At 38.3% G+C, this 144,179-nt stretch overlaps 5 protein-coding genes across 5 annotated transcripts in view; all 5 read left to right on the forward strand.

Annotated features, from left to right (window-relative positions):
• The first annotated feature begins 885 nt into the window (after positions 1–885).
• Positions 886–60,386, forward strand: LOC139117930 (hyalin-like). The gene is made up of 7 exons (XM_070681168.1): positions 886–1,116; positions 19,911–20,114; positions 26,180–26,419; positions 34,195–34,434; positions 59,211–59,450; positions 59,726–59,965; positions 60,232–60,386. Exons 1-7 carry the CDS (start codon positions 1,047–1,049, stop codon positions 60,384–60,386), a joined length of 1,389 nt encoding a protein of 462 aa, XP_070537269.1. The 5' UTR covers positions 886–1,046.
• An 8,146-nt stretch (positions 60,387–68,532) lies between these two features.
• On the forward strand, positions 68,533–73,488 carry LOC139117931 (hyalin-like). Its single transcript, XM_070681169.1, has 10 exons — positions 68,533–68,554; positions 68,748–68,987; positions 69,255–69,494; positions 69,736–69,975; positions 70,252–70,491; positions 70,758–70,997; positions 71,238–71,477; positions 72,260–72,499; positions 72,742–72,981; positions 73,259–73,488. The coding sequence occupies exons 1-10, from the start codon at positions 68,533–68,535 to the stop codon at positions 73,486–73,488; spliced, it is 2,172 nt and encodes a 723-aa protein (XP_070537270.1).
• Positions 73,489–74,547: 1,059 nt separating this feature from the next.
• Positions 74,548–85,911, forward strand: LOC139117932 (hyalin-like). Its single transcript, XM_070681171.1, has 23 exons — positions 74,548–74,569; positions 74,763–75,002; positions 75,269–75,508; positions 75,749–75,988; positions 76,266–76,505; positions 76,773–77,012; positions 77,253–77,492; positions 78,275–78,514; positions 78,755–78,994; positions 79,272–79,511; positions 79,780–80,019; positions 80,261–80,500; positions 80,778–81,017; positions 81,284–81,523; positions 81,765–82,004; positions 82,282–82,521; positions 82,789–83,004; positions 83,267–83,506; positions 83,784–84,023; positions 84,335–84,529; positions 84,770–85,009; positions 85,287–85,526; positions 85,793–85,911. The coding sequence occupies exons 1-23, from the start codon at positions 74,548–74,550 to the stop codon at positions 85,909–85,911; spliced, it is 5,112 nt and encodes a 1,703-aa protein (XP_070537272.1).
• Positions 85,912–96,290: 10,379 nt separating this feature from the next.
• On the forward strand, positions 96,291–118,944 carry LOC139117933 (hyalin-like). Its single transcript, XM_070681172.1, has 13 exons — positions 96,291–96,309; positions 96,392–96,631; positions 96,909–97,148; positions 101,543–101,782; positions 102,024–102,263; positions 102,526–102,765; positions 102,993–103,244; positions 105,149–105,388; positions 105,624–105,875; positions 110,786–111,025; positions 111,287–111,526; positions 111,966–112,205; positions 117,512–118,944. The coding sequence occupies exons 1-13, from the start codon at positions 96,291–96,293 to the stop codon at positions 118,795–118,797; spliced, it is 3,969 nt and encodes a 1,322-aa protein (XP_070537273.1). The 3' UTR covers positions 118,798–118,944.
• A 5-nt stretch (positions 118,945–118,949) lies between these two features.
• LOC139117934 (mucin-like protein) overlaps positions 118,950–144,179 on the forward strand; it is a 47,996-nt gene continuing 22,766 nt past the window's right edge. Inside the window, exons 1-22 of the mRNA XM_070681173.1 lie at positions 118,950–119,932; positions 120,741–120,848; positions 121,457–121,570; positions 122,656–122,790; positions 126,240–126,362; positions 127,203–127,313; positions 127,764–127,874; positions 128,905–129,018; positions 129,349–129,459; positions 129,757–129,894; positions 130,331–130,453; positions 130,671–130,831; positions 131,390–131,566; positions 133,104–133,334; positions 133,515–134,025; positions 135,629–135,826; positions 136,235–136,354; positions 138,187–138,392; positions 139,486–139,570; positions 139,862–140,059; positions 140,491–140,601; positions 141,035–141,301. Of these exons, the coding sequence (XP_070537274.1) occupies positions 127,253–127,313; positions 127,764–127,874; positions 128,905–129,018; positions 129,349–129,459; positions 129,757–129,894; positions 130,331–130,453; positions 130,671–130,831; positions 131,390–131,566; positions 133,104–133,334; positions 133,515–134,025; positions 135,629–135,826; positions 136,235–136,354; positions 138,187–138,392; positions 139,486–139,570; positions 139,862–140,059; positions 140,491–140,601; positions 141,035–141,301 (2,923 nt within the window). The 5' untranslated portion in view covers positions 118,950–119,932; positions 120,741–120,848; positions 121,457–121,570; ... (1 more) ...; positions 126,240–126,362; positions 127,203–127,252. The remainder of the gene's footprint in view (positions 119,933–120,740; positions 120,849–121,456; positions 121,571–122,655; positions 122,791–126,239; positions 126,363–127,202; positions 127,314–127,763; positions 127,875–128,904; positions 129,019–129,348; positions 129,460–129,756; positions 129,895–130,330; positions 130,454–130,670; positions 130,832–131,389; positions 131,567–133,103; positions 133,335–133,514; positions 134,026–135,628; positions 135,827–136,234; positions 136,355–138,186; positions 138,393–139,485; positions 139,571–139,861; positions 140,060–140,490; positions 140,602–141,034; positions 141,302–144,179) is intronic.

Here is a 144,179-nt window from a genome sequence, read left to right on the forward strand (position 1 = left end):
GCCTTGAGGTAAATTATTCTGATCTTATTAAATATCGGTAAGTTAACATTTGTGTAAATAAAGTTTCAGAGCTGAAATTTTCTTTTCCGCATAATATATTCATCTCTTGAACTACATTTCTGGTACTGTCATGTTTAGTAAAGCAAATTTATTGATAAGACAGGCGGACGGTGTACACACTATTTGTAAAGTCGTTGACGACTTGGAGTCTGAAAATCTGTTTCAATGGTACAATCACTCTTTCAACGCATTCCTTTTGCTTAATTTTTCCTTTTTTATATAGTTTTAAAGTTTTGTGTTTTTTACTTCAAAGAGCATAACTTGAAATGAACATTAAAAATATGGTACAGCTACTTGCCTCTTTAATGACGAAATAAAACACCGGAAGACAAATATCAAACTTATCAACAATGTAGTTTTCCCTTATTGGAGGGACGCAGAAGTTTGCTTTAAGACATTTATACACGTAAAGGACTGTAGCAGACATTTGGTTGTAGCCTCATTCGAAACCTCGTATTATGTCATTATTACCGATTACTTTGAACGAAATATCATCCATTAGTGCTCATGCAATACATTACATATTGCATGCATGTAACAAAATATCAAATTGTAGTCTTTCGAGTAATCCTTTAGCATTTAGACCAAAATATCCAATTATTTTAGTCATATTTTCTACGGGGATGAAAGTTTGATATTAGATTCTTGGCAATTATTGGCACATTGAGCGTGCGCAGTACAAGTATCACCGTTTGTGCTCCACAACGCTTTCGCTTTCTTCGAGTATTCGACGAAAGCGACGCTATTGAATTGTTCAAACAAAGTAACAAAAGGCAACCTCGACATTCAAATCTTTGTTGGGATCATTTGAGACGGGTCATTGAGGACAGCAGTCGCGCATTCGAGTCAGATTGCGCGCATTTGCGCCTCATTCAATTTGGGTGTGGTGTAAAATTTTAGACAAATCTGCCTAGATTGTCTGGACCAAATGTTGAAAAGTATACCAACAGGATATTTCGCGAAACTTTCAACGGTGTAGTGTCATTATGGCACCCTCGGGAGCTATTCAATTGATCTTTGGCATCACGGTTTTGCTGAGCAGGCCGTACGGATCAGGTAAGTCATTGTCCAACTAACTATGACTATGTGCATAGTACTACTGTGTGATCTACCAGGATACAAGATCAAACATTAAGCAAACACCCTGTAGTCTGATCCGGTAACGCCTTGAATCATATCTCCAGAAATGATCCTACTTGTTGACTCCTGAAAGCTGACAATTATCAATTTATGTCCCACAACACGTTGTTTTCTGAATATGCAAATCAAACTCGTTGTCCCAAATTAATAATATTTACATGAAAAAAAACAAAACTTTGCACCTCCGTTGAGCTGTAAAGAATCCGTCTTAACTAAAGAGCTCTTGAGAAGGTTCAAAACAACTAGACTAAGACAATTTGGTGAGGTGGCGATGGCGTTCGGTGTCACTAGGTCTCATTCGTGTTGCAACAAGGTACTACTCGAACTTCCCTTTGTGGGCAACACCCCAAGTCAAAGTCCAGTGTCCTTCCAGTATGATCACTAGATTTACGCTTCAGGTCTAGATAGGCCGTTCGGTGTTTAGCGACAACAGGTTGTTAGAAATCTAAATTCTTAGTCTAGTCCATTCTCATTGAAGGAATAAGTTTCGTGGAATCATTTTGAATCGGTCACCGAAGTTTATCATTTAAACGGGTTTAAAACCCTTCACGGTAAAATTGTTACCATAGCAACCATGGATAAAGTCCAAATTTTTTTCAACTCTGCTTATGGTAATTTACAGTTAAAAGTGAAAGGTATGAATGCTTAATAAACCGTTGCAATTTTTGAAAGCATTTCCACTCTATTACTACCAAATGAAAAAATACGAAGCTTGTCACTAAGCAGAGTCATAACTTTAGGGAAGAATAAATTGACGTTGAAAATTTATCGACATTAAGAGGGGAGGGGGGACTACGAACGATGTCTTTAACGCACGATGTCGAGACGAAAAAACGTCAACATAGCTGTAGTATTTACAGGTTTCGATGTACACTATGACAAAAATGTTTTAAGTTTCATCAAACGTACCTTCGATACAATGATTACATTAGTCCTATACTCCCGTACCATCTTCGAGCGCAGTTGAGAAGACCCTTCAATTGCAAATTCAAATTGATTTTAATTCTTTTGTAAACTCATTCAGATGAAAAAATTAGCTTCCATTATCTCCAGGTATTAATCTAGAATATACCTTTAAGTATTTCTGTCAGTATGACTTTCTTCTTTCAGTCTGTCTGTCTGTCTGTCTGTCTGTCTGTCTGTCTGTCTGTCTGTATGCATGCATGAATACATGCATATACATGTATGTATGTATGTATGTATGTATGTATGTATGTATGTATGTATGTATGTATGTATGTATGTATGTATGTATGTATGTATGTATGTATGTATGTATGTATGTATGTATGTATGTATGTATGTTTGCATGCATGCACGCATGTAGATTTTCAACTCACTTATCTTTTAACCGATGCATCTGTCGCTTTGAACTTTGCTTTGTGTGTAGAAAAGTGTGATATCGTCTAATTTCTAACGACTATATTCTTCCAAATGCGAGCAGTTGTTAAAGCTTTGCGTCTCTAAGCCAACAGTAATTCCTTTGTGTTACGTTTCAATACAGTAATTTCCTTCAAGAGACTCGAAATATATATAATGGCGGAGTTGTATTTATTCATAGACCGTATTTTTTTTATGTTACTAACCAGAATGTCTACGTTTGCATCTGATTGACTTTGTGTTCGGTCATGTGTTTTTCATTTGGAAATTTGGAAATTTCTTTGATCGTTCGTCCTGAATATCATAGCTGTACCACCAACGTTTCATCCGTTTTGCTTGTGAGGATATTTTTGATGAAAGAGCTTTTTGTTACTTGTATTTTAAATTTGCAGAACGTATTTTAAACTGTTTATTTATGTCTGGAATGCGTTTCCCCCATTGAATAATTTGTCTCCCCGACAAGCTACGTTACTATTTACTCCTTTGCAATGTCGTTTATTTTGACTTCATCGAATGGCGACACAGCCTGTGTTTAGTTGGTATTTTTACATTGCATGCACGAATGCATCTGAAAATTTCTGCCTGTACTCTGGCCCTGAGACGTCACCAGAAGGTCGCGTTAGTCCGGATGTGTAACATTTGGTATTGATTGGGTTTCTGTGTTCTAATGTCGATGACATTTTCAGTGCTGATCATCGTAAACAAAACAGTAGGGACAGGTTATCTGTTCAAAAAGGCTTCTTCAATGTAATCTTTAAAGTTGGATTCATGTTGTCGCTTGAATCCAATGAAATGAAAGGCATATCGTTACCCAAAATCAGCGAGAGAGAAACGTTTGTCACGTGTCATTGCATTACTTCCATTTCTGACAAGTGGTGCAATGTGATAACGCCAGGCATCGTCGGTGCCGGAATTTTGTGCGACGAAGCTCGAATGATAAACAAGTCATGAAGATTTCAATTTGAGTTGTATTTAGGTACACGAATGTCGCTTCCGGGAGAACGATATTGTAAAGCATTTATCACCAACAAATGTTCCAACTTGTTACCCAATAGAAGTGAAAAGTACAAGGGTATGTAAGACTGGTAAAATCGATACATTTTGGACCAAATAATTTTTCGGGGAGGGGGCAGGCGTGAGATTGCCATGCACAAATATTTAAAGCGAAAACATTGATTTAATTGCTGTCGAACAAATTTAGCAATTCTGATAAAGGGCTGCCAATTGAGTTCTAGATTTAACATTTTGCACCAAGTATGACCACCTTTTACATTTACCGGAATAATGACAGACACAAACACCCCAACCAAGCTTAGCATAACTTATTGTACTGTAGAAAGGAACAACAAGACAACAAGCTTTATATTCTCCGTGCCTTAAATGTTGATAACAGCATTTAATTAAAGTGTCAGTAATACTTACTTTTGATAAAATTTTAAAATATTTTGTTTAATGTCAAACACAGTCTCAAAGCATGTTGATATGCTGAGTATGGAGCTTGTTAGTCAGCCTGTATACGTGTTTGAACTGCGTTGTTGGTGTTGAATCGTCACAACTAGCTCGCAAGTAGGTTCTAGCCTTTTAGAAATGTTTAACTGTATTCTTGTTGTTTCTTTCTACAGTGAATTAACCTCTTTTGAAACAGTCGTTAATGTATTCTGTGTTTATCAGAACACATTCGGTTGTTATGTGTACCAAAAGGTCACGAGGGGAATTCGTTGAAAAATAGATGGCTCACGTACTCTGTTGCCCTGCAAATAAAATAAAATCCGCGAAGAATGGTACTCAATCAGTCAGTGGTGACAATAATTTATTACGGCTTCACTGCTGACCGGTATCTATAAGCCACAATGACTAGTGAGACTTTTAAGTCTAATCAATAAATTGTGAGAATTTGAAGTCTCACCATCAAGTTGTGAGAATGTCTTATCCACCTGCAGTAGGCATTCAAGTTGTTATACTTGTTCTCGCTCTGGCATACACTTCACCAAGAACTACGGTTGGTGAGAAAAAATTCTCACGTGGTAGTGGTAAGAATAACAGTACACAATCTCACACAATCGATGAGAAAATAGATCTAGTCCCTTGCTTCTTCCTTTGTGATAAAGCTTGCCTAATACAATGGTTCAACTCAGTGCCTCACAATCCGTCTGTGGGTTAGTCAGATACCCAAACTCAACGCCACAATGTCGCCTTTCACTTTGCTTTCCGTAGAAATCAGACCACGCTACATTTGTTAACCATTCTTCGAGTGTCAATACCCAGCTGTGATTGCGCGACATGATAGGTGCGTTGTGCTGGTGATTGAAAACTCACAGACATTGTGAATAGTACATGCTGGTACTGTGCATCGATAGGTCACTTTCGTTGCAATGCGTGTTGGAATGCAGCATGGGTGCGGTGTGTACAGCCTATTTACTTGGCATTTTTGTTGTAAATCTGCCGTAGACCAGAAGTAACGTGTAAAATTTTGTAACGATATCAAAAGTTAAATATGTGATAATCAAGTGCGACAAATCTAAAAAAGTAATTATGTCATGACTTTATGAATGCATAAAAGGAGTTGAACGTGAAATTCGCTTAAAATTCACTCCCATCAAATATGTAGAGTCGTCATAGATTAGGATAACGATAGATGTTATGTCACAGGACATTCTAACATCCACATACATCCACAGGTGTAGAGCGTACGAAATTGCAAGTGCCGAAATGTACGGCTCCACCTTTAAATAATATATTATCATTAGGCAGGCTGCATTTTTCCGGGAAGATTTTGTTTTCAGAGACTTTTGAGTCTGTTTGCATTGAACTGCAGCTTCCCGGCGATGTAGTTTAAATTTTACGTTTACATTCCAAGAGAGCTGCTGTTCATACATTTTTTCATCTTATGAAAATAAGAATAGTTTATCTGTTCATTAACCTCTTCATTCAATTTATCTTGATGAAAAGCTCCGTGGTTGAATTCGGGTTTATACCAAAATAGCCCCTGCCCGAAACTTTAAATAAGATTTACATACACAAGTAAGAATATGAGGCAAATGTGTCGACAGATGCGAGTACAATGTCAGTAAGAACATCCTTTTTCAGTTCTGAGATTTCTTTTTCTTAAAATATTGGACACTTTATAAAGGTGGAACCACGACGAAATTATTAATGTTCTATTTAAGCACCAAAAAAATTCCGTCGTCCCTACGAAAGGTGACGCCGGAACAAAAAACAGGCGAATTTATACATTGACAAAGCATTGCTTTACGAGTTAAAGTTACTGAAAGGACGAGACGGGCCGCACCCCCATGATAAACTGTTTCACTTCTTGCCATGGTTTTACAATCGGTGTGGTTTACAATTCTTTTGTGTACTGCATGTACTGGAGACGATACAGTGTGTCACCTCGACCTTGGGAACAGTATATTATACCTTAGTGTTCCATCCTGGCCTTTTGTGCGACTCAGCCATACTTGCTTTGCCAATGTAATACGCAACTAGATTTAGCAAAGTGTTGCCAAAGAATGGCAGGAGTGTATTGCTTTGAAATGTATGATTCGACATTGCTATAAATTAAGTTATTAAGTAATGCTGTGAAATGGATTTTGATTGATGGAAAATTTCTGCATCATAACCTAATAAAAAAACGGCAGAATATATAACTCAAATTCATCAAAAGTTTAAAATCGTTACAAGTTCTCTGGATGTTTTTAAACTCATAGTATACAAGAAGATGATAAACTGCCATGTTTATTAAGAACTTTATAACTTTTAACACCGGTTGCCTATGACTCGTCTTTCTCGCCTCCTACTTCAGATAAGCCAGCCTATGCGATGCCAGCTACGATGAAAAAAAATCAATTCAATATAATTGTTGTTTATGCATATTGTCTTTGCAAGTTTCTCTTGACTTTTATAAATAACGAGTTAGGTAATTTGAATCACTCTGGTTGTATGACAGGTTAGGTCACTTTATAGGGCTGTCAGTAGTTTGTCAACAGCGCAGAGTGCCCGTGTAGTCACTGTAGATTGTAATCATGGATGAAAAGTTTGTAGTAGTCTGGAATAAGCGAGGGAACTGGATAAATCGTCGGAGATTGTGGAGGGTACGATTTCCTGACCGACACTTGGCCAGAATTTTGGCGTCTTAATTAATTGAAAGAAAGAAAGAAAGGACCTTGTCAAGTATGGTGCCACAGATGTACCCAGCGGAGTGTACCATTATTTGTTAGGGGTGGCCGACGGTTGTGAGAGGCTGAATACGCTTGCTAATGGAAGGGTAAGACTAGCAATAGTGCGCTTGTGGTAGTAGTTGTTGTTTTAATAGAGTATCTCTCATTGGAAAACTGTAAAAAGGTCATAGGACAGTTGTTTCTTTCCAATAATGCAAGAGTACCACTATCGCTGAAGGTCAAGAGACCATTGACAATCTATTAAAAGAATTGCCATTTATTTCCGAAGATGTGAAAGACATATTCACTCCACGCAAATTTTATTGTTCTGTAATATACTTTGCCTTTTGGCAACCCACATATTCTTCAACAACCCTTAAGGTTCCAAGACAAGAAATTGAACTTTTTAAACTAACAATTCTCTAGTGATTTTTAAGCTCAGAACCCTAGTAAATTATATATTTTCAAAAAGCTTAGATATAGGGAAACATTTTGGTGACTACAGTGTCACCGTTGTTTACATAACAATCACATTGGTATGTAATTTGCATTACCTTTCAATAATCTGTTTTCCCCGCGTTTTGTTTCAATGCTTTGAGATATGTGGCTGAAATTTGTGTGCGTACAAGCTGTCCTTAGGATCTTCCAAAACGTGTCTCAGAATTATTTAAACCTTCTTAAACGATTTTTATGCCAGGAAAACATCAAAAAGCGGTAAAACTAACGCTAGTTGATTTCTTTAAAATTGTACTCCAAAAAAAACCAAGCAAGATATAAAAAATCCGAGACAAAATTTGAAAGGCCGTTGTGAAAGCTTGCACTCCAAGAAGTTTGAGTCAGGTATTTTGAAGTATTGAGACAAAACGTAGGGAAAAGCGATATTTGAAAGGTTATCTAATTACCTGTCACGTGATAGTTATGTACACAATGGTGACACTGTGGTTACCAAAATGTTCCCGTATATCATAGGCTTTCAACGGGGATTCTGAGCTTACTAATCACCAAAGAATTGTGAGATTAAAAGGGTTAATTTCTTGTCTTGGAACCTTGCTAAGTCAAGCAGAACCCCTTTTTGCATGGAATAATGCCTTTTCGTTTCGCCACCTTTCTTAACACATTCTATCACAGCAGCACTTGTTAATGTAGCTGAACTTTATTGAGTAGTACCACAGTACGTAGTTCAACTTAGGCAAACGCATCTCTCCAATGCGCATGGACACAAGTAAGTTCCAACGACTTTAAATAACCCATTTCCATGTAGGATTTGTGTGTTGAGAAGACAGAACATACGACTAATTGAACTAGTACGTAGTTGAACTAGGGCAAACATGTCGTCTCACACAGCCCCTCACACCAGTCAGCACCACTAAAAATAATGGTACAGTTCCAGTAGGCACTTCAGTGGCAGCATACTTGACAAGGTTTAAAAATAAATTGCGAAAAGAGGCTGTCAATTGACAACAGTGGCACATAATACATGTGGATAATGAAAAGTGATAGTCTGTCAGATTCCCAAAATTCATCTAAAGCTTTGGGACATTCGCAGATACAGAACCAAGTCAGTAAATCTATCACTCAAAATACGTTAGCCAGTGACTACAGGTAGGCCTCTTTTCAAGCGAACCGATGGCATCAAGCGTGAAAAAGGTATTGAAGTTAACTTTTCAGCAGCATACTTGACAAGGTCTTTCTAGCTCTTCCTACAGCCTCAAAGAATCGTGTCAGTGCTCCCTTTTTATTAACAAAAGGGGTTGTTATCACAGATAAATTTACAGTATTTGACCTAACCGTACTATTCACGTCACCCATTGACGGAAATTTAGATAACGTTAGGCTATCAATATTGCTCAATATCATGGAAATTGACATACAAAGTGGAGCAGCAGAAAAAGTGCAATAAGCTCTATGTACGCGTTCACTTTTAAAGATATACAAGCGGTAAATATTTGTCAAACTCCCTTGATATTTAGTTTACACGTGTTCTGATTAATGGAAATGTATTCGTGATCAACTGAATCATCCGTAATTTTCTACTCATGGCTACATAATCTGATAATTGGGGTCCTGATGATTCATACACCCTTTTCCAGTGCAATTAACATGTGCTCGAAAAATCATAATGGATTACCTACATCTGTTAAGTACATGAAAGCTTTTCCCTTGTGAAACACAGGTAAAGGGGTAGTGACTTCACTTCCCTGTGGGCTGTGCTGATATTGTCATGAAAAATACTGGGCACTTTCACTAGATTGAGTCGGCCAATACAAGGGCAGTGATGAAACCGTTTCGACCGTAGCGAATGTCCTCTTTGAGCACTTAACAATATCCGCGGTCTTTTTGACTCTTTACAGGAAAATAACAAAGAAGCAGCATTAGAAATTGACAAATAAAGCGTAACCTTATCGGTTAGATTTACTGAAAGGACGAGACAGCCGCACCCAATGAGATACTATCGCAATTCTTTTATGTTTTTACCATCGTTAAAGTTTAAGCTGTGTCTTTTGTCAACTGTAAGAGACGATAGACTGTGTTATTGCCTCCCGAGGAGCGTCTATAACATTTTCTTCAACTTTTAAAATGTTCAATTTTTATCGACTATCTTCTTGCGCTACGATTCTGCGTTACTCTAAAAATGATATGAAAGCGCATTAGGTAAACCTTTAATCCAACTGCTTGCTAGCTGATAATAAAAATACATTTTAATGCTGAAAGAGGGAAGTAAATTAAAAGATATAGCTTCTATGATAACCACATGACTATAATTTACAGTGAATTTCAAAATAGCTTGGAATTACAACGTGCTTTGGTAATAAGAAAAACGTTCCTGGTGATAGAAAATGACGCTACCTGCATTCATTACAAACGTTCTACCTCGATAAAATTTGCAACAATATTTAACCCAATACGACGTTTACTGTGCCAAGTCAACTTCGTCAGTGCTGCCGCGCTCCCATTGAAAAACTCACCTGTACACTGACTGTTTGAACATTCTTATGTTGTTTTATCACATTTCCCGTCGATATGAAACTGAACAGAACGCTAACGATAGGTTTTTTCTCGGTACAGTGTGTACAGGTCGGTACAACAAAGTGCGAAATTCACGCTATAACCCGATGGCCCGAGACCAGCTATTTTCATACCAGACCAGTAACTTTACTATATGGAAAGAAGTTTACCCAAATGTTTTGCTAAGCTAAATACCTGACAAAATTATTTAAAGAAACAAAATTTATTCTTTCTAGAGATTTGCAAAACGTGAAATTCGCAATTAAAAACTCAACAAAATGATCGGTACTGCACCTAGGCGAAAGATCTTACCTCATGTTTTCTCGCGAGAGTGGTGGCGCTCTTCAATATGCTCCCCATTTGTTAAGCATTTGTGCGGTTCGAGATCTCGTTGTGGTCACAAAAGAGTCATTGTTCAGCGAATCGACCGTGTCGAGGTAAACTAGATTCGAAGACACTGCACCGCGATCTTGCACTTTTATATGACATCGGATAGTTACAACTACTAGACAACACGGTATCGAATTTACAATTGTTTTTGTCAGATATGTGAGGTTGTGAAATCTCCAATACAATATAGGATATTTACCCACAGTTTTAGACAAGTCTAGTAGAGTTGATCACGGAAATCAGGCTTGGCCAGACCGCGAGGCCAGATCTGCAAGGTACAAGTTAAATCCCCGATATACATCGAATATTCACCCGCGATTTGACAAGTATCGAAGTTAGGGTCGGATTCAGGAAGTCGGGCTTGTCAAGATCTGTGAGGTGGTAAAATCTCCGATATACATTGGATATTTACCCGCGCTTTAAAAGTCTAGAGCTGACCAGTATCGACATTAGCTGTGGGTCCATAGCTGTAGTGTTATTGAAAAAAACATTTCTGCCTTTTACGGGCTGGTTTTAGCCTTTACGCTTTTAACCCCGACACCACAGCCGTGCGCAAGAGACACAAGGCAAGTCATTGTATGGTATCGGTATTCCGATAAATATCAAGTATTACATCTGTGATTTCACAGATCCGGCGTGTCGATACGTGAGGCAAGTCATTCTGGAATTGTCTAGTATCGATTATGAGAGTCCCAACATCGCCGATAGGTATCAGCCTGGCATAAAATATCGGCAATGTCGAAAACCCGGCTTGCCGCAACAGAAGGCAAGTCATTCTTGTAAGTCTAGTATCGATATAAGACCCGATATATAGATTTTTATGTATGACAGAAATATTTTGGACGTCAAACTTCGATACTAGAAAGTAAAATGTCCGATATTTAAACATTGTACAAAATTGCGCCATCATTGTGATTTGTCGACCTTGATGGCCATTTGCCTTGGTCACCTGTAAAGTTTACATTTTTGTGATTCGTCTTTTCACATGGGTTTCGACACTTCAGTATTTTTTTTCTTCATCAATTGCCCTAGTTTTTTGTACGCCTTTCCTTGGATTTGATGATGGTCATCTTCCCTCAAAGAGGAGAAGCCAGAATCGTTTTTGAAATAGTCAACTGTTGTAATGACTCCATTTGTGTGTGATTCGGTGTTTGTACTCATCCCTGATCGGAGTTCTGGACGCTTAGCTTTTTCGTGATGGCACATATTTCAAGCCCACGCTCATGCTCGTTTTCTCAATGTTAGAAATACTTGTTGTTAGAGGATGTTCCAAGAAATAGAAATGTTTTATGTGTTTGTACTTAACCTTTCACTGAATACATAAGTCTTTTTAGTTGCCCAAACTTGTGGTTTTGATAGTCATCTTCATTTGCTTTCCTTTAAAAGAAATAAAAGGCACAAAATCAGTTTGATGTTCAGATGTTGAAGTGGTGTCTTTTCATTTGCTAGGCCCCTATACTGAGTGCGGGTAAAAATCTGCACTAAATTCGGATTTGACTTGAGGATTGGACCAGTTGATTTTCTTATGAACCAGTGATTTTCTAAAGTTGCTGGCCCGCTTGGCCAGTAGAGATTTTGTGTGAGTTTCACACACTGACAACACTTGGTATTTCCTACATTGAACTTGTTCTGTGCGTGAGAATAGTGGACGTCGTCGGTTAAATTGTCACAGCAGAACGTTTGTAATGAATGCAGTTGACGTTATTCGCTATCGCCGGAAACGCTTTTCTAATAACCCAAGCACGTTGTAATTCAAAGCTATTTTGAAATTCACTGTAATCATCATTATAGGAGGGACTTTAAAACAAAAGTTGATAGAAACAATACAACTATTCAAATCACTTACCAATAATATTACTTGTCACGGCTGTTTCTAATCTTAGATTTAAATTCCACAATGTTTTAAATTCAATATTTTTATTTCCACAAACCAACTAAAGGTACACGATTAAACCCAAACTAACTTAATAATGTGAAGAATGTTCTCCATTCATTGTCCCTACACTCCTCTCGCATTTCATTTTATTTACTTCGGAAATGCAAGTTCTGGGCTGCGCCAATCAATTCCGGGGATGCGCTTTCCCTGGGGTTTTCAAAGTAAGTCTAGGTCTTTCGATGAAAGTTTTCAAATTTACCTTTTAATTACAATTTTTTCTAATTTATATAATTATTGTGGGGTTGTCATACACAAGTCGTTCGTTACTGCCTAGACACTGATTTGCTTAATATTGAAAGAATTTAGCAATTTTGTACCAAAAGTGACCGAGCCAATCGTAGTTGTTATCCTTTCTTAGAGAAATAAGAAAAGAATTCAAATGTATCCTATACTTATCATTTTGCACCGAGTATATGACTTTATTTTACATTTATGGGAATGAAGACAGACAAAACAAACACCCAAACCAAGCTTAGTATAACTTACCGTACAATCAATCAGCTTTTTTCTTTCCCCTGTGCCTCTTTTCGTTATTAACTTTTAATAACATGAGAGAGTAAACGTTGTTCGACGGCAATGCTAAACCTAGTTTTGAATAGTTTTCTGAAAAAATGAAAAATCAGCACAAATAGCTTGTTAGTAGATTTCTATAAGTATTCTTATTGTTCAGTTACACAGTGAAGCACGCTGGTATGCGTTTCTTTATTAAGAAAATATGCGGATGTAATACGTAGCAAAAAGTCGCGAGGGAAATTCGTTGAAAAATGTATGGCTGACTAATTCTGTTGTATTTCTAACGAAATAAACTCCGCGAAGAATGATATTCCGTAGCCAGTGGTGAAAATTGTTTTCCATCCTGCTGACAGGGATGAATAAGCAACATTAATTAGTGGTACTTTTAAGTTTCACCCATGAATGGTGAGAATTTGTAGTCTCAACAATATAGCCTTATCCAACCGTGGCTGTTATATTTATTGTCACTTCGGGATACAATTCACCAAGCGCTTCAGTTCGGTTGCTGAGAAAAACAAAGCACGTGGTTGTGATAAGAATTGGGCAGAGTCTCATACAATCAATGAGAAAATAGAACTTTCCAATCGTTGTCTCACACTTCTTTCTTTGTGATAAAACTTTCCTTATACAATGGTTCAACTCAGTGCGTGAGATAACTCACAATCCATCTATGAGTGACTCAGATACCCAAAACCCAACACCACAATGTTTCCTTTCACTTTGCGTTCCGTAGAAATTCCGCCACGCTCCGTTTGTTAACCATTCTTCGAGTGTCAATACCCATCTGTGATTGCGCGATATGAAAGGTGCAATGTCCTGGTGACTGAAAACTCACAGACGCTGTGAACAGTGTGCATCGGAACTCTGCATGGATAGGTCATGCGCGTGCTGGAATGCGACTTGGATGCGGTGTGTACAGCCAATCTATTTTGTATTTTTTGCAGACCTGCCACAGATCAGAAGAACGTGTATAGCGTTAAGCATGTAGTGATTTATAAAAAAGTAAACATTTATGACGACATTAAGTATCTTATTTATCACTGACTCCGCATAAAGAAAATGCACTTACAAAGTTGATTAGTGTTTGTAGTTTCACCGCCTCACCTCTTTTGGAACGAAAACATAAGTTTAACATGCGAAAATCAAGCGCGACAAATTGAAAATTTTGAAAGTACGAATGCCCGAAAGAAGCTGAACGTGCAGTTCACTTGAAGCTTAAATCCCATCATATAATGTAAACGTTGAGTTTATATCCAAGGGAAGCCTCAGTCTATAATTTTTTTCATCTTTTGAAAATTAAGAAGCATTTAGTTTTTTCATTGACAACACATTTATTCGATTTTCGACTATCTTTATGAAAACAGCGTGGTTGAACCCAGGTTTATGTCACAATTAGCCACTGCCCAAGACAGAAATAAAATTTACAAACACAAGTCAGTATGCGAGGAAAACGACTCGAAAATGCAAGTACAGTGTCGGTAAGAACATTCCCTTCTGAGTTCTGAGGTTTCTATTTCATAAAATACTGGGCACTTAACAAAGGCGGCCAATACACAACAAAATCCAAATTCCATTTGAAAGCTGACCCAAGAAGAAAACACAGCTGAAATGAAATCTTGACAAAGCATGTCTTTACGACTAAGAGTTACTGAAAAGACGATGTGGACACACCCTTTTGATATATTGCCTCACTTCTTGCCATGGTTTAACAATAATGATTTAAACGAAACTACATGCATAAGAGACGAAAAAATAATGTTATCATAAAACTAATTAGAATTAACACCATTTCTGTGCTATCACGAATTCATCGAAAATTGTATACAATAAGATTATTATATCCAATTTTATTAAGAACTTCATACATTTTTACTCATGAAGCCTATGTTAGTATGTTCGTCTTTCACTTACTCAGTTCAGCCAGCCTGTGTGATGCCATCTAGAATGATAAAATTGATTCAATGTTAGAGTGGTCTATTCCTGATTTCTTTGAACGTAAAATACTATATTTTGACTAAGATTTAGGTATGAGAATTACTCTGGTCGCATGACAGGTTAGGTAACTTTATTGGGCTTTCAAAAGATTTTCATCATCTAAGAGTGCCCCTGTAGTCCCCGTAGATAAACATATTCGTTTATTTTACGATGAAAAGTTAAGTTTGCACTCGAAAAGTTCGATGATACGCGAGGATGCTTGGTATGATATAATTAAGTCGTCGTCGATTGTTGAAGGTAATATTAAGAATTTGCTAGATTGTAGTGTCTTGATTGATTGATGGAAAGAAATGGCAGAAGAGACTGTCCATTGCCACACTGACATATAATAGGAGTTTGAAAAGTGATAGTCCGTCAGAATCACCAAATTCAGCGAGTACAACGTACTGGACATCCGAAGATACGGAAAGCAAGAACCTATATGGGGACATTTGATTATGACCATATCATTTATATATTGCGTATGACACTTTAACCGCCTTCAAAATACGTTTGTTAGTGTCTACAGGTGCATGTCTTTTCATGCGTACCTGAAACATTGCTTTTGAAAAAATAATTAAACTTAAATTTCAACTTATAGCAAAGTCGCAAAGAATCATGTCAATGCCCCCTTTTGATTTACAATAGATTTTGTTTTTATGTATAAATTAACAGTGGTTGACCTAACCTTATGTAAAATTCACGTCACGTCTGGATTCACTGTCGGACATTAAGATAACGAAAGTTATCTATATCGCACAATTTCCTCGAAGTTGACAATGAAGTGGAGTAACATATGCGAAAATGCAAATACCTTTAGGTACGCGTTGACCTTGAAAGATTAACAAACGGTAATTAGTTGTCAAGCTCCCTTGATATTTTTGTTTCAGATACTCTAAATATAAGAGAATGTACTCTTTTTCGCATCTGTAATTTCCTACTCATGAATTAAAAATATGTAAGTTTCATCCTTTTTCGGTTCCTGATGATGTTTACTTTGCCTTTCCTGTAAAAATCCTGTTTTCAGAGAATTTATGTCTGATTGCTTTAATTATGCATTCCAGAGTATTAAAACAAGATCACTGAGATTTTTGTGTGACCTTGATTGAGTATACGCTGCTACGCTCCACGGTTGAATACGGATAAGTTGGAATTGGCAAGTGCCAGAAAAAAAAACCCGTTAAGGTTTACATACATCATAAGTCACGTACGTGTTGGTTCTTTTCCTCTAAAAGGCAGGTGCCGCATTTTTTTTTATTGCACTTCATTGTAAATTGTGCGGCTTGCGTTGTCAACAATACTTGACGCTATCACCAGAATTAGTTGGACAATACCCAGGCGGCGATGAAACCATGTCGACCGTGGCGAATGCCCTCATTGAGCACTTAACAGTATTCGTTGTCTTCTTGAACCCGGATATGAGACTAAAACGAGGCAACAGTTGAAATTGACAAAGCGTGACCCTATGGCTTAGAGTTTCTGAAAGGACGAGGGAGCCGCACCCGAGGAGATTTGTCTCACTTCTTTTATTTTTTTCATAAACGCTTCAGTGTAAACGATGTCTTTTGTCAACTTTAAGAGACGATAGTGTGTGTTATTAGGACCCCAGGAGCGTTCATCATATTTCCTTGAACACTTGAAATGTTTGAATTTTATCTTGTCCCTTTTTGTACTACGATTCTTGGTTAATTAAAGGTAATATGCGCCTCGAAAGTGAAAGACTTAAACTTTTGCTCATACTATCGTGATTGAAACTCTGAACTGTTCTGTTACCAAATCAACAATAAACATTGGGAGTCACCGTGGAAAATTCGGAACTAGCGAAACAAATTACCCAACATTTTGCTAAATTTGAAATTCAAAATGGCGGCCATCCCCGTGTTATATAAATGGGCAAAATTAAATTTGGGATTTTCGAAAAACTAATACTGTAAAAGTTTTTCCTTCGAGTTGACGAGTTTTAAAATGACCCCCAACTTGTAGAGCCGAAGAGAATTATAGTAATATGAGAGTCCAACCTTAACAGTAATATGCAAGTACAATTGGCAAACCATTGCCAACTACTCCTAGCTTGTGATAAAAAACACATTTCAATGCTTATAAAGGAGGAAATAAATTGAAAAATATCTTTATTTTAATTTATTCTTTAATTCGAGAACTTGCTCATAAAAACACAGAAAACAAAGAATTAAGACACAAAACATACTCAACAACAAATTGAAAAAGCTAGAATATTCTTTACATAGAACAAATACAGAAAGTTTAAAAGCAGTCTGAAAAAATCTTGCACCAAAACTTGTTGTGTCGAATCAAAGGATAAAGCTGCTTCGATCAGATTAGTTTTGCTATCCATCAAACAAAAGTACAAATTAAAAAGGGCCATCCGTACTTTACGTTGAATGTCATGATGCAATGACTGACAAAGGTTTCTGAAATACTCAATAGGTGTCTAATATCCAACACTATTCTAAAAACCTTTTTAAATGAAATTCTTACTTTATACATTTCTCAGTGTAGGTACTCCAAAGATTTTAGTTCATATTTCAGGCATATTTTAGCTGAGCAAGAACATTTATAATTAAGCTGCAAGCAGCTTTGCCGGGGCCCTAGCGGGTGCTATGGTTGAAAGTACTTGCACTGATGACAATATGTGCAAAATTTGAGCTTAAATGGTCTATTTTTGTGAAATCCATAATGGCCACCGAACCAAGTGACCAATAAGAATGCAATATGCAAACCTGATAGTACATTTAGTGATGATAGAATTGAAATTCCAAGTCAAATTGTGTGTTGGTCCAGGAAAATAATTTTAAAAATGGAATTGGAATTGTTTGAAAATCCAATATGGGGCAGAATTTGTGCCATTGCAATCCCATGATTCTTGTGATTGCGTCATCGTACGACACTGCCCATCTTCAATAGTTTCTATTATTTTGAGCAAGATTGGCAAGCAATCATGTTAAAAACTACTAAATTACCTTAAAAAATGAATATAACTGAAAAAAGCATCCATCTATTTTCGTTTGGGATAAAACATATAGCACAGTTCGATAGAATCAGCCAGGCGCTCACTGCTCACTGCTCGCTAGTCTGGTTCCCTGACCCATTTTACCCGGTAGAGGGTTAGGGGAAATATAGGGTCAGGTACCGGGTAGCCATCTTGAACAGAATTTTGTTCAAGATGGCGGAGGTTAGTCACCTAACAGGACATGCTACAACAAATATGGCTGCTACCATGAAAACGCTGGTCAAAATTCGACTGGATCAGAATTATGTTCGAACACTGGTATCCGAACCAAAACATTGGCACACGAGACGGGAACATAAACTGAAAGGATTAATCCAGAAGTAAGGGGAAATAGAGGTGATTGAAGGCTGGCTGTGATATGGCGTGTATCGAACGCGCTAGGGTCATTGAGGTCATCGCCGACTGTGGCGTGACCCAAATGACCCGAGCACGTTCGATACACGCCACAGGTACTGCTGCGATATCACAGCTAATTGAAAGCAAACTTTGTTGGAACTGTGAACGACGATTGATTTCGATGGATAGAATGGTGTCCGAATTTCGTGAAAATGCCAGGCATCATGTAGACGTTCTAAAAGTATCAAGAGTGCTAAATCACAGTGGCTAAATCATGGAGGTAAAAAGTCTTTCTTTCTACCTCCACGGCTTGTGGTACAAACAAGAAGTTGGTGTCAAGTGAGCCTGAACGCGCTAGGGTCATTGAGGTCATCGCCGACTGTGGCGTGACCCAAATGACCCGAGCACGTTCGATACACGCCACAGGTACTGCTGCGATATCACAGCTAATTGAAAGCAAACTTTGTTGGAACTGTGAACGACGATTGATTTCGATGGATAGAATGGTGTCCGAATTTCGTGAAAAATGCCAGGCATCATGTAGACGTTCTAAAAGTATCAAGAGTGCTAAATCACAGTGGCTAAATCATGGAGGTAAAAGTCTTTCTTTCTACCTCCACGGCTTTGTGGTACAAACAAGAAGTTGGTGTCAAGTGAGCCTGAAAGTGCGAAACCCAAGAAACATGAGAAAAAGTTACAAGTGTTACTTTCATCCAATCACAGCTTGTTTTATTTTAACCCAATAGCGTCCATGTTTACATTTGCCGGTACCTGACCCTATATTTCCCCACGCCCTCTACCGGGGAAAATGGGTCAGGGAACCAGAGGCGCTCACTGCTCGCAGCCGTCTTTTGTCAAGGGTCACTGCTCGGGTCACCGCTGTGACACAAAGTACAATGCTGCGCTAGGAACAGACACGGTCCCTCTATATAGTGTGGTCGGTCTCAGCTCAGCGAACTTGCCCCTATCAACAACTGTAGCGAAGAGCAGTATCTTTAAATATCTTTATCCAAGCCCATCTACTGCAAACAGTAAACTTACTTTATTGAAATTGCATGGCCGCGCGAGCTTATGGGCTCAGTCCTGATGTAACTTAGTTAACATACAATTTTCTGTGTTGTATATAATTTAATAAGTCAACAAGTTTTAGAATTCTGATCTAACTTTTAATTGTTTGCATAAACCACCTAAACGCACACAATTAAACCATTACTTGTCCCGTTTATTAACAAACTTGAAAATGTTCGGAAAATTATCCATGATTAAATGCCTGACTCCTCTTTCATTCTGCTACAAGCCATTTTACTACGGAAATGGAAATTCTGTGCCGAGATAAAATCGGGTGTGAATTTGCCACTACGCTTTCAGTGTCAACACGAATCGAGTCCTTTGCTTGTTGTGGACCCATCCAGATCACGCATGTTTCACTCTACGTGGAATAGGAAATTCTACTAGAGAAGACGATTAACAAGCAATGCTGTCGTTTTGAGCGTTGCTTTAGGGTATAGTGTTTCGATATATGGGTTAACAACTGGCTAAAGAAAGGTAGCCATTGACTGTACTAACATGAATCGACGGTATCTATTTTGTGATAATCAATACACTATATTTACATACTCTCTGTAGATATTTTTCCTGTACTGCTTTCGTAACTTGTCGGGCTCACATCAGTTTGCTCTCTAGATGAGCCTTTACTTAGTAGAGTAGAAGAGGTTCCAGTGGCAGTGTTGTATCACCAACAATATCATCGACAAGTGATCTTACAACAGATTATGAAGTACCTTCAACAACCAGCGTTGGGGAACAACCTTGAACCACTGACACAAGAACTTCTTCTGCGCTACCAAGTAACAGTCGAACTGCGTTTGTTTCTAACTTTTACCACTAAACAGATTACCTGCCAGTGCTGTTTGCTAATATTGCGGAATGATCTGTGTGTCCATGTTTGTCTTGCATTTACGATAATTTGATTCATTTGCCATGTTAACAGGAACTACTACAACAGCAACAATACCATCGACAAGTGACTACACAACAGATTATGTAGTAATTTCATCATCTACCGATGGGGTATTACCTGGAACAACCGACACTGGAACCTCTTCTGCTCTACCAAGCGAGGTCTCCTCTGCAGAACCAACTGATGAAAGCACGACAATTGATGAGAGTAGTACAGAAGAAATACCTACAGAGGGTATGTAAGCACAGAGTTGCAGAGAATAAGAGCTGAACTACGTTTGCTTCTAACTTTTACTAGTATACAGTTTACCTGTCAGTGCTCTTCCCCAATATTGCGGAATGATCTATGGGCATATGTTTGACTTATATTTTGTAAAGTAACCATCGACATATAATTGTCAATAACGATATTCTACAAAGAGTAAAGCATTGTCAAGGATTATAGTAATGCTGTTCTCATTCGCAGAAGCTGGGTAGCTAGCTCTTGATATTGTGTATGGGAGAGCAGATTGCTTCTTAAGTCTCGTTGTGCATGTACATAAAAATAATAAGACAGTCGTTGTAAATTAGAAATGTAAAGTACAACAGTCAGAAATGGAAACGTTTCATATATTTAAATAAAAGAGAAAGAGGTCGCGGATTTTTAATCCCTTTTCCCTATGGGGATGTGCACTAAAATAACAGAATTTTCTTAATTGTGAAACTAAATTTAGTTAATTGTTACGTTTGTGAATTCAACTCGCCGGTTACTCAGTGTTTAAGTGAAGGAAGACTAGTCTGCATTCAGAGCAACGTACCATGGAGCTGAAAACGATTATCTCCATGTATGTGACTGATAGTGATAAACTTGATCAATACTTAAACAATAAAGAATGTTTAAGTTTGAATTGACCATGAGAGGGTTGAGCTAGGACTTGTTGTAAACTTTGACCAAATGTCTTCTGCCTTTGCTCCCAAGCCTAGTGTGTTTTCATTACTCCTAACAATGTTCAGAAATTCCTATCATGAGATATTTCAAATCAGTCATCAGTACCCCATAGTATATCTTACAGTGCATACATGAGTGCCTAGAAAAAACATTAAAAACTGTCGACAATTCTTTTCTAAGACTAATAAGCAAACGTGGTGGCAAGCTACCTCCCTGCTTACGCCAATCAAACAGGATTGGCAAACATAAATATAATATTTTTCATTCAATATCAACACAGACAATAGAGATTATTTCTCCACGATTTGAATCGGTTCGATAGCAGAAGCTAGGATATTTCTAGGTATGTTTTGGTCCGCATTTTTATTGAGAAATATGAACGGCTAGTAACCTCACATCCAATATGTCTCAATGTAATTTTGCGAAACTTTGGAAGTTTCTAAAATTGCAAACTCACTTTTTATCGAACTCGAGAGGATTCATAGCTTTTTCCAAATTTTATGGAAAAAATGCCGACGTCTTCGATCTCCGTTTGCTATATTGTTTTCTTTACTCCCGGTATCGTATATGGAACGTGAGCCGAGTCGTATCAATGAGAAAAGCGTGAATGAACGCAGTTGGCATTTTGCATTTCAATCTCATGTTCTCTCCAACTGCGTTCATTTACGTTTTGCCCATGCCCTATAACGACCCCGGCCGAGTCCTTGCACGGCATCGTGAATGGGGGCACTTTGCGAAAGAACATGGGATTGAAATGCAAAATTCCTACAATGCAGTGTTTCGCACTTCTGCCTCTTTCATTTCTCCTGGGCATCCCATTTGCAAACGCATCAAACATCGTCTGACAAAGTTCAAGTTGTTTTACAGTGCAATAATGAAAATGCTTTAATGCCTAACCTCTTATCTTTGTTTGGCAGACGATTGCGTCTGCCAGAATTTACCGACAACATCAAAATGATAAGCCCTATTACGCTCGATCGTGTGTGATTTAGGCTATACATGAAATGGATATTTCAAGGTTTTCCGCGCTTTCAACCACACACCGACACAGCATAGGCAGCATGCTGTTATAAATAACTACTCGTCATAAATATATAAATACATAACTACTAGTCGTCAGCTGAATTCCGACGCAATTATCCATCCATTGATCACACCTCAGTCACTCAACAAATATTGATTCTGTAATTTCACGATCTTGTTCATTTCTACCAGCTCTCACTTATTTAAATCGTTTTCTTTTTACAGTTGTTTTAATTTAGAACCACAGTGAATTTAATAATAACAAGGCAGTATTGCTGAAGGCAATGAGTACTTGGGCCGTGATAGAGTAATTTTGAGGACAATATATACTACTATTCAAATATGGTCTTGAATTTCCTCCTGTCAATGAGGCATTTGATTAACTGATTATTAAACGAGCAATGGCATGACAACGGCAAAATATGTCTAGCAACTTTTGTGGAGTTTGAGGCAGGGTTCTTTATTTATAGCGGGAATTGCTTAAACTCCTTAAATATTCAAATTACAGCAAATTTCTTTTGTTCTCGATGGTAGATGTCTAATATTTAGATGGGCATATTTAGATTTCTACCCTATAGTTATCCCTATATACCAAAAATCGGACATCCAGCTCTATTGGCTTGCTCAGAATTAGATATGTGCATAATTAATGAGGTACAATATGTGGTGTCATAAGGTGTCCCATCATACCATTTATGAAGGGTGTAGCACTTGTGGTTACTGAGTTGTGGACAAATATATATATTTGAGGTCAAAGGTCATCGAGGTCACGTCACATTTTGTCATAATAATTGTATTGCTAAGTTATTCCTATATACCAAAAATCAGACCTCTAGCTCTATTGGCTCGCTCAAAATAAGATATGCACATAATTAATGAGGTACAATATATGGTGTCATAAGGTGTCCTTTCATACCAAATATGAAGGGTGTAGCACTTGTGGTTACTGAGTTGTGGACAAATATGTATATTTGAGGTCAAAGGTCATTGAGGTCACGTGAAGTTTTGTCAAACAAATTATATTGTTAACTTATCCCTATATACCAGAAATCAGACCTCTTGCTCTATTGGCTCGCTCATAATTAGATATGCACATAATTAATGGAGTACAATATGTGGCATCATAAGGTGTCCCATCATACCAAATATGAAAGGTTTAGCACTTGTGGTTACTGAGTCATGGACAATAATGTATATTTGAGGTCAAAGGTCACCAAGGTCACATGATATTTTTGTCAAAATGTCTGAGATATCTGCGTGAACCGATGACTCACTGATGCACTCACTGACGGATATGAGCAATCTATAAGCCCCCTGGACTTTATCCGTGGGGACAAAAAAACTGTGTCACTGCATCCTTTAGGCAATATGAATACGATGAGAAACTAAATTTTATTTTTCTTGGCATCATACATGCGAGTCTATGGAGAACTGCCTTATACATGGGAGTCTATGGAGGTGTAAACTAAAAAGTCCTCTAACACGGCCAAATTTGATAGCATTGTGAAACAAATCGACGTGCATCTGTATGGGGTTGGGTACTGTAGGCGTGAACGGACGGACGGACGCACGGACATGACCAACCTATATTAAAAGTCCCCTCGGACTTCGTCCGTGGTGATTAAAAACAACGCAACAGTTATTACAGCTACACCGGCGGTAGGTTCATATCCAGAGCCCCGTACGGTCTGCCGCCGTCGCTTGAAAAACAATCTCATGCACCCGGCCATATGGGCAGCTGGCCGGATCACAGTCGCTCGAGAGCTATTCAGCTCTGGGACTATTCGCCCCATAGACGAGTATACAGAAGCGAGGTATTTCTCGCTTCTGTATACTCGTCTATGGGGCGAATAGTCCCAGAGCTGAATAGCTCTCGAGCGACTGTGGCCGGATGCATGACTTCCCGGAGAAGGCGAGCTGTCACGTTCAAAGCTCAGGATTATTTGTCGATCAAATTTCAGTAAATTTACCTTACCTAGATGAAATTTTGTCTATAGGCTGAATTTCGCCGAAGTTTGACAAAATTACATCGATTTTTCAGGTTCATATGCGACATTTTTGAGTTTTGAGTGCAGACAGAAATAAGTTTTGAGGCAACATGGCTGCGACCCCATGTTGACCCCTAGCCCTGCGTACGATGCTATGTGCTACAGCTAACACACAGCATCGTACGCAGGGCCAGCGAGAGAGTTGCCGACATCGACGGTTATTTACGAGAAGTGAATAAAAGACTGTCATTTTTGGAAGCGATCGAGTAGCTGAGGTAGGCTGGGATACGACTTGGGCCCAAGAACGCTGAATTTCGGCAGTAATTTGGCTTTTTACGTCAAGTCCCAAAATGGATTTGAAGTCACCGACCCAACGTACGGGTCTTTGCAGGGCTGTGGTGAGCGGGGCGGTTAGCTGTAGCGGAACACACAGCATCGTACGCAGGGCTAGTTGACCCCCAAGTGAAAATGTGTTCGCGATCAAATCTTCCTATATTTTTTCAGAATTTTCAACAAAATCATTGCTTCTTACATCTTTTGTAAAATATAAAATACTAAAATAAAACTGCGATGTGCCATGTCTCCAGATTTCTAAAATATCGTTCGTTGACCGTTCGACACAAACTTGTGACGCAGTTGAAATTCAATACTGACCGCCAAATAAATGAGACGAGATCAGTCTAGACATCCTCCAAATTATCCAACCATTCGCATTGGAGTTCAGCTCGCTTAGAGTATCATAACATTTTCGGCCTTTAGATCGACCCTAATATCTCTCATTTAGGAAATAAATACACAAGCTACCTCGACAAAACTTCGTGCACCATGCACCATCCAAGACCAAACGCACTACAAATCTGTCTTGACGTCATCATCTCCTTACATGGTAATCGGCATACCGTATTTTTTAGCAAAGGGGACACAGAATACGTCGGAGTATTCAGTTTCAAAACGTATTACATTGTGTGATGTTGTCAAAAAAAAGTCATGTTACTGCAGTGGTATAAATTACAAAACATAAAAGTTCAAATCAGTTTATTTTGGACTGGCTTTACCCAACATTTCATATTGTTTCTTATGCCAGATTTGACCACGTGCTTACTGGCGACCCCTTTTCATGCAAATTTTGTGTCAAATGATGTGTTCCCCTGGAAAAACAAACGTACGATTTTAAATGAAGGAGGCGAAATTTGCCCTCAAGACTCGAAACCACCCCTTATGGGGTGTACCTAGCTATTTTTAACGAGCTTCTCGAATCTGCAGCTCTATTTCGAAATGATGGTCTGGTTTTCTCAGCTCAAGGATAAGTGTTCTCCATCGCTGTGGGCGTTACTATTCTCAACCGGGGGTACAGTTTCCAGTCGTAATGTTTTTCATTGTGTCCGGGATATAAAACCTTTCCTTTTCAAACTTTCTCTTTGATTAACACTAATCCACATCTTGTCAGTGATTAAACATGTTTCAAGTTTAAATGTTAAATTCTGGTCTCGAGCCCTCCTGTTCGACCAAATCGAAATTACCCCTCCCACTTTGGCTCGTCCAGTGGGTGTAGCAAGGGTCGTGCCATCGCCTAGTAAACGGAGGGTGCATTAATTGTTGCATTTCGATGCACATTTTGATTATATTCAGAAGATTTTGTGGCAAAAACTCAGATAGAGAAGCATTTATATTCACATCACTTATTCAAGACTGGCTGAGAGCAGCACTTCCATTCAGTTAACATCATTACGCCATTTATTATGCCAAGAAAGATGAAGCCAATACATTTTGCCCTCCCTGGTCTCAGCCAGAAATGGTTATACCTTACAGTTTTTTCCCACGGAATGAAAACAAATGTACTTGGGCTGAGGCCCAAGTACAATAATGGGCAACAAAAACCTGGTCTAAAGGGGCACCAAACCATCAAAAGTACACTGATCGCTCTGTGGTGCCTTGTTTGATGAAACACTTTGTTGCCAATTTTTTGCATCTGACACAGATCTTAAAAACAATATTAAAAGGTCTTAAAAAACAACATACTAATATGTTTACAGCATATGAATTGATTGGTTGTATTGCCTCAGACACCGACCTGTGCCCGAGTTTCCGATCCAGGCCGACTTGTCAAATCCCTGGCACACCGCGTAGCTAATTACCCATTGTCAATTATTCATTAGGGGAAATTGCAGGCGTGTGTGGGCGTGAATGCGCTTATCCCGTACTGTCTAGGCGTAGCGGGGACTGACTCGGCAAAACGGGCTATTTTAATTTGCAAAGACCCCTGAGCAGCTAAAGAGTGAGTTTGTGTTCTGTCGCAAGCGCTCATGTAAATGAAGCAAAAGAAAATAAAGGGCATTTCTTGGCTCACTGTTTTCCTTAAAGACAACGAAGATCCTAACATCATCTGTCCTGAAGACATACAGAATAAAACAGAGACTGCAAAACCAACTGCTGTTGTGTATTGGCCTGAACTTAACGCCACTGATAATTCAGGGAGTGTAAATGTGACTTGTACCCATCAGCAGGGAAATGAGTTCTTCATTGGGTCGACAAATGTCTACTGTAATGCCACCGATCCATCCGGTAATTGGAATACTTGTAATTTCACCATTACAATCAGAGGTAAGTTTTCAAATGCACTATTAACAATGTGTAACCTTTCAGCATTGTCGGTTTAACTTTGTATCCCTTCTTCCATTTCTCGTTGGTTGACTTCACAATCGTTTTTCTGGACTATTAATCCGATGGCTATTTAAAATTAATTTTTGTTGAAATGACAATTAATTTGCATATGTAAATTCCTTTTTGCATTTCTTATTTAAGTACACCGTAAGTTTCCAAACTTACATATAACAGTGCAAAGTTAAGATATCTCACTGATAGTATGCGACTATCGGGTCTTCAACAGGTGATTACAGACAATTGGCCATATGAAGGCTGTGTTTATCAAGGCCAAACAAAATTTTGATACATGCGTTGCATCAGGGGGACAATTTACAAATCTATTATGGGTCTAATCCAAAATAGGGTTCCACATATTTTTTATTTCAATGAAAACAATATTTGACGACATCGTGTGTATCACCTTCAAATCATAGGAGAAGAAATCCCCTCTCTGTAATTTTAATATTTGATATGTAGCTTACTAAAGGATAACCATATTCAGATGTACTGTAATGATTTTTTACATGCAATATTTTCGATTATGTAAAAAGAAATTGTATAAAGATCTTTCTCGTCCAATACGCACTTAATTAAATTTGTTTAGTTCCGAGGGATACCTTACTTTTCGGAATTTCAAGCCAATTTCCTCATTTTTGTTAACCACGTTCATTTCTAAACCACTAGTCAAATAGTGTTCAGATATGATATGCGGATTCCCAGGGATGGATTCAGTATAAACATTTGACATTTAGCAGAACACTTGCACATGGAATGTTTGAGAATACTTTAGTCACATTTCTTTGAAAATAATGTCTTCAACATCTCATCCGACCTCTTTTAAATGTTGTTCGTAGTTATTGACGCATTGCCTAACGGAAATGATAGTGAAAAGTGCACATAAAATTGTTCAGTGCTAATTTCCATTGTTGTGGTCAAGTTTTTGCTACATTATCTTGTTGAAGTACTATGACTTTGGTTTATTATGGTTCCTTATGATGACCAGTGTTCGCGGTGACTTTTTTCTCCTTGCGTACGGCATACGCATTCGTCTGCTAAAATTGCGTATTGGCTGTATTTGAGTGCGTAATTTCATTCCACACCCGATAGATGATAAAAACTGATAAAATACAATGTGCCGTTCAATGGTACATATTCGGATTGTACGATGTAAGATCATTTTAATGAAAACAGTTCAACGAACAACTTGAACAACTGGGCAAACATGCTTGTTTCAAACATGCTGAAACGTAACAGCAAAGGGTATACATGCGACCGTCAAAACACATCGGGCAACCCAAAAGTTAGAGTTATGGCAGCTTATCCAGACAGTTCGAATCTGCAGTGTTCAAAATTTATCAGGATTCCGACGAGCTCTAGCGATGAAAATCTCCCTGGCATGGTTCTTAGAACGGCACTCTCTTTATCATCAGAGACTGACTGGGCCCTCTCTGTGAAACGCTGTAGTACTTTTTGTGAATGTAGCGACCCTGATGCATCTCTGTGATCTTGAGATGCCTTTTGACGGCGGATTTCTGTGCATCAGCCGAAACCACGGGTAAATGCATTCCGCTTTCTATCTTTTTCACATAAATGGCAGTACAGCAGTGTCTTGTTGTGATTACATCAAAACGTAACCATGGATATTCAGTCTTCCACTGCTCTTGGTAGCCTGCGTGTGGTTGTGGACGGGATTTTTTGGTAACCGGTGCATCGTCATCACTGCTCACGGTTTCACAATGGCGCTGATCCCCTTTTGTTGTATCGGCGACAACAGGACAATACGTCGTGGATTCCGACATGGGTTCAATTTCACTGCGCTTCTCCGTGTTCTCCATGTTGGGTTGCCCACTAGTGTCTCATTTTTTCATGGACTCGTAGAGCAAAGTTGAAAGAAAACAGTTGTTTGCTTCGACGCCATGCTGCATGTGTGCTTTGATCAAATTTGGGGACAGTGAGACGCGATGAGAGTGTACAGTTGGCATTTTGTTGCAACATTTCTGTCAATCACTCACGTTGTGTCATAAGTTTCAGAAACTATCGCTCGCCTGTAAATTAGCAATGTAATTCATAGGCACAGCTGACATGATAACGTGCCTTTGAACTACGATGCCGATTTTTCAGACCACGCCCAGAGAATCCAAAACGTTCCACACAAAATGAGTGATTGACAGAAATGTGTTGCAACAAATTTAATGTCAAGCGGGCACTCATCTCGTCTGGTTGTCGCCAAAGCAAAGTTGTGGGCAGTGCTTTCGGAAACATTATACTGTTATCCTTTGCGTATAGAAAACGCATAACAAGATTGCAACCAAGATGGCGGGCGGCAAACTGGGTGTCACACTAGCTCTGCTTATTTTCGTTATTATTGCCAGCTTAACTCGACCTGAGAGCAAATCGAAGGTGTCATCCATTCAAGTAGTGGTCAGTGACCATTACGTGCTGTTTTCAAGAAATAGTTGTCACAAGAACTTTGGTTTTGGGCATGAAATTCTATTCAAGCTCTTCTCTGCACCCAGAATTGGGGACCAGATTGGGGACCAAAGTCACGACATTGGTACCGGCGGAGTGAGTAGAGCCTATAAGCGGACAAGTTACAAAGTCAACACATCAAACTTTCTTTTTACCATCACACTACTCATCTGTGGTGATATCCATCCCTGTCCGGGCCCTTCTGTAAAAAGAAATCCAAAATATCCTTGTATTTCTTGCAAGAAAAGTGTACGCAGTAATAGCAAGGCTGCCACCTGTGAAATTTGCCATGAAAAGATTCACATCAAGTGCAGTGACATACCAGTGAATGTTTACAATGCCACTATTCAGCATGACAATCAACTTCACTTTGTGTGTGACAGATGTACTCTCGCTAGTCTCCCTGGAGCGACACTGTTTGAAGATGATATCAATACTTCAGACAACATATCGGATACAACAAATGAAAGTTTTGATACTTCACACGACGGAAATGACAAATACAAATGTTTTCAGCGCAAGGGACTTCATTTCCTGCATCTTAATACACGGAGTATATTGCCTAAAATGGATGAAATTCGTATCATCGCTACCTGCACGAGAGCAGCGGTTATTGGAATTACCGAGACCTGGTTAGACAGTTCCGTACAAGACTCAGAAGTGGAAATACCTGGATACATTATTCAACGAAAAGATAGGCAACGTACCGGTGGTGGCGTGTGCATCTATGTTCGTAACGATATTGCGTTTAAATCTCGCCATGACTTGGACAAGAGCAGCTTAGAATCAATTTGGGTAGACGTATTATTACCTAAGTCTCGCCCAATACTCATCGGTGTATGTTATAGACCACCAAAACAAATGGATTTTTACGATCTTATGGGTGAAGCCTGCGATGAGGGTAATGCTTTTCTCGATCGTGAAGCAATTATTCTCGGGGACTTTAATACGAACATATTGAAAAAAACAGCCAGCACTTGTAACACTTTGCTAAATGCTTTAACGTACTTTACATCAGTATGTGGTTTGAAGCAATTGATCAAAGTCCCTACTAGAGTTACAACGTCAAGTACTTCTATTTTAGATTTGATCATGGTTACTAATCAAGAAAATATAGTTCAATCTGGTGTTTTAGAAATCGGTGTCAGTGATCATTTGCCTGTATTCTGCACACGTAAAATTTTCAGATCTCGAAATAATAAGCATAGTTCTGTACGTATTCGATCTTTAAAGCAGTACAGTGAGGAAGAATTGTTAAGAAACTTGAGGATGTAAACTGGTCGGATGTAACAACTTGTTCTGATGTAGACCAGTCATGGTCAAATTTTAAATCTAAATTCATGTCTGTCATCGACTCTGTAGCACCTATCAAAGAAATCCGTATTAAACAAAGAACACAACCATGGATGACAAGTGAGATACTCAGTCTGATCAGGAGTAGGGATAAATTTCTGTCAGCGTTTAGGAAATCACAAAGTCAAAATGATCATGAAAAGTATCGTGAGTATCGTAATAAAGTTAATTACCAAAAGAAAAAGGCCAATCTGACCACTATATAAATGTGGTAAATAATAACAAACATAAACCAAAAAAGTTGTGGGAGGCTTTAAAAAGTCTCGGCTCGTCATCAAAATGCAAGACAAAATCTTCCAACATAGGTCTTACGATTGATAACACTCTTTGCTTTGATAAAACAAAACTAGCAAATCACTTTAATGTATTCTTTACAACCATTGCCTCAAAGCTCGTAGAAAAATTACCTGTTGGTACGGGCAAGTTTGGTGTGGGGTTTATATCTGACTTCTATCAAAAATGAATGTGTCTACCGATTCTTTCGGCTTTACAAATGTGTCTCATGATAAAGTGTATAAAACTCTGGCTAGTATAAGTGTGAATAAGGCTACAGGATTAGATAATCTCCCTGCCAAATTTTTAAAAGATGGTGCTAGTGTCATTGCAAGTCCAATTTGTCATATTGTTAATTTATCTTTATCTAAGGGTAGTTTTCCCCATGACCTTAAAGTGGCTAGAGTAGTTCCTCTGTTTAAGAAAATTGTAAAACTGAAGTTGGTAATTATAGACCAGTATCTGTACTTAACATTATGTCTAAGGTCATGGAACGGCTTGTTTTTGATCAGTTAAATGATTACCTTGTTGAACACAATTTGCTGTATGAGCTGCAGTCTGGATTTCGTCCCAATTATTCAACTGACACCTGTTTGATTCATCTCTATGATGTTATCAAGCGTGAGTGTGATCAGGGCAATTATACAGGTATGGTTATGCTTGACCTACAGAAAGCATTTGATACTGTAAATCATGTCGTTTTATTACATAAACTCAGAGCAGTGGGTCTTGACAGTGTCACAGTAAGTTGGTTTAAGTCCTATTTAACTGATCGCAAGCAAGTGGTAGACGTAAATGGAATCATCTCATCTGAAAAGTGTATTTCATGTGGTGTGCCACAAGGGTCAATACTTGGACCGCTTTTATTTTTAATTTATGTAAATGATATGCCAGCAGCTGTTAAGTGTAAGATTCTATTGTACGCCGATGATTCGGCTTTGTTTGTATCTGGCAAAGAACATAAATGAAATACAGGAGGCGTTGAGTATTGAAATGGAGACAATTCAGGAATGGTTGGTTGACAACAAGCTGTCTTTGCATCTCGGTAAAACCGAGTCAATTCTATTTGGAACAAAAAGAAAGTTGAAAAATTCAAACGAACTACAGGTCAAGTGTTGTGGAACTGACATTGAGTCAAAGCGGCAAGTTGCATATTTAGGAGTAAAATTAGATCAGTCGCTGTCGGGTGATTCCATCGTAAATGATATTGTCAGTAAATGTTCTAAAAAAGTGAAATTTCTTTACAGAAATGCAAGGGATTTTAAGCTTGATATAAAGAAGCTCCTTGTCTCGGCGCTGATTCAATGTCACTTCGATTATGCTGTTGTTCTGCATGGTACTCTGGACTTACAAAACGATCTAAATCACGGCTACAAGTGGCTCAAAATAAAGTTATCAGATTTCTGTTGAATGTCCCGCCTAGAGCTCACATTGGGCCGGGCGAATTCCGTCAAGTAGGTATGTTGCCTGTTGAACAGAGAGTAAACCAACTTAAACTTAATCATATGCATAATATCTTCAATGACCATGCTCCCGATTACATGAGAAATCAAGTACAAAGATACATAAGCTGTTACAATACAAGAAATAGTGTTGCATCTTTCAAGATTCCAAGGGTAAAAGGTTGTGGCATAAATTCCTTTAATTATACAGGTTCCGTAATTTGGAATAGTTTACCTTTGTCACTAAGACAATGTGAGTCAATCAGGTATTCAAAAAAGGAGTAAAAGACCACTTAATGTCAAGAATGTTTCTCTGATTTTAATGAATGATATATATCTAGCTACACTTTTTTAAAACATAATTGTCATGACATTTTCCCCATGTATTCCAATACATCAAGCAGAACAATTGCCGTCTTGTCAAAATCAAATCCGTCATTTTGTATTTTTTAACATCGAGGACCACAATGGAAATAAGCATCAATTGCTTTCTTGTGTTATCCTCGGCAGTAATGTGAAATGTACATTTTATATATTTTATCTTAATATTGCCAAATAAATTCAATTCAATTCAATTCAACAATGAACAAAATGCGTAGAGAGTCAATTTCAATGCGTAAATACGCACGTTTTTTGCGTAAACGCGAACTCTGATGACATTGTTCTGATACAAGCAAATCATTTAGAAATTGTTTGGCTTATTCTTTCTGCAAAATTCTATTCACGATTCTATTCACACTTTTGTCTGTCGTCAATATCCGGTGAATATTTTCAAAAACATGTCATTTTAGTCATCTTCTCATATGATATAACGACCTCGGCCGAGTCATTGAACGGCAACGTGATTGAACGCAGTTTGCGAAAGAACATGAGATTGAAATGCAAATGCCAACTCGACTTCAGTACGTCGCACATCTGCCTTGAAACTTCCATTTCTCCGCGGCATCCCATTTGCAAACGCATTAAACATCGCCTAACAAAGTTCAAGTTATTTTACATTGCAATAAGGAAAATGCTTTATGTCTGCGCCTCCTCTCTTTGTTTGGCAGGCGGTTGCGTCTGCCACAATATGCCGACAACATCAATATGATAAGTCCTATTAAACTCGATCGTGCTTGATTTAGGCGATACATGAAATTGATATTTCAAGGTATTCCGCGCTTTCAACCACACACCGACACAGCATAGATAGCATGCATATATATAATCCCATGGTATTTTTCGCTCTTTGACGTCATTGTATACTCGTGTTTTTCGCAGAGGCGTACAACATCGAGCCGAAACAGAGAAAAATACCATGGGATTATATATTTACCACATGAACAGTCTTCTTATTTTTCTTTTGACGTAGATGGATCAAAATTATTGTAACAAATTACATGAATTTGGTCGCGATTTGTGTTTTACTTACGCGGATTACTTTCATTTAATGAGTAAAGCGGCCCGTCTACCCGGATATACTTTCATTCATAAATCCCATCAAGCTGAAATTTTGATACATTGAATGGTATCTCTACCAACCAGACGTACGGATTCGATCACGTGAACATGTCAATCGCTGTCTCACGCTATCCGATGCCAAGACAAGTCGACCATCGGCGGACATAGCTTTCACCACGCTAGCGACGGATAGCCATAGTATTCACTGTTATTTAGAATATTTTCAAATAGATTTATGAAGTAAATGCGAGGACACGATCGAAACAGTAATTCTCATTCTCAGAGATGCCGTGGTTTTTGAAAATATCACACTAGTTTACGACCTTTGCGAGCGCGAAAGATTCCGCGAAAGATTATACTTTCAAAAACATGTCTTTTTAGTCATCAATTCATATGATTTGCAGGTGATAGACACCAGTAGAACCCTATTTTGGATTTAGTCTCTTGTAGATTTGCACGTTTTCCCCCTGGTGCAACGCATACATAAAAACTTTGTTTGGCCTTGATACTATAAACACATAGTATATTCCTTATGGTCAATTGTCTGTAATCATCTGTTGAAGGCCCTATAGTCGCATAGTAGTCAGTGAGATATCCTAATTTTGCACTGTTGTATGTAAGTTTGGAAACTTATGGTGCACTTTTTGACTAGCATTGAGATAAGTCTTCCAAATAATCCAAGAGAAGATGTCCGTCGATGGTTTACTGAATGTAATGTTCAAACTTGGAAACAGTTTTTCTTTATTTTTGTCGTAGATGAGGAAAAACCCAACATCATATGCCAAGATGATATTGAACACCCAACGCTGGTTGGCAAAGATTTCGCCATCGTAAATTTGTCATTCCCTAATGCCACTGATAATTCAGGCAATGTTAACGTGACTTGTAGCCATGAATCAGGAACTGAGTTCACAATTGGTTCAACAAATATCTCCTGCAATGCCAGTGATCCATATGGAAATTGGGATTCCTGTCAATTTCAGGTGATAGTAACAGGTGAGATTGTGTTCATCAATTACCCTTACCTTTATTCAAAAATATTGCATTTTATAATATGATGTTGCATTAATTCACCCTGTCAGGAAACGTCTGAGTTGATATTCGCCGCGTAGTGGTCACGTGGCATGACGTCAGAAGTGGCTAATCTTTGAGAGCAATCGTCTGAGAGCAATAGTCAACGAATTGGGTACCAGCTTCGAGAAGATCTCATGCAGATTGCTACGATGAAAAGATGCGCGGTTAGGGTTGCAACAAGACAAACCTGGATGGTTTTAGTCTTCATTTGTGCTGATGATTTGGTGTGGACCTAGAGATATTTCCATTAAAGCATAGCAAAGTTTTTGTGTTGAGTTTCAGTGTGATAATACAAGCAGCCGACCCCACGCCAAGCTAGGTCAACCACTGTGTACCGTACAGGAAAAGCATGCCCAGACTTGGCGTCGACCTACTCAGGATATTCTATGAATGAGACTCAAGCCTTTCATAATTAGTAGCTCCCTAAATTGATAAACTGCACTATGTTATAACGACTAAAATACTACAGCTGTAAATCTGTTCATCCACCGCACCGACAACGGACGTGAGAGTCTACAGCCAGATCTTATGAGTAATGCATATTAAAAGGGATCGAATCAGACTCGCCACCTCATTAATAAATTTCATTGTATAAAGTTTGCACTTACTTTTCCAGGCTCTGTATACAGTCGTTTAGGTCTGCTATTCGTATCACTAATTACAAAACTGTAGTTAAATATAAAGAACCAAGGAAGGGCGAGTTCACCGTTTGGCAAGGTTCAGAGTGTAGAATGCAGAAGGGCCCCGACTAGACAACCGGCAATTTTCAATCAACCTTCCGATGGACTGCATTCTGTCAGTTTTAGAGTTTGAAATCTCTTAAGTTCGTATGCTTGGATATACAAGAAAAAGCGTCCTACGCTCAAATCGTGCTCTCAAATGTCCTCTTCCATTAGAAATGTCGACGATTGGATTAGCCAAATCGGCGATAAACCAAAACCTTGATTGGCGGCCATATTGGCTCTACCACAGGCAAATATAGCAGACTGGTAACGCGGCATGCCTTTTGTTCCATGGTCGTCTCGGTAGACTATTGCCTTTTCATATTAAAATGAGCTTCAGAGGTGTTAAACGTTTTGGAGACTTTGTTTGTGGTTGATAATTGCACGAGATTATGCGAAAAATACGACGAGATGGCATCGTGCTGCCAGTCCGTAGCAACCATGGTTACTTTGTGAGCTCTCAGGGCAGAAACACTGCTTCACGCCAATCAAAACATAACCCGCCAGCAGTTTCATAAACATGTCCTTCCTTGACGCTCGTGTAAAAGACGGTATGACTGCCCATAAACCATTGAGTAAAACCAGACTGTATCGATAAAAGACTTTCAAATTTTCAAATTTCAAATTTTCAAATTTTAAAACGGTTAAACTCACTTTCCTAAAGCTCAGAACACTCCCGTTTTTGTCAGCACGCCAATTCCGCCGAGCACCACACGACAACAACAGCATAAACTTTGCCGAACATACTTTCGCTTAACAATTGGCGAAAATCCGAAAATTACCGAATGATGCATGGTCGGCACTCTTCGGAACAGAGAGGCGAGAGCAACTTGAGGCGAGGCGAACATGAATGGGCTACGTAACGCTTCGCGCCTTGAACAATACCCGTTATAAGTCTGCCTATATTTGTCTGTGGCTCTGCTCCAAATATTTCCGTGCGTCGGTGTCTGACTAGACTAGCCCGAAGTTTGTGGGCATATAAATATCAAAACAGAATAAATTGAAGGGACATGAATAAAATCAATCGACTGTCACATTTGTGGTAAGGTGACATTGAAGCAATATACTCTAGTAGGCTCAGGTGTTCATCGGGCTGGGGGTGGAGTAGGGGGAATTCAACGTAATGGCTTTGGCCAGCTGTAACTGGTGCCGTGAGCCGGGACAAATGACCAAGCGACCGGGGTAAGCCTGGCATCTGAGGTGGTTTTATTTATGCACTCCAGGAAAGCACAAGATCTATTCCGCAGGCAGTAAGGCCTGATAAAAGTAATATTCTACTCAAATAACTTTTCTAATGAACAGGGCGGGTAGATCGAATTATTTTTAGATTTCTTGTGAAGCTGTGGATTGTTTGCGTTTACCTACCTGACTAGTGGACGGCTGGAATGCATTTCACGCTGAGTGAACTGAGGCACAAAATCTATGCTCACAATATTTCCAATGGAATCATTTTCAATTGTAACACTAGACTCTTCATCACTGGCTACCCTCTAAATCAATTATTCCAAACAACATTTTTGTAGGAGTGATTGTCACTTTCCAAATTATAGACAGAACTTGAGATTAATGCCATTCTGCAATTGTGTGTATGGCTTCTCCGTTCTACACTCACGAACGCCTAGCTTCCATTCCAAACTAAGGGGGTAAGTGAGAAGGCTAAAACACAACATGAAACCAGGTTTTTGCACCATAGCGAGGTGTAAATAAATCATCAATTGTGTGCATTTGCCATCCACTACTCAACTATTCACAATATATGTGCACATGAATGACAAAACTTTAATTACTGCCTTTAGGCAAAAAGAAAAAAATAAATTGCTCATCGGAATCGCCGCTTCTACTTTGCCCGATTTTGAATATTTTTTTTATTTCGGCAAATTCATGTGCTTCTGCATTGCAAACGCTTTAGTACCGTCGCTGGCGGCGCCCTACATTTCGTCGGGTTTTCTCGGACATGTGGGATTCTGAATGAGACTTCCGACGTGTCTTCACTGAGCTCTGTCAACACGTTGTTGCGACGTGTAAATTTTACAAATCACGACACAAAGTGGGTCAATTTTTGGCTGAAATTTCTACGTTTTGTCAAGGTTAGTACACCATGACTATTGATTTGATCGCTAGCATTAGAGACGTGATCGCCAACACTTAGTTCCGAACCCACCTAACGCATTGCAAGTAATCTGACACGTCACTGACGCAGCTGTAAAAAGCCTTCCAATGACTAGAAATGCTCAGACGATTCATAATATACACAGATAACATGTTTCTCTGTAGTTTATGAGTAACAAAAAAACTAAGAATGTCATTTCTATAAGTCTCTGCGGTGATCCTTCGTGCCGATAGTACACTTATCTTGCCGATTGAGTAATGTGGAAGGAGGTAGCCATTGTTGTTTCCGTTGTCTTCTCATGGACTCACATCAGAGTACCAGGAATCGAGACAGACACACGACCATTGAGGGCGCTATACTTGCGCCTGTCGACTGTTAGTTATAGCCATTTTCATGCATGCGGTGACGCATAGTAAGTCAAGTTTTCTTCACTTTGACTCAATTTTTTTTCACCTCCCCTGCAGCGAGTTCAACATTAACTTTGTAGTGTTCAAGGTGTCTCCCCTACCCCGATGAACGCGGAAAGTCAGTCATTCCACTATTTCCGCAATGGAAACAACTTACTACAGTGCAACAACAGTATCATTTGAAGTTTGCTGTTTCTATTGTGGAGGAAAGATAACCTTCTGAACGATGACTATATAACTTCACTCAGATTACAGTACAGTGTTGTTAGACCATTCTGTAAAATGTGTCGGGACAGCGGTAAAGCGACAAAGACATGGGACCAAAGTAAATTGAGCAAGTCATTGACAATGACATATTCCCCACTTGTAATAGGAGTATTTGTCTTGATTTGGCAGGGAAATGTGGTCATTCAGAAGTATCACTGGAGTGTATATGTTGAGATCTACGGGCACATAGGTCTATGTCGTTGTTCCCAATTTGAAACACATGAGGCATGTCTAAGTTATGGTTCTAAATCGGGAAAAAAGATCAGGCCTGGAGCTGTTTTGGCCAGCCAAGAAATACCTATGCACACAATAAATGAGATACAAGATATGACATCTTACGGTCTGATATCCTATCAAAATTGAAGGGTATAGAACTTATGGTTACTGAGTTATGCATATATATGTATAATCAAGGTCAAAGGTCATCGAGGTCACTTGAAATTTTTGAAAAAAATTGTATTGCTAATTAATCCCCTCATGCCAAAAATCAGGCCTCTAGTAGCTCTATTCGCTTTCCCAGAATTAGATATGTGCATAATTAATGAGGTAAAGCGTGTTGTCACGAGGTCCCCCATTCTACTAAATATAAAGGACATAGCACTTGTGGTTACTTATTTATTGACATAAACGTATATTTTAGGTAAAAGGTCATCAAATTCACATGACATTTTGTCAAAAAATTTCTATCCTATAATTATCCCTATATACCAAAAATCAGACATTCAGCTCTATTGGCTTGCTCAAAATTAAATATGCGCATAATTAATGAGGTACAGTATGTGGCGTCATAAGGTCTCCCATCATACCAAATATGAAGGGTGTAACACTTGTGGTTACTGAGTTATGGACAAATATGTATATTTGAGATCAAAGGTCATTGAGGTCACATGACATTTTGTCAAAATGTCTGAGATATCTGCGTGAACAGATGGACTCATGGATGGACGAACGGACTGACATGATCGAATCTATAAGCCCTCTGGACTTCATCCGTGGGGACTAAAAACTTGTTACCCTATAGTTATCCCTATATACCAAAAATCAGACATCCAGCTCTATTGGCTTGCTCAGAATTAGAAATGTGCATAATTAATGAGGTACAGTATGTGGTGTCATAACATTACGGGAAGGCTACATTAACTTAGGAATACCCTACTTCCCTAGAGGATCAATTTCACAGACCTGCCTTTCCTACAATGGCACTACAATGGCACCAGCTGGATTAAATAAACATAACGATGGAACATTCACACCTTTGGGATTAAGAGTCTTCTGTTTGTCACCCGAGTTGGTCAGGCAAGGACTCGGGTTTCAAATACCATGCAATTAAATGTAGTCTTCCCCTAATGGGTCTCCCATCATACCACATATGAAGGGTGTAGCACTTGTGCTTACTGAGTTATGGACAAATATGTATATTTGAGGTCAAAGGTCACCGAGGTCACGTGACATTTTGTCAAAATGTCTGAGATATCTGCGTGAACAGATTGACTCATGGATGGACGAACGGACGGACATGATCCAATCTATAAGCCCTCTGGACTTCATCCGTGGGGACTAAAAACTGTGTCACTGCATCCTTTTTGCAATATGAATACGATGAGAAATAAATATTTTCTTGGCCTTATACATGGGAGTCTATGGAGAACTGCCTTATACATGGGAGTCTATGGAGAACTGCCTTATACATGGGAGTCTATGGAGGTGTAAACTAAAACGTCCTCTAACACGGCCAAATTCGATCGCATTGTGAAACAAATCGACGTGCATCTGTATGCGGTAGGGTACTATTCTTGTGCAAAGTTTGAAAGAAATTGACCAGGGCATGTCTGAGATATCTGCGTGAACGGACGGACGGACGGACGGACAGGACCCAATCTATAAGTCCCCCGGTCTTCGTCCATGGGTACTAAAAAGAATTTTTTTTGGCACAGGCATATCTCAGATATTTGTATTCATTAGCCCCTATGCATGGACACAGCATTAATATTAATATCATCCTGGAACCCCTGTGGATCATACCTGGGGAGCCTGTGGATGGATATCAAATACAGAAAACAGCCGTCACACAGCCATTTTTGATCAATGTGCATAGTATAACATATAGAGTAATTTGTGTACCAAGTTTGAATGCAATTGCTTCTAGCATCACTGAGAAATTTGCGTTAAAATACGCACCGACATCAAATACAGGAAACAAAATGGGCGCCAGACGGCCATATTGGATCGGATCGTAAAACAAATCGACGTGCATATGTATGGCATAGATAATAATCCTTGTACAAAGTTTGAATGAAATCGCTCCTGGCGATTTCAGTGATTTGCTGTGCATATCATTTTTATTCTGAGAGCATGTTGAAATACTCAGAATATGTTGTGCAAACACCGACTGTATATGTAATTCCCTGTTATTGTTGAGAAATATAGTGTTGAATTTAAAACAACCAGTATCAGTGTGTCTTGTCTGAGATATTTCTGGTTAGCATGAAAGAAGAAAAGATTATTTTGCCTTGTCTTGTGGGGAGTGATGGAACGGGTTCTTTGATGGCAGTCACGAGTCTCGGACACCAGCAGTAAAGCATATAAAACACTTGAGGTTTTATTGCTTAGAAAAACGACAAACAACACTGGTACTCTGAACTCCCAAAGTTGAGATCGAATCTCTAAAACTACAGTGCCCATCAGGCGGGAAAATTGTAGTCAAAACAACATGAGAATATTGCTACAAAGATTACAGCTTAAGTCTGGTTGATCCTAAAGTGACTACGTAATGTAACCTGATTGGTCCATTTAACTCAACTGTGATTGGTCCGCTCGAGAATCCGCGTTCTGCATCAAGGCGTGAATTGTCAATATGCACATATTGCATGAAGAATGTAAAGAGTCACTCAGTCACGATATGTCTGCTTGCCGGCAAAAATGTCCTAGGGACCGCCGTTACCTTTTGCCTAAAAAAATTGTTTGCCGCTCTTGAACCTTGGTCCAAAAATCCGGTGAACAAGACTTTTTACTCTGGCGTTAGTCATATTATGCTTCCCTGAATGCTATGCGAATTTCACGGGGCGAATGTTACCTCGATGTCGTCAAGATACTCGCCCTCGGGTCTCTATAGCCGGAATCTGGCACTTGGCGTAGTCTGCAAAACTTGGGTAGGTTGTCGGACGATGCTAGCACTGTCTATGCTGCCAAATGGCAGATAAGATGCTGTCTATGATTCATTCATTTATAATAGCCACCGAATGTGGTATAAATATAGCTGTCATCATGCTGGAGTATATAACGAAGTTGTTCTACTCGATGTTAGCACTGACTGTTAGGCAGATGCGACGGTGGGGGAGGGGTTACTCTGACAGCGGACAACACGATTTGTACCCTTGGAGACAAATCTATTTTTGTTATAACTGAAATATGAAGATAGAGGGTGATAATTATATACCCAAACCCCCTAGCGTGTAACAGATCGGGTATACCCCTTGATAAACAATCCTTTACACGAGAATTCAAAAACTCTCATCCGGTGTATGCAAATAGCCTGTGTCATTAGTTACCTCCCACCGTTATGTGCCCTAGGTCCTGTATATTCCCGATTAACTAGACACTTTGTGGAGTACAAATATGTACCTTTCATTGATGTGTCCATGGGGTGCGGGGAACTCCCTCCCGACTAGAATAATAGACAAGCCTGAGCTGATTACATTGATGCCTTGCAAAGTACAATAAACGATGCCATCCATACATACATCGATTTATTTCTCTTGCAATATGATTCACTTATGATCAATACTGTATATCCAGACGGTCAACTTACTAAAAAGTCTTTCATATCTCGAGGCATTAAACATAATCGAATCCTCTTTTGCTTGTTTAAGTTTTAGAATGGACATAATGTACAGAAACGTACACTTCCACGTTGCCAATGCTCAGTATGGTCGTCTGGCTGCTTTTCAGGGAGTCGTCATTATTTACAGCCTGGGAGTCGGAGGAATTTCATTGGGAACTTTGAAATTTCCAGTAACCCCCTGCCAACCATGATGAATTTGAGTAACCCCCTCTCTATCACAGGAACTTTGACAGTCCCCCTTTGAAAAGTTTAATATCAATACATATATTTGTAAAATATACAAAAAATATACAAAAATACAGCAATAGTAAAGACCTTTCATAACCTGGTGTACCATGCTAGATTATCATCAGTTATCTCATGATGGTTGAAAAAGGTGAAACCAACAATACGAAATTCAAAGTCACAATAAAATATAGAATGATATAAAAGCTCACGATATAACAAGTATATTTTGTTTAATTTTGATAAGAATTATGCATGACATTGGTTTATGTAGGGTATCTGACTGGGCAGAATTTGAAAGTACAGGGGTGAGAAACACGCTAGAGGCTGGGGTAAAGTGTTGGAGGGTGCATTGGTGTCATTGTCTTGCGCGGAAACTTTGAGAAATTTATGTGTGCACTGATGCAATCTAAGAGGTGTTCCGTTTTTTGTACACCCAAAATTCAGTAACCCCCCTTCTTTTTCTCCACATTTTGAGCAACCCCTTTGTAGCGTTCAATTTTTTGAGTGACCCCGAAGATTCCTCCGACCCCCAAGGCCGTAAATAATCACGTCTCCCTCAGTGAAACTGTCTGTCAGCAACACTTACACATGTGTGCCTCATCGTATTCTGTTAGAATTCAGCTTTAAAGAGGCAATTTTCAATCCCTGGTTCTCGCATTAGTGAGTTCTCCTCCCAGGCACACACTGGGTTAATTACTATGTTTAATTTGACCTGACGTTAGTTACACAGTTTATCGCAACTGTTTGCCATGCCTGCTAATCCTGCTGACATATCAGTATTTGCCAGGTTTACAATTGTGCTCTGACACGGTCTCGGCTAGAAAATTAAGCGAAATTGGAGGGTGTGTGTGAAGAGAGACTATGTTGTCTCTCTTAGGCCATGGAGCTACATGTACATGTAATTAGGCTTTCGTGACGGACCAAACTTCAAACCTGTGCTCAGAAGTTGTGACGTAAACCCTAAAGTGATAACGCACCGCCCCTGAGAACAGATAATCAGACTTAGCTCTGACACAAGGTAGTGTCTCACGACAAAGAAGCTGGATTTTATAAATTCAGTACAATGATACTCGATCTACTTGAAGTTGTAACCACCCATCTTTCGTGGTTAGACATAAATAATGGAAAATCTGAAAGATTTTCGAACGTAAACACCCGTCTTCATTGTTTTGACGATAATGGCGCGTTGTCGACAAGCTTTTAAATTTGTTCTTGTAATTTGAAGTCCTTCAAATGGTTGATGCGTTCACGACTACGAGGTTTGAAGCACTTCGCTATGCAGCTTGAAAGCCACTACTGTTATAAACAGGGCCTAGGCCTACTGTTGTATGTTGCGAGTTGAAGTCTGTCCTCTCTGATATTAACATCTATGTAGAGACAATGAGCGACGCGTCGCTGTTTCCGATTGGTAGATTTGACGTAATTTACGTCCATGGGTGGTAGAGTAACTTCTCCGTTCAACGAATTGTTTAATGCTTAGGGGTAGTTAAGAATGAACACAGTGCTGTAAAACTTTGCAGAATTTACTTGAAGCGAGTGTTGGTTTTTATTGTCCAATATTAACTGGAATTTTTTCTTAGTCTATGCGAGTCGTCAAAAGGTTGTGGCGGGTTGACTCTTTGATGACCCTCACTGGCAAAAAAAATCCCGCAAGATATTAGGTGGTAAGCTCAAAACCACTGATATATATATGAAAATATCTTACTTTTCTCTTTTCCTGATTTCAAAAAGTAGAAAAAAATCTAGACCTACTAGTACCTACCATATTGCTGATGGACATAGGCCTGTTCCCCATTCGCTTTCTTTACGTGGCCCAAAGCGAGTGAATTATTTTTACGCCTTACCGTGAGGGAAATTTGACGAATTTCCCTAAATTTACTCGCTTTTTTACCTTTTTTTTCGGAATGTCGGGCTTTGCTTCCAATCAAGGCAAATAGCTTAGAGTCAGACGCTTTGAACTGGAGTAGGTTGGGTAACAGGAAACGCATTTTTTCCAGGCCGCATTCCATTTCGTAATACAAAAATATGAAAAACCACCAGAGCTGGCTGGGAGACGGACAAGCAGCAATTTTCATCACAAGACGCGAAGTTATGCCTATATGCGTGACTTTCATCGTCCGATCTTTGTATCCGAACACGTGGAGTAGATTAACCGTGATCCGAACTTGCCCGAGATACCGTACGTCGGACATCACTGGATCGGTAAAAAGTCTTTTCTCAGCACTGCTTCCCAAACGGCCCTTTTCAGTACCACTAAATGTTCAAAAAAGAGAAAAGTTAACACACATATCTCAGTCCCTTGGCACGGAGGAAATGTGACCGTATCTGACATAATCCCTCTCCCTGAGTGGAGGGACTGTGACTGTGTAAAATTCCGTAACACTGCAAGAATGTTCGTGATCGTTATGACAGTGAAGGTACATACATGTCCAAGCAAATGATTGAACACCAGAACCTGGCCGTTGTTCATTGAGCTGTTATATTAGTTTTACAGAGATGTGGTTGTTGGTGTTTTTGTAAATAAAATGACAAGTTGCAAAATCACCATCTTTATTATCCGCCATGTATTTGCACAGTAGTCAGATAAGGCGATTTACGTGTTGATTGCCATGTGCAATGACAAGACGACGAGGACTAGATAAACACGCGCTGATTGGTGCGTCAAGTTTACATGATTGTTTGATTGACAGCGAGTTTCAAACCGCCAAAGGCGCGCAATTTCTGGCGTAGATTTTCGCCGCCGACGCACGAAAATCCTGGAGTATCCTCCTTCGGTCTCATTAGGTTTTGATTGTAAGTGCATCGCTTCATTGCAAAGATACTTACGATGATAACTTGCAAGAATATGAGAGTTTTTTTGATCGATTAAGGCGAAAAAATCCGCATTTACTGGAGCGTGAGCCTATGGGTTGCCCCTACTGCGTCCCCATACACAATGAATGCCGCCATTGCCTTGCCGCTTTTTAAAGGGGACATGCGTCTTTAAAGGTATACTGTTACCTATTATAATTTTGCCACAGTTACTATGGAAAGAGAAACCAATCACAGATTTTAAGCGGGGGGGGGGGGGGCCCTCCTTTTAAAAACAGCGCCCTCACATGGGCATTTTGAATACCTAGGAACGTCCCTTTGACCATATATGGGCATATTAAATTACAAGTGACTGTATACCTTTAAGAAGGCCACCCCTCGGCCATTATTTCCACAGATTTCATGCCATGACAGCTTTTCCCCTCACAGATTTAAACATTGCCAGATATGGCTATCGCAGCCTAGAAAGACAATTGGTCACGTCTATTAATATTCATAAGTTTACGTTACCTCTCAGCCATCAAAATGATCACACCTGAACAAAGACTGGTTGGCTCTTACATAATTTTTTAGCTGACAACACTTTCAGAAAAAAATTGAGTTCATTGTTTTGCTGACAATTAAAACAGATGTGTACTGAATGTGCTCACGTGGTTTACAATAGGTTCATTACATAGTAGTACGCGTACGCTTCACAGAACAATCAGATATCTGTTATATGTAACAGATTTCATCAACTTTTGAAGAGTACACTCGGAGTTAAATGACTAATTAAAACACTTTATTTAATATGCAAATGAGCTTTTTATTAACTTGACACTGCTCAATGCTTCATCGCACAATTAGATATCTATCAGATCAACATCAGTAGCAGGTTTCATCAAATTTAATGCTTTAACGATGCGACTGAGGTTCAAAGGTCAATTTTAGCAATATTTTTTTTTATTTCAAATTTCGAACCCCTGAAACGTGGCCTTTCTTTTGGCGAAAAGTGTTGGGTCATATCGTACTGGGAAATACCTGAAATATCACTAAAATGGCAAACTATTAGCTACACGGCATGCCATTACATGTATTTCCCTTTTGTCTTTAACGGTCGCGGATTACCGACCAAGATATCTTTGATAAACACGCAGAGATTATGTATAGGCTTCGCGGTATAGTGTGCGTGCGCTGTCTTCAACGCAAAGCTGAGCGTTCTCAACTTTGCCGGTATGGTTACGGCAAACACGTCCAGTGGGCCAAAGCCAGCGCTCGCGAAAAAGCAAGCGAGGGCCACAGAAGCGAACCTGAAAAAGACGATAACGTGCGCAAAGGGCGATTTAAATGTAAAACAGTCCGACTTTGGCTCATACTGCAACAATAATCAAGAACGTGAAGAGTCATATTTGGCCGAGAACGCACTCGTTAACGGAGACTTGCTCAGTTTAACAACACTGAAAATATTTGACGAGCTGCTTTTCGAACACAGCAGGCTACGCTGATTGTGTACCCGAGTCCTAAAATTAGCCTGAGCGAGATGAACCTTCTCTCAGTTGCGATAATTTTCTCTCTCTGGCTGTACATGCTTGGTGTTAGTATCGTGTTCTTTTATATTTTCATTTTTCTATCGTGCAACCTTTTCGTGTCTGCTGAGGTACCATTACACAAACTTAAAAACTATCCACTGTTGATTGACCAATCAGAGTGCTCAATTTAGGGTGTTTTATTTACTCATAAAGCCCTGGTCACCAAATTCCAGAAACGAATGGCAGCGCCGTAGTAAAGTACTGTCCAATCAAAAGTGAACATGTTATATTCTGTAGACATCTGGTACGTTTTAAAATTCAAATTTGGTAACACAGCGGAAACCAGCTGCAACACAAAATCTGCTGTGCCCTTGGGCATTTATATAATGTGCCCTAGGGCATTTATAGGATGTTCCATTACATTGCTGGAAGGCTATTCCACAAATAAAGTTTTAATTCATATCCTAAACATGTTACATTGACAAAGGGGACGGTTGACGTAAACACATTGAAAACGAAAATATATCAGTTAGGGGCGATAGTTTTTAAGTCGGATAAAACCCTCCTACTCGGGCTCTTCTGGTATATAAAGTCCAACCCTACGATAAAATGTCTCGGCCTGCGGCCTCGACATTTTATCGTTCGGTTGGACTTTTTTACTAGAAGAGCCCTCGTACTCGGGCTTTATCCTATACATTGAGTAATGTTATAGAATTCCAAGAAATAGACTCAGTCCAACTGCAACTATTGAAGTTATCAGGAAGCAAAGTCTTGACACAGTGTGGAGAAATGAAAGGCGTACTCGACCAATTTCTTCAATCTTCAAACGATCTTTATTTTTAAAACCGGCATTTCGGCATTGCATAGATTGCCTTCCTCAGGATAAAAACTAATAGATAAAAGCGGATAAAATAGAACGTGTCAAAGGAAAGTGAACAACTGCAGGAAAGTAAAATCATGACGAAGCTAACAAAACTTCAGAGAGCGATTAAAAAATACAGGAACTCAGAATAAAAAAAACCGGAATGATGTAAAATACGGGAGTAAAGTCGAGTGCAACCTCCCGATTGCGTGACTTCCACTGCACTGTTGACTAGTCGATACTCTGTCTCTCGGAACATTCTGTCGATGACAGCCTGCACTGTTCTACGCTACGGCGTGAGTATTAGTTTGATAAAATCGGTACTCTATGTAAGACACAAAAGAACAAGAACACATAAATAAAGTATGAAAAAATAACACGAGTCAATCTCTCCAGTCGTAACGTCTGCAGTGCGGTGCAAAAGCGAAGAAAATACATTTTTACGACTGACATGTTTATGTTGTCAAGAGTTACATGTATTCGTCTCATCTTGTAGGAAAACTAGCAACTGACGTCCCATTTGCACAGATGTCTGTGCTAACATGAACTTGACAATCACTTCTCACAAATATGCATAAATAGCCGATCGCGAGACAGGAAGTAGACCACTGGAGTCAAGAACAAGTGAATGCCCTACGCGACTTAACAGCACACAGGTCTCGATCAGATAGACTATTTTACTCAAATTTCAACATCTTCATCCTGACTGTGAACTGTGGTAACCAGATTGTAACCGTTGAGACAACAGTATAGTTAATATGCAAGTTAAACGTTCAACAAATGGATTAAATCGCGAATTACCCTTCGGTGCTTTATGTGTAAATACCACCCGCTGCTGGCAGCAAGCATTTACCAGTTCAGTGTATAATTTCTTTCTATCTTCACACGATCTGCTATCCCAAACATGTTGTAAGTTCACAAAACTGACGCTAAATACTTCAACGTAGTACTGATGGTGTTATAAAATTTGCAGAAAATAGTCCGCGAGTCGGACTTTTTGGCTACAATGTGTGAAACACATAGGTCGTTTACATAACTTGTCAATTTTCAAAGAGTTCCATTTTTGGTAGTGCGTACCTTATACTAGTAAGTATAAGTCTGCGGCGCTTGGACAGATCAGCCTAATTTTTCACCTATGAAGAGTAAAAATGAATATATCTGAAAGATTTTGTGTCAGATTTCCGACAAAGGCCTGGCAGTGAGGATATCTTGACAAACGTGAACAAAGGATGATAATTTAGCAAACATGTCATTATCAAAATACAAACAATTTGTGATCTTTGTGTGATGGTATAGATGTTGAAAATCCAAGCATCCTCTGCCCTGACCACATTGAAGAATACACAGACCCTGGAGAAGATACAGCAGTGTAACTTGGTCACAGCCTAATGCTACTGACAATTCAGGAAGTGTGAATGTAACTAGTAATTATCAACAATGATCTAATTTTGTCATCGGTTCTACAGTAGTCTACTATAATGCTAGTGACCCTTATGGAAATGTGGATTCATGTCTATTTACCGTGACAGTCATTGGTAAGATTTGGACTTGGCCCCTGAAATTTTTAACATTTCTTCATAAAAGAATTACTGGTTTTTACAGTGATGACATTGACTCGTTGTGCAATATTTACAATTTACAGTCATTAAAATCAAGGAGGACTATATTTGATTATATATTTTTATACAAATGCATAAATGCAAAGTTTAATGTTAATGCTTTTGCTTCATTTTTTAGTCTTCATGTACCAAGGTTTTCAACTCGGCGTACTACTTTGTTTCATGTGCCATTTGGTAGAGTTAATGTGTTCGTGACTCTCTTTTTAGTAGAATTCCGAGACAATTTAATTTGCTTTTAAACGAATACAGTTACATTGATCCTTTTTCTGTAAATTTAAATGGTTTTAAAAATGTTTTAAAACATTGTTTTCTCAGTATTTGTTAAAGTTTGTTCGTCTTGTCTTCATGCTTTAACTCCGTATCTGTATTTTTACTAACAGTCTTCCATAAATGGCCTCGGCTGTGGAAGTCATTATTAATAAAATAAAAAATAAATAAAATAAAAAAATAAATTTCCATTATTTGCCTAAATATCAGCGAGAGAACAATCAATGAATATTGAATGTCAAGCTCGTAGAGTCATTCTGTAAAATGTGACTGCAAGTGAATTCTTAGGCAACGTAGATTGATGCTATGGTACATTTATCTCATGTGTGTCAGTTTGTCAAAACTGCATTCTTGAATTGTATACTGTGGTAAATTTTGATATTGCAAAACAACCAGTGGAAAATGATGAATAGACTGGGAACTGTTCTATCTGTTGCACAGATGATGAACCTCCGACTATCCTTTGTCCTGACAACATTGATGCGGCCCTGAACATGGAGCAGATACAGTTGTTGTCAATTGGACACAACCAAATGCTACTGATAATTCAGGATATGTTACAGTAACGAGTGACTATCAATCAGGAACTGAGTTCAGCATCGGTTCTACATCTATCCATTACAATGCAAGTGATCCTTCTGGAAATGTGGATTCATGTCAGTTCAATGTGACAGTACCTGGTAAGTTGTCGTTTCTTTTGAAGCCTAAGACGCACGCCTAGGCTGAAAAATTAGATAATGTCAAGGCTGACTTGAAAATGGACTTTACTTATGCTTGAGATATTATTGGCATAGCCTAGGTATGGTAATGATTACTTAGTTGTAAATTAAATGGAGGTTTAAACGTGTAAGTAACTCTGTGCTTGGCGGACGATGTGTATTCCACTATTTCTACCCAGGAAAAATAAAAGATGATACAGCATATTTCATATTGTTCCTTTCAAAAGATGTTGTCAATCCTGAAATCATAAAAATAAAAGATGATACAGCATATTTCATATGTTTCTGTTCAATAGATGTTGTCAATCCTGAAATCATCTGTCCTGGTGATGTTGAAGTAGTAACAGACACCGGACAAGCCACAGCAGTTGTCACGTGGATATCACCTAACGCTACTGATAATTCAGGAAGTGTGACGCTATCCAGTAACTATCAACCAGGAGCTGAGTTAATCATCGGTTTCTACAATAATCTCCTATAATGCTACTGATCCTTTCGGCAATGTGGATTCATGTAATTTCAATGTAACTGTGACAGGTAAAGTTTTGTTTCATTTGATTGCTTGATTGCAAATGAAGAGAGAACGGCGATGCCTTAAATTCGACGGATTTCTATACCGGGTATAACCAACTGTTTCATGAAATAACCCAGGTAGTATGGCAAATTAACATTTACGGCGCACGCAAGCAGCCTTATGGCTAACCGACTAGCAAATGGCCACTATACAACAAGATTGAAAATAATTTAGCAGCATGTTTCACTGAGAATGCAGCTCCGATAACAATCCGAACACAAGCGCCCGTGAGTTAATCATCGGTTCTACAATAATCTCCTATAATGCTACTGATCCTTTCGGCAATGTGGATTCATGTAATTTCAATGTAACTGTGACAGGTAAAGTTTTGTTTCATTTGATTGCTTGATTGCAAATGAAGAGAGAACGGCGATGCCTTAAATTCGACGGATTTCTATACCGGGTATAACCAACTGTTTCATGAAATAACCCAGGTAGTATGGCAATTAACATTTACGGCGCACCGCAAGCAGCCTTATGGCTAACCGACTAGCAAATGGCCACTATACAACAAGATTGAAAATAATTTAGCAGCATGTTTCACTGAGAATGCAGCTCCGATAACAATCCGAACACAAGCGCCCGTGGCGCATCTGTTGATCTGTGTTTGTTCTTGTGTGTGAACAATATCGATGAATTGACTAATGAACTACCAAAATATTTTCCTCGGCTCGGCTCGGTACACTTTAAGTTTTCAAAAATGAATGGTGACTCGGACTTGAGCGCATTGCTTGTATTGTCGGCCAGTGTACTGTTTCACACTGCAACATGATCAGCAGTCTTGCGTCTGCTGTGGCAAAAGAGCCATAGTATTCTTGTAATTACAGGAGCTGCGCGGTCTATTAGATGAACAGCTGATTAACTTCCAATCTCGTTGTAACTCTGAATATGTTTGCAGTGATTTCGCCATATCACTTCCCGGGCTGTTATTGTGTGCGCAGTAACCGTGTTTCTCAACATTGTACAGATATTGAACCACCTGTGTTTACGAACTGTCCGACTGATATGATTGTGGACACTGGCCAAGGCATGAATGCTGCATATGTCTTATGGACGCCTGCCAATGCAACTGACATTCGGGAGTGACACCATCTGTAAGCACTACAAATCAGCCTGGATCGACATTTCCCATCGGAAACACGACCGTCATTTACACAGCTACCGATGCCAGCGATAATCAAGCCGAATGTATCTTTACTATCACTGTATTAGGTTAGTATCTTTGATCTTCATTACTTTTTCCTACATTGCAAACCCATCGACTATCTAATTGCTGTAATAGTTAGAAATTTGCGTCGAAAGCGAAATCAATTGGCTCCCTACATGTTTTCTTTTTTCGACTTTTATTATCAGTAACGCCAGTTGCGTGATACCCTTCATGCGATGGTAATACAGCAGCTTTTGGAATTTTGGTCTGAACTAAAGATGTAAAATATAGAACATTTACAATAATAATGTTGAAAACAGATTTGAGATGGAGATTTAGTCTACTGTAAACAATAATGTGGAATATTGCAGGCATATTGCTTTATATTCACAAGCTGAACATTTTTATTCAGTTGAACAGGGCATTGCATTTCGTAAATAGAATAAAAATAACGAAAAATATATCACCTGATGAATTTATTTATTTATTTGTTTATTTATTTATTCGGAAATCCTACGGGATCAAGTCCCATTTACAGGTTCCTCAAAAGCTCAAAAGAAAACGGTGAAAAAACACTGAACAAGACAGCACCAAACAGAAAGTATTACAAAACTAAAATGAAGTGTAGGACACACACAGACAAAAAACAAAGCAAACAACTCAACAAGAACAGCCATTAAAAATAACTTGTCTAATGTCAGACTTAAATGAGTCATTAAAAATATCAATATTATGATTATTACGAAACAATTCATTAAAATTACTCATACATCTGTTAAGAGGAGAAATTTAAAAACATTGATACGGCTACGAGGTGGTCTGAATGTGGGACAGGTGCGCAAAAGTTTGCCAGGTGCATTAAAGCATAGCTTTCTAATTGATAAAACATCTGGTAAATTATAAACTCCAGTTGCACACTTGTGTAAAACACCATATCAAGATAACAGCGACGTTTCCAAAGTTGGTAAGTTGAACAAGGTACAGAGAGCTTCATACTGGTCAGCATGATATGAAATATGTGTTTTGAAACACAAATATTTTATGAATTTACGTTGAACATTTTCAAGTAATTCCATATCTGATTTTTGCCAAGGTTCCAGACAACAGAACCATACTCGAGACAGCTCCTTACAAGAGAAGTATAAAGAGATTTAAAAGTTTGAACCTGAGTAAAATTTTGAGAGTTTCGTTTTAATAAAACCCAGCATTCTAAAAGATTTATTTACAGTAAAAGAAATATGATCTGAAAAACTCGTTTGAGGTTAAAATAACTCCCAAATCTTTAACTTTTTGCTGCCTATTAAGAATGATATTTAAAATACAATAGTCAAAATGAATTAAAGTCCTCTTGTTGGTAAAAGAGATCACAGAACACTTTTGACATTTAAATCGAGTTTCCAAGATCGACACCAGAAGGCTACTCTATCAACATCTTCTTGAAGTTTTAAACAATCTGAAATAGTTTTAATAGGTCTAAAGATTTTAGCATCGTCTGCATATAAGAGACATTGTGAATCTATACAAACACCTGGTAAATCATCTGATACAGCTTTATTGTTTGTTTGAAAATCGTCCTTCTAACATATCGAATGATTCGGAAACAATTTATCACGGCAAGTAAAATGCATTTGTGGAAAAAATATCACCGCAGCTATAACCAATCTTCTTACAATGATAATATTTCTTCTCTTTGCAGACAGAGAGTCACCCATATTTACGAACTGTTCGGATAACATAACGACCATAACAGACCAAGGGCAAGCCTGGGCAAACGTATCTTGGACAGAACCAGAAGCAACTGACAATTCTGGAACCACGCCGCTAGTGGTCAGTACTGATGAACCTGGTTCATATTTCCCATCGGATATACAGTAGTGACGTATACCGCGACAGACGATGATGGAAACCGAGTGGTATGCATTTTGTTGTTTGCGTACTAGGTAAGTTCATGCCAAGTCAACGTTTTCAAAAATATGCAAAAGGTTCTGCATTACTCATAGCAAAAGCAAATCATTTTCATAACATCAATCAGCATATTTGTCTGTCAAGTAAGCACCGACAGCCAGGTTAATGTTCAAATAATTACAAGAGAAAATGTCAAGGTTTTCAGAACATACACAATTGGTTAGCTTATTTTGTATTATTATGTTGTCTTCTGCAGTGTATGCAAAGTTTCCAAGTAGTTGTATATGATAAAGCGTGATATTTGATGGAAAGCATACTTGTAAAGTTGTACATTTCGTCATTTATTCTGTTTTATAAATTTATATTTACGGCGCATGCAATAATACCCCAGCAGCCTTATGGCTAATTGACTGGCAAATGGCCACCCATGCAACAAGATTGGAATTAATTTAGCAGTATTTTTCACTAGGAAGTAGCTCCCATAACAATCTGAACACAAGTGCCCTTTGCCACAGACGAAATATCTGTTGATCTGTGTTTGTTCTTCTGTGTGAGCAATATCGATGAATTAACTATTGAAATACCAAAATTCTTTTCCTCGGCTCCAACCCTTCAAAAACTGAAATCTATTGTAGTGTACGTGTCAATTTACAAAACCATACGTAAATGGAACATCGTAAGTTTTTGAAAATGAATAGTGACTCGACTTGAGTGCATTGCTTGTATTGTCGGCCAGTGTACTGTTTCACAGTGCAACATGATCAGCAGTCTTGCGTCTGCTGTGGCAAAAGAGCCATAGTATTCTTGTAATTACAGGAGCTGCGCGGTCTATTAGATGAACAGTTGATTTACTTCCAATCTCGTTGTAACGTTGTAACGTTGTATTATTGTGTGCGCAGTAACCGTGTTTCTCAACATTGTACAGATATTGAACCACCTGTGTTTACGGACTGTCCGACTGACATGACCGTTGACACTGGCCAAGGCATGAATGCTGCATATGTCTTATGGACGCCTGCCAATGCAATGACAATTCGGGAGTGACACCATCTGTAAGCACTACAAATCAGCCTGGATCGACATTTCCCATCGGAAACACGACCGTCATTTACACAGCTACCGATGCCAGCGATAATCAAGCCGAATGTATCTTTACTATCACTGTATTAGGTTAGTGTCTTTGATCTTCATTACTTTTTCCTCCACTGCTAATCCAGTGACTATCTAATTGCTGTAATAGTGGGAAATATAGAACATTTGAAATGATGATGTTGAAAACAGATATTAGATGGAGCTTCAGTGTTCTGTTAACAATAATGTGGAATATTACAGGCATATTGCTTTATATTCACAACAGAACATGTTTATTCAGATGAACAGGACATTGCATTTCGTAAAATAGAATAAAAATAACGGAGAATATATCAACTAATGAATCTGATACAGCTTCATTGCTTGTTTGAAAAATCGTACTTCTAACATATCGAATGCTTCGGAAACAATTTATCACGGCAAGTGAAATGCATTTTTGGAAAAAAATATCACCGCAGCTATAACCAATCTTCTTACATAATATTTCTCCTCTTTGCAGACAGAGAGTCACCCATATTTACGAACTGTTCGGATAACATAACGACCATAACAGACCAGGGCAAGCCTGGGCAAACGTATCATGGACAAAGCCAGAAGCAACTGACAATTCTGGAACCACGCCGTTAGTGGTCAGTACTTATGAACCTGGTTCACATTTTCCCATCGGTTATACAGTCGTTACGTATACCGCGACAGACGATGATGGAAACCGAGTGGTATGCATTTTTGTTGTTTGCGTACTAGGTAAGTTCATGCCAAGTCAACGTTTTCAAAAATATGTAAAATATTGAACATTTGAAATAATGATGTTGAAAACAGATTTTAGATGCGTTTTTTTGCCGTTTATGGGTGACGAACAATTTTAGTGCTAATTACTTTAACGTATTTTTGTATTTCGGCAAAACTTGTCAGCTGATAATAACTTTCAACTTTCCTGTCAATATGATCCATAGATAAATAACGCTATGGAACATGTTATTTTGTAAAAAGTTACAAAGCAAAGGATGGAAGGATTTCTTCCTAGAATTTCAGCTTAAATTCGGTGACAGTTTCAAATAAGTATCCTTTCCTCTTTTTTTAAAGGTACTATGCGCCTCGAAAGTGAAAGACTTAAACTTTGCTTAAAATTTCCTAACAGGAATCTTTCAATCATTCTTTCAAAATCAAGAATAAGATATGAGGGTAAACGCGCAAGATTTGCCGATATTTAGAATTCAAACGGCCACCATCCCTGTGTTAACTCTATAGAGAAAAGCAAAATTTTCGAATTTCGAAAAACTAAGCCAGTGAAAAGTTTTCTTACATCAAGAGCTGAAATAACCCCTTAAAGTGGTGTATCAGAAAAGAATTGTAACAGTTTGAGAGTCCGAATATCTGTTCCAGAGGCGTGTTCTACCTTAATCCGACAATTGGCATATTTCTCATTTCTATTCATGGAATATTAATATTAAGTAATCGTTATTTTACAGACTTGGAGCAACCTGTTTTTGGTAACTGTCCGGCAAACATCACTACTTACGCAGGACAGGGATCTCTTTCGGCAAATGTTTCCTGGATCGAACCCTCTGCTTCTGACAATTCACGTGAAAACGTCTCAGTTACGGCTTCGCATCGCCCTGATACATTTTTCCAACTGGGAAATACAGATGTCACTTACACGGCCACAGACCCCTACGGAAATCAAGCACAATGCACTTTTGTCGTCAACGTGAAAGGTTGTATATCGATATATTTCTTGCACAGACAACACGTCACGTACACATGTATATTGTAGTTTGTTGAAGCAGCCCTTTCAATTGCTTAACACTTTCGTGTAAATGCGTTTTACTTCACGTTGGGTAGTACGACTTCAGTAGTAGATAGGTCAGCAGTTCGACATACACAACCAGTTGTAATGTCGAAAATTGGACACTAATACATTATTTACTTTCAACGTACAATTTCAATCGCTTGTAGGTTAGACTTCAGACAGATACAATTTGTTATCGTGTTGATAGAGGACATTCAGGATGAGTATTTCATAGTTTTGAATTATCAACATTAATTATCATAGGTTTCGCTGCTAAACAAAAGTTACATGCCTCAGTTACATTAGAGTAGCCAGCTTCCCTGAAGAGAATTGAAAATGAAATGCTCAATGATTTTATTTCAAATTTGTTATCTCCGGCAAAATTATGGTTTAAACCTGCAAAATTATGGTATAGTTCTGTGCTATTTACTTAGGCATTGTTTTGGAAAGTATCATGACTTTCATAGAATGTTTTGAAAACGAATGGAATGTCACATTTACCGTTCCTGTTTTGCATCGTATAGCTTGCTATCTTGATTCTGTAGGAGCCTAAGAAGTGCATTTCTTCTCAGATTATGTTTTGCTGCCATTTTAAGGTAGTTCGCGCCTCGAAAGTGAAGGATTTAAACTGTTGCTGAAAATTTCCTCAAGTCTTTCAACGATTCTCTTTCAAAATCAAGAATAGAAATCGTGTGGGGGTCACCGTGCATATTTTGTTGGTATTAGAGAAACAAATGACCAAAGATTTGCCGATATTTAAAATTCAAAATGGAAATAATCCCTTTGTTAACTCTATGGAGAAAAATAAAATTTTCGAATTTCGAAAAAAAGTAAGTCAGTAAAAACATTTCTTACATGAAGAACTTTAAAATGAATCCCCACAAGTGGTATACCAGAAAAGAATTGTAAAAGTTTAAGAGTCCGTATATCTGTCCCCGAGGCGCATTCTACCTGAACAGATCAGAAATACTTAAGTTTCACCTGTTTAATGATTCACATTTACAGCAGAGGTTGTTCTTGCAATTCTTAAAAGGCATGTTTAGTAATCTTTTACCGATGCTCTGCGAAACTTAATCGTATCGCTTCTTAATATGTAATCTACCCCTAGAATTACATTTGTGTAGATAAGAACAGTTTCCCCGCAATATCTTAAAGACACAATTATTCAAATTGCAGTATTGCAGTACAAAGGAATCGTTTTGATCTCACTGAAGACACGAAAAAAATGGACAAAGTCTCGATGTGTAAAAACAATTTCTTTTACTATTTGTGAAAATGTCATAATCTAAAGATAAACAATTTGTGAAATTTGTCTCATGGTATAGATGTTGAAAAGCCAAGCATCATCTGCCTTGACAACATTGAAAAATACACAGACCTTGGAGAAGATACAGCAGTTGTTACTTGGTCACAGCCTAATGCTACTGACAATTCAGGAAGTGTGAATATAACTAGCAATTATCAACAAGGATCTAATTTTGTCATCGGTTCTACAGTAGTCTACTATAATGCTAGTGACCCTTATGGAAATGTGGATTCATGTCTCTTTACTGTGACAGTCATTGGTAAGATTTGGACTTGTTCTGAATTTGCATTATTTGCATAAATATCAGTGAAAGAACAGTGAATGGATATTGAATGTCAAGCTCGTAGAGTCAATTTGTAAAATGTGATTGCAAGTGAAATCTTCAGCAATGTAGATTGATGCTATGGTCCATTTATCTCCTGTGTCAGTTTGTCAAAACTGCATTCTTGAATTGTACATTGTGGTACATTTTAATGTTGCAAAACAAGCAGTTGAAGATGATCAATAGACTGGGAACTTTTCTATCTCTTGCACAGATGATGAACCTCCGACTATCCTGTGTCCTGACAACATTGATGTGGACCCTGAACCTGGAGAAGCTACAGTTGTTGTCAATTGGACACAGCCAAATGCTACTGATAATTCAGGATATGTTACAGTAACGAGTGACTATCAATCAGGAACTGAGTTCAGCATCGGTTCTACATCTATCCATTACAATGCAAGTGATCCTTCTGGAAATGTGGATTCATGTCAGTTCAATGTGACAGTACCTGGTAGGTTGTGGTTTCTTTTGAAGCCTAAGACGCCGGCCTAGGCTGAAAATTAGATAATGTCCAAGGCTGACTTGAAAATGGACTTTACTTATGCTTGAGATATTATTGGCATAGCCTAGGTACGGTAGTGATTACTTAGTTGTAAATTTAAATGGAGGTTTAAACGTGTCAGTAACTCTGTACTTGGAGGACGATGTGTATTCCACTATTTCTACCGAGGAAAAATAAAAGATGATACAGCATATTTCATATTGTTCGGTTCAATAGATGTTGTCAATCCTGAAATCATCTGTCCTGGTGATATTGAAGTAGTAACAGACCCCGGACAAGCCACAGCAGTTGTCACATGGACATCACCTAACGCTACTGATAATTCAGGAAGTGTGACCCTATCCAGTAACTATCAACCAGGAGCTGAGTTAGTCATCGGTTCTACAATAATCTCCTACAATGCTACTGATCCTTTCGGCAATGTGGATTCATGTAATTTCAATGTGACTGTAACAGGTAAAGTTTTGTTTCATTTGAATGCTTGATTGCAAATGAAGAGAGAACGGCGAGGCTTTAAATTCGATGGTTTTCTATATTCAAATTGCAGTATTGCAGTACAAAAGACACGTTTTGATCCCACTGAAGACACGAAAAAAATGGACAAAGTCTTGATGTGTAAAAACACTTTCTTCTACTATTTGTCAAAATTCTCATTATCTAAAGATAAACAATTTGTGATCTTTGTCTGATGGTATAGATGTTGAAAATCCAAGCATCATCTGCCCTGACGACATTGAAGAATACACAGACCCTGGAGAAGATACAGCAGTTGTAACTTGGTCACAGCCTAATGCTACTGACAATTCAGGAAGTGTGAATGTAACTAGTAATTATCAACAAGGATCTAATTTTGTCATCGGTTCTACAGTAGTCTACTATAATGCTAGTGACCCTTATGGAAATGTGGATTCATGTCTCTTTACTGTGACAGTCATTGGTAAGATTTGGACTTGTTCTGAATTTGCATTATTTGCATAAATATCAGTGAAAGAACAGTGAATGGATATTGAATGTCAAGCTCGTAGAGTCAATCTGTAAAATGTGACTGCAAGTGAAATCTTCAGCAACGTAGATTGATGCTATGGTCCATTTATCTCATGTGTCAGTTTGTCAAACTGCATTCTTGAATTGTACATTGTGGTACATTTTAATGTTGCAAACAAGCAGTTGAAGATGATGAATAGACTGGGAACTTTTCTATCTCTTGCACAGATGATGAACCTCCGACTATCCTGTGTCCTGACAACATTGATGTGGACCCTGAACCTGGAGAAGCTACAGTTGTTGTCCATTGGACACAGCCAAATGCTACTGATAATTCAGGTTATGTTACAGTAACGAGTGACTATCAATCAGGAACTGAGTTCAGCATCGGTTCTACATCTATCCATTACAATGCAAGTGATCCTTCTGGAAATGTGGATTCATGTCAGTTCAATGTGACAGTACCTGGTAGGTGTGGTTTCTTTTGAAGCCTAAGACGCCGGCCTAGGCAGAAAATTAGATAATGTCCAAGGCTGACTTGAAAATGGACTTTATTAATGTTTGAGATATTATTGGCATAGCCTAGGTACGGTAATGATTACTTAGTTGTAAATTTAAATGGAGGTTTAAACGTGTCAGTAACTCTGTACTTGGAGGACAATTTGTATTCCACTATTTCTACCGAGGAAAAATAAAAGATGATACAGCATATTTCATATTGTTCGGTTCAATAGATGTTGTCAATCCTGAAATCATCTGTCCTGGTGATATTGAAGTAGTAACAGACCCCGGACAAGCCACAGCAGTTGTCACATGGACATCACCTAACGCTACTGATAATTCAGGAAGTGTGACCTATCCAGTAACTATCAACCAGGAGCTGAGTTAGTCATCGGTTCTACAATAATCTCCTACAATGCTACTGATCCTTTCGGCAATGTGGATTCATGTAATTTCAATGTGACTGTAACAGGTAAAGTTTTGTTTCATTTGAATGCTTGATTGCAAATGAAGAGAGAACGGCGAGGCTTTAAATTCGATGGTTTTCTATATTCAAATTGCAGTATTGCAGTACAAAAGAAACGTTTTATCTCACTGAAGACACGAAAAAATGGACAAAGTCTTGATGTGTAAAAACACTTTCTTCTACTATTTGTTAAAATTCTCATTATCTAAAGATAAACAATTTGTGATCTTTGTCTGATGGTATAGATGTTGAAAATCCAAGCATCATCTGCCCTGACGACATTGAAGAATACACAGACCCTGGAGAAGATACAGCAGTTGTAACTTGGTCACAGCCTAATGCTACTGACAATTCAGGAAGTGTGAATGTAACTAGTAATTATCAACAAGGATCTAATTTTGTCATCGGTTCTACAGTAGTCTACTATAATGCTAGTGACCCTTATGGAAATGTGGATTCATGTCTCTTTACTGTGACAGTCATTGGTAAGATTTGGACTTGTTCTGAATTTGCATTATTTGCATAAATATCAGTGAAAGAACAGTGAATGGATATTGAATGTCAAGCTCGTAGAGTCAATCTGTAAAATGTGACTGCAAGTGAAATCTTAAGCAACGTAGATTGATGCTATGGTTCATTTATCTCATGTGTCAGTTTGTCGAAACTGTATTCTTGAATTGTACATTGTGGTACATTTTAATGTTGCAAAACAAGCAGTTGAAGATGATGAATAGACTGGGAACTTTTCTATCTCTTGCACAGATGATGAACCTCCGACTATCCTGTGTCCTGACAACATTGATGTGGACCCTGAACCTGGAGAAGCTACAGTTGTTGTCAATTGGACACAGCCAAATGCTACTGATAATTCAGGTTATGTTACAGTAACGAGTGACTATCAATCAGGAACTGAGTTCAGCATCGGTTCTACATCTATCCATTACAATGCAAGTGATCCTTCTGGAAATGTGGATTCATGTCAGTTCAATGTGACAGTACCTGGTAGGTTGTGGTTTCTTTTGAAGCCTAAGACGCCGGCCTAGGCAGAAAATTAGATAATGTCCAAGGCTGACTTGAAAATGGACTTTATTAATGTTTAAGATATTATTGGCATAGCCTAGGTACGGTAATGATTACTTAGTTGTAAATTTAAATGGAGGTTTAAACATGTCAGTAACTCTGTACTTGGAGGACAATGTGTATTCCACTATTTCTACTGAGGAAAAATAAAAGATGATACAGCATATTTTATATTGTTCGGTTCAATAGATGTTGTCAATCCTGAAATCATCTGTCCTGGTGATATTGAAGTAGTAACAGACCCCGGACAAGCCACAGCAGTTGTCACATGGACATCACCTAACGCTACTGATAATTCAGGAAGTGTGACCCTATCCAGTAACTATCAACCAGGAGCTGAGTTAGTCATCGGTTCTACAATAATCTCCTACAATGCTACTGATCCTTTCGGCAATGTGGATTCATGTAATTTCAATGTGACTGTAACAGGTAAAGTTTTGTTTCATTTGAATGCTTGATTGCAAATGAAGAGAGAACGGCGAGGCTTTAAATTCGATGGTTTTCTATATTGAAATTGCAGTATTGCAGTACAAAAGAAACGTTTTTATCTCACTGAAGACACGAAAAAAATGGACAAAGTCTTGATGTGTAAAAACACTTTCTTCTACTATTTGTTAAAATTCTCATTATCTAAAGATAAACAATTTGTGATCTTTGTCTGATGGTATAGATGTTGAAAATCCAAGCATCATCTGCCCTGACGACATTGAAGAATACACAGACCCTGGAGAAGATACAGCAGTTGTAACTTGGTCACAGCCTAATGCTACTGACAATTCAGGAAGTGTGAATGTAACTAGTAATTATCAACAAGGATCTAATTTTGTCATCGGTTCTACAGTAGTCTACTATAATGCTAGTGACCCTTATGGAAATGTGGATTCATGTCTCTTTACTGTGACAGTCATTGGTAAGATTTGGACTTGTTCTGAATTTGCATTATTTGCATAAATATCAGTGAAAGAACAGTGAATGGATATTGAATGTCAAGCTCGTAGAGTCAATCTGTAAAATGTGACTGCAAGTGAAATCTTAAGCAACGTAGATTGATGCTATGGTTCATTTATCTCATGTGTCAGTTTGTCGAAACTGTATTCTTGAATTGTACATTGTGGTACATTTTAATGTTGCAAAACAAGCAGTTGAAGATGATGAATAGACTGGGAACTTTTCTATCTCTTGCACAGATGATGAACCTCCGACTATCCTGTGTCCTGACAACATTGATGTGGACCCTGAACCTGGAGAAGCTACAGTTGTTGTCAATTGGACACAGCCAAATGCTACTGATAATTCAGGTTATGTTACAGTAACGAGTGACTATCAATCAGGAACTGAGTTCAGCATCGGTTCTACATCTATCCATTACAATGCAAGTGATCCTTCTGGAAATGTGGATTCATGTCAGTTCAATGTGACAGTACCTGGTAGGTTGTGGTTTCTTTTGAAGCCTAAGACGCCGGCCTAGGCTGAAAATTAGATAATGTCCAAGGCTGACTTGAAAATGGACTTTACTTTTGCTTGAGACATTATTGGCATAGCCTAGGTACGGTGGTGATTACTTAGTTGTAAATTTAAATGGAGGTTTAAACGTGTCAGTAACTCTGTACTTGGAGGACGATGTGTATTCCACTATTTCTACCAAGAAAAAAATAAAAGATGATACAGCACATTTTATGTTTTTCGGTTCAATAGATGTCGTCAATCCTGAAATCATCTGTCCTGGTGATATTGAAGTAGTGACAGACGCCGGACAAGCCACAGCAGTTGTCACATGGACATCACCTAACGCTACTGATAATTCAGGAAGTGTGACCCTATCCAGTAACTATCAACCAGGAGCTGAGTTTGCCATCGGTTCTACAATAATCTCCTACAATGCTACTGATCCTTTCGGCAATGTGGATTCATGTAATTTCAATGTGACTGTAACAGGTAAAGTTTTGTTTCATTTGAATGCTTGATTGCAAATGAAGAGAGAACGGCGAGGCTTTAAATTCGATGGTTTCTATATTGAAATTGCAGTATTGCAGTACAAAAGAAACGTTTTTATCTCACTGAAGACACGAAAAAAATGGACAAAGTCTTGATGTGTAAAAACACTTTCTTCTACTATTTGTCAAAATTCTCATTATCTAAAGATAAACAATTTGTGATCTTTGTCTGATGGTATAGATGTTGAAAATCCAAGCATCATCTGCCCTGACGACATTGAAGAATACACAGACCCTGGAGAAGATACAGCAGTTGTAACTTGGTCACAGCCTAATGCTACTGACAATTCAGGAAGTGTGAATGTAACTAGTAATTATCAACAAGGATCTAATTTTGTCATCGGTTCTACAGTAGTCTACTATAATGCTAGTGACCCTTATGGAAATGTGGATTCATGTCTCTTTACTGTGACAGTCATTGGTAAGATTTGGACTTGTTCTGAATTTGCATTATTTGCATAAATATCAGTGAAAGAACAGTGAATGGATATTGAATGTCAAGCTCGTAGAGTCAATCTGTAAAATGTGACTGCAAGTGAAATCTTAAGCAACGTAGATTGATGCTATGGTTCATTTATCTCATGTGTCAGTTTGTCGAAACTGTATTCTTGAATTGTACATTGTGGTACATTTTAATGTTGCAAAACAAGCAGTTGAAGATGATGAATAGACTGGGAACTTTTCTATCTCTTGCACAGATGATGAACCTCCGACTATCCTGTGTCCTGACAACATTGATGTGGACCCTGAACCTGGAGAAGCTACAGTTGTTGTCCATTGGACACAGCCAAATGCTACTGATAATTCAGTTATGTTACAGTAACGAGTGACTATCAATCAGGAACTGAGTTCAGCATCGGTTCTACATCTATCCATTACAATGCAAGTGATCCTTCTGGAAATGTGGATTCATGTCAGTTCAATGTGACAGTACCTGGTAGGTTGTGGTTTCTTTTGAAGCCTAAGACGCCGGCCTAGGCAGAAAATTAGATAATGTCCAAGGCTGACTTGAAAATGGACTTTACTTATGCTTCAGATATTATTGCATAGCCTAGGTACGGTAATGATTACTTAGTTGTAAATTTAAATGGAGGTTTAAACATGTCAGTAACTCTGTACTTGGAGGACAATGTGTATTCCACTATTTCTACTGAGGAAAAATAAAAGATGATACAGCATATTTTATATTGTTCGGTTCAATAGATGTTGTCAATCCTGAAATCATCTGTCCTGGTGATATTGAAGTAGTAACAGACCCCGGACAAGCCACAGCAGTTGTCACATGGACATCACCTAACGCTACTGATAATTCAGGAAGTGTGACCCTATCCAGTAACTATCAACCAGGAGCTGAGTTAGTCATCGGTTCTACAATAATCTCCTACAATGCTACTGATCCTTTCGGCAATGTGGATTCATGTAATTTCAATGTGACTGTAACAGGTAAAGTTTTGTTTCATTTGAATGCTTGATTGCAAATGAAGAGAGAACGGCGAGGCTTTAAATTTGATGGTTTCTATATTCAAATTGCAGTATTGCAGTACAAAAGAAACGTTTTGATCCCACTGAAGACACGAAAAAAATGGACAAAGTCTTGATGTGTAAAAACACTTTCTTCTACTATTTGTCAAAATTCTCATTATCTAAAGATAAACAATTTGTGATCTTTGTCTGATGGTATAGATGTTGAAAATCCAAGCATCATCTGCCCTGACGACATTGAAGAATACACAGACCCTGGAGAAGATACAGCAGTTGTAACTTGGTCACAGCCTAATGCTACTGACAATTCAGGAAGTGTGAATGTAACTAGTAATTATCAACAAGGATCTAATTTTGTCATCGGTTCTACAGTAGTCTACTATAATGCTAGTGACCCTTATGGAAATGTGGATTCATGTCTCTTTACTGTGACAGTCATTGGTAAGATTTGGACTTGTTCTGAATTTGCATTATTTGCATAAATATCAGTGAAAGAACAGTGAATGGATATTGAATGTCAAGCTCGTAGAGTCAATCTGTAAAATGTGACTGCAAGTGAAATCTTAAGCAACGTAGATTGATGCTATGGTCCATTTATCTCATGTGTCAGTTTGTCAAAACTGCATTCTTGAATTGTACATTGTGGTACATTTTAATGTTGCAAACAAGCAGTTGAAGATGATGAATAGACTGGGAACTTTTCTATCTCTTGCACAGATGATGAACCTCCGACTATCCTGTGTCCTGACAACATTGATGTGGACCCTGAACCTGGAGAAGCTACAGTTGTTGTCCATTGGACACAGCCAAATGCTACTGATAATTCAGGTTATGTTACAGTAACGAGTGACTATCAATCAGGAACTGAGTTCAGCATCGGTTCTACATCTATCCATTACAATGCAAGTGATCCTTCTGGAAATGTGGATTCATGTCAGTTCAATGTGACAGTACCTGGTAGGTTGTGGTTTCTCTTGAAGCCTAAGACGCCGGCCTAGGCAGAAAATTAGATAATGTCCAAGGCTGACTTGAAAATGGACTTTATTATGCTTTGAGATATTATTGGCATAGCCTAGGTACGGTAATGATTACTTAGTTGTAAATTTAAATGGAGGTTTAAACGTGTCAGTAACTCTGTACTTGGAGGACAATTTGTATTCCACTATTTCTACCGAGGAAAAATAAAAGATGATACAGCATATTTCATAATGTTCGGTTCAATAGATGTTGTCAATCCTGAAATCATCTGTCCTGGTGATATTGAAGTAGTAACAGACCCCGGACAAGCCACAGCAGTTGTCACATGGACATCACCTAACGCTACTGATAATTCGGGAAGTGTGACCCTATCCAGTAACTATCAACCAGGAGCTGAGTTAGTCATCGGTTCTACAATAATCTCCTACAATGCTACTGATCCTTTCGGCAATGTGGATTCATGTAATTTCAATGTGACTGTAACAGGTAAAGTTTTGTTTCATTTGAATGCTTGATTGCAAATGAAGAGAGAACGGCAAGGCTTTAAATTCGATGGTTTTCTATATTCAAATTGCAGTATTGCAGTACAAAAGAAACGTTTTGATCCCACTGAAGACACGAAAAAAATGGACAAAGTCTTGATGTGTAAAAACACTTTCTTCTACTATTTGTCAAAATTCTCATTATCTAAAGATAAACAATTTGTGATCTTTGTCTGATGGTATAGATGTTGAAAATCCAAGCATCATCTGCCCTGACGACATTGAAGAATACACAGACCCTGGAGAAGATACAGCAGTTGTAACTTGGTCACAGCCTAATGCTACTGACAATTCAGGAAGTGTGAATGTAACTAGTAATTATCAACAAGGATCTAATTTTGTCATCGGTTCTACAGTAGTCTACTATAATGCTAGTGACCCTTATGGAAATGTGGATTCATGTCTCTTTACTGTGACAGTCATTGGTAAGATTTGGACTTGTTCTGAATTTGCATTATTTGCATAAATATCAGTCAAAGAACAGTGAATGGATATTGAATGTCAAGCTCGTAGAGTCAATCTGTAAAATGTGACTGCAAGTGAAATCTTCAGCAACGTAGATTGATGCTATGGTCCATTTATCTCATGTGTCAGTTTGTCAAAACTGCATTCTTGAATTGTACATTGTGGTACATTTTAATGTTGCAAACAAGCAGTTGAAGATGATGAATAGACTGGGAACTTTTCTATCTCTTGCACAGATGATGAACCTCCGACTATCCTGTGTCCTGACAACATTGATGTGGACCCTGAACCTGGAGAAGCTACAGTTGTTGTCCATTGGACACAGCCAAATGCTACTGATAATTCAGGTTATGTTACAGTAACGAGTGACTATCAATCAGGAACTGAGTTCAGCATCGGTTCTACATCTATCCATTACAATGCAAGTGATCCTTCTGGAAATGTGGATTCATGTCAGTTCAATGTGACAGTACCTGGTAGGTTGTGGTTTCTTTTGAAGCCTAAGACGCCGGCCTAGGCTGAAAATTAGATAATGTCCAAGGCTGACTTGAAAATGGACTTTACTTATGCTTGAGATATTATTGGCATAGCCTAGGTACGGTAATGATTACTTAGTTGTAAATTTAAATGGAGGTTTAAACATGTCAGTAACTCTGTACTTGGAGGACAATGTGTATTCCACTATTTCTACTGAGGAAAAATAAAAGATGATACAGCATATTTTATATTGTTCGGTTCAATAGATGTTGTCAATCCTGAAATCATCTGTCCTGGTGATATTGAAGTAGTAACAGACCCCGGACAAGCCACAGCAGTTGTCACATGGACATCACCTAACGCTACTGATAATTCAGGAAGTGTGACCCTATCCAGTAACTATCAACCAGGAGCTGAGTTAGTCATCGGTTCTACAATAATCTCCTACAATGCTACTGATCCTTTCGGCAATGTGGATTCATGTAATTTCAATGTGACTGTAGCAGGTAAAGTTTTGTTTCATTTGAATGCTTGATTGCAAATGAAGAGAGAACGGCGAGGCTTTAAATTCGATGGTTTTCTATATTCAAATTGCAGTATTGCAGTACAAAAGACACGTTTTGATCCCACTGAAGACACGAAAAAAAATGGACAAAGTCTTGATGTGTAAAAACACTTTCTTCTACTATTTGTCAAAATTCTCATTATCTAAAGATAAACAATTTGTGATCTTTGTCTGATGGTATAGATGTTGAAAATCCAAGCATCATCTGCCCTGACGACATTGAAGAATACACAGACCCTGGAGAAGATACAGCAGTTGTAACTTGGTCACAGCCTAATGCTACTGACAATTCTGGAAGTGTGAATGTAACTAGTAATTATCAACAAGGATCTAATTTTGTCATCGGTTCTACAGTAGTCTACTATAATGCTAGTGACCCTTATGGAAATGTGGATTCATGTCTCTTTACTGTGACAGTCATTGGTAAGATTTGGACTTGTTCTGAATTTGCATTATTTGCATAAATATCAGTCAAAGAACAGTGAATGGATATTGAATGTCAAGCTCGTAGAGTCAATCTGTAAAATGTGACTGCAAGTGAAATCTTCAGCAACGTAGATTGATGCTATGGTCCATTTATCTCATGTGTCAGTTTGTCAAAACTGCATTCTTGAATTGTACATTGTGGTACATTTTAATGTTGCAAACAAGCAGTTGAAAGATGATGAATAGACTGGGAACTTTTCTATCTCTTGCACAGATGATGAACCTCCGACTATCCTGTGTCCTGACAACATTGATGTGGACCCTGAACCTGGAGAAGCTACAGTTGTTGTCCATTGGACACAGCCAAATGCTACTGATAATTCAGGTTATGTTACAGTAACGAGTGACTATCAATCAGGAACTGAGTTCAGCATCGGTTCTACATCTATCCATTACAATGCAAGTGATCCTTCTGGAAATGTGGATTCATGTCAGTTCAATGTGACAGTACCTGGTAGGTTGTGGTTTCTTTTGAAGCCTAAGACGCCGGCCTAGGCAGAAAATTAGATAATGTCCAAGGCTGACTTGAAAATGGACTTTATTAATGTTTGAGATATTATGGCATAGCCTAGGTACGGTAATGATTACTTAGTTGTAAATTTAAATGGAGGTTTAAACGTGTCAGTAACTCTGTACTTGGAGGACAATTTGTATTCCACTATTTCTACCGAGGAAAAAATAAAAGATGATACAGCATATTTCATATTGTTCGGTTCAATAGATGTTGTCAATCCTGAAATCATCTGTCCTGGTGATATTGAAGTAGTAACAGACCCCGGACAAGCCACAGCAGTTGTCACATGGACATCACCTAACGCTACTGATAATTCAGGAAGTGTGACCCTATCCAGTAACTATCAACCAGGAGCTGAGTTAGTCATCGGTTCTACAATAATCTCCTACAATGCTACTGATCCTTTCGGCAATGTGGATTCATGTAATTTCAATGTGACTGTAACAGGTAAAGTTTTGTTTCATTTGAATGCTTGATTGCAAATGAAGAGAGAACGGCAAGGCTTTAAATTCGACGGTTTTCTATATTCAAATTGCAGTATTGCAGTACAAAAGAAACGTTTTTGATCTCACTGAAGACACGAAAAAAATGGACAAAGTCTTGATGTGTAAAAACACTTTCTTCTACTATTGTTAAAATTCTCATTATCTAAAGATAAACAATTTGTGATCTTTGTCTGATGGTATAGATGTTGAAAATCCGAGCATCATCTGCCCTGACGACATTGAAGAATACACAGACCCTGGAGAAGATACAGCAGTTGTAACTTGGTCACAGCCTAATGCTACTGACAATTCAGGAAGTGTGAATGTAACTAGTAATTATCAACAAGGATCTAATTTTGTCATCGGTTCTACAGTAGTCTACTATAATGCTAGTGACCCTTATGGAAATGTGGATTCATGTCTCTTTACTGTGACAGTCATTGGTAAGATTTGGACTTGTTCTGAATTTGCATTATTTGCATAAATATCAGTCAAAGAACAGTGAATGGATATTGAATGTCAAGCTCGTAGAGTCAATCTGTAAAATGTGACTGCAAGTGAAATCTTCAGCAACGTAGATTGATGCTATGGTCCATTTATCTCATGTGTCAGTTTGTCAAAACTGCATTCTTGAATTGTACATTGTGGTACATTTTAATGTTGCAAACAAGCAGTTGAAGATGATGAATAGACTGGGAACTTTTCTATCTCTTGCACAGATGATGAACCTCCGACTATCCTGTGTCCTGACAACATTGATGTGGACCCTGAACCTGGAGAAGCTACAGTTGTTGTCAATTGGACACAGCCAAATGCTACTGATAATTCAGGTTATGTTACAGTAACGAGTGACTATCAATCAGGAACTGAGTTCAGCATCGGTTCTACATCTATCCATTACAATGCAAGTGATCCTTCTGGAAATGTGGATTCATGTCAGTTCAATGTGACAGTACCTGGTAGGTTGTGGTTTCTTTTGAAGCCTAAGACGCCGGCCTAGGCAGAAAATTAGATAATGTCCAAGGCTGACTTGAAAATGGACTTTATTAATGTTTGAGATATTATTGGCATAGCCTAGGTACGGTAATGATTACTTAGTTGTAAATTTAAATGGAGGTTTAAACATGTCAGTAACTCTGTACTTGGAGGACAATGTGTATTCCACTATTTCTACGAGGAAAAATAAAAGATGATACAGCATATTTCATATTGTTCGGTTCAATAGATGTTGTCAATCCTGAAATCATCTGTCCTGGTGATATTGAAGTAGTAACAGACCCCGGACAAGCCACAGCAGTTGTCACATGGACATCACCTAACGCTACTGATAATTCAGGAAGTGTGACCCTATCCAGTAACTATCAACCAGGAGCTGAGTTAGTCATCGGTTCTACAATAATCTCCTACAATGCTACTGATCCTTTCGGCAATGTGGATTCATGTAATTTCAATGTGACTGTAACAGGTAAAGTTTTGTTTCATTTGAATGCTTGATTGCAAATGATGAGAGAACGGCGAGGCTTTAAATTCGATGGTTTTTCTATATTAAATTGCAGTATTGCAGTACAAAAGAAACGTTTTTATCTCACTGAAGACACGAAAAAATGGACAAAGTCTTGATGTGTAAAAACACTTTCTTCTACTATTTGTTAAAATTCTCATTATCTAAAGATAAACAATTTGTGATCTTTGTCTGATGGTATAGATGTTGAAAATCCGAGCATCCTCTGCCCTGACGACATTGAAGAATACACAGACCCTGGAGAAGATACAGCAGTTGTAACTTGGTCACAGCCTAATGCTACTGACAATTCAGGAAGTGTGAATGTAACTAGTAATTATCAACAAGGATCTAATTTTGTCATCGGTTCTACAGTAGTCTACTATAATGCTAGTGACCCTTATGGAAATGTGGATTCATGTCTCTTTACTGTGACAGTCATTGGTAAGATTTGGACTTGTTCTGAATTTGCATTATTTGCATAAATATCAGTCAAAGAACAGTGAATGGATATTGAATGTCAAGCTCGTAGAGTCAATCTGTAAAATGTGACTGCAAGTGAAATCTTCAGCAACGTAGATTGATGCTATGGTCCATTTATCTCATGTGTCAGTTTGTCAAAACTGCATTCTTGAATTGTACATTGTGGTACATTTTAATGTTGCAAACAAGCAGTTGAAGATGATGAATAGACTGGGAACTTTTCTATCTCTTGCACAGATGATGAACCTCCGACTATCCTGTGTCCTGACAACATTGATGTGGACCCTGAACTGGAGAAGCTACAGTTGTTGTCAATTGGACACAGCCAAATGCTACTGATAATTCAGGTTATGTTACAGTAACGAGTGACTATCAATCAGGAACTGAGTTCAGCATCGGTTCTACATCTATCCATTACAATGCAAGTGATCCTTCTGGAAATGTGGATTCATGTCAGTTCAATGTGACAGTACCTGGTAGGTTGTGGTTTCTTTTGAAGCCTAAGACGCCGGCCTAGGCAGAAAATTAGATAATGTCCAAGGCTGACTTGAAAATGGACTTTACTTATGCTTGAGATATTATTGGCATAGCCTAGGTACGGTAGTGATTACTTAGTTGTAAATTTAAATGGAGGTTTAAACGTGTCAGTAACTCTGTACTTGGAGGACGATGTGTATTCCACTATTTCTACCGAGGAAAAATAAAAGATGATACAGCATATTTCATATTGTTCGGTTCAATAGATGTTGTCAATCCTGAAATCATCTGTCCTGGTGATATTGAAGTAGTAACAGACCCCGGACAAGCCACAGCAGTTGTCACATGGACATCACCTAACGCTACTGATAATTCAGGAAGTGTGACCCTATCCAGTAACTATCAACCAGGAGCTGAGTTAGTCATCGGTTCTACAATAATCTCCTACAATGCTACTGATCCTTTCGGCAATGTGGATTCATGTAATTTCAATGTGACTGTAACAGGTAAAGTTTTGTTTCATTTGAATGCTTGATTGCAAATGATGAGAGAACGGCGAGGCTTTAAATTCGACGGTTTTCTATATTCAAATTGCAGTATTGCAGTACAAAAGAAACGTTTTTATCTCACTGAAGACACGAAAAAAATGGACAAAGTCTTGATGTGTTAAAAACACTTTCTTCTACGTTTTGTTAAAATTCTCATTATCTAAAGATAAACAATTTGTGAACTTTGTCTGATGGTATAGATGTTGAAAATCCGAGCATCCTCTGCCCTGACGACATTGAAGAATACACAGACCCTGGAGAAGATACAGCAGTTGTAACTTGGTCACAGCCTAATGCTACTGACAATTCAGGAAGTGTGAATGTAACTAGTAATTATCAACAAGGATCTAATTTTGTCATCGGTTCTACAGTAGTCTACTATAATGCTAGTGACCCTTATGGAAATGTGGATTCATGTCTCTTTACTGTGACAGTCATTGGTAAGATTTGGACTTGTTCTGAATTTGCATTATTTGCATAAATATCAGTGAAAGAACAGTGAATGGATATTGAATGTCAAGCTCGTAGAGTCAATCTGTAAAATGTGACTGCAAGTGAAATCTTAAGCAACGTAGATTGATGCTATGGTTCATTTATCTCATGTGTCAGTTTGTCGAAACTGTATTCTTGAATTGTACATTGTGGTACATTTTAATGTTGCAAAACAAGCAGTTGAAGATGATGAATAGACTGGGAACTTTTCTATCTCTTGCACAGATGATGAACCTCCGACTATCCTGTGTCCTGACAACATTGATGTGGACCCTGAACCTGGAGAAGCTACAGTTGTTGTCAATTGGACACAGCCAAATGCTACTGATAATTCAGGTTATGTTACAGTAACGAGTGACTATCAATCAGGACTGAGTTCAGCATCGGTTCTACATCTATCCATTACAATGCAAGTGATCCTTCTGGAAATGTGGATTCATGTCAGTTCAATGTGACAGTACCTGGTAGGTTGTGGTTTCTTTTGAAGCCTAAGACGCCGGCCTAGGCAGAAAATTAGATAATGTCCAAGGCTGACTTGAAAATGGACTTTATTAATGTTTGAGATATTATTGGCATAGCCTAGGTACGGTAATGATTACTTAGTTGTAAATTTAAATGGAGGTTTAAACGTGTCAGTAACTCTGTACTTGGAGGACAATGTGTATTCCACTATTTCTACCGAGGAAAAATAAAAGATGATACAGCATATTTCATATTGTTCGGTTCAATAGATGTTGTCAATCCTGAAATCATCTGTCCTGGTGATATTGAAGTAGTAACAGACCCCGGACAAGCCACAGCAGTTGTCACATGGACATCACCTAACGCTACTGATAATTCAGGAAGTGTGACCCTATCCAGTAACTATCAACCAGGAGCTGAGTTAGTCATCGGTTCTACAATAATCTCCTACAATGCTACTGATCCTTTCGGCAATGTGGATTCATGTAATTTCAATGTGACTGTAACAGGTAAAGTTTTGTTTCATTTGAATGCTTGATTGCAAATGAAGAGAGAACGGCGAGGCTTTAAATTCGATGGTTTTCTATATTCAAATTGCAGTATTGCAGTACAAAAGACACGTTTTGATCCCACTGAAGACACGAAAAAAATGGACAAAGTCTTGATGTGTAAAAACACTTTCTTCTACTATTTGTCAAAATTCTCATTATCTAAAGATAAACAATTTGTGATCTTTGTCTGATGGTATAGATGTTGAAAATCCAAGCATCATCTGCCCTGACGACATTGAAGAATACACAGACCCTGGAGAAGATACAGCAGTTGTAACTTGGTCACAGCCTAATGCTACTGACAATTCAGGAAGTGTGAATGTAACTAGTAATTATCAACAAGGATCTAATTTTGTCATCGGTTCTACAGTAGTCTACTATAATGCTAGTGACCCTTATGGAAATGTGGATTCATGTCTCTTTACTGTGACAGTCATTGGTAAGATTTGGACTTGTTCTGAATTTGCATTATTTGCATAAATATCAGTGAAAGAACAGTGAATGGATATTGAATGTCAAGCTCGTAGAGTCAATCTGTAAAATGTGACTGCAAGTGAAATCTTAAGCAACGTAGATTGATGCTATGGTTCATTTATCTCATGTGTCAGTTTGTCGAAACTGTATTCTTGAATTGTACATTGTGGTACATTTTAATGTTGCAAAACAAGCAGTTGAAGATGATGAATAGACTGGGAACTTTTCTATCTCTTGCACAGATGATGAACCTCCGACTATCCTGTGTCCTGACAACATTGATGTGGACCCTGAACCTGGAGAAGCTACAGTTGTTGTCAATTGGACACAGCCAAATGCTACTGATAATTCAGGTTATGTTACAGTAACGAGTGACTATCAATCAGGAACTGAGTTCAGCATCGGTTCTACATCTATCCATTACAATGCAAGTGATCCTTCTGGAAATGTGGATTCATGTCAGTTCAATGTGACAGTACCTGGTAGGTTGTGGTTTCTTTTGAAGCCTAAGACGCCGGCCTAGGCAGAAAATTATATAATGTCCAAGGCTGACTTGAAAATGGACTTTATTAATGTTTGAGATATTATTGGCATAGCCTAGGTACGGTAATGATTACTTAGTTGTAAATTTAATGGAGGTTTAAACGTGTCAGTAACTCTGTACTTGGAGGACAATGTGTATTCCACTATTTCTACCGAGGAAAAATAAAAGATGATACAGCATATTTCATATTGTTCGGTTCAATAGATGTTGTCAATCCTGAAATCATCTGTCCTGGTGATATTGAAGTAGTAACAGACCCCGGACAAGCCACAGCAGTTGTCACATGGACATCACCTAACGCTACTGATAATTCAGGAAGTGTGACCCTATCCAGTAACTATCAACCAGGAGCTGAGTTAGTCATCGGTTCTACAATAATCTCCTACAATGCTACTGATCCTTTCGGCAATGTGGATTCATGTAATTTCAATGTGACTGTAACAGGTAAAGTTTTGTTTCATTTGAATGCTTGATTGCAAATGATGAGAGAACGGCGAGGCTTTAAATTCGACGGTTTTCTATATTCAAATTGCAGTATTGCAGTACAAAAGAAACGTTTTGATCTCACTGAAGACACGAAAAAATGGACAAAGTCTTGATGTGTAAAAACACTTTCTTCTACTATTTGTTAAAATTCTCATTATCTAAAGATAAACAATTTGTGATCTTTGTCTGATGGTATAGATGTTGAAAATCCGAGCATCCTCTGCCCTGACGACATTGAAGAATACACAGACCCTGGAGAAGATACAGCAGTTGTAACTTGGTCACAGCCTAATGCTACTGACAATTCAGGAAGTGTGAATGTAACTAGTAATTATCAACAAGGATCTAATTTTGTCATCGGTTCTACAGTAGTCTACTATAATGCTAGTGACCCTTATGGAAATGTGGATTCATGTCTCTTTACTGTGACAGTCATTGGTAAGATTTGGACTTGTTCTGAATTTGCATTATTTGCATAAATATCAGTGAAAGAACAGTGAATGGATATTGAATGTCAAGCTCGTAGAGTCAATCTGTAAAATGTGACTGCAAGTGAAATCTTAAGCAACGTAGATTGATGCTATGGTTCATTTATCTCATGTGTCAGTTTGTCGAAACTGTATTCTTGAATTGTACATTGTGGTACATTTTAATGTTGCAAAACAAGCAGTTGAAGATGATGAATAGACTGGGAACTTTTCTATCTCTTGCACAGATGATGAACCTCCGACTATCCTGTGTCCTGACAACATTGATGTGGACCCTGAACCTGGAGAAGCTACAGTTGTTGTCAATTGGACACAGCCAAATGCTACTGATAATTCAGGTTATGTTACAGTAACGAGTGACTATCAATCAGGAACTGAGTTCAGCATCGGTTCTACATCTATCCATTACAATGCAAGTGATCCTTCTGGAAATGTGGATTCATGTCAGTTCAATGTGACAGTACCTGGTAGGTTGTGGTTTCTTTTGAAGCCTAAGACGCCGGCCTAGGCAGAAAATTATATAATGTCCAAGGCTGACTTGAAAATGGACTTTACTTATGCTTGAGATATTATTGGCATAGCCTAGGTACGGTAATGATTACTTAGTTGTAAATTTAAATGGAGGTTTAAACGTGTCAGTAACTCTGTACTTGGAGGACGATGTGTATTCCACTATTTCTACCGAGGAAAAATAAAAGATGATACAGCATATTTCATATTGTTCGGTTCAATAGATGTTGTCAATCCTGAAATCATCTGTCCTGGTGATATTGAAGTAGTAACAGACCCCGGACAAGCCACAGCAGTTGTCACATGGACATCACCTAACGCTACTGATAATTCAGGAAGTGTGACCCTATCCAGTAACTATCAACCAGGAGCTGAGTTAGTCATCGGTTCTACAATAATCTCCTACAATGCTACTGATCCTTTCGGCAATGTGGATTCATGTAATTTCAATGTGACTGTAACAGGTAAAGTTTTGTTTCATTTGAATGCTTGATTGCAAATGATGAGAGAACGGCGAGGCTTTAAATTCGACGGTTTTCTATATTCAAATTGCAGTATTGCAGTACAAAAGAAACGTTTTGATCTCACTGAAGACACGAAAAAATGGACAAAGTCTTGATGTGTAAAAACACTTTCTTCTACTATTTGTTAAAATTCTCATTATCTAAAGATAAACAATTTGTGATCTTTGTCTGATGGTATAGATGTTGAAAATCCGAGCATCCTCTGCCCTGACGACATTGAAGAATACACAGACCCTGGAGAAGATACAGCAGTTGTAACTTGGTCACAGCCTAATGCTACTGACAATTCAGGAAGTGTGAATGTAACTAGTAATTATCAACAAGGATCTAATTTTGTCATCGGTTCTACAGTAGTCTACTATAATGCTAGTGACCCTTATGGAAATGTGGATTCATGTCTCTTTACTGTGACAGTCATTGGTAAGATTTGGACTTGTTCTGAATTTGCATTATTTGCATAAATATCAGTGAAAGAACAGTGAATGGATATTGAATGTCAAGCTCGTAGAGTCAATCTGTAAAATGTGACTGCAAGTGAAATCTTAAGCAACGTAGATTGATGCTATGGTTCATTTATCTCATGTGTCAGTTTGTCGAAACTGTATTCTTGAATTGTACATTGTGGTACATTTTAATGTTGCAAAACAAGCAGTTGAAGATGATGAATAGACTGGGAACTTTTCTATCTCTTGCACAGATGATGAACCTCCGACTATCCTGTGTCCTGACAACATTGATGTGACCCTGAACCTGGAGAAGCTACAGTTGTTGTCAATTGGACACAGCCAAATGCTACTGATAATTCAGGTTATGTTACAGTAACGAGTGACTATCAATCAGGAACTGAGTTCAGCATCGGTTCTACATCTATCCATTACAATGCAAGTGATCCTTCTGGAAATGTGGATTCATGTCAGTTCAATGTGACAGTACCTGGTAGGTTGTGGTTTCTTTTGAAGCCTAAGACGCCGGCCTAGGCAGAAAATTAATAATGTCCAAGGCTGACTTGAAAATGGACTTTACTTATGCTTGAGATATTATTGGCATAGCCTAGGTACGGTAGTGATTACTTAGTTGTAAATTTAAATGGAGGTTTAAACGTGTCAGTAACTCTGTACTTGGAGGACGATGTGTATTCCACTATTTCTACCGAGGAAAAATAAAAGATGATACAGCATATTTCATATTGTTCGGTTCAATAGATGTTGTCAATCCTGAAATCATCTGTCCTGGTGATATTGAAGTAGTAACAGACCCCGGACAAGCCACAGCAGTTGTCACATGGACATCACCTAACGCTACTGATAATTCAGGAAGTGTGACCCTATCCAGTAACTATCAACCAGGAGCTGAGTTAGTCATCGGTTCTACAATAATCTCCTACAATGCTACTGATCCTTTCGGCAATGTGGATTCATGTAATTTCAATGTGACTGTAACAGGTAAAGTTTTGTTTCATTTGAATGCTTGATTGCAAATGATGAGAGAACGGCGAGGCTTTAAATTCGACGGTTTTCTATATTCAAATTGCAGTATTGCAGTACAAAAGAAACGTTTTGATCTCACTGAAGACACGAAAAAATGGACAAAGTCTTGATGTGTAAAAACACTTTCTTCTACTATTTGTTAAAATTCTCATTATCTAAAGATAAACAATTTGTGATCTTTGTCTGATGGTATAGATGTTGAAAATCCGAGCATCCTCTGCCCTGACGACATTGAAGAATACACAGACCCTGGAGAAGATACAGCAGTTGTAACTTGGTCACAGCCTAATGCTACTGACAATTCAGGAAGTGTGAATGTAACTAGTAATTATCAACAAGGATCTAATTTTGTCATCGGTTCTACAGTAGTCTACTATAATGCTAGTGACCCTTATGGAAATGTGGATTCATGTCTCTTTACTGTGACAGTCATTGGTAAGATTTGGACTTGTTCTGAATTTGCATTATTTGCATAAATATCAGTGAAAGAACAGTGAATGGATATTGAATGTCAAGCTCGTAGAGTCAATCTGTAAAATGTGACTGCAAGTGAAATCTTAAGCAACGTAGATTGATGCTATGGTTCATTTATCTCATGTGTCAGTTTGTCGAAACTGTATTCTTGAATTGTACATTGTGGTACATTTTAATGTTGCAAAACAAGCAGTTGAAGATGATGAATAGACTGGGAACTTTTCTATCTCTTGCACAGATGATGAACCTCCGACTATCCTGTGTCCTGACAACATTGATGTGGACCCTGAACCTGGAGAAGCTACAGTTGTTGTCAATTGGACACAGCCAAATGCTACTGATAATTCAGGTTATGTTACAGTAACGAGTGACTATCAATCAGGAACTGAGTTCAGCATCGGTTCTACATCTATCCATTACAATGCAAGTGATCCTTCTGGAAATGTGGATTCATGTCAGTTCAATGTGACAGTACCTGGTAGGTTGTGGTTTCTTTTGAAGCCTAAGACGCCGGCCTAGGCAGAAAATTAGATAATGTACAAGGCTGACTTGAAAATGGACTTTATTAATGTTTGAGATATTATTGGCATAGCCTAGGTACGGTAGTGATTACTTAGTTGTAAATTTAAATGGAGGTTTAAACGTGTCAGTAACTCTGTACTTGGAGGACGATGTGTATTCCACTATTTCTACCAAGAAAAAAATAAAAGATGATACAGCACATTTTATGTTTTTCGGTTCAATAGATGTCGTCAATCCTGAAATCATCTGTCCTGGTGATATTGAAGTAGTAACAGACCCCGGACAAGCCACAGCAGTTGTCACATGGACATCACCTAACGCTACTGATAATTCGGGAAGTGTGACCCTATCCAGTAACTATCAACCAGGAGCTGAGTTAGTCATCGGTTCTACAATAATCTCCTACAATGCTACTGATCCTTTCGGCAATGTGGATTCATGTAATTTCAATGTGACTGTAACAGGTAAAGATTTGTTTCATTTGAATGCTTGATTGCAAATGATGAGAGAACGGCGAGGCTTTAAATTCGACGGTTTTCTATATTCAAATTGCAGTATTGCAGTACAAAAGAAACGTTTTGATCTCACTGAAGACACGAAAAAAATGGACAAAGTCTTGATGTGTAAAAACACTTTCTTCTACTATTTGTCAAAATTCTCATTATCTAAAGATAAACAATTTGTGATCTTTGTCTGATGGTATAGATGTTGAAAATCCGAGCATCCTCTGCCCTGACGACATTGAAGAATACACAGACCCTGGAGAAGATACAGCAGTTGTAACTTGGTCACAGCCTAATGCTACTGACAATTCAGGAAGTGTGAATGTAACTAGTAATTATCAACAAGGATCTAATTTTGTCATCGGTTCTACAGTAGTCTACTATAATGCTAGTGACCCTTATGGAAATGTGGATTCATGTCTCTTTACTGTGACAGTCATTGGTAAGATTTGGACTTGTTCTGAATTTGCATTATTTGCATAAATATCAGTGAAAGAACAGTGAATGGATATTGAATGTCAAGCTCGTAGAGTCAATCTGTAAAATGTGACTGCAAGTGAAATCTTAAGCAACGTAGATTGATGCTATGGTTCATTTATCTCATGTGTCAGTTTGTCGAAACTGTATTCTTGAATTGTACATTGTGGTACATTTTAATGTTGCAAAACAAGCAGTTGAAGATGATGAATAGACTGGGAACTTTTCTATCTCTTGCACAGATGATGAACCTCCGACTATCCTGTGTCCTGACAACATTGATGTGGACCCTGAACCTGGAGAAGCTACAGTTGTTGTCAATTGGACACAGCCAAATGCTACTGATAATTCAGGTTATGTTACAGTAACGAGTGACTATCAATCAGGAACTGAGTTCAGCATCGGTTCTACATCTATCCATTACAATGCAAGTGATCCTTCTGGAAATGTGGATTCATGTCAGTTCAATGTGACAGTACCTGGTAGGTTGTGGTTTCTTTTGAAGCCTAAGACGCCGGCCTAGGCAGAAAATTAGATAATGTCCAAGGCTGACTTAAAATGGACTTTATTAATGTTTGAGATATTATTGGCATAGCCTAGGTACGGTAGTGATTACTTAGTTGTAAATTTAAATGGAGGTTTAAACGTGTCAGTAACTCTGTACTTGGAGGACGATGTGTATTCCACTATTTCTACCGAGGAAAAATAAAAGATGATACAGCATATTTCATATTGTTCGGTTCAATAGATGTTGTCAATCCTGAAATCATCTGTCCTGGTGATATTGAAGTAGTAACAGACCCCGGACAAGCCACAGCAGTTGTCACATGGACATCACCTAACGCTACTGATAATTCAGGAAGTGTGACCCTATCCAGTAACTATCAACCAGGAGCTGAGTTAGCCATCGGTTCTACAATAATCTCCTACAATGCTACTGATCCTTTCGGCAATGTGGATTCATGTAATTTCAATGTGACTGTAACAGGTAAAGATTTGTTTCATTTGAATGCTTGATTGCAAATAAAGAGAAAACGGCGAGGCTTTAAATTGGACTGTTTTCTATATTCAAATTGCAGTATTGCAGTACAAAAGAAACGTTTTGATCTCACTGAAGACACGAAAAAAATGGACAAAGTCTTGATGTGTAAAAAAACTTTCTTCTACTATTTGTCAAAATTCTCATTATCTAAAGATAAACAATTTGTGATCTTTGTCTGATGGTATAGATGTTGAAAATCCAAGCATCATTTGCCCTTATGACATTGAAGAATACACAGACCCTGGAGAGGATACAGCAGTTGTTACTTGGTCACAGCCTAATGCTACTGACAATTCAGGAAGTGTGAATGTAACTAGTAATTATCAACAAGGATCTAATTTTGTCATCGGTTCTACAGTAGTCTACTATAATGCTAGTGACCCTTATGGAAATGTGGATTCATGTCTCTTTACTGTGACAGTCATTGGTAAGATTTGGACTTGTTCTGAATTTGCATTATTTGCATAAATATCAGTGAAAGAACAGTGAATGGATATTGAATGTCAAGCTCGTAGAGTCAATCTGTAAAATGTGACTGCAAGTGAAATCTTAAGCAACGTAGATTGATGCTATGGTTCATTTATCTCATGTGTCAGTTTGTCGAAACTGTATTCTTGAATTGTACATTGTGGTACATTTTAATGTTGCAAAACAAGCAGTTGAAGATGATGAATAGACTGGGAACTTTTCTATCTCTTGCACAGATGATGAACCTCCGACTATCCTGTGTCCTGACAACATTGATGTGGACCCTGAACCTGGAGAAGCTACAGTTGTTGTCAATTGGACACAGCCAAATGCTACTGATAATTCAGGTTATGTTACAGTAACGAGTGACTATCAATCAGGAACTGAGTTCAGCATCGGTTCTACATCTATCCATTACAATGCAAGTGATCCTTCTGGAAATGTGGATTCATGTCAGTTCAATGTGACAGTACCTGGTAGGTTGTGGTTTCTTTTGAAGCCTAAGACGCCGGCCTAGGCAGAAAATTAGATAATGTACAAGGCTGACTTGAAAATGGACTTTATTAATGTTTGAGATATTATTGGCATAGCCTAGGTACGGTAATGATTACTTAGTTGTAAATTTAAATGGAGGTTTAAACGTGTCAGTAACTCTGTACTTGGAGCACAATGTGTATTCCACTATTTCTACCGAGGAAAAATAAAAGATGATACAGCATATTTCATATTGTTCGGTTCAATAGATGTTGTCAATCCTGAAATCATCTGTCCTGGTGATATTGAAGTAGTAACAGACCCCGGACAAGCCACAGCAGTTGTCACATGGACATCACCTAACGCTACTGATAATTCGGGAAGTGTGACCCTATCCAGTAACTATCAACCAGGAGCTGAGTTAGTCATCGGTTCTACAATAATCTCCTACAATGCTACTGATCCTTTCGGCAATGTGGATTCATGTAATTTCAATGTGACTGTACAGGTAAATTTTGTTTCATTTGAATGCTTGATTGCAAATGATGAGAGAACGGCGAGGCTTTAAATTCGACGGTTTTCTATATTCAAATTGCAGTATTGCAGTACAAAAGAAACGTTTTGATCTCACTGAAGACACGAAAAAATGGACAAAGTCTTGATGTGTAAAAACACTTTCTTCTACTATTTGTTAAAATTCTCATTATCTAAAGATAAACAATTTGTGATCTTTGTCTGATGGTATAGATGTTGAAAATCCGAGCATCCTCTGCCCTGACGACATTGAAGAATACACAGACCCTGGAGAAGATACAGCAGTTGTAACTTGGTCACAGCCTAATGCTACTGACAATTCAGGAAGTGTGAATGTAACTAGTAATTATCAACAAGGATCTAATTTTGTCATCGGTTCTACAGTAGTCTACTATAATGCTAGTGACCCTTATGGAAATGTGGATTCATGTCTCTTTACTGTGACAGTCATTGGTAAGATTTGGACTTGTTCTGAATTTGCATTATTTGCATAAATATCAGTGAAAGAACAGTGAATGGATATTGAATGTCAAGCTCGTAGAGTCAATCTGTAAAATGTGACTGCAAGTGAAATCTTAAGCAACGTAGATTGATGCTATGGTTCATTTATCTCATGTGTCAGTTTGTCGAAACTGTATTCTTGAATTGTACATTGTGGTACATTTTAATGTTGCAAAACAAGCAGTTGAAGATGATGAATAGACTGGGAACTTTTCTATCTCTTGCACAGATGATGAACCTCCGACTATCCTGTGTCCTGACAACATTGATGTGGACCCTGAACCTGGAGAAGCTACAGTTGTTGTCAATTGGACACAGCCAAATGCTACTGATAATTCAGGTTATGTTACAGTAACGAGTGACTATCAATCAGGAACTGAGTTCAGCATCGGTTCTACATCTATCCATTACAATGCAAGTGATCCTTCTGGAAATGTGGATTCATGTCAGTTCAATGTGACAGTACCTGGTAGGTTGTGGTTTCTTTTGAAGCCTAAGACGCCGGCCTAGGCTGAAAATTAGATAATGTCCAAGGCTGACTTGAAAATGGACTTTACTTATGCTTGAGATATTATTGGCATAGCCTAGGTACGGTAGTGATTACTTAGTTGTAAATTTAAATGGAGGTTTAAACGTGTCAGTAACTCTGTACTTGGAGGACGATGTGTATTCCACTATTTCTACCGAGGAAAAATAAAAGATGATACAGCATATTTCATATTGTTCGGTTCAATAGATGTTGTCAATCCTGAATCATCTGTCCTGGTGATATTGAAGTAGTAACAGACCCCGGACAAGCCACAGCAGTTGTCACATGGACATCACCTAACGCTACTGATAATTCAGGAAGTGTGACCCTATCCAGTAACTATCAACCAGGAGCTGAGTTAGTCATCGGTTCTACAATAATCTCCTACAATGCTACTGATCCTTTCGGCAATGTGGATTCATGTAATTTCAATGTGACTGTAACAGGTAAAATTTTGTTTCATTTGAATGCTTGATTGCAAATGATGAGAGAACGGCGAGGCTTTAAATTCGACGGTTTTCTATATTCAAATTGCAGTATTGCAGTACAAAAGAAACGTTTTGATCTCACTGAAGACACGAAAAAATGGACAAAGTCTTGATGTGTAAAAACACTTTCTTCTACTATTTGTTAAAATTCTCATTATCTAAAGATAAACAATTTGTGATCTTTGTCTGATGGTATAGATGTTGAAAATCCGAGCATCCTCTGCCCTGACGACATTGAAGAATACACAGACCCTGGAGAAGATACAGCAGTTGTAACTTGGTCACAGCCTAATGCTACTGACAATTCAGGAAGTGTGAATGTAACTAGTAATTATCAACAAGGATCTAATTTTGTCATCGGTTCTACAGTAGTCTACTATAATGCTAGTGACCCTTATGGAAATGTGGATTCATGTCTCTTTACTGTGACAGTCATTGGTAAGATTTGGACTTGTTCTGAATTTGCATTATTTGCATAAATATCAGTGAAAGAACAGTGAATGGATATTGAATGTCAAGCTCGTAGAGTCAATCTGTAAAATGTGACTGCAAGTGAAATCTTAAGCAACGTAGATTGATGCTATGGTTCATTTATCTCATGTGTCAGTTTGTCGAAACTGTATTCTTGAATTGTACATTGTGGTACATTTTAATGTTGCAAAACAAGCAGTTGAAGATGATGAATAGACTGGGAACTTTTCTATCTCTTGCACAGATGATGAACCTCCGACTATCCTGTGTCCTGACAACATTGATGTGGACCCTGAACCTGGAGAAGCTACAGTTGTTGTCAATTGGACACAGCCAAATGCTACTGATAATTCAGGTTATGTTACAGTAACGAGTGACTATCAATCAGGAACTGAGTTCAGCATCGGTTCTACATCTATCCATTACAATGCAAGTGATCCTTCTGGAAATGTGGATTCATGTCAGTTCAATGTGACAGTACTTGGTAGGTTGTGGTTTCTTTTGAAGCCTAAGACGCACACCTAGGCTGAAAATTAGATAATGTCCAAGGCTGACTTGAAAATGGACTTTATTAATGTTTGAGATATTATTGGCATAGCCTAGGTACGGTAATGATTACTTAGTTGTAAATTTAAATGGAGGTTTAAACGTGTCAGTAACTCTGTACTTGGAGGACGATGTGTATTCCACTATTTCTACCGAGGAAAAAAAAAGATGATACAGCATATTTCATATTGTTCGGTTCAATAGATGTTGTCAATCCTGAAATCATCTGTCCTGGTGATATTGAAGTAGTAACAGACCCCGGACAAGCCACAGCAGTTGTCACATGGACATCACCTAACGCTACTGATAATTCGGAAGTGTGACCCTATCCAGTAACTATCAACCAGGAGCTGAGTTAGTCATCGGTTCTACAATAATCTCCTACAATGCTACTGATCCTTTCGGCAATGTGGATTCATGTAATTTCAATGTGACTGTAACAGGTAAAGTTTTGTTTCATTTGATGCTTGATTGCAAATGATGAGAGAACGGCGAGGCTTTAAATTCGACGGTTTTCTATATTCAAATTGCAGTATTGCAGTACAAAAGAAACGTTTTGATCTCACTGAAGACACGAAAAAAATGGACAAAGTCTTGATGTGTAAAAACACTTTCTTCTACTATTTGTAAAATTCTCATTATCTAAAGATAAACAATTTGTGATCTTTGTCTGATGGTATAGATGTTGAAAATCCGAGCATCCTCTGCCCTGACGACATTGAAGAATACACAGACCCTGGAGAAGATACAGCAGTTGTAACTTGGTCACAGCCTAATGCTACTGACAATTCAGGAAGTGTGAATGTAACTAGTAATTATCAACAAGGATCTAATTTTGTCATCGGTTCTACAGTAGTCTACTATAATGCTAGTGACCCTTATGGAAATGTGGATTCATGTCTCTTTACTGTGACAGTCATTGGTAAGATTTGGACTTGTTCTGAATTTGCATTATTTGCATAAATATCAGTGAAAGAACAGTGAATGGATATTGAATGTCAAGCTCGTAGAGTCAATCTGTAAAATGTGACTGCAAGTGAAATCTTAAGCAACGTAGATTGATGCTATGGTCCATTTATCTCATGTGTCAGTTTGTCAAAACTGCATTCTTGAATTGTACATTGTGGTACATTTTAATGTTGCAAAACAAGCAGTTGAAGATGATGAATAGACTGGGAACTTTTTTATCTCTTGCACAGATGATGAACCTCCGACTATCCTGTGTCCTGACAACATTGATGTGGACCCTGAACCTGGAGAAGCTACAGTTGTTGTCAATTGGACACAGCCAAATGCTACTGATAATTCAGGGTTATGTTACAGTAACGAGTGACTATCAATCAGGAACTGAGTTCAGCATCGGTTCTACATCTATCCATTAAATGCAAGTGATCCTTCTGGAAATGTGGATTCATGTCGGTTCAATGTGACAGTTGGAGGTATGTTGTCGTTTCTTTTGCATCGCTAAGACTCTTAGGTTGAAAAATAATCGCAATCATACCAATCCATAATCGAATTACATTAGGTCAGAATTCGTAAGCCAATAGATGTAAACATAGACACAAAACAGCACCGAACAGACAGTAAATAGACGGTACACAAACAAAGTCATATTCCTGAAAGAAAGATGTATGGACCTCTGGCCAGAAGGCCAAGAAGTGATGTCAGATATTTCGAAAATAGTAAGCGCATCCTCCCCCACATATGGCACCCGCAATATATCAATGTGTAAGTCAGATAGATAGTGGTCACTAAATAAGGCTCAATGTCACCGATGCCATCACCAATCATTTGTCGAAGAGAGATATTGTATTCATCTACCAGCTTGAGATACCTGCCCAAAAAGCGTTTGAATGTAGAGACAAGTCTTGCTCTGGTGTAACCTTGATTTAACAGTTTGTAAGAGAGATGGCCATGTCTCTCTACAAGATCACCATATGAACTGCATGCTCTAGCATATCGAATAAGCTAGGAAATGTATGCCCCATAAACTGATGAGAGTGGAGTATTACTTATTAGGTGTGGAAAATTGATTATACTAAAAATGAACTCATCTCTCTTGTCATATAGCCTAGTAGAAAGGTGACCATTAGAGTCATATTCAGGTAAAATGTCCAGATATGAAGCAGAAGAGGTCGTTTCTGTAGTTTCTTTAATCTTCAATTCTGGAGGATAAATCATAGCGAGATATTTACTGAATTCAGAGTTATTCATTGAAATAACATCGTCTATGTATCTATATGGCACAAGCCCACTAATTCACTTCCGGGTTCGTTACCCACGAAGATAGTTCGGAAGAAAAATTGTGCAGACCTTGACGTTTTGATATCTGCATGGATGCTTGTTTAGTTTGAACTTTAACATCAAGAATGAACGCCGCCATACCTTGGCGTCCTTTTAAAGGGAGGCTCCGCCTTTAAACAGGGGTTTAATTTCGGGGAGGGATTCTTTGTGGAATCATTATCTTTTATGGGAAGAACACAACTAAGCAATTGTAAAAGTATTCTGATATGAGTGTTTGGGACACAAAATTGTTTGCGAGGAATGTGTTTTTCTGTCATATGGTGTCATGTGGCTTGGTACAGAGTTGACGTAAAATGCTGCCATAGGGACGATGAATGTATGTCTTGATTCAGGTGTAGCAATTGAAGTGTAAGGTTAAAGTTTCTTTTATTTTAGTATTTGAGTCATATTCACCAGTACTTTCATTGGTGTTAAAATTGTGCACTTTTGTCAATTTAAGGTTCACTAAATTGGCACAAGCCAACTAATCACTTCCGGGTTCGTTACCCACAAATATAGTTCGGAAGAAAAATAGTGCAGACCTTGACGTTTTGATATCTGCATGGATGCTTGTTTAGTTTGAACTTTAACATCAAGAATGAACGCCGCCATACCTTGGCGTCCTTTTAAAGGGAGGCTCCGCCTTTAAACAGGGGTTTAATTTCGGGGAGGGATTCTATTTGTGGATCATTATCTTTTATGGGAAGAACACAACTAAGCAATTGTAAAAGTATTCTGATATGAGTGTTTGGGACACAAAATTTGTTTGCGAGGAATGTGTTTTTCTGTCATATGGTGTCATGTGGCTGGTACAGAGTTGACGTAAAATGCTGCCATAGGGACGATGAATGTATGTCTTGAGGCAGGTGTATCAATTGAAGTGTAAGGTTAAAGTTTCTTTTATTTTAGTATTTGAGTCATATTCACCAGTACTTTCATTGGTGTTAAAATTGTGCACTTTTGTCAATTTAAGGTTCACTAAATTGGCACAAGCCCACTAATTCACTTCCGGGTTCGTTACCCACGAAGATAGTTCGGAAGAAAAATTGTGCAGACCTTGACGTTTTGATATCTGCATGGATGCTTGTTTAGTTTGAACTTTAACATCAAGAATTTTTGTAAAGATATTTTTCTGCCTGAATCAAAATGCAGACTGTTGTGAATAAGGACTGAATCATTTGTTGGTAATATGAGGAATTCTAGGACTAATAGAAATCATAACAATAAGCCTGAATTTTGTCAAAAACACCACAGAGGGCGCTTTTTCATCGCTATGTCAAAATTTCCGTGGACTTGTCTACACGAAAAATTAATCAGTAGTCAAGCTGACATTGACCTAACACCTGTTAAGAGGATTCGTGCCGCTGAATGTTTTAAAATAGGAAAATCGAGCTCAACTCTACTGTGGTGGCCTATGGGAAATTAATTAGTGATCTTGTGCCATGTGTTAGATTGAAAGTTCTAGCTACAGAGACCTTTTTCTGTTTGATTAGGTTCTGGATAAATTCTGCCTCGTATAAGAACAGAAATAAGTCGGCAAGCAAGGGAGCACAGTTAGTGCCCATAGGAATTCCTATACACTGTTGGAAAATGTGTCCTTCAAATTCTACAAATATGTTGTCAATGAGGAAATCAAGCATTCTGATAATGTCTTTCTCGGTATAAAACACTTTAGCGTTAGTAACATTTTTAACAAAATATGTAGAATTATACCCTAATACTACATATTTGTAACGGCGTGAACCGTTTTTGTAGAAAAATGCTTGGTTGATGATGTTTTTCAAGCGTTCTTTCAATTTATCATGTGGTATTGTGGTATACAAAGGGAAAAATCGAAAGTTTTAATAGATGTTATTTTTGAAACAGATCTTGATTTCAAATTTTCCAAGAGTTCCTTTGAATTTTTTAACATCCATATTTGATTTATACCATTCCGAGAAAAGACAACATCACAGTATGCTTGAAGTCCCCGTTTAACAGTACAAAGAACAGAAGTCAGTATCTTCGATAACTCTGTTGTTGAACATTTAGAAGATAAACCTTGCTCTGTAAGGTGTTTTGTGGAGCTTTGGTATCAAGTATAAGCTAGGCAACTTATTATGGTCATCCTTTGTTGTAGTATTAAAATTGTCCATGAATGACTTATGGTTTGCCAAATTTTCAGATTTGTTGAACATTGATTGTCTATAAGTGGAGTTGGTGGAGGTCTTAGTTACACCAAGTTAGTCTATAAGACTAATACTTCTTACAGACAAATACAATGTTATTGGCAGCTTTATAAGCAGGGACTGTCAGGCTGACAATTAGATTATGGCCAAGACTTAAAATCGACTTTGCTCATACTTAAGATATCTTTTGCATGGCGTACGTACTGAAATGGGTACTTTCATTTTGAAATTAAAAGGATGTTTAAACGTGTCAGTAACTCTGTGCTAGGAGGACGATGTGTAATCCACTATTTCTACCAAGATGTTAACGCAAAGGAACGGTAGACAGGGCTTGGCCGAAACCCAGGGGCGATGGAACATCCGGGCGTCGTGGCGGCCTTTCCCGTGAAGCCAGTCGCAGATTTGAATGACCTCGAGGGAGGGCAACGTGTTACCCAGGATGCACCTACTGCCACGGCGGGGATGCATGGCGTCGTGGCGGCCTGGAAGACGACACGGACCCCTTGCGGGATCATGCCATGCATTGGGCAACGTGGTACAATGGTCCCTCCGGAACCGCGACAGCAGCCCCATGGAACTTTATTGAAATTTAATCGTCCAAATAACAGCCAGATAGAAAAGTGACAAACTGTAATATGTCTGTATTGTATGTGGGTTGCTAATGCCGCAGCTTGCTTTCATTTTCTTTTCTTTTTTTGTGGTGGGTGGGAGGGGATTTGTGATGTGTACGTTATCGTTGCAGGAGCTGAAGTGGCGGCAAATGGCTTTGGCCAAGGGGGTATGCATGGATAGCTGATGGTCAGTGATGCGAGCAGATAACGGGTTGAACGTCATGCAAGGCATGCATGGCATTCATATTTGATAGTGAGGGTGGACAAGAAGCAGCTGTGATTCGAGCGGCAAGGGTTCATTGTGTGTTAAGCCAAAGTGCGAGGCGTGGTTGTGAGGCAAAGGTAGAATGGCCTGCGTCTCCATGCCCTTCCCCGCGTTAACCATGATTATAGCAAGCCATAATCATCCATTAACGCAAAGAAACGACACGGAGACAGGGCTTGGCCGAAACCCAGGGGCGATGGAACATCCGGGCGTCGTGGCGGCCTTTCCCGTGAAGCCAGTCGCAGATTTGAATGACCTCAAGGGAGGGCAACGTGTTACCCAGGATGCACCTACTGCCACGGCGGGGATGCATGGCGTCGTGGCGGCCTGGAAGATGACACAGACCCCTTGCGGGATCATGCCATGCATCGGGCAACGTGGTACCATGGTCCCTCCGGATCCGCGACAGCAGCCCCCAAATTAAAGCCAGCCCTCAGACCTGGCAGTCGTACAACTGATTAAGGACCATCCTTAGGCGACTGCCACTACGTGTACTACAGAATAAACCACCGTTTAATTGTGAATAGTTCATAGTTCATAGTCCACAGTTCGATGTTTAATCAAGTCATGCGTACAGTTCCACATATTGTATGCCCAACTTTGCTAACATAGTCATGCAGAGTTTGTACTGTAGATCGAGCGTCGTTAAAGTCCCAATAACTAGTAGGTGTTTCTAACACCTCATGTCCTAGAGACTACTTCCTTGTAGCAAGCATGCGAGGCACAGAGTCCAGGGTCTCTTTCGCTGTCTTTATGTAGACTTGGTACGAGTCACTCCGCCATCGTCCTAGGGTCTTTATTAGCCAATCTGGTAGGCCAGCCTCAGCGGCGGTTGTGGCAGCACCACTTCTAAAGCTATGTGTGGTATATAGCTCCGCGCTTTTAATCCCTGAATGCACGAGCAGCTTTCTCAGGTAGTGCGTCAGCCTTTGACGCATGAGCCACGTGCCATCGGCAAATTGGAAGACCGGCACTGCTGTATTCGTAAGGCAATGCAATCGTCGATATTTTGCAAAGGCGTTGACCGCACACACAGATGTCCCGGTTGGCGCAATGCGGAGTACGTACCCAAGTCGATACGGGTCAGTCTTAGAGGATTTCAGTCTCACTTCTAGTACACTGGTCAGCACTATGTCTTGAACAAGCAGCGTTGTGGCTGGGTCGAACTGCAGTGGCCCAGCAGCAGTGAATTCACTCACTCTCAAGAATCCAAAGAAGGCGAGGGTGAAGCTTGCCCACAGCATGACCTTGTCGTGATCACACAGGCCTTCATACGATCGTAGGCTCTCCTTTAGGTGGCGAAGTACGTTGATTGTGATTGGCAGACGCGGCCGGCGCACATCACCGATACTCCTCCGAATCCCTTGTAGCGTGCGCTGCAGCAATGCATGGGTGGTGACATCGTCTTCATAGCCTAGCTCGACGTGCTTGTGCATTGCCCCCGCAAGGTACACCTTGATAGTCTTATATGCGAGGCCCGGTCTGCAAGATTGGTGACAAATAGGATTGCCGCCCTAACCGTGATGGGCGTTGCGCGTAGTCCGTATGATGAGCAGAAGTTGGCGTAGCATGTCTGGCCTACCTGGTATGTGCGTCGCGTGTTTTCAGCAACACTGTTGTGAATGTAGGCCGTGGCCAGCGTCATCAGTTGCCTCATATCAGGTGCGATGGTTGCAGGTGCTGCGGTACTGGCGTGGGTTGTGCTTGTGCCTCGGGTGCCAGCATTCTGAATCTCAGTATCTGTGAACGAGAAAGTGAGTCAGCAATTGAGTTATCAGTTCCGTTAATGTGGGCTATCAAGACATGGAAGTTACCTTTGGCTGCCTGATAAAAGATGCCTCTGACCAGGTGCATGATCTTCGGGCATCTGGCTGAGCCCTTTTCCGAATATGCACTACCGTTTGGTTGTCACAGTGAAAGAGGATACGGCGGCCGTGCCACGAATGCCCCCAAATTGAACAGGCCACTAGTATTGGGTACATCTCTTTCCAGGCGATTGAGGCAGTGAGTGAGGTGGGCCAGGTGACGGTAAACCAGTGGCCCTTATGGTAGCCACCACTGCCAATGGTACCGGAGGCGTCGGTGAAAAGATCCATTCGCGGGATAAGGTCCAGTTTGGCTCCAAGAATGAGGCAGTACCATTCCACGTTGGCAAGAAGTCGCACCACCACTTCGCGTCGAGGCGGAATTCACTGGACAAGGTGATGGTGGAATTGAGTGCTTGAACTGTCACACTGAGGTCTAACATACGACGGAGGAATATGCGGCCAGCTGGAATGCATTTGCACGCGAAGCTGAGGGTGCCAATGAGGGAGAGTAGCTCTCGTTTTGTGCATGTTTGCCGCTGAAGCCAGGTCGGGAGAATATCGAGGAGGTCTTGTAATTTGTCATTGGGAAGCCGCAATGTCATGGAGATGGTGTCGATGATGATACCGAGGAACGTTATTACCGGGGATGGCCCTTCAATCTTCTCTGGTGCGATGGGGATGGCTAGGTCATCACAGGTATTGAGCATTGTGTCCAGCAGATGCTGGCATTGTCCGGAGTGTGGTGGGCCGGCCCCAAGGTAGTCATCCAGGTAGTGCAACAAGTCCTTTGTCCCTGCCCTAGATTGAATGATCCAAAGCAGGGCTTCGGCAAAGCGGTTGAAGAGGAATGGAGCAGAGTGTAAGCCGAAGGGTAACACGCGATCAAAGAAGTATAGTCCTTGCCATTTGAAACCAAGGAGGTGCCAGTCTGCCTTTCGAGCAGGGCATAGGCGGAATGCATTTTTAATGTCCACCTTGATAAGCAAAGTGCCCTTGCCATGTCTGTGCACCATGGCGACTGCGTCATCGACACGGGAGTAGGTGAGGGTGTAGTCATCCTTGTTTATGTTGTGGTTGACAGAGTCATTTCTCGGCCGTGAGCGGTCCATGATGATTCGATGGCCCCAAGACTTTTTGGGGCGCAAACTGAGGGAGTTGATGATGAAGTTCGGTAGTGGTGGTGTGCGGAATGGGCCAAGTGTGTGGCCTGATTGAATTTCCTTTTGTATGGCTTTGGTAACAACCTCAGGGTCTCTCATGGCCGAGTTTGCATTGCGGGTGTAGAGTGGGCCATTGGTCCCGGTGAAGCCGATGTTGGCACTGTAGGTGAGGTCATGGAGTAGGGTGGCAGAGTTCGGGTGGCCTTCAAGGGCTGTGGCTAGTTTAGCGAGGTTGATTGGTGTTGTTGGCTGCAACGTTTCGAGTATCGCCGGACTGGCAATCATTCCCTCGAAAGGGCTGGGGTGGCTGTTGACCTGTGACCAGGTGGTGTTGTTGAGCGTTGTGGTCAGGTGAGGCGCACACTGTGCATTTGTGTATTCTCCCATAGGGACAGGGGGTCTTGCAAGTCCCACGGTTGAAGGAACGACATACCTGTTGCTGTTGTTGTTGAGTGGATTCAGGCTGTTTCTTGGCATTGGTATTTTCCCAGTAGTAAGGGTTCGTGGTGCTGTTCGGACGTCTGTTGCACTCGGTCTTGACGTGACCTCGTTGCCCACATCCGAAGCATGTGGGGATCAGTAGGTGTGGGTGTTGTTGGAAGTGGAAGAAGTGCAGCTCGGGATCCGGCTTGCCCCAGTTCACCTGGTCAGGGTAGCGTGCCGCATTCAGGCGGAAAGCTTTGTCGTAGTTTAGCCAGGCCTCAGGTTTATAGGCAGCTACCTGTGCTACTATGAAACGGTGGTAGTTAGCCAGGGGATAGCTAGGTGCGGATGGTAGAATGATCTATACATCAAGAAGGTACTGTAACACTGAGACCAGATCTCAAAGTTGTCAATGTTCTTTCGTTTGACTTCGGTGGTGAACGTAGCTATACCCGGGTTGTCGGGATCAAAGGCTATTTGTGTTTTTGTGGCCCTTGATGCGCTTGGGGCAAGGGCATCGGGGTGTAGCTCACTGAGGTCGATGAACTTACCGATGTTCACCAGATTGTTCAGAGTCGTTTGCTCAACGTATGGTAGAAGGAGGTCGGCTGGCGGCGTAGTGCTGGTGCGTTAGCCGGTGTTCCTGAACGAGGGAGTGGACGCCGTGTGTTTCTGTGGAACTGGGAAGCTGGGTACGCTGCAAACATGGGCGCAGCCATGTTGGCTGTTATGTTGTTATGAGGCGCGCCTCCTATGGTGGGTTGATCCAGGAAGTGATGTACGCCATCAGCGGTGACCAGGTCAGTTGTGTGGGTCGCTGTAATGGCTGGTTGTTGTTGTGTTACAGCGTACGCCTGCTGTTGGTGAGCCTGTGAGTGGGCCGGTCGGGCTGCCCGCTCCACACTGGTCTCGATGATCGAAACAGGCGACAGAGGTCCAGTATCTGTGTGAGCGGAAGAGATAGGGTGGCTTGATGGGTGATGCGCCGTCAGGCCATTAGCACCAGTCGTTTGGACTTGCAGGTCACGTCAGATCGATTCGACGGCTGTGGCGATTCCGGCCTCAATGAGTTTGGAGATGTGGTCTGTCGCTCCCTGCATTGGTACTGTATCAGGGTTCAAGGTGGTAGGGCGCGGGTCATCGGGTTGAGCCTGTTGTCTCCGTACCAAGTAGGGATCAAGGTGCTTCAGAGTCCTCGTCGGTCGCGATGAAGATCGGCGGGCAGTTTGCCCGGTCTTTTTCTTTGTTTTACCCATGGTCGGGATGCGTGAAGGATTTGTGATGTGTAAGTTATCGTTGCAGGAGCTGAAGTGGCGGCAAATGGCTTTGGCCAAGGGGGGTATGCATGGATAGCTGATGGTCAGTGATGCGGACAGATAACGGGTTGGATGTCATGCAAGGCATGCATGGCATTAATATTTGATAGTGAGGGTGGACAAGAAGCAGCTGTGATTCGAGAGGCAAGGGTTCATTGTGTGTTAAGCCAAAGTGCGAGGCATGGTTGTGAGGCAAAGGTAGAATGGCCTGTGTCTTCGTGCCCTTCCATGATTAAAGCAAGCCGTAATCATCCAATACAGCACATTTCATGTTTTTCGGTTCAATAGATGTCGTCAATCCTGAAATCATCTGTCCTGGTAATATTGAAGTAGTAACAGACGCCGGACAAGCCACAGCAGTTGTCACATGGACATCACCTAATGCTACTGATAATTCAGGAAGTGTGACCCTTTCCAGTAACTATCAACCAGGAGCTGAGATTGCCATCGGTTCTACAATAATTTCCTACAATGCTACTGATCCTTTCGGCAATGTGGATTCATGTAATTTCAATGTGACTGTAACAGGTAAAGTTTTGCCTCATTTGAATGCTTGATTGCAAATGAAGAGAGAACGGCAAGGCTTTAAATTCGACGGTTTTCTATATTCAAATTGCAGTATTGCAGTACAAAAGAAACGTTTTGATCTCACTGAAGACATGAAAAAAATGGACAAAGTCTTGGTGTGTAAAAACACTTTCTTCTACTATTTGTCAAAATTCTCATTATCTAAAGATAAACAATTTGTGATATTTGTCTAATCGTATAGATGTTGAAAATCCAAGCATCATCTGCCCTGACGACATTGAAGAATACACAGACCCTGGAGAAGATACAGCAGTTGTAACTTGGTCACAGCCTAATGCTACTGACAATTCAGGAAGTGTGAATGTAACTAGTAATTATCAACAAGGATCTAATTTTGTCATCGGTTCTACAGTAGTCTACTATAATGCTAGTGACCCTTATGGAAATGTGGATTCATGTCTCTTTACTGTGACAGTCATTGGTAAGATTTGGACTTGTTCTGAATTTACATTATTTGCATAAATATCAGTGAAAGAACAGTGAATGGATATTGAATGTCAAGCTCGTAGAGTCAATCTGTACAATGTGACTGCAAGTGAATTGTTAAGCAACGTAGGTTGATGCTATGGTACATTTATCTCATGTGTCAGTTTGTCGAAACTGCATTCTTGAATTGTACATTGTGGTACATTTTAATGTTGCAAAACAAGCAGTTGAAGACGATGAATACACTGGACACTTTTCTATCTCTTGCACAGATGATGAACCTCCGACTATCCTGTGTCCTGACAACATTGATGTGGCCCCTGAACCTGGAGAAGCTACAGTTGTTGTCAATTGGACACAGCCAAATGCTACTGATAATTCAGGATATGTTACAGTAACGAGTGACTATGAATCAGGAACTGAGTTCAGCATCGGTTCTACATCTATCCATTATAATGCAAGTGATCCCTCTGGAAATATGGATTCATGTCGGTTCAATGTGACAGTTGGAGGTATGTTGTCGTTTCTTTGCATCGCTAAGACTCTTAGGTTGAAAAATAATCGCAATCATACCAATCCATAATCCAATTACATTAGGTCAGAATTCGTAAGCCAATAGATGTAAACATAGACACAAAACAGCACCAAACAGACAGTAAATAGACGGTACACAAACAAAGTCATATTCCTGAAAGAAAGATGTATGGACCTCTGGCCAGAAGACCAAGAAGTGATGTCAGATATTTCGAAAATAGTAAGCGCATCCTGCCCCACATATGGCACCCGCCATATATCAATGTGTAAGTCAGATAGATAGTGGTCACTAAATAAGGCTCAATGTCACCGATGCCATCAGCAATCATTTGTCGAAGAGAGATATTGTATTTATCTACCAGCTTGCGATACCTGCCCAAAAAGCGTTTGAATGTAGAGACAAGTCTTGCTCTGGTGTAACCTTGATTTAACAGTTTGTAAGAGAGATGGCCATGTCCTCTACAAGATCACCATATGAACTGCATGCTCTAGCATATCGAATAAGCTGGGAAATGTATGCCCCATAAACTGGTGAGAGTGGAGTATTACTTATGAGGTGTGGAAAATTGATTATACTAAAAATGAACTCATCTCTCTTGTCATATAGCCTAGTAGAAAGGTGACCATTAGAGTCATATTCAAGTAAAATGTCCAGATATGAAGCAGAAGAGGTCGTTTCTGTAGTTTCTTTAATCTCCAATTCTGGAGGATAAATCATAGCGAGATATTTACTGAATTCAGAGTTATTAATTGAAATAACATCGTCTATGTATCTATATGACTTAAGCCCACTAAGATATTTTTCTGCCTGAATCAAAATGCAGACTGTTGTAAATAATGACTCTGAATCATTTGTTGGTAAAGTGAGGAGTTCTTTGGCTAATAAAAATCATACAATATGCCTGAATTTTGTCAAAAACACCACAGAGGGCGCTATTTTCATCGCTATGTCAAAATTTCCGTGGACTTGTCTACACGAAAAATTAATCAGTAGTCAAGCTGACATTGACCTAACACCTGTTAAGAGGATTCGTGCCGCTGAATGTTTTAAAATAGGAAAATCGAACTCAACGCTACTGTGGTGGCCTATGGGAAATTAATTAGTGGTCTTGTGCCTAATTGACGGCCCAAAGGAAGCCCTATAGGGGACATATTTCAGTACATATGATGTCCTATGCTGAAAAATAACCTTTTGCACTTTCTATCACTCCGAACATTACTTGGAAATATAAAGGTATGTGGAAACCACCTCAGACACTTATTTTGATATACTTGGGGGGGGGGGCCGCAATCCCTGCTGGCGGCCATATTGGACTCAGTCAGGAGTAGAGGTATGGCATAGGTTTTTGCCAATTTCTCTCCTAATTCAACTTAATTTGTCAAACCAGTACTTTTATTGTTTAGACATACAATTTCTTGCTTTTATATCAAAAATTCGCGCAAATCCATCCCTAGGGGTTTTCTACAGAGAAATTTATTTTTCAAAATTTCCGTAAAAAGTCGATGAAAATTGACCTATCCCCTTTAACAGGGGTTTAATTTCGGGGAGGGATTCTATTTGTGGAATCATTATCTTTTATGGGAAGAACACAACTAAGCAATTGTAAAAGTATTCTGATATGAGTGTTTGGGACACAAAATTTGTTTGCGAGGAATGTGTTTTTCTGTCATATGGTGTCATGTGGCTTGGTACAGAGGTGACGTAAAATGCTGCCATAGGGACGATGAATGTATGTCTTGAGGCAGGTGTATCAATTGAAGTGTAAGGTTAAAGTTTCTTTTATTTTAGTATTTGAGTCATATTCACCAGTACTTTCATTGGTGTTAAAATTGTGCATTTTTGTCAATTTAAGGTTCACTAAATTGGCACAAGCCCACTAATTCACTTCCGGGTTCGTTACCCACGAAGATAGTTCAGAAGAACAATAGTGCAGACCTTGACGTTTTGATATCTGCATGGATGCTTGTTAAGTTTGAACTTTAAGGTCAAGAATTTTTGTAAAGATATTTTTCTGCCTGAATCAAAATGCAGACTGTTGTAAATAATGACTGAATCATTTGTTGGTAATATGAGGAGTTCTAGGACTAATAGAAATCATAACAATAAGCCTGAATTTTGTCAAAAACACCACAGAGGGCGCTATTTTCATCGCTATGTCAAAATTTCCGTGGACTTGTCTACACGAAAAATTAATCAGTAGTCAAGCTGACATTGACCTAACACATGTTAAGAGGATTCGTGCCGCTGAATGTTTTAAAATAGGAAAATCGAGCTCAACGCTACTGTGGTGGCCTTATGGGAAATTAATTAGCGATCTTGTGCCATATGTTAGATTGAAAGTTCTAGCTACAGAGACCTTTTTCTGTTTGATTAGGTTCTGGATATATTCTGCCTCATATAAGAACAGAAATAAGTCGGCAAGCAAGGGAGCACAGTTAGTGCCCATAGGAATTCCTATACACTGTTGGAAATGTGTCCTTCAAGTTCTACAAATATGTTGTCAATGAGGAAATCAAGCATCTGATAATGTCTTTCTCGGTATAAAACACTTAAGGTGGTTGGAAAGGCTATTTTTGCACCAATTCTTTTCTCAGAGTTAATGTCAAGTTTCAAGTGTTAGAATCAAGATTTAGTTCAAATTTTCAGGATAACTCCCTTAGTTAATATTTCTCCAAAGAATATAAAAATTTTATATTTGCAGCCATGATTTTGAAACATGACACCAGTAAATATTAAAATTTAATTTTTCATATTTTTTTTACATATTTGAATTTAATAATAATTGGATAGTATTAATATTACCAAATTAGTTACAAATATATTGACTCTATTTATTGTAAGATTTGTACGGCAGGATTTGTAAATAAAATTTGTTTTTATGATTTTACATGGGTTTATATATCAAAAAATTATTAAAAATTCTTTCAAATTTCAAAATGTGATTTTTCAAAAAGTACTTCAAATACAGGAAAATTGTGCCGTACAAATCTTATCTGTAACCTTGTTAATAGGCTGTAAAAATTCCATGTCCATATCTCATTTCAAAGTTGGATTAAATTGGTATACAGTTATGTAGGAAAACTGTTATTCTGTCAAAAATGTTGAAAACAAGCCATATTTGCACCCCTCTTTTGAAGTCATAGAGCAGGTTTTTTTGGTTAATCTCACTTTTGACACCTCTTTGACACTCAAAGAATCTAAAAATGCATTTACAATAGCAGTCACTCACTCTGAATGCCAGCACCGCCTTGTCAAACTTTCCTGAAAAACAGCAAATAATGACTTTCCCTTTTCAAACATTTTATTAAAAGCTAGGGGACCTCTACCATAGTTAATACACTAAGGACTCCCCAACTTCTTCTTATTTGGTCAGTTTTTCAGAAGTTTTAACAGGCTATAACTCTGCAATGCCTTTGTGCCCAAATGTCTAGTTTTTTTTATTCCACAGAGAATGTTGACTACTTTTATATTTTAATAGTTTTGTTGAAATTTATAACTGACGCTCTAGCCTTTCCAACCACCTTAAGCGTTTGTAACATTTCTAACAAAATATGTAGAATTATACCCTAATACTACATATTTGTAACGGCGTGAACCGTTTTTGTAGAAAAATGCTTGGTTGATGATGTTTTTCAAGCGTTCTTTCAATTTATCATGTGGTATTGTGGTATACAAAGGGAAAAATCGAAAGTTATAATAGATGTTATTTTCGAAACAGATCTTGATTTCAAATTTTCCAAGAGTTCCTTTGAATTTTTTAACATCCATATTTGATTTATACCATTCCGAGAAAAGACAACATCACAGTATGCTTGAAGTTCACAGAACAAAGAACAGAAGTCAGTATCTTCGATAACTCTGTTGTTGAACATTTAGAAGATATAAGGTTTAACCTTGCTTTGTAAGTTGTTTTGTGGAGCTTTGGTATCAAGTATAAGCTAGGCAACTTATTATGGTCATCCTTTGTTGTAATATTAAAATTGTCCATGAATGACTTATGGTTTGCCAAATTTTCAGATTTGTTGAACATTGATTGTCTATAAGTGGAGTTGTTGGAGGTCTTAGTTACACCAAGTTAGTCTATAAGACTAATACTTCTTACAGACAAATACAATGTTATTGGCAGCTTTATCAGCAGGGACTGTCAGGCTGAAAATTAGATTATGGCCAAGATTTAAAATCGACTTTGCTGATACTTAAGATATCTTTTGCATAGCATAGGTACTGAAATGGGTACTTTCATTTTGAAATTAAAAAGATGTTTAAACGTGTCAGTAACTCTGTGCTAGGAGGACGTTGTGTATTCCACTATTTCTACCAAGAAAAAAATAAAAGATGATACAGCACATTTTATGTTTTTCGGTTCAATAGATGTCGTCAATCCTGAAATCATCTGTCCTGGTAATATTGAAGTAGTAACAGACGCCGGACAAGCTACAGCAGTTGTCACATGGACATCACCTAATGCTACTGATAATTCAGGAAGTGTGACCCTTTCCAGTAACTATCAACCAGGAGCTGAGTTTGCCATCGGTTCTACAATAATTTCCTACAATGCTACTGATCCTTTCGGCAATGTGGATTCATGTAATTTCAATGTGACTGTAACAGGTAAAGTTTTGCCTCATTTGAATGCTTGATTGCAAATGAAGAGAGAACGGCAAGGCTTTAAATTCGACGGTTTTCTATATTCAAATTGCAGTATTGCAGTACAAAAGAAACGTTTTGATCTCACTAAAGACATGAAGAAAGTGGACAAAGTCTTGATGTGTAAAAACACTTTCTTCTACTATTTGTCAAAATTCTCATTATCTAAAGATAAACAATTTGTGATATTTGTCTAATCGTATAGATGTTGAAAATCCAAGCATCATCTGCCCTTATGACATTGAAGAATACACAGGCCTTGGAGAGGATACAGCAGTTGTTACTTGGTCACAGCCTAATGCTACTGACAATTCAGGAAGTGTGAATGTTACTAGTAATTATCAACAAGGATCTAATTTTGTCATCGGTTCTACAGTAGTCTACTATAATGCTAGTGACCCTTATGGAAATGTGGATTCATGTCTCTTTACTGTGACAGTAATTGGTAAGATTTGGACTTGTTCTGAATTTACATTATTTGCATAAATATCAGCGAAAGAAAAATGAATGGATATTGAATTTCAAGGTCATAGAGTCAAAATGTAAAATGTGACTGCAAGTGACTTTGTAGGAAACCTACATTGATGCTATTTTACAATTATCTCAAGTGTCAGTTTGTCAATACTACATTATGGCAAATTTTAATGTTGCAAAACAAGCAGATGAAGATGATGAGTAGACTGGAAATTTTACTATCTCTTGCACAGATGATGAACCTCCGACTATCCTGTGTCCTGACAACATTGATGTGGCCCCTGAACCTGGAGAAGCTACAGTTGTTGTCAATTGGACACAGCCAAATGCTACTGATAATTCAGGATATGTTACAGTAACGAGTGACTATGAATCAGGAACTGAGTTCAGCATCGGTTCTACATCTATCCGTTATAATGCAAGTGATCCTTCTGGAAATGTGGATTCTTGTCAGTTTAACTTGACAGTTCAAGGTTAGTTGTCGAATTCACCTTTTTATGATATTTTTGGGATAAGTAAACATTGATATATAATATGATATATATGAAATATGGAATGCATATCACCAGTAGTTTGGAATATTCGTTGAAGTGTTGTGACGGGAGTAATGTCGAAGTGTAACAAGGCGATTTATCCCAATACCATTTTTCTAAGTTAGTACGTTATTATATACTGTTTTGTTTTTGTCTTCTCTATGCAGATGCTGAAGATTTAGTCATAATCATAATCATAATCTGTCCGGATGCCATTGTGGTGAGCACAGACCCTGGACTATCGACAGCACTTGTTAATTGGACGGATCCAGTAACCAATGTTAGTTCTGGAAGTGTGACTGTAACTAGTAATTATCAACCGGGAACAGAGTTTGCTATGGGTACAACAATTGTCTACTATAATGCTAGTGATTCTCTTGGAAATATGGATTCCTGCAACTTCACTGTGACTGTCATTGGTAAGATGTTATTTTTTTTAAGATCTTTTGATAAATCAGGTCTTGTATTTGTCTTCGACGATAAGGGTCCATAGGTAAGCCCTGCTTAAATATAGAAATAAAATCCAAGAAACGAATTCATATACCGTTTTAAACCCTTGTTAAGAAAGAAGAAAATTATTTTATCTTCGTACATAAAAGAGAAGTGAGTCCCTTACTTCTAAATAGGTAGTTACACAAGATGATATCAAATCAATTCTAGTATCATTCAAGGGAAGTCAATAACCAGGTCCTAGAAACATTTATCTCATGTGTCAGTTTGTCAAAACTGCATTCTTGAATGGTACATTGTGCCAAATTGTAATGTAGCAAAACAACCAGGTGGTGATGACCAATAGATCCGGAACTTTTCTATCTCTTGCACAGATGATGAACCTCCGACTATCCTGTGTCCTGACAACATTGATGTGGCCCCTGAACCTGGAGAAGCTACAGTTGTTGTCAATTGGACACAGCCAAATGCTACTGATAATTCAGGATATGTTACAGTAACGAGTGACTATCAATCAGGAACTGAGTTCAGCATCGGTTCTACATCTATCCATTACAATGCAAGTGATCCTTCTGGAAATGTGGATTCATGTCAGTTCACTGTGACAGTATCTGGTAGGTTGTGGTTTCACTTGAAGCCTAAGACGCCGGCCTAGGCTGAAAATTAGATAATGTCAAAGGCTACTTGAAAATGGACTTTACTTATGCTTTAGATATTATTGGCATAGCCTAGGTACGGTAATGATTACTTAGTTGTAAATTTAAATGGAGGTTTAAACGTGTCAGTAACTCTGTGCTTGGAGGACGATGTGTATTCCACTATTTCTACTGAGGAAAATAAAAGATGATACAGCATATTTCATATTGTTCGGTTCAATAGATGTTGTCAATCCTGAAATCATCTGTCCTGGTGATATTGAAGTAGTAACAGATCCCGGACAAGCCACAGCAGTTGTCACATGGACATCACCCAACGCAACTGATAATTTAGGAAGTGTGACCCTTTCCAGTAACTATCAAGCAGGAGCTGAGTTTGCCATAGGTTCTACAATAATCTCCTACAATGCTACTGATCCTTTCGGAAATGAAGATTCATGTAATTTCAATGTGACTGTAACAGGTAAAGATTTGTTTCATTTGAATGCTTGATTGCAAATGAAGAGAGAACGGCGAGGCTTTAAATTCGACGGTTTTCTATATTCAAATTGCAGTATTGCAGTACAAAAGAACGTTTTGATCTCACTGAAGACCTGAACAAAATGGACAAAGTCTTGATGCGTAAAAGCACTTTCTTTTACAATTTGTCAAAATGTCATATTTAAAGATAAACAATTTGTGATATTTGTCTAATCGTATAGATGTTGAAAATCCAAGCATCATTTGCCCTTATGACATTGAAGAATACACAGACCCTGGAGAGGATACAGCAGTTGTTACTTGGTCACAGCCTAATGCTACTGACAATTCAGGAAGTGTGAATGTAACTAGTAATTATCAACAAGGATCTAATTTTGTCATCGGTTCTACAGTAGTCTACTATAATGCTAGTGATCCTTATGGAAATGTGGATTCATGTCTATTTACGGTGACAGTCATTGGTAAGATTTGAACTTGTTCTGAATTTACATTATTTGCATAAATATCAGCGAAAGAAAAATGAACGGATATTGAATTTCAAGCTCGTAGAGTCAATCAGTTAAATGTGAGTGCAAGTGAGTTTGTAGGAAACCTACATTGATTCTATTTTACAATTATCTCATATGTCAGTTTGTCGAAACTGCATTCTTGAATTGTACATTGTGGTAAATTTTAATTTTGCAAAACAAGCAGCTGAAGACGATGATACACTGGACACTTTTATATCTCTTGCACAGATGATGAACCTCCGACTATCCTGTGTCCTGACAACATTGATGTGGCCCCTGAACCTGGGGAAGCTACAGTTGTTGTCAATTGGACACAGCCATATGCTACTGATAATTCAGGATATGTGACAGTAAAGAGTGACTATCAATCAGGAACTGAGTTCAGCATCGGTTCTACATCTATCCATTACAATGCAAGTGATCCTTCTGGAAATGTGGATTCATGTCAGTTTAATTTGACAGTTCAAGGTTAGCTCTTGTATTCACCTTTTTGTGATATTTTTGGGAAAAGTAAACATTGATATATAATATGATATATATGAAATATGGAATGCATATTACCATTAGTTTGGAATATTCGTTGAAGTGTTGTGATGGGAGAAATGTCGAAAAAAATTTGTGTAACAAGTTGATTTATGCTAATACCACTTTTGGAAGTTTGTAGGTTATCATATACTGTTATGATATTGTCTTCACTATGTAGATGCTGAAGATGCAATCATAATCATAATCATAATCTGTCCGGATGCCATTGAGGTGAGCACAGACCCTGGACTATCGACAGCACTTGTTAATTGGACGGATCCAGTAACCAATGTTAGTTCTGGAAGTGTGACTGTAACTAGTAATTATCAACCGGGAACAGAGTTTGCTATGGGTACAACAATTGTCTACTATAATGCTAGTGATTCTCTTGGAAATATGGATTCCTGCAACTTCACTGTGACTGTCACTGGTAAGATGTTGCCTTCTTTAAGATCTTTTGATAAATCAGGTCTTGTATTTGTCTTCGACGATAAGGGTCCATAGGTAAGCCCTGCTTAAATATAGAAATAAAATCCAAGAAACGAATTCATATACCGTTTTAAACCCTTGTTAAGAAAGAAGAAAATTATTTTATCTTCGTACATAAAAGAGAAGTGAGTCCCTTACTTCTAAATAGGTAGTTACACAAGATGACATCAAATCAATTCTAGTATCATTCTAAGGAAGTCAATAACCAGGTCCTAGAAACATTTATCTCATGTGTCAGTTTGTCAAAACTGCACTCTTGAATTGTACATTGTGCCAAATTGTGGTGATGATCAATAGATCCGGAACTTTTCTATCTCTTGCACAGATGATGAACCTCCGACTATCCTGTGTCCTGACAACATTGATGTGACCCCTGAACCTGGAGAAGCTACAGTTGTTGTCAATTGGACACAACCAAATGCTACTGATAATTCAGGATATGTTACAGTAACGAGTGACTATCAATCAGGAACTGAGTTCAGCATCGGTTCTACATCTATCCATTACAATGCAAGTGATCCTTCTGGAAATGTGGATTCATGTCAGTTTAATTTGACAGTTCAAGGTTAGTTGTTGTATTCACCTTTTTATGATATTTTTGGGAAAAGTAGACATTGATATATAATATGATATATATGAAATATGGAATGCATATCACCAGTAGTTTGGAATATTCGTTCAAGTGTTTTAATGGGAGAAATGTGGAAGAAAATTTTTATAAGAAGGCGATTTATCCCAATACCACTTTTGGAAGTTTGTAGGTTATTATATACTGTTATGATTTTGTCTTCACTATGTAGATGCTGAAGATGCAATCATATTCATAATCATAATCTGTCCGGATGCCATTGAGGTGAGCACAGACCCTGGACTATCGACAGCACTTGTTAATTGGACGGATCCAGTAACCAATGTTAGTTCTGGAAGTGTGACTGTAACTAGTAATTATCAACCGGGAACAGAGTTTGGTATGGGTACAACAGTTGTCTACTATAATGCTAGTGATTCTCTTGGAAATATGGATTCCTGCAACTTCACTGTGACTGTCATTGGTAAGATATTACCTTCTTTAAGATCTTTTGATAAATCAGGTCTTGTATTTGTCTTCGATGATAAGAGTCCATAGGTAAGCCATGCTTAATTATAAAAATAAATCCAAGAAAAGAATGTAGATACCGTTTTAAACCCTTGTTAAGAAAGAAGAGAATTATTTTATGTTCGTACATAATAGAGAAGAGAGTCCCTTACTTCCAAATAGGTAGTTACACAAGATGACATCAAATCAATTCTAGTATCATTCAAGGGAAGTCAATAACCAGGTCCTGGAAGCATTTATCTCATGTATCAGTTTGTCAAAACTGCATTCTTGAATGGTACATTGTACCAAATTGTAATGTTGCAAAACAACCAGGTGGTGATGATGATCAATAGACCCGGAACTTTTCTATATCTTGCACAGATGATGAGCCTCCGACTATCCTGTGTCCTGACAACATTGAAGTGGCCCTGGAACCTGGAGAAGCTACAGTTGTTGTCAATTGGACACAGCCAAATGCTACTGATAATTCAGGATATGTCACAGTAGCGAGTGACTATGAATCAGGAACTGAGTTCAGCATCGGTTCTACATCTATCCTTATAATGCAAGTGATCCTTCTGGAAATGTGGATTCTTGTCAGTTTAATTGACAGTTCGAGGTTAGTTGTTATATTCCCCTCTTATGATATTTTTGGAAAAGTAAACATTGATATATAATATGATATATAGGAAATATGGAATGCATATCACTGGTAGTTTGGAATATTCGTTGAAGTGTTGTGATGGGAGTAATGTCGGAGAAAATATTTGTCACAAGGCGCTTTATCCCAATATCACTTTCGAAGTTAGTACGTTATTATATACTGTTATGATTTTGTCTCCACTATGCAGATGCTGAAGATGTAATCATAATCATAATCATAATCTGTCCGGATGCCATTGAGGTGAGCACAGACCCTGGACTATCGACAGCACTTGTTAATTGGACGGATCCAGTAACCAATGTTAGTTCTGGAAGTGTGACTGTAACTAGTAATTATCAGACCTGGAACAGAGTTTGGTATGGGTACAACAGTTGTCTACTATAATGCTAGTGATTCTCTTGGAAATATGGATTCCTGCAACTTCACTGTGACTGTCATTGGTAAGATATTACCTTCTTTAAATCTTTTGATAAACCAGGTCACGCATTTGTCTTCGATGATAAGGGTCCATATGTAAGCCTTGCTTAAATATAGAAATAAAATCCAAGAAACGAATTCATATACCGTTTTAAACCCTTGTTAAGAAAGAAGAAAATTATTTTATCTTCATAGTACTACATAAAAGAGAAGTGAGTCCCTTACTTCTAAAGGTAGTTACACAAGATAACATCAAATCAATTCTAGTATCATTCAAGGGAAGTCAATAACCAGGTCCTAGAAACATTTATCTCATGTGTCAGTTTGTCAAAACTGCATTCTTGAATGGTACATTGTGCCAAATTGTAATGTTGCAAAACAACCAGGTGGTGATGATCAATAGACCCGGAACTTTTCTATCTCTTGCACAGATGATGAACCTCCGACTATCCTGTGTCCTGACAACATTGAAGTGGCCCCGGAACCTGGAGCAGATACAGTTGTTGTCAATTGGACACAGCCAAATGCTACTGATAATTCAGGATATGTCACAGTAACGAGTGACTATGAATCAGGAACTGAGTTCAGCATCGGTTCTACATCTATCCATTATAATGCAAGTGATCCTTCTGGAAATGTGGATTCATGTCAGTTTAATTTGACAGTTCGAGGTTAGTTGTTATATTCCCCTCTTTATGATATTTTGGGAAAAGTAAACATTGATATATAATATGATATATAGGAAATATGGAATGCATATCACTGGTAGTTTGGAATATTCGTTGAAGTGTTGTGATGGGAGTAATGTCGGAGAAAATATTTGTCACAAGGCGCTTTATCCCAATATCACTTTCGAAGTTAGTACGTTATTATATACTGTTATGATTTTGTCTCCACTATGCAGATGCTGAAGATGTAATCATAATCATAATCATAATCTGTCCGGATGCCATTGAGGTGAGCACAGACCCTGGACTATCGACAGCACTTGTTAATTGGACGGATCCAGTAACCAATGTTAGTTCTGGAAGTGTGACTGTAACTAGTAATTATCGACCTGGAACAGAGTTTGGTATGGGTACAACAGTTGTCTACTATAATGCTAGTGATTCTCTTGGAAATATGGATTCCTGCAACTTCACTGTGACTGTCATTGTAAGATATTACCTTCTTTAAATCTTTTGATAAACCAGGTCACGCATTTGTCTTCGATGATAAGGGTCCATATGTAAGCCTTGCTTAAATATAGAAATAAAATCCAAGAAACGAATGTATATACCGTTTTAAACCCTTGTTAAGAAAGAAGAAAATTATTTTATCTTCATAGTACTACATAAAAGAGAAGTGAGTCCCTTACTTCTAAAAGTAGTTACACAAGATAACATCAAATCAATTCTAGTATCATTCAAGGGAAGTCAATAACAAGGTCCTGGAAGCATTTATCTCATGTGTCAGTTTGTCAAAACTGCATTCTTGAATGGTACATTGTGCCAAATTGTAATGTTGCAAAACAACCAGGTGGTGATGATCAATAGACCCGGAACTTTTCTATCTCTTGCACAGATGATGAGCCTCCGACTATCCTGTGTCCTGACAACATTGATGTGGCCCCGGAACCTGGAGCAGATACAGTTGTTGTCAATTGGACACAGCCAAATGCTACTGATAATTCAGGATATGTCACAGTAACGAGTGACTATGAATCAGGAACTGAGTTCAGCATCGGTTCTATATCTATCCATTATAATGCAAGTGATCCTTCTGGAAATGTGGATTCATGTCAGTTTAATTGACAGTTCGAGGTTAGTTGTTATATTCCCTCTTTATGATATTTTTGGAAAAGTAAACATTGATATATAATATGATATATAGGAAATATGGAATGCATATCACTGGTAGTTTGGAATATTCGTTGAAGTGTTGTGATGGGAGTAATGTCGGAGAAAATATTTGTCACAAGGTGCTTTATCCAAATATCACTTTCGAAGTTAGTACGTTATTATATACTGTTACGATTTTGTCTCACTATGCAGATGCTGAAGATGTAATCATAATCATAATCATAATCTGTCCGGATGCCATTGAGGTGAGCACAGACCCTGGACTATCGACAGCACTTGTTGATTGGACGGATCCAGTAACCAATGTTAGTTCTGGAAGTGTGACTGTAACTAGTAATTATCAACCTGGAACAGAGTTTGGTATGGGTACAACAGTTGTCTACTATAATGCTAGTGATTCTCTTGGAAATATGGATTCCTGCAACTTCACTGTGACTGTCATTGGTAAGATATTACTTCTTTAAGATCTTTTGATAAATCAGGTCTTGTATTTGTCTTCGATGATAAGAGTCCATAGGTAAGCCATGCTTAATTATAAAAATAAAATCCAAGAAAAGAATGTAGATACCGTTTTAAACCCTTGTTAAGAAAGAAGAGAATTATTTTATGTTCGTACATAATAGAGAAGAGAGTCCCTTACTTCTAAATAGGTAGTTACACAAGATGACACCAATTCAATTCTAGTATCATTCAAGGGAAGTCAATAACCAGGTCCTAGAAACATTTATCTCATGTGTCAGTTTGTCAAAACTGCATTCTTGAATGGTACATTGTACCAAATTGTAATGTTGCAAAACAACCAGGTGGTGATGATGATCAATAGACCCGGGACTTTTCTATCTCTTGCACAGATGATGAACCTCCAACTATCCTGTGTCCTGACAACATTGATGTGGCCCCTGAACCTGGAGAAGCTACAGTTGTTGTCAATTGGACACAGCCAATTGCTAATGATAATTCAGGATATGTCACAGTAACGAGTGACTATGAATCAGGAACTGAGTTCAGCATCGGTTTCACAAATGTCAATTATAATGCCAGTGATACCTCTGGGAATATGGCTTCCTGTCACTTTAATGTGACAGTAACGGGTAAGTTTTTGTTTCATTTCATACGCAAATATATGAGCAATATAACATATTAGATTATTAATTGTAAGATATCTATCCTGTAGCATATTACTGTTAAAGTAATTAAAGTAACTGGTAACATTGTATTATTTGTTTTAATCTTCAAAACAATAGGACATAGAATAATGGCAAATATGCCTTTATATATACTGGCAATTTTTTATTTTAAATACAGTTTTCTAGAGAAGGTACATCCCTTAATATATTTTCTTACTCGTATAGATATACAAAGTCTAAGTATAGTCTGTCCTGATGACATTGAAGTAAACACTGACCCTGGCGAAGCCATAGCACTTGTTAATTGGACCGATCCAAGCACGGCTGGAAGTTCAGGAAGTGTAGCTATTACTAGTGACTATCAACCTGGAACTGAGTTTGCCATTGGTACAACAATTGTCTTCTATAATGCTAGTGACTTTATTGGAAATATGGCTTCATGCCACTTTAATGTGACTGTCATTGGTAAGTTATCACTTTTTACAAGTTTTATTCGTTAATTTAAATATTTGCAATTAAGGCTAGGCCTCAGGTTCATCTGCAAGTAGACATTTAAAAACAGAAAGAGACCAAGAATAAGCTAAATTTAGGAAAGCTAGCACAAAAGAGTCAACCGTCAAAATGCAACTGAGTTTGTTATCAGTAACTCGGCTGTTTACTTTATTGCTGATTATGTATTGACGAAATATGTATATATCAAGTGGCATTAACCAGGTTTCAATTTCTTTGCATTTACATATGTCAACAACGCAGTGAGGATGATGAGGATCTTGTAATAAGTGATTTTACTTGTGTGTCTAAACGTAGTTGTTGAGCTAGAAATCAAACTTTAAGTGTATGAAATGCAAATGCTTCGGTTTTCTTCTACTGTAGTATTGCTCCATTGATATGTTTTATTGCATAGATGATGAAAATCCTAGCATATTTTGTCCTGATGACATTGAAGCAAACACAGACCCCGGAGAATTGGCGACCTATGTTAATTGGACACAGCCTGACGCTACTGACAATTCAGGAAGTGTGAATGTAACTAGCAATCATCAACCAGGAACTGAGTTTAGCATCGGTTTTACACTGATCATCTATGTCGCCAGTGATCCTTCTGGCAATGAGGTTTCATGTCACTTTAATTTGTCCATCATTGGTAAGTAGTCTGCTTTTCAATATTCAAATTACTGTGTGAAGAATTTAACCCTCAAGGTTTCCAAATCTAATGGTATTACGTTCACCAGCAAAAATGCGCTTTTATCTGTTTATTTCATGGATGATAGAGTGTTGAATATTGTCTGAGATTAGACACACGCTGTGATACGAATCGCTGAACTTATATCCTATCGACATGTCAAAAACATATGTAAAGTTTAAAGTTTGAAATGCTTATGATGATAAAGGGAGCCTGTCATACAATTTCTTTCATAAAAGAATTCATATCTCTGACACTATCCGCAATAAGACGTAGATTAGGGTGAAGTACTATAGAATGTTCCATGTACTCAAAATGAGAAGAAAATCGTAAAATCTTCATCATATTATATACCATGCTACCATGCGCCATTCTGAATGACGAGAGAGCTCATTCCACCGATGCTGAAATACTGTTTTAGCACTGATAGCGGGTAAAACGGTCCCTAAACCAGCATTATCGAAAATTGTCCCGTCGGTGCTTTTGAACGTACCTATCTAAACCATAGACCCTCGAGAGAAACTTAAACAGTCCGCTTTGTTTCAAAGACCGAAGACCGAATTTTGATAACCAGAAAAAGTGTGCGTCTGTAACTCACTTCTTGGTGAAAATAAGTTGGGATCGATGATGAAAGACATCTCTGAAGCAGCACATTGGCATTAGGGCGACAGCGCACTGGGCACTTTGCTTGATATTTCGGGAGTCGAGACGCGATATATCCCTACCGCTCTTAAAATGAAGATAGTATTCGTTCATACACTAATAAATTGACACCTCCTCAAAGTAATGGTATGTCAGATATTCTTTACAAAGTTTGGGCTGTAACAGATCAGGGTGTCCTAACGATGAAGATCAAGAAGTTCAAAATAACAATGGGATGACCACTGGCGACTGCGACGAAATTTGACATCAACTGCAACAAGCAGTGTCAGCGCCCAGCTCTCGCTGCATCGGGCAACACACTCTGCACAACTGTTCATCACAGTTGCAGTCATCGCACGTCTGATTATTTCAAAACTGCTTGTTTCTGGTACAATTAACGTCCAAATTATCCATCAAAACTAGATCCTATAACTTCACTGTAACACATCTGAATGTCGCGACGGTCGACGTATTCCGTTTACGCGTATGCGGTACAGAATGAAATCTATTTTAGTATGCCTAAAAAGACAGGACCATTGTTCTTATGTAAATTTACAAAAAAATGTTACTTTTTTCTTTTGATTTGAACTCTTGACCCTTTTTCTGTGTCTGCAGCTGGTATTTTTGCAACAAGTATAGTGTTCGTGTTGCATGAGAATAAAATGCAATGTTGATGAACGTAATGTATATTTATCGTAGGATACTGTGTGTCTGTACGTAATCCCAACTTATGAAAATTCTCGGTCTCGGGCGCAGAATTTCCGACGTTCGAACTCTCAGACGTCCGGTTTCTGCATTTGGGCTGAAAGTGATGAAATACCTAAGTAAGACAACAAAGACAAACAAGTTGATATAATATAATTAGCAATAACCGCCGCCGCAGTCGGGTATCCACTGCATTTTTAAATTGTTACAATCTGCTCCATATAGCACTCGCCTATCAGCTCATGCGATATGTCGCCCATTGTACCAAAATCTTGTGTATACCCTCATGCGGCGGGGGTTATTGCTTAATTAGAAAGTCATGCATTTTTAAAATTCTGCCCATCTGTCCTTTAGTAACAAGTTTTCGATCTGGTCTTCTGAAATGAAATCATTCCAGGATTAAGACTGTCTTGCTCCTACCTTTTGTTGTGACTGATAATAGCTTTGATTGCCATCTTTATTCTGAGTTCCACGATGAGGGCCGAAGGTTAAATAAACATCTGCTTTTACTCAAGGAGACAAACATTGTAAAGGCGTTTTTGTCGACATTTGTGCACGGAGTAGCTTTCATAATTTCTTTTCACATTTCGAGTTAGGACAGTTGTATCTTAATATGTTCTTAAAAATGTACCATTTTTTAGTTTTTTAATGTTGTTGTTTTTTGTGTATTTCGAGGCTGAGTTTGTCGGAGTTTTGTACTAATCCTTGATCCTGTCGAGTCATTGAATAAATACTTGAATAAATGCAAAAAGGATCGTGCGACTGAATGTGACATTTACACCGTCTACAATGTATAGATTTTACTACATGTTATTTAATTGTTAGAGTTTCTTTCATAAAAAAATCGGTTCATATTATTTCAATCTGACATTCATCAACGTATTTGATGTATTTGATGTATTTGATGTATAGTCAGAGAATAGAGTTATTGAGCTGTCTATCTTATATGTGTAATTGATAAACGATTGAATCAAACGCGATTTCATAAATAACCGAGCGGTGTATGTTACATCAGGTTTTTCACAGCTATGATATAAGCGTATCATATTGTATTGCATATTATTCAAATGTGAGTCTGAAATTTCCATAGTTTTCTGGCAAAGGTTATGTAACAATGCGACAACGGTAACGTTATTCTGTGATCGCAAAATTGATTTCACTTGAGGCGATCTTCTGTTGCGCTCTGTTACTCTGTTCTTCAGAGGTGTTGTTTTATAACTGCCAAATTTTGCAAGGGGTTATGGGTTCGGTGACACATTTCTGAAAGTGAGTTACTGATTGATCTAGTAACATAGATTTGGATTTTGGCATGCTAATGCTTGAATCGTACTTTTTGTGCAAGCTGCAACTTTTAGTATGTAAACTGTTCTTGGTCATGGTCAGGGTGCCTTCTGCCACAGTTTCCTTAACCCGTATCTTAAGTGATAACAAGCGATTTTCACTGTTGATATGCCAATCGACAACATTTCAAAATATATTATTATTTAAATTGTTTTTTTGTTAAATACATTCTTGTCGAGTGTTCAGATGAATTATTTTGTATCCGTTCGGATGTTTGATATACAAAACTTTTTTCATCTTATTAGACTTTTTATATGGATGCCTGAAAAAGTATTAAAATTGTCAAAAAGACATAGAAAATATGATGAGATAACTTATCTACGAATATCAGTTATGCTTTTATGCTTTTACAAATAGGTAACGTGAAACAACATCAAAAAGTCACAGGGATATTAAATTTTTTATCATTTGGTAGCCAATTTATGCTAGACTAGTGGCAGTGATGTGTGTAAGTATCTTATGGAAACAATTATTATCTCTCTTGTTATTGGCATTTTTGTGTAACAAGAATAAAACGAATTGCTGAAAAAGTATTGCTGTATATTTTGCCATATCACAAGAACGCGAAGTTACATGTGTTAAATTTTCAATCATTTTCACAAGGATTTCCTTGAAGACTGTTGTTGATTATTTAAAAACAATTCTTTGGTCCATAGCATCTATCACACAATGAATAGACTGAATTTATTTACAAGCATTTTTCAGTGTTTTTGCAAAGTAAACTCTACCACATATTTGGCTTCGTTTTAACTTTACCTGTTCAATGTCTATAGACATCATGAATATGAATTTCTATTTTTGCAGTATAGAAAGGTACACAACTAACTGCCAGTGCGTACTGACTTCAGAACTTTAGAACTACATCGTCATAGCTTATAACAATGTTTGATTAAAGGGCAGTGACAATGGTTTGTTTTTTCGACTGTATAAAATGTTATTGATGTGCAGGTTGAGGAGATGAAATGTGAAAGGTTTGGTGTTTTCAATAGTAGGCCGTCTTTATGGCACAAGTCTGAGCCACAGTTTGTTTGAGTTTTAAAATCAATATGATGTATCTAGTGATACCATCATCAAAATTACGAATGTCGGGCGACACCTGTGGTTATACAATCTTTGGTCACGAAGCGTGATTATTACCAAATTGACCAAAGTAATATACCCATAAAATGATGAAACTTCAGTATGAAACAAATTTAAATTTACGTAATGAAGCGAAGCATTCTGGGTAAAAGATCATTTATCCTGTTGCTTGTTCGATGAATCACAATGTACAATATGAATAAAAAACATAATATACAATATAAACAGATGCAAATGAACGTATACAGTTGTGTATCGAGATGAATTTCCAGTCTGAATTTATGTATAAACATACGTGATTCCAAAAATATGATGTCTTTTCAATATAAAAAAGTAATACAGAGAAGCATTGTCGGCGATAAAAACGTATATAAAAATGATACCAGGAAGTGTCATTTAAACGTACACTTATAAAACCATTATCATGAAAGATATAAAACACGGGTTTTACTGAAATTTCGTATTATGAAGTTGTTTAAGAATTGTAATCATTAAACCAATGTCTAGGAAAATTTCACTAACATTTTAGGGAACTTGATTACATTTTCGTTACAGTAAGTGCGCCTATAAATATGTAATATTCGAGGAATGTGAAACAATTGTAGCTAGACGAACTGTGCCAACAGCTGAAAACGTCAGTGCTAAAATGTTATGATTAACTATCATTTTTAAAGAAATTTTAAATAACTCTTTGTTCCCAGCTTCCTAGGTTATCATTCAACTTACCACTCTGAAGCACGAGATATTAAAATCATCCAAGTTTTACCTATCAAGTTGAACAAGCTGACCTCACTGTAAAAATACTTGATATACGTTCAGTATATTTACATATATTGACGTTTATGAACACAATATTTATTGTATATGTAACATATATATATATATGTATATGTATATGGAACATTTCAATACGTTGATATGCATAGAGTATATCTATGCAGATCAAGAGTATACGTGATGCAGATCTTTGCACACCAACTGTACAATGTAGTTATTATGCAATTTATTAGTATATATAAGTGTATATTTAACATATTTGACACATGTACATAATCAGTAAATGTGCATATATTGTTGCATATCAAGCATTTTGAGCAGTGCCTGGTCTTATACTATCTAAGCTTTCCTATTCTCTAGATTATGCTTGAATGAAGTAGAACTATCTATCTATCAATATATATATATATATATATATATATATATATATATATATATATATATATATATATATATATATATATATATATATATATATATATATATATATATATATATGTACACACATTCAATCCATAACAATTTTGCTATTTACGCTGTGCTGGCATTTAACAAACTCTTCTTTCAGTCGTATGACTAAATATCTACGTGCATATTGGTTGTTAATGCTGTTATATTACCACTACATTTTCCTTCAAATAAGTAGTGACAGGAACATTATCAAATGCATCAAAAGTATAAATTCTGAATGCTATTCTCATATAAAATGAACTCAATTACAGGTACTGCAGAAGAATCAACAACAAAATCTCGTACAACAGTAGATACAACAGAAGAACAATCAACAGAGTCATCCTCAACTACAATGACAACAGAGGGTCCAACAACTGCTATTGATTCAACCATTATGACAACTGAGGAATTAATCACAATAAGTACATCAGAGGGTCCAACCACTGAGCTCCCAACCACAATAAATACAACAGAGAAAACAACCACTCTGCAACCTACCACAATAAATACATCAGACGAAACAACCACTAAGTACGAAACCACATTTAGTACAACACAGGAACCAACAACTCTAACAAATACAACAATAAGTACGACAGAGGAACCAACCACTCTCCTGAATACCACAATAAGTACAACAAAGGAACCAAGCACTCTACCGAATACCACGATAAGTACAACAGTGGAACCAACTACTCCACAGCCAACCACAATCAGTACAACAGAGGAACTAACCACTCTACCACCTACTACAATAAGTACAACAGAGGTACCAACCACTCTACCAAAATCAACAATAAGTACGACAGAGGAACCATCCACGAAGCCTGAAACGACATTAAGTACAACAGAGGTACCAACCACTCTACCGAATAGTACAATAAGTACAACAGAGGAACCAACCACTAAGCCCGAAACCACATTTAGTACAACAGAGGTACCAAACACTCTACCAAATACCACAATATGGACAACAGAGGAACCAACGACTAAGCCACCAACCACAATAAGTACAACAGAGGAACCAACCACTAAGCCCCCAACAACAATAAGTACAACAGAGGAACCAACCACTAAGCCCCCAACCACAATAAGTACAACAGAGGAACCAACCACTAAACCCCCAACAACAATAAGTACAACAGAGGAACCAACCACTAAGCCCCCAACCACAATAAGTACAACAGAGGAACCAACCACTAAACCCCCAACAACAATAAGTACAACAGAGGAACCAACCACTAAGCCTCCAACCACAATAAGTACAACAGAGGAACCAACCACTAAGCCCCCAACCACAATAAGTACAACAGAGGAACCAACCACTAAACCCCCAACAACAATAAGTACAACAGAGGAACCAACCACTAAACCCCCAACAACAATAAGTACAACAGAGGAACCAACCACTAAGCCTCCAACCACAATAAGTACAACAGACGAACCAACCACTAAGCCCCCAACAACAATAAGTACAACAGAGGAACCAACCACTAAGCCCCCAACAACAATAAGTACAACAGAGGAACCAACCACTAAGCCCCAACCACAATAAGTACAACAGAGGAACCAACCACTAAGCCCCCAACAACAATAAGTACAACAGAGGAACCAACCACTAAGCCTCCAACCACAATAAGTACAACAGAGGAACCAACCACTAAGCCTCCAACCACAATAAGTACAACAGAGGAACCAACCACTAAGCCTCCAACCACAATAAGTACAACAGAGGAACCAACAACTAAGCCCCCTACAACAATAAGTACAACAGAGGAACCAACCACTAAGCCCCCAACCACAATAAGTACAACAGAGGAACCAACCACTAAGCCTCCAACCACAATAAGTACAACAGAGGAACCAACCACTAAGCCCCCAACCACAATAAGTACAACAGAGGAACCAACCACTAAGCCCCCAACCACAATAAGTACAACAGAGGAACCAACCACTAAGCCCCCAACCACAATAAGTACAACAGAGGAACCAACCACTAAGCCCCAACCACAATAAGTACAACAGAGGAACCAACCACTAAACCCCAACAACAATAAGTACAACAGAGGAACCAACCACTAAGCCCCCAACAACAATAAGTACAACAGAGGAACCAACCACTAAACCCCAAACAACAATAAGTACAACAGAGGAACCAACCACTAAACCCCCAACAACAATAAGTACAACAGAGGAACCAACCACTAAGCCCCCAACCACAATAAGTACAACAGAGGAACCAACCACTAAACCCCCAACAACAATAAGTACAACAGAGGAAACAACCACTAAACTCTCAACAACAATAAGTACAACAGAGGAACCAACCACTAAGCCCCCAACCACAATAAGTACAACAGAGGAACCAACCACTAAGCCCCCAACAACAATAAGTACAACAGAGGAACCAACCACTAAGCCCCCAACCACAATAAGTACAACAGAGGAACCAACCACTAAGCCCCCAACCACAATAAGTACAACAGAGGAACCAACCACTAAGCCTCCTACCACAATAAGTACAACAGAGAAACCAACCACTCTACCATCTACAACAATAAGTTCAACAAAGAGACCAACTACAATAATCTCCACTTCAAGAACACCTGATACTTCAAGCAGGAATCCAACATTCAGTACAGAAACAACAACACAAACTCCAGGGACTTATGAGTGCCCACAACTAATTAGTAAGTCGTATTCCTTTGTAGCGCTAAAATACTTTGTTAATGGAAATGTTTTTCAATACATTTTAAATTTCTGCTTGAAATCACCTTTTCATCAATGTTGCTAATTATGTCATTGTATGTCTTGTTTGAAGAAGGGCAAATCGTTTATTAGAATGTGCTTCAGAAAATCGGCAGTCCAACATTCACAATTTACTTTCGAATTTTGTTTATGGCTGGAACTTTATTTTGACTTGCCATTTTTGCAAATTTGTTCAAGTATTGAGAGAAAACAATGAAAAGAAGGTCCACATTTAAGCACCAATTTTTTCCATGAGCTTCGATCATGTGTTTGACGCTGAGACTAGAATATGGATGTAATTGCTGAACCATGATGTGTTAAAAATATACTCATAACTAACACGAATATTTACAAACACTTTTACGTATACTTAAATAAATGGACAAATATTGATAACGAAGTTCTTGAAACAGAATCGTTCTCCAAATAAATAATTAAATCATAAACAAATAAAAAATACATAAGTAAATATGGTGGTATAATTTTAATGACTTACTCTCGAAAAATAAGGATCTTATGGTGTTTAAAACAACAGTCATCCCTTTGCAATGATTAGATATTCAGTTTCCTTTTTAAATGTTAAATGTAGCAAAGAGGAAGCGGATTTTCAGATTATTTCAGTGAAACATAGTTTTCTAGAACTGTAGTGCTGCCAAACCGCAACACCACCTACAATATAGCATGAAAGCGTATTTTCTTACTTTTGTGAAAAAATATTCAACTATTGCTTTCCTGAATTGTTTTTAAAAGATCCTTGTGATAAAGAGCCCTGCCAAAACGGAGGCACATGTGTGGAACGAGGATCCTCTTATCAATGTTACTGTCCACGAGCCTGGGTTGGAAGAAACTGCCAATTTGGTAAGAGTTAGCTGTGGGTCCATAGCTGAGGTCTTTTCGGACGGGATTCCTGTCTTTTAACGGGCTGGTTTCAACGGGGTCAAAACCATAAAAGTCGAAACCAGCCCTTTAAAAGGCAGAAATCCCGTCCGAAAACACCACAGCTATGGACCAACAGCTAGGTAAGGGTTTGATATCGCTATTATAGGTTGCGGGCAAAATATTTTCGAATTGTGAGCCATGTGAATTAAGGGCTATTGAATTAGCATAAATAGTTCATCACTAAAAGTTTGCAACATTACGTTGCGGATAATTCAATCATGCTGTGCAACTTGTAAGAGTCAAATATGAAAAAATGTTTTTCTTCTTGCTTCATTGGCCGACGTATACGCAATATTAATTACCGGTATATTTTCTTTAAAGGGACTATGTATCACAAGTCCATTTATAAAGGCTTGGTGATACTAAACTGACGATATCCGTTTAAAATTATCAAAATCTAGCCTTTTTCAATGAAGAACTTAAAAGTAAGCAGTAACTTTAAAACTAGGCAATACTATATAAAGTTCGGAACAATACGTGGAACGCATGTTACACTTTTAACCATCGAGAACTTTCCAATTGTGTAGAGAGAAATTGGTGTGTGAATAAACCATGTTGGAATGGCGGTACCTGTATAAGTAAACAAGATGATTACGAATGTCAGTGCTTGCCAGGTTACAGCGGGACTACTTGTTCTTCGCGTAAGTACATATATTTAAATATATTACACTTTTGTGTCAGATTGTGTGCTGGCTCAGTACAAAATGTGGGGTGAACTTTAAAATTACGCACACTGTGGCACTTACTTATTATTTACAAAATGCTAGATGTACGTTCAGTATGTTTACGTGTTTGGACGTATATGGAACACAACAATAGTGGTATATATAAAGTATATCTTTATAAATGGAACATATCAATACGTTGATATAGGTATTGTATATTCATACAAAACGAGGGTAAAAGTAAAGAACAGAGATCTTTGAACACCGTGTACACTGTACTTGTGCATTTTATTAGTATTCGTACGTGTATTCTTAACGTATTTGACAAATGTAAAGAATTAGTAAATGTGTATATTGTTGTGTATCCAGCATTTTGCCAAGTGTAACTGTTTATTGAATTTTATACACTGCATGAAAACGCAATAATACAGATAAATTCACACTAATGAGTTGCCTGTATTATAGAATAATACACGTGAATTCACATGAATCCACATGAGTACAGGCTTGCTGAATACAAGCAAAGGATTATTAACTGTATTCATCTGTATATGCACTCTTCAGCTAAAATACAGGCAATAATCCATGCAAAACAGTAAGTATTATCGGGTTTTCATGCAGTGATAGCGTTGATGTGTTTGTTTAATTTGTACTTTCAGTCTTACCACTAGGGATGAGTTTGACCCATTTAGCTTCATAAATCAACTCTCCAAAGTGTTAACATTACATTTAAGTATAAATGGCATGTGAATAAGAAGAAATTTGTCACAACACATGCATTCATACTTGCTCATAGTTAGGATACTGATCTAAAAGTTCGAATTTGTATAATCTTACGTAAACGGTTTAATGCCAGATATAATGAAATTTATCCAGCAGTCACACTAGCATCAAGAGTTATACAATTAATCCTTTAACGTTTCGCTTCCAATATATCTGATTTCAATCTTCTGGCTGTTTGCAGTCAATTCCCCTGCCATTTCGGATATAACATTAGAATTTCTACGAAATCTAATTACTAGTTGCATGTCAATTGAACATCACATTTTATGTTTTTGTAGCGTCGAATCGTCCAGATTGCACAAGAAACTGTCTTTTCGGCTCCTGTAAAATTGAAGACGGCAAACAAACCTGCGAATGCAACAGTGGTTTTGTCAAATGGCGTCAAGGACCAATCACAAGTGACATTTGTGTTGGTAAGTTAGCTGAATTCTACTTTTGATCGGCTAATAAATGCGGCGAACAAATATACGACCAGAGAAATTATACGGGGAGAAAATTGCAATATGTATGCATTTATGTAAGTCTTAACAGGAACCACCTCCCCGTAAATTGTACATTTTCTGAAAGCCTGGATACAGGGGAACATTTTGGTAACCACAGTGTCACCATTGTTTACATAACTATCGTGTGAAATGCAATATGCACAACCTTTCCCCTTTCAAAAATCCGTTTTCCTAAGTTTTGTTTCAATACTTCAAAATATCTGACTCAAATTTGCTGGAATGCAAGCTGTCACAACGCTCTTCCAAAACGTGTCTCAGATTTTTTATATGTTGCTCAGTTTTTTAAGAGCACAATTGTACAGAAATCAACTAGGGTTAAATTCACCGCTCTCTAAGTTTTTGTGGCAAAAAAATCTTTTAGACGTTTTAAAAACATTCTGAGACTAGAAAACACTTTGGAAGATCCGCAGGACAGTTTGCACTCACACATAGGAAAAACCGAAACTTTTGGAAATTACCTGTCACGTAATAGAAAATGTAAACATGTAAACATGTAAACATTGGTGACACCATGGTAACAGAAATGTTCCCGTATATATAGGCTTTTCGAAAATATATAACTTATATATAACTTATTGCTCACTAGAGAACTGTTAGCTTAGAAAGGTCAATTACTTGTCTAGAACGCTAATAATAGAAATCAAGTTTTATTTTAAATTTTGTATGGATAATCGCTGGTTCCCTTTTAATTAGATATAATTTGTATATATAAGTATTTTAGTCCTTTTGGTAAAACATTTTCAGTTCTGAAATATAATATTTGATATATTTTAACTTCGACATGTATCCGCCCCGATATCCTCATTCTAGGGTGTTCAAAATCAACAAAAATGTGAAAAGCCAAATTTCCAGAATTCATTTCCCGGAAAACGTTTTTAAAACTCTCATCAAATAAGTTTTTAAGGTCATGTTTCTTTAAATATGGGGGATGTTTATGTTTCCTCTGTCATCTAGTGGACGGTAAGCCCGTTTACAGGATGATTGACCCATAACACAATATCCAATTTTGCAATGATTCATCAAGGGCTTTGTTAAAGGACATACACAATGCCAGAGTCTAGAACTCGCAATCATCTGATAGTGAGTCCGCTACTCTGGCCATTCCCAGCTCTTGAACTCAATCATACCTATTTGTCCTACCTGTGCCTCCCTTGTGGTTACCATAAATCATTTGTTTATGTGGCTAATTTCCCACGCTCCTCGCGGATTCCGTTTTATCGCTATGTTGGTTTCTTAATCACCTGTGTAAAGTTCCATGGGCGTAAATCTGTTTCTGTGAGATATTCGTGAGCAACAGCGTGATACAGTGGTACGGTTACAGCATTAGCTCGCCCCCGGTGTATACTATTTTGAAGACTATAAAAGCAAATATTATTATTATTATTATTATTATTATTATATTATTAGACTTTATTTAAAGAGGGTAATCTGAGTTACAAAACAAATTGTAATTTACATCAGAGCACTCTGTGAGCTCGAAAAAAGTACATGAGTATAAATAGCAAATACAATGTACATGTAAATACAGCAAGTGTTCAAAAATAAAGGAAAAAGGATGAGTAACATCTTCATTGCAACAAAAAGAAATAAATTAATATAAATCTGAACCCTCATTTGTAAACTTCGTCATAAGATAATCTCGCAACTTTACTTTGAAAGGGCTAAAGTTGAGGTATTTCTAATCGCAGGGGGAATTGTATGCCAAGTATTTGCAGCACGAAAAGAGAAGACTTTTGACCTGTGGTAGTCTTAAATTTTGGAACACACAAATTTCCATGACTGGCATTACGGGTGTTCGATGAAATTCGATGAAAAACGTCACTCAAATAAGAGCGTGCAAGGCCATTCAATGATTTGAATGTCAATAATGCGGTGAAATACATAATACGTAGGTCAATCGGTAACCAGTGCAAAGTTAAAAAGATAGTTCGTGAGGGAACACTCATGTCAACCCCTAAAATTACTCTTCCAGCCCTCTTCTGGAGTTTATAAATACGGTGAATATTTGACTTCGAAGTATTGCCGCAAACAGTGCAACAATAATCAATCAAAGAAAGGAAAAGTGCATTGTACACAACCAAACGAATACTCGTAGTGGCAAATGGACGTAGTTTGCGAAGGATACCAATTCTGGTAGAAAGTTTCTTACACAGGTTATCAACGTGAACATCCCAACTTAAAGTTGAATCAATTGAAACGCCTAAAAGGATGTGAGAAGAGACATTGGAGATAATTGTTTCTTGTATTGTGACACAAATAGAGGCCTCAGTGTTAGTAACATGTCTAATTTTAGGGCAAGAAGCAATAACCATACTTTTAGTTTTCTCCGTGTTGACAACCATAGCATTATTAGAAACCCACGATGAGATTGGAACAACATTATCGTTCATACGAGAAGTAATTTCATCGACGCTAGTACCTGAAACACACAAAGTTTGGTCGTTAGCGAACATATCTAACCACCCGTGTTAAGGCAAAGGGGAAGGTCGTTGATGAAAATAAAAAAAGCAGAGGGCCGAGAATAGACCCTTGAGGGACGCCACTAACAATTGGCAAGACCTCAGACTCACATCCAAGATACTGAACAAGCTGAGTTCTGTCTGTCAGGTACGAGCGAAACCAACGGAGGAGATGACCCGGAAACACCATAAATAGCAAGTTTATCTATGAGAATATCATGTCAACCAGATCAAAGGCCTTACGTAGATCCAAAAATAATAAACCATTGAAGAGACCAGAATCAATGTTCGAAAATAGATGATCCGTCAGTTTAATATCAGTTTAATATGATATTCTGTAACATACTGTGCGATTCAGTGGTGAAATATGACATGAAAACGGGTCAAATAATAATCAGTATCATTCAACTTCAGTAAATTAGTAGATCTAACAAACAAATAGTTAATGGTACGTAATGACGACAGCGGTACCAATCACTGCTACAAGGTGTCCAGAATGGGCAAGCGCACTCTAACGACATGTTACATCCTTCATGCTGATGCACAAAGTGACAAATTCAGTGAAATACATATCCTAGAGCGCCCAAGGGGAAAGTGTAAGTCATATTACTTTTACATGTCGACATGACATTCAAAGTATTTTATAGATGGCAACTTACCGCAGATCAACAATAAAAGGAATTACAAGAGTCGTTAGCTTAGTTGACATTTACGTTGAACAGTTTATTTGGTTCTAAAGAATATTTGATGAGCAAAATCTTCCAGGCCATCGATAACCAGCAGCCTAGACATTTGAAAATTATATAACTAAATTAAAGTAATTAAATCAAATAATAAAATTATATAATCACACGAGTGTAATTTAATTGACAATAAAGTTTTACATTTTTTTATTCATAGATATCAATGAATGTACATCGGGATTGCATAACTGTTCTCAACACTGTATAAATTTGCCTGGATTCCATCTTTGCTTTTGTAACCCCGGATACATTCCAGTAGATGATGGAATCAGTTGCACTGGTGAGTAGAATTGTTATCAACGAGGCAAAATGTTCCATTTTAAAGACAATGCCGCACCCCAAAAATACAACTATTGCGGCCTGATCTGACAAAATGGCATACTTATATAATTGCTGATTGACGTTTGCCAAACTGACGTTTGCCAGAGTGTTGTCGAATCTGTCATGCACCTTTTCCAATATTGCTTCATCCTCTGGATATTTACCGTAAATAATTTGCTACGAGTATTTCACAATCAAGCTTGCCAGTTATCATACAAGGAGGTCTTTATTCATAGCTGACGACCTTTTTGACATAGTAATTTTAGCCTTACGATTTCGTAGGTAGGAAGGAGATAGGAGATGTCTAGTTACCATAACTGCATATTGATAGCATATTGATTCTTGTATTCATTCCAAACTTTGTTGCCTTAAAGTCATTGCAGTTTTTTATGCAAGGCCTACGCCTACAAGGTGACGCCACCAATGTATCTTTCCTGTAGAAGTGGATGTATTAGCAGTGCCACCGATGCCCATTTTAAGAAAAAAAGTGGACTTCTAAACTTCCTGAGCATTTCCCAATCGATAAAATTCTTGATATGGTCATACGATACATAGGACATTGTCAATTATATCAACATTCCAGTTATGTGTCAGATACTCGATTTCGTCCCGGGTATGACGCAGTATGATTAAAACCTAGGCTTATATGACGAAGGAAGAGATGGTAACTGGGTACTTACCTCTAATTTCTTCTTTTGCTTCCATAGTCTTTAAATAAATGAATGAAATCTGATCTGATGATATCAAATTTAAATCAGTGCAATTGATAGGATATCATTCTTTCAAACCTTTACAACAGATATCGACGAATGTGCATCAAATCCCTGTGTAAATGGAACATGCATTGATATGGTCAATTCATATCGATGCGAATGTTGCCCCGGTTTCACTGGCAAAAACTGCGAGATTGGTGAGTATTAATTAAATATTCTAAAGCCTGTTTGACAGATGGTCTAACCAACATAAATCATGCGTTATCATGATTAAAAAAGATAACATTGTTTTTCGGCTAACGGAGTTCTTTAGTGTCATAAATGATGGAAGAATTTTTTTCATCGACCACATTTACAATGTAAACTGTTGACTAAGGTACAATTTTTTATCAAAAGCGCTCACATAGTTTCATTAAAATTGAGACTCTCTGTCGTCATGAAATATAACGCCGTCCCTTTTAGAATTCAAATGTATTATTTCTAGCTCCATTAAAAACAATTTATTTATTACATTTGCTACAAACTGACATCATTTAACCCCTCACTCGTTGTGCGATTTGAGCTATTTTGTCATATTTAGTTACTTACTGGTTATGGCATTTTATTCATCAAAATATCCTGTTGTAAATTGTATAATCTTTTCTTAGATATCGACGAATGCGAATCTGATCCCTGTATTTATGGTGACTGCAACGATTTGATCAATGCATACGAATGTCAATGTTGGTCCGGCTTTGAAGGGATCAATTGTTTTGAAGGTATGTACAAAATTGCCAAACAGGAGTTATGTAAGCAGATAGGCCATTGTAGTGACTCTTACATGACCACAGACTATCGTAATGTTTTGGGGGTTTTTTTGGTAATTTGTTTTGTTTAAAATGCTGTGGAGCGGTGTTTTACAGAACATCTCACCTTTTCACATAGTATAAGTAATATCAGAGGTTTGGTTAATTGATTCTGACATACTGTAATTCTAACCATTTTAAACTGTGCCTCATGCCTGTTTGATCACACACATTTCTTGCGACATCCTATTGTCAAACAAAACATCGGAAACCATATGTCACAATGACAATTACAAAAAACTCTATCATTAAATCTCAATGTTTTTAGCATTCTGTCCATTCGGTAAACAATATGGGATATATTTGAATTTTAGATGACTTCCATCTTGATGTTTGAAAGAGGGATGAAAAGCAGTTGACCTCAACTTTACTGTCATTATTACAAATAAAAAACGACTGCGATTAATGTGATGATCAAGATTAAAGGAACAAAAAGGTGTCCGCTTGATGTTCCATGGCCGTTCCTGAATAGCTGAAACTAATAAACATCGAAACATATGGTAACTGTATTTCACTAATGACCATGATTTTGGTCGAGGATGACAAATATTTGTTAGAGAGTCCACGGCAACATCATGAAAATTGATGGACATTAAATTTTAAAAATGAAATTCAGGATAATTTCGCGCCGTTATCTTTTGCAGGTATACGCTTTCCGCCACAGCAATTAAAGTAGATCCGACGAAAACATTGCAAATAAAGTAATTAAGCGAGGAAACACTTTTCGTACAATGTTCTGATGGCTTGTGAGGTGCGAGCTTTTGTTGCAATTGACGATAGTACTGTTTTTACTCTCTTGTTTCTAGGCCAACCCTGTCAAATTTGCTAATATGTTACCATCTTGTGATAGGAATTTCGAAGTTTAAGAGAAATCTAATGGGATAATAGTGTGACGATGATGATTGTTTTTTCTTACTCATCTCTTTCATTTTCACATGCGCAGATATAGACGAATGTGACGGACAACCATGCAGAAATGCAGCTACTTGCCATGACTTACGAGCTCGCTATGAGTGTACATGTGCACCAGGTTGGACCGGTCGCAATTGCACCATTGGTAAGTCTCAGAAAGGAAAAAATAGCTGTACACATCAGATGTTAAAACTACCTTTTAATATCCGCTGTTCCACTTGCAAACGTGCAGAGTAGCAAGGACTATACAAACAATGTAACTGGCCATCAGAGTACCGAGTGTTGCTCTTCTACCGTAGTAATCATGCAAAACCCAACAAGTGAAATTCAATGCTCATAAAATCCTCATTTGCGTTGCAAATGTCAAATCTCGAGATAAAGATGGTGTGATTCTTATGTGTGTTTATACGCTTTGCAATAATGATAAGTTTTTATAGGCATGAATTTTGCGATGCGTTGTAATTTCTCGTTACAGATATAGACGAATGTGCAAGTAACCCGTGTGTCCACGGTATATGTCGAGATTTGGAAAATATGTACGAGTGTGACTGTGACATAGGATGGAAAGGAACAAACTGCGATACAGGTACTTATTTCATTTGGAACGGATAGAGCTTTATCTCTGCATTTATATCCGTTCTGAGGCTGTCAGCATCCGTTGTGCATGTAATGTACCACTTTTAGCGAATTGTTTAACTCTTGATGTTTGGTCAACTAGCTATCGCATCCCATTTGTGATTGTTACTTATAAGTTTGTCTATGTGAGAACTATATTTGAAAGTCAAACTCATCAACCCTGTTAAAACTAGACATTTTTTTCAGGTTTGACTACTGACCAATATCATTGGCTGGTAGAAGTAACGTTTTCTTTTTTATACCCAAGATATTGACGAATGTTACATTAAAGAGGATAACTGTACAGATTACTGCATCAACGTAGATCGCACTCAAGACGCCAGGGGTTACTACTGCCTTTGCAAGGATAGTTATCAACTTGATGACAACAATGAAACTTGCATAGGTAAGCTACATCCAGCTATTGTGGAGTAACGGACCGGAAAAAGAATACAAACGCGCCGTCATTTTTAATAACACGAATATGAATGCTTTTTTCATGTCATTGACTGCATATTGCTGAATACCTACGCACAGCTAAGCGTTTTGCTTCACTTTTGCAGGGGCTCGTGTCGCGTAACGCTCTGATCGAAAACCAATGGCGTACGGATGTAAGGAAGAGAGAATATGTTGCATAAAATACCGTCCCTATTTTGATAGAACGAGTGACTGGATGAATGAATGAGGAGGACATGAGAAGCAAATCTATAAAATACCTCCCCCTTTGAATTTATACTCCTTAACCTATTATGCACTTGGTTTTTATATCGACCTAGATCGCTATTGATATTGGAAACCTTAAGTTGTATTCATGAAATGCTTTTTTTCTCTCTTACACGCAGACACGGACGAATGTGAAGACGGGTTACATCTTTGTCATGTCAATGCAAACTGCACAAATACAATAGGAAGTTATGATTGTATGTGCAAGAAGGGATACAGGGGTGATGGACTCGACTGTAAAGGTCAGGCACCTTAAAATAGAAAATTTGAAAATTTGAAGGCAATGGTGCAATACTAATTGATTACATAGAAGACGACTGGTCGTTTTATTAATACACATTTTAGCCGGTTTTCTATAAAGATTTCCTTTTAATGCCAAGTCTATTGAAAAAATTGTTTTGAGACGTTCTATAGAAATGTTATCGATTCACATTTCGTTTTTTCACCCGCCTCTTTCAGAGAAAATAATGTTTCCGTTTGGTGAAAACGAGGGTGATCTAAAGCTGAGAGAACGATACGATAGGGATGCATCCACCTCACCATCATTTGATCTTGTCAGTGAAACAATTACATACCTGACAGGCTTTCCATTCTGGAGGAACTTCTACAGTAACGTTTATGTAAGTAACTAAGGTAACTGGGCTGAACAATCCACCTGAATGTGAATTTTTGAGTAATGAATTAGTGATACAGAATGAGCAGGAACAACATAATTCCACTACACATAAACAAATCGTTCCGATGTATTCATTGCTTCGCTTCGATAAAGTTTGTGTGAGATGTATGAAAGTGTGTGTACTAGCGTGTGTGCTTCACGAACTCTACGGCGATCGAGTGGCGAGGGCGCAGTCAGAATTGCAACATCCTTAGCTCGGTTATTGAACCAATCTTTTTTGAGATTGGGGATTTAGCCGGGCGGTTCTGTTTGCGGCCTCTGCTGCTAGGTGATTGGGTACCGTGCGCTGTGGGTTCGAGCCCGATTGGAGAAAAAAAAACATCGTTTTATACATGAAAACTAAGGAAACTTAAAGAATAATCAGAAACTCTGTTTTAACGAAATGATTGGCATGTGCATATTGTAGATTGAGAGTACGGTGGTAACAATAGTAAAGCTTGTTCAAATAATATCTGTGTTGTTAAAAGAGTAACTGAATGCGATATGTATTACTTATCAACAGTTCACGGACAATGGCCTGATAATCTTCAAAAACGTGAACGATGAAAAGTTTGCCTTCCCGAACCCCTATAAAAATGGATTTCACACGTACAATGACTCGTATTCATTTCCCATGGTGGCTGTGTTTTGGGATGATGTTGATGTCTCTGATCCGACTGTCGGCGAAGTCTACTATCATGTAAGTTTAACTTCTTCAAAGACAATGAGGACAACCTTAGCAGAGCTTTGTTGATATGACAGACGTCAAAAGTGTATTAAAAATCATTCCTCTGTAAATCGTGTCTTTGTCTCTCTTTTGTAGTATATTAATTTTGTAGTCATTGACACTGTGATATCAAAGATTCAACAAATCAAATTTACGCCTTTAAAAGTTGTTTGTAAATATGCTCCTAAAAATAAAATGCAAGGAAGCTTAACCATAATTTACTGAAGGCGATATATAGATTATTAGGAGGAACGTAATATAAATGTTATTAGTACGTCATGTACATGCAAACAGTTATTGAAAGTGCGCACATACAAACAATCACGGTTTTTTTTTTTGACAAGTGAAGGAATCTCTGAGCTAAAGAGGTACCTTTGCCTCGTAAAATGAATATATAATGTACATGATATATGCCTTCAATGATTGATCGAACCGGTCAAACGTTTTATTTTAGCCATTGCCTCTTATTCGATTCTTACAAGTTTATTTCTGAAAAGTCACTGTTATACTCCTCCTCATCGCCGATATTACTCTTTATCATATACCCATGCACATATTGCTACATCCTAGTGACGTTTAACGTAAAATATCAGCCTTGATATTTCACGGTAAACGTCGAGATATGCACGATGAACGTCATCAGTTTTAGAGTTTTCCCGAACTACATTAGCAGTTTGTTGGTAAACAACGTAAACAACAAAATGGCTACCGCTCCCAGCCTGCGAAGCGATGTCGCCGACGTAAAAACTTAAAGGGCTTCGAGGAACACGGGTATGTCTTGTTGCAAAATACGGAAATATCACGTTGAGTCTTGAAATGTTTTGCCATAGTATGTTTCTTGGTCAAGTTCTAGCAAACATTCTGCCGTTCGCACGGCGCCGGCACTGTGCACGGTCTCCACCGAACAGGTAGTGAGCTCGTGGCGTGACAGCGATGTCGCGCGAGCGACGACTGTTGACATGGCAACTCTAAAGGTAAACTAACAAAATGGCAGTCCCTCTCCGCGCGAGCTCCGTGCCGTACAACGATCGAAATCAGGATAGATTTAAAGCTGATCAATTTTTAATCGGTTACAGTTGTAATAGCATATTGTACCTTAAAATGTTCCTTCTGTAAGACGCTTTTTGTATCCCGGTGTCTTTCGTCTGGGTTTCATTGAGATATTGACGACTTGCAGCGATGTCGCGCGTGATGTTGACATCTTCGTCGTATACTTTATGAATGAAGCCTGTTCACATAAATATTTGATATTTATGCGCGAGGCGTAATAAATATTAATATATATATTATTAAGTAAAGCCTCAAAATTAAAGGTTTTTCGTTCTATTAGTAAAAATTCCCTAAACGTATTGGCATGGGTATATGATAAATCGGTTATTAACCCAATATCGCCTGTTCCTTGTGTCGTATCAGCATTCGTGTCATTTGTGCTGAGTCAGACACTCGACGAACCTCTAAGCAAAACATAGCAAACTATTGACAAATTCGGGGTGAATGGGTTATTTTACAGAGTTACGATCGAAGTTCTGGAAAGACTGCCTCTAGTAAAGACCACGAAATGTTGGACAGAGCTAGTAAATACGTCAGGGAAAATAGAGGAGCCTATCCAGAACCGCCAAGCTATTGGTACTGGTGGTATTCTTATAGGGATTCAAGATTTTATGACTTCAGAGCAGAGTGGATGCTTTTGATAACGTGGTACGATGTAGCCGCTGTTCCAGTGGCTTACACGAAATCCAACGTAAGTATCTCGTCAACCCAGTTACGATTCATTAAAAGGCCGTGCTGCAGACATCAAACATCATCATGATAATTCTGTTATAAATGAGAGACGACCAGTGTTGAAAATGACAAAAACCATTCTGGTTCAAATGTTATAGGTATATTTCACATGTCAATGTTTGATTTGATGTATTTCCAGACAAACACCTTTCAAGCAGCTTTGGTGACAGACGGTGTTTACGGGTTTGTTATCATCAACTACATGGAGGATGAAATGAAATGGAACTACAAAGTGCGCGAGAACAATGACGTCATCATCGGTTACCATGGAATCTACAGCTACTACTACAGTTCGTATAAATATCACTACATACGTAACGTACAAAAATCGGAACTTTCCTTGCTTCATCAAAAATACCGACCTGATCAGTACAATGGAAACACAAACAAGAAAGGAAGGTGGATATTTCGTGTTGAAAACCATTACCGATACACAGTCAATCCAAAAAAGTATTGCCTCGAGTGGTACTATCGACAACCTCATCCAGACACATGGAGTTGGGGACTTGGAACCTGTCCTTGTGGATTCGATCAGGGACGGCAGGATAATGCTTTCGGCAGCGGCACAGAGGAAGACGAAGAAGCCACACGAAACTTCAATGATGATGAGATTGACCCAAATTTACTGGCACAGATAAATAGACGTCAAGGTCAGTATCACCTTGTAAATAAAATTTTGTATATAAAGGATCGATGACATGACTTTATTGCTATATTTCACACATACAAAACCATCCTTGTCATGTGATGTTGACTGTTATATCAACCGTAATATTTAACTTTAAATGAGGAGACACACACTATCCATGTCATGAGTTTTACTGTGTTCCTGACTAAATATGCAATTTCCATGTAAACAAAGTAAACAAACTAACATTAAACTTCGCCCTACATAGCGGAGTGTCAACATTGAAATTTATATTCAGGTAACTTACAACACTTGTAACACGTTGAATCATTTGATGCTATCCAACTTTAGTTCTATTAAAGGTGTGTCTATTTATTTACAAGATCCAGTAAATCTGTTAGGAATCGCCTTGAATTTTCTATCTCCATAATAGTAATGGCGTGGAGCACGATAGTGTGACATCGCAAGGCGACATGTTGACTTGACTACTCTCATTGAAAATAAACTAAATAGCCTCATTCTTCTATCAATAATATTATCCGAGGTTATCGAAATAAGATGGGGTTCGAATCAGATGAGTATTGAGGTGGAATATATATTATAGCCCAAACATGGGACTATGTGCCCGAGGGTAGGTGACCATTTGCCCGACGTAAGGAGGGCAAATGGTCTCCTGCCCGAGGGTACAGAGTCCCTTGTTTGGGCTATAATGTTTTTATTACATGCCTCTCTTATTCAGTTTGCACCAAAAATATTCACCTTTATTGGCAAGTTATAATCAAATGCTTTATTTTCATTTTAGACGAAAAACTGTTAGAAATAGATCGATTTTCATCATCGAATGGCGCATTGATATATTTTAACTACTGTTATGCGGTTGATCGATATTTTTATGCGAAATTTTCTAAAAACTTGATTTTCTGTGCAAAACATGAAATTTCAAGACTTTCACATCCAAAAGTTTTCAAGTTGAAAATAGTTCCAGTTCACTTTCAGTCCAGTGATGACTATGCGGCCCGCGACGTCATCGGCAACTTACCATTGAATCCTATGGAGCGCGCAGCGTTCGATTTACGGGGCATGTAATAAAAACGATTGCTATACAAGAAATCCCGTTATCTATAATCAAGTTGCTTAGAAAATAAGTTGTCGCATGTGGTGTCTCCTTTAGAGGATATGCCTAACACTAAATATTTATGAAGGCAGCCAGCGTATACAAATGTTACATTTTCATATTATGTGTATTATAAAAATAAAAGGAAGCCCAGCATTTAAAGTCTTGTCCACCGTGCATTTCAATAATTTCATGGAGGGGTAATCTCAGTTTCAAGAACATGTATCATTTGTACGACATCAAAAGCATGACTACGTCTCGTTCGAGATTTGCTGCAACATCACGACAATTACGCTGATATAACACAGGAACAGGCGACAACAATCCAGTGTTACATTTTGTTGTAGTCACAAGGAAGCCATGATTCATATGAAAAAAAGCTGTGAATCTTAATTACGATAGGAACAGCGACATTTTCTGCCAGGGTCAAGTTTATCATTGTTAGGAAAATGGTACGGTTTACAACAACTGGAATCAAGAAAATGAACTTTTGACTTTGTCTTTTCGACAGGGAGAAGTTTTACGATTCAAACCATTTTCCCTAACCCTTGGGGAGCAGGACAAAGATGTCGCTACCGGTCTGATCACACGTTGGTGGAAGGTTACGGTAGATATACTTGGGATAGCAGTTTTACAGAAAGATGGCAATTTAGCGGTCGTTTCTTGTGGTGGAGATGGTTCAATTGGTATTTGTACAGACTTTGGTACAGTGAGTATTTCGCTTCAAAAAGTAATTTAAGCATCATAAATAGCTACATCTATCTGGATTATTAAGTTTACTTTGCGAATATTGCGAATTACCCTTTTCTATTCTATAAAAATATTGGTCTATAGGACGGTAACATTGTCTGCGCCAACAGCTTGATGACATAATTACATGAGTGCACTACTTGCCATAGCATAACTTAGGTATGATTTGTGTCACGTGTACAAACAAAGAAACTAGTTTTCAAAACAGATGTATTCGTCTAACGGGATAAGATAAACTCAAGTGAAATATTACCCAGGCTAATCATGTCATTCAGTTACAATTCACGAAAAACTTTTAGAATATGGGATGAACTAGAACCCAAGGCTTGACAACAAACTTATCAGATCTGGTCATTCTAATTCCTAGACGAAGATATATTACCACGTTATTACTGCTGCCAGTATTCAAGGGATCCATATTTTTGTGACTTGTATGCCGAGAAACGACCACCGGGATCATGTAGTGGGTACTTTCCACCTATATGGGGTAAGCAAAACACTAAATCATGTCTCTTTAAGATCTACTATTTCATCTGAGCATGCCTAGATGAGCAAGGCAAGGATGATATTTTTAAGTCCTTTACTCGCTCTCTGTTTATTCCTTACCACCGATGTGTTCCGGATTTGCTGGAACTGCCATGTTTCTAAAGTACAGCAAGGGTTGCACATTGAAATTTACGTCCAATATGGTATAGTAAAGTTTGGCATGCTATGGCATGGTATACAATACTACACTGTACTATACTATAGTATACTATAGTATACTATACTATACTATACTATACTATACTATACTATACTATACTATACTATACTATACTATACTATTCTATACTATACTATACTATACTATACTATACTATACTATACTATACTATACTATACTATACTATACTATACTATACTATACTATACTATACTATACTACACTCCACTATACTATACTATACTATACTATACTATACGACACTATACTTAAGCAATAAATAGCACCCAGCGACAGTATGCCACGAAATTTTGACCAGTTCACGACATATGTGCACGAGCGATAGCGAGTGCATATATGAAGTTGACTGGTCAAATCGATATATATAATATATATATATATATATATATATATATATATATATATATATATATATATATATATATATATATATATATATATATATATATATATATATATATATGCTGGCATAATATAATATAATATAATATAATATAATATAATATAATATAATATAATATAATATTTTATACCAGTATATTGTTGGCACAAATGCAGCGATCTGATTGGTCGAGACGCTAAAAGAACCGTGGTGTATTGGTGATATACCACGGCTGGCACACGAACGAGCTCTCAGGTTAAGCAAAAATCAGTTTTTGACGTTGCAAACCGGAATTTCAATATACTGTTATGATATAATGGCAATAAATCACACCCAGCGACGGTATACCATTCGATATTGACCAGTTCACTTCATATATGCACTCGCTATCGCTCGTGCATTTATGTCGTGAACTGGTCAAAATCTCGTTGTATACCGTCGCTGGGTGTGCTTTATTGCTTAAATATATCATGCTACCATGCGCCTTTTAAATTAGACGAGAATTTATTCCACTAACGCTTAAATACTGTTTTAGCACTGATAGCTGTGGTAAAATGGCCCCTAAACCAGAATTTTCGAAATTTGCCCAAATCGGTGCATTTGAACGCACATGTAAACTTAATCCGAAACAGTTCGCTTTGTTTCAAAGACCTAATTTCGATAAACAGATAAGTGCGAGTTACAGTAACTCACCTCTTGGTGAAAATAAGTTGGGGTCAATGATGGAAGACATCTCTGAAGCAGGACATTTGGGTGTGATGTACACAAATCATTGATTCAGTGGAAGTTGAGACGCGACATACCGTTCAGAAGCTAGTATTCGTTCATTCACAAATAAAATGACACTTTTCTTTTTGGATATCGATGTTGCCGACGGATTTCACCATTCACCATTCACGGATTTACCCGTTATGTCAATGCACTTCAGCAATTTTGGAGCTGACGCTTCTCTTGCATACATAATCAGGAACTGTTTTACTCAGCAAGATTCTGCGAAGCATCTTGTATAATAGCAATAACCTTCGCCGCAGTCGGTTTCACTCGACTTTGGTACAATTCGCTCAATATAGCACGAGCCGATAGGCGAGCGCTATACGTCGCGCATTGTACAAAATCTCGTGTATACCCTCCTGCGGCGGGGTTATTACTTAATTATATTATAATATGACATAATGTCTTAGTTGATCAAAAAAAATGTCATTGATCATAGGCTGGATGCTTGGAGATCCCCACATGAACACTCTTGATGGCGTTTCGTACACCTTTAATGGACTAGGCGAATACACCTTGGTGCATGTTGATGACGACATCTTCAATTTACAAGGAAGAACAGCAAGGGCAATCACAAAGAATGGCACACAGAGCCAAGCTACGGTGTTTGTAGCTTTCGTGGCAAAACAACAGAACAGTTCTACGGTAAGGCTTTGGACATAAATAATAGATAACCCCCATAGCCAAAATTATTGGATCCTGTTATCTTTTGACTTAGAATCAGACGTTCTAAATATGTGTTACCGAAGAATACTAAGCTGCATAGTGCCCTTTGCAATTCAAAAGTAACAATAATAGAATAAGGGAACAATGAGAACATAATGTTACATATAGAGATACAACCTCCATTATTATACACCTACGTCTGTAAGCTATGCAGTTTAGTCGCAATTTAAAGGTATACAGTCACCTGTAATCTAAATATGCCCATATATGGTCAAAGGGGCGTTTCTTTATATTCAAAACGACCATATGAGGGCGTTGATTTTAAAAAGCGGCCACCCACTTAAAATCTGTGATTGGTTACATTTTCTCTTTCCATGGTAACTGTGGCAAAATTGGAAGATGTGACGGTATACCTTTAAGTTGCAGTACCAGAGGACGCGGAGTCCATTAAACTTTGATGCAGAGTTCAATTAACTTTGGACGCTATTTGACTTCGGACCTCATAACACCATAACGTAAAGACGGGGAAAAAGAGAATACTTTACAATTTTTGCAAAGAGTATGCACCTAAATATGCAGTACTTGACGCAATGAATAACGGTCAATGCTAAACCTGAGTATCTGAGTGAAATCATGCTGCCGAACTGCAATACCTACCGCATGTGCACTGCGATGCGCGGATTGAAATTTCGTTCTGTCCGCTTTAAATAGACGCACTCAGAACGCATTCGCAGTCTGCTCGCGATCGCACGACGTAGTGAGCGACACTGGAATCTTAACAGTAGTTTAATTTCGACTTTTTCTGATAACATTGGAAAAATCGGACTAAAAAGGTGTATAATAATATTATTATTCACAAAATACCGCAAGTTATGCCCTCGTACATCGTACGTTTGGGTATTGTCCTCGACGCTACCCGGCCGGATACCTTTGTTTGGCGACGTATTCGGACATAAATTCCGATATTTTTGTAACGACCTTGCATTATATAAGCCATCACAAGGAGTATTTTGAAGCGGCGGAGATATAGCCAATTGCGTTTGTGATCTGTTTCTTAATTATCGCTGACCAGGTTCAAGTTCAGCTGACAGACGATGGTAATGATTATGACATACTCGTCGATGGAGAGCTATTTAACAAGACGTTCCTGGATGATCGTAAGTTTTCAAGATGAGCCTTGAACTTTCTAGTTGTTGTCATTTACTTTATTTCTTTCTTTTCTTTTGAAAAAAAAAGGCTTTTACCGGGGCACCGATTAAACATACAAGTATGGGTGGATGCATGCATGCATGGATTCATGGATGGGTTGATGGGTGGACGAACGGACGGACGGATGTAAAATATAGATAGACAGACGGGCAGGCAGACAGTAACGCAAACAAATGGAAGGATGGATAGATAGATAAGATTGTTTCTTTAATTTACTTCTTCATTAATCATATTCACAGAACCATTTACACCAAATGGCACAAACGTATCCCTGTCATTCAAAGCAGAAGAGTCAACATCGGGTTCAGGGGCAAAGGTCAGGTTTGTTGCTTCATTTTCGTCCAAAATGTCGATATCTATCGGAATCGCAGAGAAGATGCTTGATGTCCTGTTTTCGGCACCAGAAGAGTTCAAAGGTCGTGTTACAGGCTTACTGGGTAGGTTTAATTTTACGGCAGACTAACCACAGCAACAAATAAAATACTCTTGCAGAAACTACACAAAGTTGCCTTCATCACATGCTACCTGCAAATGTTACTAGCATCTCAATGACACTTCAATTTCACATTTTTTTTATTTAATCTATCATCCAACAGGCGAATGTCCAATTACAGGATAGGGTACCCATGAACCGCTACCTAATGGAGCAATGAGGAGTTAAGTTCCTTTCTCAAGGGCACAATGACGTATTAGGGTCTCGAAATCAACGTCAATTCCATCAGTACCCTACTTACTGCCCAATACTGCCTCCGAGAAAAATTGAATTCAAATATTTAATTAAAGGTCATCTTCGTTTTAACTGGCATGTTTTTTACTATTATAGCCACATGAATAAACTTGAAATTTGTTCAATGTTTTATTAAACAAGGATTTTGGGATGGTGATCCTACAAACGACTTTAAGCTTCCCGACGGTACAATAAAACAACCTGCAGGTACCAACTTCACTGACTCTGAATACTTCGAATTCGGTCAGCAATGTGAGTAAACAATTAAAATTGCTAGTATACTGATCCTTTCGCATGTTAAACTCTCTCGGGAATGAGGACTTTCCATGTGGAGAGAACTTTCTATTGAAGCATTCATTTTGGTCTTTTCTTTGTATGGCGGCATGCTCGCCCGTAAGTTTGTCTGTTTGTGCTCATAATTACAAACTTCTCTGTTTCAATGAAAGATGACTCTTCGTCCCATAGTCTGATCTCCTTATGGTGAAATTTCAAAATATACAGTTTCTTGCCATTGAAATCTACTAAATATCAACTTTTACATTGAATGGTCAATTCGAATAAAAAATAATTGTATTATACAAATTTCCATCTCACCGAACAAGCCTTGTCATATTAGTATTTCCTCTTGAATTGCTTTATAATGTCACACAGTCAATAATTATAGACGCTGATGTTCCACACACAGGGAATATATCATCCGAACAGTCACTCTTCTGGTATGAAGAAGGAAAGTCGTGGTCAGATTACAACGACCCAACATTCAAACCGTTGTTCTTGGACGAGCTAATCGAGAAATATGAAAGGGAAGACCCAGATTACTTGAGTAAGATCAGATCAAACTGTGGCGACGATCAGGAATGTCTGTTTGATTCATTGGCTACGGAGAGAGAAGAGATTGGTCTACTAACAAAGAACTCGTCAACACAAATAAAACACCAACAAACTGATTTAGGTAGGTTCTTTGTCATACGTCTATGATTATTTTTACCATGTTATGCCCATTAAAGTAATATGCACCTCGAAAGTGAAAGACTTAAACTTTTGCTCAAACTTTCCTCAGTGAAACTTTCTACCATTCTCTTACCAAAGCAAGAATAAAAATCAGGGGTCACCGTGCAAACTTTGGTACTAGAGAGACAAATAACTTGTGATTTCTCGATATTTGAAATTCAAAATGGCCACCATCCCTGTTGTTAATTCTATGGGGAAAAATAAATTTCCGATTTTCGAAAAACTAAGACGGTAAAAACTTTTCTTTCGCCAAGAGCTTTAAAATGAGTCCTCACAAGTGGTAGGTCAGAAGAAAATTGACAAAATTTGAAGGCCGAATTTCTGTCCCCGAGGTGCGTTCTACCTTAAAGTTGCAATATTGCTTAAAATGATTGACTTTTTCCCGTAAAACTACTCCGTTGAAGCAACCTTCTTGAATAGGCCTCTCACCACTTCCAGCATATACACACCCTAAAGGACCACTAGCCTTATCTGTTAACATTATTTTAATTGTGTAACACCTAACCTACAATAAGTTTGTGAGAATGTACTAATTTAGGTGTGTGTATACACCTAGTATAAACTATCAGCTGGGACTTTGAACAAGATAAATATTACACTGCGATTAAATGTTTGACCAGACATTAAAGAGGCACTCCCACTTGGTAACATTTTTAAAACACATTTTTTAAATGCCAACGGTCGATATTTGACGTTGCGACTGCGCGCGGATCGCGAGATATCGATAAAAACATGTCATTTCCCGAGCGTATTTTTCACATCCCGAAGTTTTACGATCGTTTCTGGTTATGACCCGAAATCCCCCGAAAGTGTGTTGTTGTGCTGATTGACGATATTCTAAGGAGCCCAAAAACGTTCGAATGACGCAATTAATTTACCTCCTACTGCGATGACTTTATATACATCATTATCAATGTCCTTACCTCTGGTAATTCTTTTTTAAAACTTCTCCTTAGTTTTTGTCGTTTTCATTATTCTCAATCAGTTGTATTAAATTTTTAAACAATACCACACAGATATCAGTTTTTACGTGTAAAATATTAGTTGCCTCTGATGACACATTTTGTCGTCTGCCACATAGTTACGCGTGGTTCGATACATAGTGGCCGCCGCGTGGTATGCGCGCATACCACGTCACGCGGCGGCCACTATGCATACTATGTATCAACAGCACCTATCTGTACTAGTCACCTATGCGAATTCTGGTGGAATCAGCAAAGTAACTTTGTTTTTCGTTTTTTGCCGAGTCAGTAGGACTCGGCTTTCTCCCACGGGACATGACCGCTCAGCGACGCGAGTGCTACTGCTGAGGCATACGTCAGCGTAGACTCGTACTCCATAGCTTAGTTGACAATGGCCCCAGTGCCGAACGTTCTATGTTCGGAAGCTGAATTCAGGTGGGCCACCGGAATTCAAACTTTAACAGGTGGCGGACACCACTAAAATTGATAACGTTTCCCTAGACTACATGCACGTTGAATGAGACAGGAAGGTCATAGTTGACAGATTAACAGAGTTGTCATATATAATCAATAATTCATGGTCACTTTTAGTTTGCTTAACTTTGGTCGCTTCATAAAATTTCGAAAATACACGGACACGTACATGATAAGCACAGCTCAGTTAATTATTGTGTAATTGATGTTTTTCACTGATACATCAGTACCATTATGCATGTCCATGTATACATTCAAGAGTCCTGAAATCACGAACAATGACTTGGAATCGTAGAAGGTAGTGCTACTTATACGATGAAGTTTTTCATATTGAGCGTTGAGGTATCTGCGTGCTATATTAATTTTATTCGAAAGTAATAACCGTCACTGCAAAAGATTGGAAACTGTCTGGCAAAGGCATGCAATATTGTTGACGGAGGTAGACGACACTGAGGAATAAATTTGCTAATGCATAATAGTTTTTCGTTTTTGTTTGCAAAAAAATTCCACGGATTCCACTTTATCAAGAAACGCCGGCGGATTTCAGTGATTTCTTGGCTCCACTGCATGATGGGTTACGTTCTTGCGAGGGACTACGGCCTGGTTCACACCACACATTATGAGCTCGGCACGGCTTTGTTAGGTCGGCGTTACATATTGTAGTTGTTTCAAAGGAGGGACCCTGCCCGACAAATACCTTGGCTAGCGATTTTGATCATTACACGGTACTACTACTGTTACACACGTCGCTGTGAATTACGTCTGAACTGGCCACAGACCACGTGTGACTTGTGGTAATCTAATTACGATTCGGAATTGACAAAAACGGTTTGATTGAGTGCAGTGGTCAGCAAAAATCGCATTTGCTCAGGATGTCGATGAGACTACGCAGACTCGAGCGGTAGTGACGCAACACTGACCCTCGCCTTCTCGAGGGTTTGAGATTCAACTGACGAATTCTTATTGATAAAACAACCTCCCTGGGTTCTATATGGACACAGACTGTCGGCAATCGCTTTAACCATTGTCAGTGTAACAACTTACCTCGGTTATTGAACCACTCTTTTTTAAGGTAGATCGCGCCTCGGGGACAGATATTCGGACTCTCAAACTTTTACACTTCTTTTCCGATATACCACTTGTGGGGTTCATTTTAAAGCTCTTGGTTTATCAAAACTTTTTACCGGCATAGTTTTTAGAAATTCCAAAATGTTCTTTCTCTCCATAGAGTTAACACAGGGATGGCGGCCATTTTAAATATCGGTAAATCTACCAAACTTTGCACGGTGACCCCCTATTTTATTCTTGATTTTGAAAGAGAATGATTGAACGATTTCTTAAGGAAATGAGCAAAAGTTTAAGTATTTCACTTTCGGGGCGCAT

Source organism: Ptychodera flava, chromosome 18 (genome assembly GCF_041260155.1).
Source record: "Ptychodera flava strain L36383 chromosome 18, AS_Pfla_20210202, whole genome shotgun sequence".
Classification (NCBI taxonomy): domain Eukaryota; kingdom Metazoa; phylum Hemichordata; class Enteropneusta; family Ptychoderidae; genus Ptychodera; species Ptychodera flava.

Bases quoted from the DNA above. Each gene is read 5' to 3' on its own strand.
- LOC139117933 (XM_070681172.1), top strand. The intron at 111,026-111,286 runs GTAAGTTTTTGT...TTACTCGTATAG, and splicing joins CTTTAATGTGACAGTAACGG to ATATACAAAGTCTAAGTATA. The intron at 112,206-117,511 runs GTAAGTAGTCTG...ACTCAATTACAG, and splicing joins CTTTAATTTGTCCATCATTG to GTACTGCAGAAGAATCAACA.
- LOC139117932 (XM_070681171.1), top strand. From the start codon at position 74,548: ATGGATATTGAATGTCAAGCTC. The intron at 77,493-78,274 runs GTAAGATTTGGA...TCGGTTCAATAG, and splicing joins CTTTACTGTGACAGTCATTG to ATGTTGTCAATCCTGAAATC. The intron at 84,530-84,769 runs GTAAAATTTTGT...CTGATGGTATAG, and splicing joins TTTCAATGTGACTGTAACAG to ATGTTGAAAATCCGAGCATC.
- LOC139117930 (XM_070681168.1), top strand. From the start codon at position 1,047: ATGGCACCCTCGGGAGCTATTCAATTGATCTTTGGCATCACGGTTTTG. The intron at 26,420-34,194 runs GTAAGTTTTCAA...TTTTTGTCGTAG, and splicing joins TTTCACCATTACAATCAGAG to ATGAGGAAAAACCCAACATC. The intron at 59,966-60,231 runs GTAGGTGTGGTT...TCGGTTCAATAG, and splicing joins GTTCAATGTGACAGTACCTG to ATGTTGTCAATCCTGAAATC.
- LOC139117931 (XM_070681169.1), top strand. From the start codon at position 68,533: ATGGATATTGAATGTCAAGCTC. The intron at 69,976-70,251 runs GTAAGATTTGGA...TCTCTTGCACAG, and splicing joins CTTTACTGTGACAGTCATTG to ATGATGAACCTCCGACTATC. The intron at 71,478-72,259 runs GTAAGATTTGGA...TCGGTTCAATAG, and splicing joins CTTTACTGTGACAGTCATTG to ATGTTGTCAATCCTGAAATC.